Here is a 144,179-nt window from a genome sequence, read left to right on the forward strand (position 1 = left end):
CGTGGTCCGCCTCCCAAGACTCCATTATTTTCATACACTTTAACTAAAGCAATGCATGGAAACAAATGGCAAGCAGGAGAGGGGGGAATCTAGATGTCTTCCATGAAGCCATCCATATCTCCAAGAGGTGCTGTTATTTTAAATAAAGTAATAAATGCTTAATCTTAGTTTTTAATCTTGAGCATCTGCATATTGATAGATATTGTCTACTTCTTCTGCAATTCTTCAGGCTTCTGGATGCAAGGCTCCTCCGGAACTCTGGGCATAACTAATCTAGTCCAGTGACTCACAGGGCTTGGGGAAGCTCCCTTTGAAGTATAGAGAGAGGTCATGAATGTCAGTTACAGCTCATCTGAATTTTTAATGACTCTTCGCATACATTGACTTGAACCCAGTTTCTTTGTAGCATCCTTCAACTGCTTCTACTTCTAGTCTCCACAATCAGCAAAGTGATGTCTTTATTAATACAGTCACCTATTAGAACGCAGCTAGTTGGCCTCCCTTTTATTAGGGAAGGTTCGATAAACTTACTGTGAGTTCCAGGTCAGCCTGGAACTACAGAGGGGATTTGAGGCTAGTCTGAGCTACAAAGGAAGACCTTGTCTCAAAAAAACAAAACAGCAGCTGCTGCAGTAGCAGCACTCAAATCACAAGCTTAAAAATGTCAGTGTTCGAATCAGTAAACTTTGAGGAGAAGGGAAGCCAGAACATAACCTCTGCCATGAGTCTTGATGTTGAACAGACTCCTTCGGACAGACACTGGGAATGAGTTGTCCTATGGACGTAAGAGTGACTTAATGAGATACGTTATAAAAGGAGGGGGCAGGGAGAAATGCCATGGCTGAGGAACATACCCTGTCTGTTGAGAGCAAGACGGGTACAGTGGCAGACATTGGCAAAGGCCGCAGCCCATGTTCTCCACTGATGCGTGGTCCTGCCCGATTGCATTGTGTACATGACATGAATGAAACTGTCAAAGAACTAAATTAATTAAAAAATTTATACTTTGTCATTTTTGACTGTATTTACAATCTTCTAAAGACTTTATAAAAAGTGATAATAGCTTAAAATTTTAAGAGAATTTAATTAGCTCATCATGGAATTAATTCTGGGGGGATTTTAAAGTTTCAGTCTTTAAATTATTAGAGCGATTGGCTAAATAAATCTATTACTAACATTTAATGCCTAAGGAAGGGCCACATCTAACTCAAAGTTAAAAAATAGGTCAACATATTGCGAGTGGCTTTGCAGAGTATGGGCAATGTAAAGCACAGGTGTGAGCTCAGAGGACACCTGGGACAAATCATACTGTACCAAAGTCAGATGGAGCAGAAACGGGTGACAAAGGACAGGGACGGTGCTGCTGATCTGGGAAGCCAATGGAGAAGATTGTAACTGCACCAACGCTGCACTGTGAGGTCTCTTTTTTTTTCACCAGAGGACCTGGGGTTCCTATTCAGTTACTCTCTGCGATTTGGGCTCTTAATTTTCTCCAATTTCCCAGAACTTTTTGGTGAACTTCATACCCCTCAAGGTCAAATGAGTCTTCAAGAATAAATCGAGCTCCAGCCAGGGTGCTGCTCGAGCTTTTAGAGACATTTGAGACTGCTCCAGAGGTGTGCATCGGCTCCCCAGCCAGCTTGGTGTTGAGTGAGCTTGGCAAGAACGATGTGCTGCAGAGATAGAAGCAGCCTGACATTTTCCTCCTAGGAGAGCAATCTCGGCTTGACCTTTCCGAGGACCGCGGCTGCCTGAGGGCGGAGAACCTCCCAGGACTTTTCACAGAGATTGGAATGGAGTGACTCCTGCTTTGGATGGTGACACATGCCTGGTAGTAAATTATTAATCTCCCCATCTCCACTCTCATTTCCTGGCATAATGTCCTTTTTAGGCTTCAGGAAGGTGTCAAAAAGAGTTAGTGCAATTCAGACGAGGTTCAAAAGGAATTTAAAGTCCAGACTAAATTGTTTAAAAGCATGATTCTGAATGCCACAGTGGGGGAACAGGCTTGGAACAGAAGACCTGATTAATTTTATGCATCCTCCTACTGCGGGGCTCAGGGCCTCAGGTCCTTCCTTGGTGGACAGGCATGTCTAATTTCCATATTCGCCATAGAAAGTCAATTAGAGAATACGCTTTCTAGCGCCTTATACTGCGACAGGGCACACTGAAGATTCCTACGTCCTCTGCCCCCCCTTCTGCCTTTTTCCCTCCCTTGACTGTTTTTCTGTCTCCACCATAGTCACGTGAAACCTGCGTGTGAACTCAGATGACTTTTCGTTTAGCCAATCAGGTGGCTGGCATATCTGCTTGGCATGTGCCAGAGTAGCAATAACTAATATTTATATCATGCTGTCTGATCTAGCGTGGGTTTTCAGACTTATTACCTGTGTTTATTGTGTAAACCCAGTGTGTAACTCTCAGCATCACCTCTCGTCAAGTCCCCTCCTGAAAACCCTGCCCTGTGAATTGAAACCAGTCCCCTTCGTTATGGAAGGAGCCAGGGAGTGGAATGAGAACGGCCCCAATAGGCTCATATATTTGCGTGTTGAGTTACCAGAGAGTGGCAGTGGCACTATTTGAAAGGATTATAAAGTTAGGAGGTGTGGCCTCGTTGTAGAAAGTGTGTCACTGGGGGTGGGCTTTGAGGTCTCAAAAGCCCACACCAGATGCTCTCTCTCTCTCTCTCTCTCTCTCTCTCTCTCTCTCTCTCTCTCTTTGCTTTAGGGTCAACTCTCTGAAACAGTAGGCAATCCCCCAATTAAATGCTTTCTAGTGAGACTTAGAGTATGACTTATCAGCACCGAGCTTTACCAACATGTCTTCTTGGCACAGGATTAAGTGATCTGATCTCAGCAACTCCTGTGTGGTGAGATTTGTCTCAGTGCATGAGTCTCTACATTCTGTAACTAAACTTACAGATTTTCTTGTCCTGTGGGGAGAAGAAACAAGAGGTAGACACATTCATACTGGACTCAGCAGCTCAAGTGTTAGTCTTTGTAGAGTAATTGCCTATCTCTGCCTCCTGGCTTCCTGTCTGGGGAAATTCAGAGTATAACTGTGGGGCTGTCCTTCGTGCTTGCTTTCTACTTATTTTTTAACCTTTTATTACTATTTTGAGAATTCTATACAGTGTATTTTGGTAATACTCATCCCCTCTTCTGACTCCTTCATATTCTTCAGCTGCCCACCCAAATTCACATTCTGTTTTTCTTTCTCAACCTCCATTTGGCTCTCTCTATCCCTCTCTTTTAAACACATAGAGTCTTATCAGTTAACACGAGGCCTAGCCTCCAGTGTGGTCAATAAACCAGGAGTCACACCATTAGAGAAAACGAGCTTTCCGTTTTCTAGCAGCTATGAGACACCAGTATCTCTTCAGCTCCTAGTGGGCTTCATGCCCACCTCCCGTGGTTCATGCTGGGATTTTTGTCTGCCTCAAGCTCACGCTGGCCTCATGTGCACTGTCATAACTATTGTGAATTCATATGTGCTGTGTTCCATGTTGTGCGAAGAAAATGTTGTTCCCTTGAAGTCATCCACCACCTCTGGCTCTTGCAGTCTTTCCTTCTGTGGAAGGTCCCTGAGCCTTGAGAAGGATGTAATATAGACTTCGCATTTAGGGGAAGTCCTTCTGTGTATATGTTTGTCTTATTGGTTGATAAATAAAGCACTGTTGGCCAATAGGGAAGCATGATAGGTGGGACTAGGAGTCGAGGAGGATTCTGGGAAATGTAGTAAAGAGTAGAGAGTCACCATGTGATCCCAGGAAGAGAGGACGCATGAGGCTGCATCCTCTGTAAGATAAGACCTTATAGAAATATAAAATTAGTGTTTCGGGTTAATACTTAAGACAGAACCAGCCAATGAGAAGCCCTGGACATAGGCCGACAGCATTGTAACTAATAGAGTCTCTGTGTTATTTGGGGTTGACACGGCTCTGGAACCAGGTTGGTGGAAGAATGCTCAATACAGTTGAGCCCTGTGACGTTTCTTCTTCTCTGTGTGCTGACCAGTTGTGGGTCTACATGTTAATCACCATCACTGGCAAAGAGAAACTTCTCTGATGAGAACTGAGAGATGGACGCCCTGATCTGGAGTTCCGGTTTAGACTCAAGTTTGGACTTTACATGGTTCCAGACCTGCTTTCTACTTCTTCACCTCTTGAACAGCAATTTGAATTCCTCAGCTTACTCTCCTTTACAGAATTCCCTATTCTGTGGGGTTTTGTTTTTTTTCTAATATGGTGGATTAGTGCTTGCTTGAATCTCTATTTCCCTGAGGTTATAAACTTCATTTATCTGAATCACATCTCTGCTTATTATCTCAGCTGTTCTAGGTGAGCTTTCCTGTTAAGTCTGATATCTCTCCTGGTGACAATCCGTTCAAAGCTTTGATACTCCTTGATTGTAGAACAGATTTTGCCCCTGGGGATCCTTGCCAGATTGTTCCCTAGCAGTGAGAATGGGTAGAGAACATGAATTGTGTGCATTTAGTGAAAAGAGGAGGGGGAGGCAATGGCCCTGGGCTAGGTTGACCTGTCCTGGAAGGCTTCATCAGATATCAAGTGAGGTGTTTGCTTAGACCTGATCGGTGCATACAGGGTCAGGGTATTCTTTCAGCTGTTCCCAATGCCAGGATGTCATGTGACGTCACAGGGTGGGCCAGCTGACTGTTTTGGATGCAGATCCCTAGCACATCTTCCTGGGCCTCCGCTCTCTCTGCCCTCCAATCCACAGGTTCTTCACACCTGCCCTGCTTGCATTCTCTCCATGCCACGTCAATGCCTTTGCTCGGAGTCTTTCATCATCTTAAGTTTTCTGAACAATTGAGCTGTCTTAGTTTCATAGACTCCAATATGCCATCCACTTTTCCTTTGTGGCTAATGACTTTTGCCTGCTATCCAAGAAGTCTACCTTGTGTTCGAAAGTCCTGAGAAAATTTTCACACTTTATCTAATATTTTTAAAGATGTATTTTAATGTATGTGTCTCTCTCTGTGTGTAGCCATACACGTGTGTGTGTGCGTGTGTGTGTGTGCGCGCACGGGTTCCCACAGAGGTCAGAGGAGGGCATCGGATCCCTTGGAGCTGCAGTTACTTATACTTGTGGGTGGCTGGATGTCGATGTTGGGCACAAGAAAAATATGGGATGCCAACCACTGAACAGTCTTTCCAGCCCGCTAATGTTTTGATTGCTTTACTTATGACTATAATCTGCTTTAGGGTAACTGAAGAATCCACACACTCACACACACATATGCCCGCACATTCATGCACACACATACTACCAAGAATCAATTAATTGCTGTGGAATCATTTATTAAAGGAAAACAATGCCACTTCTCTCTCCCCTGTCCAATTGTCTCCACACCTCTGTTGCCTTATTCCAGATGCTGGTTTTGTCCCACTGATCTCGTGCCTATTCAGACATCAGCAACACAGCTTGCTTGCTACAGTGTTGAGATACATCCTAGACTCGGGTGGGGCACTTTATCCACCTTTCATCTTTTGCAGAATCGTGTTGGTCATCTGGAGTGCCCACAGTGCCTTATCACTTTAGAGTCAGCTTAGCAATATCTAGGAAGAAACCTCTGGGGTTTTTCTGGGTAGTGTTAACTCTAGAAATCAGAAAGAGTGCGAGAATCTTTCAGTGCTACAGTTTAACTCCCTCCCCACTGTATGGGCAGTTATAATTTTTTTTAACTTTAAAACTAAATTCATCAGTACTATTATTTCACGTCAAACTGAAAACTTTCTTTAGGGAAAACTTGTGAAAGACATAGCATATCTGCTTACATGTTCTTTCTGATGCCTTAATTTCTTTTTACTGGTCTGGAATTGCTTTTTGAAAATCTGAATGATTTCCCTCAACATTTCTCAACAAAGTATCTCAGCACTTGTCCATCTGTAGTGACGAGTGTCTGGATTTTATTATCTTCTTTTGTGCTCTATTTTGCCAAGCAGTGAAGTTAATTGCAAACCAATTGGACAGGAGAATCTTCAACAGAAAAGCATTCGTTGTTGTTTTAAGCATCACTAGTGCAGTCTAGGGTAGCCACTGTGCTGGAGGTCAGTTTAGTCTGGCACCTGACAGGACCACTCTGTGGTAACTCTGGTGAGTTTAGTCTTCTGCTTGGTGGGAATTCTCTGGGGCGACTCTTAGTGTCCCATGTTCAGTGATCTCTCCTCCTGCTCACCGGGCCTGTACTTCTCAGCCTGTCGGAGCTCAGTGTTCTCCAGCTTGCGTCTTGCTCCCTTTCCACGCACACTTCATATTCCGTGAGACTCGATAGGACCTGTCCCAGGTCAGAGTCATCTCAGCCTTTTCCCTGTGAAGCTCCCTCCTCTAAGTACTTATCCTCCTGTTAGTGGGGTGACCCATCCTCTGTAAGGATCTCCCCGCTCCACACCTCCACCCCAGAAAATGCCTCCAAAGAGACAATCAGAGTGACCACAGAGCACCCCTCTCTTAGCGTTTCTCATCTGCTGCTGGCCATTGTCCTGGGTCTGGAAACAACTGCTTGTCCTATGGTGTCCAGCTTTGCAGTTGTTTTTGGCCCCTGCTTCCGGTTGCATTTGAAAGGAAAGTGATCACGAAAAGGGGAGTTGCTAAGGGTTCTGAGGGAGGAGTAGCACCTCCTTTCTTTGGAGTGAGACATGCATGCAGCTGGCAGCAGATGGGAGCCCCGGTGGCTGAGTGCATTGTTAAGAAGGGATGTATGTGTAGCTCAGGCCAGACCCAGTCACAGACTGCTAAGTTTTCCTCGGGCGTGCCTGCCTCACCGCTATATTGATTTTTGTTTGGTGCGTGTGTGTGAAATGAAATTTCACTGTGTGCTGTAGTCTGCCTCTGTCCTCACCAAGCTCTGCCCAGTTTCAGTTCACATTGTCACTGAGAGTCCGGTGACATGCATCCAGTTATCTGATGATCACTTACTGATTCATAGGCTTTGTCCCACATTGTCCATCCCTTCAAGCTTCTGCTTTGGTCTTATGTTATTTTTCTTTACATATTTAATTTTCTTCACAATCATTTCTTTGGGGGGAAGGGTCGTCTTTTGCAACCCTGCCTGCTTTTGTCACTCTTCAGTTTAAGTCTCACTATGTTTGGGCGTGGCTGAAAATATTGATTCATCGTCTTCTCTGTGTATCCCCGGACTCCAGCTCCATGTCATCTGAGCTGGTCATGGAGAAAAGAGATAAGTCAGCTCATTTGCCATCCATATGCCACACTCTACTTCCCGAGACAGTTTTGCTTCTTGACTCCCTTGGGACCGACTTTGAGTTCTTTCTGTCCCAGAGAGTTCAAGCCTCTGACTGGGCCTAAACAATGTTCTTTTCATCGTCCCTTCTTCTCTCCTCTCCACCAAAGCTAAGTTCTATGTTCATAGAAAGAAAGCAAGACAGACTTCACAGGGTGGTGACAGTGGCTTCCTATGTACCTGCCTGTGGGTATGTGGTTGGCTGAAGAGGAAGGGTGGGTATAGAAGAGGACCAAGGAAGTGGATCCAGTTAGTGAGGACCTGGGAGTCACTGTGAGGGCTGTTATTTCTTGGAGCTCTTCTAGCCCCCCCCCTCTGTTTTGCTTCATCTAAACCCCTCCATCTTAGTGTTGAATTCAACAAGCAACCAAGCCCGGGTGAGCTCCTGGAATGAATACAAGGATCGTAACGTTATGCTTCAATGCTCAACATGGTTGTCCTAGAAGTGTGTTAATATTTTCATTGTTCTAAAGACTAAAGTCCTCTTATTGGACACGAGGCTGTTCACATCAGTGAACACTCTTCGGATGCACCATTTCCCCAGGCAGGGAGTTTCTCTGTCCATGCAGTCCGCAGAGCTTCCATAACTAAAGTTCAGTCTCCCAATTATTTGCATGCATCATGTCTTAGAGTAGGCAGGGAATCAGAAGGGTTTGCCTAGGTGGCCATAATAGTTGGACATGTAGTGACAAGGGATGGATGACTAATGCCTTCTATTGTGGGATTCTGGCATTTTTTTCCCTCATTGGGAATTTTGATGACAAAGCAGAAGTCTATACACAAAAGAAATATTTGCAACAAAGCTTTTGTTTGAATGGTTGGTCTCACTCAGATACATCAGTGCTATTTAGTCAGAGCCCTATTCATCAATCCATCTTGAGCCAGCTAAACACTTGGCCATATAAGTGGCATTCTTCTGTAGAACTAAAGTCAATTCTCTTAAATATAGCAAGTTGTAGCTGGTGTATTTTTCTATGAAATTACTCCAGAGGTTTTTATTTTAGCTCCCCTGCCCCTCTCTCTGTGCCCCCCCATACCAGAGGTAAGGGTGACCCAGGAAGCTGTTGGAGGACTTGAGAAAGCATTTATCGTCATCTGGAATTGTCTTTTATTCTCACCATCTGTGCACACTTACAGCCTTTTTTAATGTGATGTGCAAAATACAACTTGCTCCATATAACAGGCATCTAAGATGCTTAAGGCTATTGGCATGAGTTACTCAAATTTGAACCTCCAAGGAGACAGAACTGTGGATTATATTCACATCTGACCATGACATTGACCATACAGATCTGGGTGTTTGTGGGAGGCTGAGGACAATACAGGTCGCCTTGTTGGGTGCAGAGTGCATTAATGTTAAAACCTTGTTGCTCCTTATTAATGGAAATGGATACTTTGGTTTTTTTTTTTCCCAGCTGGATCCCAGCACTGCTGCCCGAACACTATTCAAAATATCTGAACCCTCCCAGATGCCAATCCCTGTGGGTGTGAGACAGGAAATGCAAAATGGTTTTGGCCCAAGCACAAAAATGTGGAGAACAGAGAGCCCTCTGTGGGATGACCTCCATTAACTTTTGTGTCATTTCAGCCTAGGTGTTGACCATGAGTGACCGGTTCCTGTGGAAGTTTTGGTAGGCCACTTTGGGAAAGTGACAAAGTCCTTTTGTGATAACTTAAGCAAGGACATGAATTAATTGGAAATATGGTTAGTCACAACAAACTCATCAGAACTCATCCAGACAGCTAACACCACAATCTTCATCTCCACCATGACATCATTCTTGTTACTCTGTAGATGCTTTTCCCATGTGGTGCTGAGAGAGGAACTTCCCCCTGCTCAACTTTGGTCACATTGAGTCAGGTCAGAAAATAAAACTAGTCACTGTGTGTGGAGCATAGGATTTGCCACCCCACTGTGCTAGTAATACAACTCAAGTAGGTCACAAGCTTTCTAGTCTCTCTGATCTATTACCATTCACATATGGCCATCAGTTAATGGTTACATTAATGGTTGGAGTCAGCCAACCATCTTTCTGTCAGTGTGACAAAACACCTGAAATAAAAAGCTTAGAGGAAAGAAAACTTTGTTGTCCTGGTTGTTTGACCTCAGATCCTTTATGTGTGAGACAAGGGGCAAAAACATGGGGGAACACATGACAGAGGACACTGTCCCCATAAAGATCAGGAATCAGAGTGAGAAAGAAGGGGTATGCTCCATTATCCCTTCCATGGGCACGTCTCTCATGACGTACCCTCCCCACAAAGCCCGATCTCCACCAGGTTCTGACTTATTCCAGTAGGACCATTGGTAGTGCCCAAGTCTTTAATATGGTGACTTGGTGTTGGGGGTGGTTAACACATCCAAATCATAGCAATTTTTAAAACATAGAAGGCAGCAGGCCATATCCTAGCCCACTGTAGTATTTCCTCTTCTCCATCACTATGACAGAAAATGTAAAGGAGGAAGGATTTGTTTGGGCTCATAATTTGGGGCCACATCAGCCCTCCCTGGCAGGGAAGGCATGGCTGGCAGCATGAGCTCAATTGTGGCATGACCTCTTACTTCGTACTTCTTGAAAAATCATGAGTCAAAGGGAAGGGACCAGAATCGAGGCTCAGCTATCATCTAAACACTTGACTCTTAGCCTGAATCCACCTGCTATGCCTGTTATCCCCAAAGCTCCACAGCATCCCAGATTTAAACCACTAGATAAGAACCAAGAGTTCACACACATGGGCCTGCAGAAGATGTTCAGATTCAACTATCACCCACCTATGCTTCTCCTACTCTGGAAAAAATAGAATTTTTATGGCTTTGTAGCATGTTTTTCCCATAGTCTCCCAAAGTAGAGACATGGTAAAATGTATCTAAAATCTAGAATGTACATTTGCTCGGGGCAGGACAGATGACTCATTCATCGTGGGCTCCCTAACAATGTCCTGAACATCTAGATACCTTACAAATTTTTATAGAATCAAGCAGAAAAAATGCTCTCAAGATATTGAGAGCATGAAAGCAGTGGTGACAACTGTAGATGCAGCACTAGGGGTAGAAATGGGAACAGATGGCTAAGTCCGAAGATAAGGGTGTATTGTCACAGAAGGATAATGGTCTGCAGTCACTGTGCAGAGAGACCACAGTGCTCGGCCAGGCCAAAGCTCTTATACTGGGCCATCAGTACAAGATTTTCCAAGCATATCTGGAGCTGTGAACATGGACCAAACATCAGCAGGAGTAGGGAATGTGTTTGTGATTTACGTGCCCTGTGGCTCTTGGAATTTTATTGGATTTCTTTGGTTTGAAGTTCTCACAACATTACATTAAATTCTCATTTTCACAAAAATAAAACCATACCAAGTTATCTATGAAGACCAGATGATAATTCTATGGAAGGCAAGCCTGACACCCAAGATCAGGCTCTAGCCTCCTCACTTGTGATTGTGCCCACAATCACACATATGAAGGTGCACACACAAACCCATACACACACACACACACACACACACACACACACACACACACACAGACACACACACCATATCCAGGAAGTTAGTGTCCATTATCATGAGTTGTGTAGTTTCACACAAGGAAACTACTGCTACCATAAGATTCAGAGGTAGACCAGTTGTGAAGAGTATTTGCCTAGCATGCATAAAACTCCCCATTCCCAGCCCCCCCCCCATGCACAGAGAATGGCAGTACAACCTATAATCTTGTAAATCAGAAGCTAGAGGCAGAAGGTTCAGAAGTTTAAGGACATCCTCAGGTACCTTGTGAGTTTGAAGCTAGAGTTACATGAAACTCTGTCTCAAAGGGTGCGGTAGGGTGGGGGTGGGGCAGAAGGAGGTTCCAGCAGTGTTCACTGGATAAAAGCATCTGCTGCCAAGCTGGACAATCCAAGGGAGATCTCCAGAATCCTATGGTGGAAGGAGAGAAACAATTCCTGCAAATTGTCCTCTGACCATTGCATGTATCACAGCATGCACCCTCCCTGCTCCCCCCCCCAAATACATGTGAAGAAAATTCTACCAACAATATCCATAGACTGCTTCATTATGTTACAAACTGCCATAGAGGTTTGCCTGGATGGACACTCCTGCTTGGTTCATTACCTCGGTACTAGTCAAGCAGGCTAAGCCCTTCATTCACTGAGCCTCCATATACTAATGCTGATAAGAGGTGGCATGGAGCCTTTAAGATGTAAGCCCTGGGTGTGGTCTTCAAGGTGACTGGAGTGCGCCCTTGGAAGGACTGCAGTACCTTGCTTCCTTGGCTTCCTGTTTGGCAATGTGACCACTCTCCCCTACATGTGCCCTCACCATTGCCGTCTGTCAGGTGGTGACAGCTAACCTCAGCATAGCCTGCACCTGTTTGGACTTTCAGATCCCAAAACTGTAAGCCAATAAATCTTTTATAACACTGATCATAAAAAACTCAGAGATAGACATTGGGGTTAAAGCTGAACACCAGAGAAGCAAAGTAGCCAGCCACTAGAGAGTTCTCACCTCTACCAATGTTCAGACCGAAGGGGCAATTGTGTCCTCTGACTGCATCTCCAGACTGCACTGCTCCTCAGACTGCCTGAGACTGCAATCAGCTCCTGTCTCCTCCCACCTTATATTCCTCTCTCCACCCAGCCATATCACTCTGGCCTCTGCCTCCCTAGTGCTGGGATTAAAGGTGTGAGCTCTGTTTCTCTTTTAGACTGATTCACTCTCATGTAGTCCAGGGTGACCTTGAACTCACAGAGATCCATCTGCCTCTGTCTCCTGAGTGAGTGCTGGGATTAAGGTGTGTACCACCACTGCCTGGCCTCTGTGGCTGTGGCTAGCTTTGTACTCCGATCTTCAGGCAAACTTTATTAGATCATAAACAAAATATCACCACGATACATTCTCTTTACAAAGTTAGCCAGCTTTGGATATTTTATTACAGTAATGAAAGCCAGACTGCTATAGTCCCCGTTGCTTTTTCTTCCTACTGTTTCATTACCTCTCCCCAGTCCCACTCATCCTGTGTGCCTCTGCCTCACAGATATTCCACAAGTGCCCTGAGCCTAGTGCACAACCTAGACGATGATGGCACTCAGACTGAGAAGCAGGCATGCAGTTCAGGCTACCTCTGGCTGCATGGCAAACCACCCTGAACAGGGACATAAATAATGACAACTCATCATTTCCCACAGCCTCCCTGCACTGGGCAGCTCTGCTGGAAGGTTTTCTTGCTGGACTCAGGCCAGTGGTATCCTTAGCTGAGGCTTTGCCGGGGCAGAAGCACCCATGAGGCCTCTTTTTTCTGTGCTGCTCCCTCTGGAAGGCCAGAGGGGCTTCTCACACAGTAGCTGCCCAAGAAGGGAGTGAGCAGCTTGTGCTCAGGGCCTAGGCTGGGAGGTCTCAGGCTGTCATTTCTGCTGCATCCTGTTCTCAGGAATGGCAGACCTTTTCTGTAATGACCAGGCAGTATTCTAGCCTTGAGAGTCACGTAGTCCCGCCTGATACTCATCTGAACCAGACGGAACTGAAAAAAGCCACAGGTGTACAGCTGGTAATAAGTAAATTCACGAGCCAGGACACTCCAATAAATCAACTTACAGAAATAGGCTGCAGGGCTGGGTTAGTGTGCTGTTCCTACTGCATGTCAACGTTGCCTGGGAGGCAGCCGGAGTTGAGAGGAGGAATGGTGCAAGTGTATTAAAGAATAGGACTTGCTTGGGACTAGTAAATGGCAGAGGTTCCACCACAATGCTGAGGGCTTGTAGTCTTGGAGACACACTGTATTTCCTGGACTGGGGGCTGGACATGAGGGAGAGCACACTTTTATGTATCTTTGGTGTCTTAGCTCCAATAAAGGTGAAGGACAGTCACCATGTCCCCAAAGAAGCCTTGCCTGCTTCTGAGGCAGCTGTGTCCCCAGCTGCAGATACCCCAGCAATCCTGAGAGCTTGTGCATGCTGTGGAGGGAGGGTGGGCCCTGAACCGAGGGGCTGCACAGATGTGGTTTACAGGAGCCTTTGCGCAGCCTCTTTCCTTTTATCTGTGGACGTTCTTGTTTGTGAAGTGTGAAGCCACCAGGCTGAGGAAGTCAGGGACTCATTGGTTTCCCTGTCCCCTGTGGCTCTTCTGGTAACTACCAATGCACATCTATGAATGGATAGATGCCTCCCACATCTTCATTGCCATTAAAGAGATTAAAATGCAGATAAACAAAAAACTACTATGCGGTTCTGTGAAACCCTCTAAGGGATTCACGGAAGAAATGCCTCCACACGAGGACTCAGATATACATATTCATAGCTGCATTATTCTTTGAAACAAAAATATATGTATTAACCGGTGACCAGATAGACAAATTGTGCTTGTCCACATGGTACTGTCACCCATAAAACTCATTTAAAAAAAAGATATGACTGACACAGCATGGAAAAATTTGAGAACGTTATATACAAAGATGTTAAATCTAAAAGAAGACACACTGTGGGGTTCTGTTTGACGGAGTTCCAGAAGACACAAGCTATCTTGGTAGGAAGCAGAAGTTGGGGGAACTGCAACGGGAGCTAGGAACCCTTTGGGGTGATGGAAGCATCTGTCTGCCACTGTATTGCCAGCATTCACTGAGTCATATAGCTTAAGAACACATGGTTGGTTACACTTCAGTTACACCTCAGTAATGCAATTGGAAAATACAGATGTGATTGGATAGGGTTTTCAAGCTTGGGATAGTGGGGAAAGCTGTATGGAACGATCTCTTGCGTGAGCAGAGGATTCTGTAGACCCCCTCCAAGGTCTTGGGTTTCCCTGACTAGGTTAGTGACTGGTGCTCAGGCTCCATCCTGCAAGAAGGAAGAGAGACAACTATGTGATTGTATGGGACCATCATGTGACTGCCCTAAAGCACCTGTCATTCTTGCCTTGTTATAGGGCTCCTCTGCTCCTTCAAATAGAGATAAGATGATACACAGAACCTCCATAGTCATCCCTGAGACACTCTTCAGCCACCAGAGTTGGAGCATCTCCAGCTTTCAAGGATACCCACCCCTTCCTTCATCACCAGGCAACTCTCTAAGGATGACAGGTAGTAAATAGTTGAAGGCAGGTGATAATGAATTCACTAGATCCAAGACAAATGATAAATAGGTGGGGGGGGACAACTTAAACAGATAATAATAAAGAACCCTCGAGGTGTTTCTTCTGCTCGATCAGAGACTGAGAGAGAGAGAGGGAGAGAGAGAGAAAGAGAGAGAACATTTTACATTTTCCTCTTTCTGCTTCTGCCTGCACCTGAAGCCATGCCCAAAGGGGTGTGGCCACTGTTACAGGACCACAGGCAAGATGCCACTACAAATAGTGACTCGGGTAATTCAGTGTGTGTATCCACAGCTGGCAACTCCCACAAATGTGACATGAAAAATGACTGCCTCCCTCAGTATACACAGGGTACATAAAGAGAACAAGGGCTAAATCTACTAAAGGCAGTGGCTGAGCCATTTAGAATGATTTAGAAGTCATCTGACATTCTGGACCAACAGGAAAGAGAATTCCTGTGTTGATCTCCTGGGTGAGATGCTTGGCAGTGTCTGAGATGAACAAACATGTTTCTGTCTCAGTCCAGAACCATGTCTGAAGTAATGAAGTCTCTCCAAGATACTTCATAAGCTATCTAGTGGCTTTATAAATCTTCACCACTTTTGTTTAAAACGATACTTAGCTTGCCTTTTGGAGTCCTTAGTATGCATATTCTTGGAAGGCTTTCAAACAGCTAGCAAAATGTAGTGGCATGCTTTGTTTATGTGCTGATTTCCAGTCAAAGGTCAGCCTCCAGGGAACAGAGCCCAACCAGATACTGGCTTCATTGAGTCAGGGTCTGCGGCTAACACAAAAGTACAGACTGGATTGATGAAGTTTTTCCTAAAAGGTGGAAACACTGGGTGAAAGTCAGAATCTTCAGATGTTGAGAAATCTGCTGAGTGACGGACAAGCCTGGACTCTGGGAGTCCCTGTCTGTAAACGGGGCTCTATCTTACCTGGGAGTTAAGCTAGAAACCACAAAGTGTTGGATAAATTATTAGCTCTAGATTTCAAAGGCAGTGGTGGCCTCTTGTCTGATCCTGGAGGATTATCAATACACTTGATGTAAAATGTTGCCATCCCCCACTCTCCATGAGTACAGGCGATTATACTAATGTGTTAGAAAATCCATGGAAGTATCCTCTTGTTTATTGCCTCCCTTCCTCATTTAAATGATGCATATTAATTGTACACCAATCTGATGAAATCTTGAGCCATCCTATCCCATTCAGACCAGGATCTGAGTGGTCTCTGTGTGGTGTATTCACATTGTATATGCTATCCACACTTGGATTATTTGGTAGCTGTGTGGGTGATACAGTGACTATTGTGACATCTCAGAGCTTATTTTTAAAAAACCCTTATTTTACTTAATAAAAGCCTTCAACGTACAAGAGTAGAAATGCTGGCAAATCAGAGAAGCTGAAGAAGCCCTAAAGTATGTCCTGTAAATTATGGAGTTAGCCGCAAATATGCACAGTATATGCAGAGTTCCATGCTCTCTGTCTGATTGGGAGAACAATGTGGGTTTCCCACTGTGGTCCTCCACTTCTTGGAGGGAGGCATTCAGGGAAAATGAGATGAAGCTTCCTGATGGGGAGAACTCTGCATCTCATCTGAAAACCATGTCGATCCATTTTCAGAACTCTGGTTCGGATGTTGAAAATTAAAGTGGAAGGGATTGGAAACTAACTCCAGCCAACCTTTCTTATTTCACCCAAGACCCTTGAACAGAAGAGCTCTATTTCTCTGGAACTTACAGACTGTCTCCAGGTCTCCTGGCTCTGGATTCTCACTCACACTCACAAGGAGCCTGGTCCACTAGTGAGCTCCTGTGTACGGACACTACCAAACGTGTCTGCTGGTAGATCCTGGGATCAAACACTAGGGGACCACATTGGTTGGTGAATTCTAGGTTTGGACACTAAGATCATATCTGCCCTTGGATCCCAGGTACAGACATTCATGGTGGACATCTGCTTGTGGGGTCCTGGACACAGACATTAAAAGAATAAGCCTGCTTGGGGGTTTCTGGGCATCTCTTCATGAGTGCCAGTCACACAACTCTTCTGTGAGCCTTCTACAATAAGGACTTTGTGTGCTTCGATATTTTTTTAGACTAAAGTGAACTCTCTCCTCCACCTTTGGCTTCAGTTAGTTATTTCAAATGGCAAAAGTTATTAAAAATTCCAGTGTGGAAACTGGCTTAACCAACAGGAAAGGGGTTTTGAGGTCGCATCACTAAGCATCAAGTTTAACACCAACATGCCTGGAGGATTGGCTTAGCCGGTTGCTAGGGCAGGCCTGTGGCAGGGTTCTTATCCCAGCTATTAACGCTCCCTTCCCACTCCTCCAAGTCCTGCAAGTCCTGGATACAGTGAAATGTAATTGCATATCCCATATCCTTTGCTAGTATCAAATGGATAAAACCCAAAATGGAGTCATACCAAATGATCTCATGTATACAATACCTGAATAGTCTTGAACTGATGCACTGTTAGATAGTATGCACTTACTCTTCAGCTATTCATAGTGTGCCTCTGCACAGTGATGGAAAAGAGGAGCACTGGGGGAGCTCGGTTTTCAAGGGACAAAGGAGAATAAGACACACAAAGAAATCCAAGGTAGAGCAGAGAAAGGATGGAGACACAGAAGGTTTGCAGGAACAGGAAGCGAAGGATGCTCCAGTCTGAGGGGGAGGGGAAAGAGAGCCTCTTGAGTAGCCAGCACCTGAACTTGGCCTGGAAGCTTGGTGGATAAGGCAGGATAAAGGAGGTGTGGCCTCTTTGGTATCCTCCCATTGATAAAGGAGCTCCCTGACCCTTCACTAGACCATCATCAGTCCTATGGTTCTTAGACCAATAGAACACAATGGAATTGATTTGTTCCACTTTCCAGGTTAAGACTTACAGTCAGGGAAGTTTGTTTTTCTTGCCCTCTGGAGTACCTGCCCTTGCAATGCTCCTTCTGGGAGCCTAAAGCCACCAGACTTGACATACCTCATGAGGGTACCTCAGTGGAGTCCAGCTCCATCATGCCTCTGAAGAGTTGAGTGGAGCTGTCCACCTCAGTCCCTCTGCCACACGAGCAATGTAAGAGACCTCCACCAGCACTTGACAGAACAGGAGAACCACCTGGTTGAGCCCAACTCAGACTCCTGACCCACAGGACCATGAAGCATGGGGAATAAAGAATCTGGTGGTTTGAAATCACCATGTCTGGGGCCATTGTTGAAGCAGTGATAGATGTCTGTGGAGTAGGATTCTGACTAGCAGAGATGAGGGAAGAATGTTACTAAAGACTGCATTGGTACAGGAAGACCTATGGAGATGTGAAAACACAGAGAGAAGATTCAGTAATTTAACTGGGGGTCACATGCAGTTGTATATTCTATAGCTATGGGGTAGAATTTAAGATCTTATAGTTTAATGCATATTTGTAAAGACATCCCAGAGAAGACTAGAACGAGGCACTGGTGTTTTGCTTTCTTAGGTCTGGTAATAACAGCATACTTTAAACTGGGTACCTTATGAACAACAGAAGTTAATAGCCCACAGGTCCCAACACCAACACATTCCAGGTCAAGGCCACTGGAGGGTGAATGTCTACTGAGAACCCAATTTCTGGTTTATAGGTGGTACCTCCTCAAGCTGTCTCATGGTGGTAGGGATCTCACTGGAAGCTCTTTATCAGGACATAACCACATAATCTCCTAAAGACCCACCTCTATTACCCTGGGGACTAGGATTTCAATGTGTGACTTTTAGAGGCATACATACATGCAGACCTAGGTTAATATACACACCACAGTTGGGGGGCTTGTGATGTACAGGGTTTTCCGACAAAAGAATTATCAATTGTCATTTTTATTAAGTATTTTTAAAGGTGTATTTTATGTGTATGCATATTTTATGTACCACATGCAAATATGGTACACAGAAAGCCAAAAGAGTGCATTGGATCCCTTGGAACTGAAGTTACAGGTGCTTATGAGCTGCTTTGGGGGTGCTAGAACTAAACTAGGGTTCCCTGCAAAAGAACAAGCACCCTTAACCTCAGAATCAACTCTTTAGCCTTTTAAGTATTTTAGGGCAAACCTCATATACTGTACCATTTTACCCACAAATCTCCCAGGCTGCTGTTGTAAGGGCTAAGGGATTTGAAAGGTCACCCCAATACCATTTCCTATAACCCACAAAACTGGAAATATCCTGGGATGGCGCCTACGCCACCATCACATCTCTCCTGTCATCTTTCGTGATGTGGTATTGGGTCGCAGCTGTGTCAGATTGCATCTCTGTCCCGTGTGATGTGTCCTGTAGAGGTTCCATGTGGAGTGCTGGGCTGATGGCACCCCGCAGGGTAAAGGCGCTTCCCCTGCTCCTCTGTCACCATGTCATCTGTGAACCAGAAGTGAAGGCAGAGGTCACTGCAGTGTGGTTCTGGAAGAAGTCTTGCTGGGTAGCATTTGAAAAGCCCTGACAGACAATGGCACTGGGGGTGGATTGGCATCATTCCTGAATGGCTCCCGGGAGTCTGGCCTGGGCTGGAAGGGGATGAAGGTCACAGGTGGCAAGGCACTGAGCACGGGACACAGAGGCCAGGGAGATTCTAGGTGATAACACGGTGACCAACATCTTTTGAGTGCTCACAGCGTGTGAAACTCTCCGCAATGACTGATTACCCTGACAGGGCCATGCTCTGCAGGTACACATCGAGAAAGGCAAGAATGCAGAAACCCACTGGAATCTAAACCCTGGTCTTCACCACTCTGCTCGGTCTACAGAGGGAGAACAGATTCTCTTCCCTGATGCTAAGGGAAGGCCAAAAAGACAGGTGAGCTTCAGCAGTAGAGTCTCTCCCCATTCCCTCTGAGGAACGCCCTCAGCATCCCTGAGAGCCTTAAAAACTCAGATTACTAGACCTCACCCAACACCCGCTCATCTGGGTGACCAGCAATACGCACTAGCAAACCCCTAATTCTCTTACACCTGTGCCATCCAAGTCAGCATTTACATAACTCCCGGGTTCGCTTTTCTCTTCTTTTCCTTTGCTGGCTAAACTTTGATTTTTTTTTCCTACCTGCTGGAGAAACCCTTCTGCATGACTAGGCGGCCCTTAAGTGCTCAGGGACTAAGTGCCTCTTCTTGATTTACAGCTGAGTCTCTGTGAAGAAACGGAGCAGTCTGCCAAGCTCAGGCCAGTCTTACTGGGGAACGTATCTAAAGTGTCCATTCGTTTGTCCCTGCTCCCTGAATCTGCTACTAGGGACGGAACCTAGGTCCCCTGCCTGATGGTCAGGGCTGTCCCGCTAAGCACACCTCCAGACAGTCTTCACTTTTGTTGGGCACACTGACTGTTTTGTGGCCTGTTTAGGTGATCAATCCTTCTACTGGGACAATAAGTGTCTCCTGGCTCCTTTTCCAAATGTTCAAATGTCCCAAGACCAGAGTGTGCACAGTGGACACAGGATCTTTGCTAACAGCTTTGCAAAAACACTGTCTCCCGAATGCTTCTGCAACTGGAGCTGTTTGATTTGAGATGTTTTCCTGGACTGCGATTCAGAACCCAGATTTTTTTCAAAATATCATAAAATGAGGCTCTGCGGAAGCCAACTTTAACTACAGCTCAGGAACTAAAGACATTCCAAAGACTACTTTGTGAGGCAAGGCTTGAGCCGGGAGCCAAGGGGCTGGGATGCTAAGGGGTGGTTAATGCTGCCTGAGAGGAATCGCTTGGCTGGGCTGGGCGGCCGGAGTGGGGGGGGGGCAGCATTCCTAGTCTGCAGCCTTGTTGGTCTGTGCGTGGCATCTGGCTTTCCCTTGCCCCTTTGGCCACGCGGCTCCCTGCTCCCAGCGTTTCACCACTGTTGGACATTGTGCCTCGGTGGTGTTGAACTGCACTTTGGCGGGCAGCCCTGCTGGCTTGTTGCCCACCCTGTGGGTCCCGCCCCTGGCAAGGACACCAAGAGCTCTCATCTCAGCGCCTGCTTCATTGAGCCCGAGCCCAGGTCTCCCGCTCCAGTCGTGTCCCAGCCACTCTGCAGAGAGTCCTGGCGCCATGGCCACCTCCTCTCCTCGGCCTTCAGTCCTGGCCCTGGCCGGGCTGGTGCTGCTCCTTTTGCTGTGCCTGGGTCCAGGTGAGTGGCTAATGCCTGGAGGAAAGTGCTGCGGGTGATGGGGGAAAGAGATCGGTGCTGCTTGCCTGCGATTTGATCCCTCTCTTAGGCTAATCTACCTATAAGACATAGAGGAAACAGGTCTAGGATTTTGCACTCTCATGAGCCCAAGTGGTGCACTTGGGCAAGCAGTGAGGGTATCAGATTGGAAGGGAGCCTTGTAGACTGAGGGGCCATCTTGGGCAAATGGAACAGAGATCCGAAAGACCTACAAGAAGCGCTAACTCACGGATGGTGGAGGCATAAAGGGGATCTTTCCCCAGTTCCCCTCCAGCAGCCTGGGGCAGCAGAGCTGATGGTATTTTCAGACTGCAAAACCGAGCTGGGACCTGGAGTTTTAGACAGGGCAGGCGCCAGCCTTTAAAGCCGAGCAGTGCCTAATCTCTTCTGCTACATTTAGCCGAATTACCTGGGCAGTCTGACACTCCCAGTTTTTGTTTTCCATCAAAAATGCATTCGCAGCGCACCCAAAAGGAATCCCTTTGATGGTTGTTCAAGCTTCTCTATCCAGGACTCCACAGACTGCCCTCTAAACTGGAAAGGTATCTTTTTGTAAGGGTCACAAGTGAGCCCTTCCCCCCACGCGGGCATAGGAGCGCCTTTGAGGGTTACAATTCTGGGAGGCAGCAATGTGACCCTAAATTTACTGCCATGAGAACAGCAGCCGTAAGACTGAATTCCTTGCCCAGCACCTTAGACTGGTGTTTGTCCCTGTACGAAGGGACATCATTGGGCATTGCCGAGTGTAAATGAAGACACACTGGATTTCTCTGCCTCTTTATTTTTTGCTTTCTCAGAGCAGGCGTGGTAATCCAAACTCCAGGGTGAGGGGAGGTAGGATGCGGCAGGAGGGACCACGAGAATAAAGGGGAGCTTGTTCTAGTTGAAGGACTGCTGTTGCAAATGTCAGCACTATGCTCATGTGAACACAGTCTATAGGCCATTCGTTTTCAGCACTCATATTTTACTGAGTTAATGCCAAGAAGTGAGTTGTGGAACCAGTTACAGTATCAGAATCCTTGAACTGAAATGTGAACTTTTTACAGTGCGAGCTGAAGATACATTGGATCTCAAAGATGACTCCCCTCCCTTTATTTTATGTGTATGGGTGTATGTCTGTGCACCTCATGCCTGCAGTGCCTGCAGAGGCCAGAAGGAGGTGTTGTAACCCCGGGTACTGTAGTGACAGAAGGTTTCAAGGTGCCATGTAGTTATGGAAATCAAGCCAGGGCCCTCTGGAAGAGCAGCCAGCGCTCTTAATGAAAGAGCCATCTCTCCGGTCCCCAGACAGGACTCTATGACATCCAAGCACATTTCGTAAAGAGGATGACCATGGACGACTCTTGATCTGCTCAGTAGGACTTTTCACTCTTGGACTCTGAATGTGCCTAGTCTCCTATGCCTTCTAATTCCGGTAGCCAGGTTTGACACACGCCTGGCTGGCTGCTTTCATCACAGTCTGGGAATGACAGCTGGGGATGCTGTCGCAAAGGAGCCGCAGCTCTTCTTTTGTTCCTTACGCCTTCCCTCAAGCTGAGTCAGTGTGGTGTCCAATTATATGTATTAATATATAACTGAGGGTACAGGGCTCGGTGTAACCACAGCATTCATAATTCATGGCACGGGACCTCTCCGAGCCTCTCCATTTGCACGGCTGAGATGTGCCGTGGTGGAGCTTTCGTTCCTGGAGCAATAATGACTCACCCTTGCAAGAAATTGCAGGCTTGCAGTGTCAGCCCACACCTCATGCCTCTTTCAGCATCAGACCACATTTCATTCATTAATCGGGAAGCACTTCTGCAGAAGGCAAACAGATGGAGGGTGGTGCTTAATTCTCCACGTGCTGCCCTGTGACTTGTTAGAGACTGATAAATGTTAAGATATTCATGAATGCTAACAGCAGAGCCAAGAACCTATCTGCCTTGGCAAATGATGTCATCATTTCTTCGTTGGCTTTTCAGGTTGAGAGGGAGGTATACGGCATTTAACACCGGTCCCACCTTATCTGTTTAGATCATCATCTCTCCAGTATCCTGGCCAGTTTTCAGCTGTGCCGTTGTATGTTCAGATGCCTCAAGTGATTCTAAATGGCGAATCTCATGGGGCCACTTGCTCCATCTTCACACAGTGGTCCAGGCATTGGAACTATTATTACACATGATCTTAGTTGCTTTTCTGTTGCTGTGATAAAACACAAGCAAGGCAACACATAAAATAAAACATCCAGAGCTTACAGTTCCAGGGGGTTAGAGGCCATTGTGGTACACTGAAGGCGTGGCTGAAGGAACAGCTGAGAATGATCATCCCCAACCACAAGCAGGAAGCAGAGGGTTTCCTTTCTCTGGGTTCCCAGTGACCTCCAACTTCAGAGAAGTGGCCTGATCAGAACAGTGAAAAGCAGAGACGGGACAGTTATTTCTTGGTAGATACTGCACTGGACACTCCTGTTGTTTTTAAATGGCCACATCACCCTAGACAACCTGCACACAGACCACAGAGGCAGCTCTCTCTGACGCCTGCTACACTAACGCCTTAGCTTCCCTGGCCGGTATATGCTGGCTCCGTTGAGCAATATGTTAGGACATGTTATCCTAAAATCTGTCTCTCATCCCTTAGTGTGGTCCCTACAGATTCTTCTCAAAGTGCTTCTATGCATCATTTTCTAAAATTAGGATGGCTATACATTGTCTTCGAAGCTGTTTTGTAAACCAAGACTGTCCTAGGAGAGTCCAGAAAGTGTTGACACTATACCCATAAGATTGCTGGCGAGGCACTTGAGTAAGTTCTAGATTTTTCCCTATTCCATCCAAGAACATACGCCAGGCTCTCTAGAACAGCGGTTCTCAACCTGTGACATGACCCCACTGGGGGTCCCACACCAGATATCCTGCAATTCATAACAGAAACAAAAATCACAGTTACAAAGTAGCAACAAAATACTTTTATGGTTGGGGTCACTACAACATGAAGAACTATGTTAAAGGGTTGCAGCATTAGGAAGGCTGAGAACCGCTGCTCTAGATGGTACCGCTATACTGGCAGGCAGCAGGCAGCACTCATATCCATGCTACAGCAGTCAGGGGGTGAGGCTTTCTATGGATTGTGCATTGTGTGAGTGGTGTGGACCAGACCCAGAAATGTGGCAAGCGTTAGGTGCACTATCACACACACACACACACACACGCACATACACACACACAACCACACTCACAATCACATGCACACCCCAGTAGAATGCCCTTTGAATACTGACTTTTTTCCCTCCTTGATAACATAGTAAATCATTTATGCAAGAGTTCTTACTAAAAAACCGTCTTTCTCCAGCCTTAGTAATGCATTATTGCCACAGTACAGAGTTTTAGTTGCTTGTAGTGCTGAGGAGTGGTCCCAGGCCTCATCATGCGAATGAGTGTTCACAGAGCTGCACTCAGAACCAAAATGGGCATTCTTTGTGTGCTTTTTCTCTTTTAGTATTAAAATTACGTGGGGTAACGGGTTTCGTCATGTCCATTTCTTACCTACTTTGATCCTCTTCCTCCGCTCTTTCCCCACCCCTACCCTTTCCTTCCTTTCTGAAGTCAACCCCTTCCCACTTCCATGTCACAGGATTCCTCTTCTACTGCTGTGGTGGTATGGATGAGAATGACCCCCATAGGCTCGTACATTTGAATGCCTGGTCCACAATGGTGGGACTGTTTGGGAAGGATCAGGGGGTGTGGCCTTTTTGGAGGAGATGTATCCTGAGGGTGGGCTTTGAGGTTTCAGTCCGTGTGATTCCCAGTTAGCTCTCTCCCTCTCCTCCTCTCTCCCTCCCTCTCCCCTCCCCTCCTCCCTCTCCCCTCTGCCTCTGGCTTGTGCATTAGATGTAAGCTCTCAACCACTGCTCCAGTGTCGCTCCTTCTTGCCTGTTGCTGCGCTCCCTGCCATGACGGGCACAGACTCACTCTCTGAAACTGTAAGCTCCACTAAGTGATTTCCTTTCTAAGTCGCCATGGTCATGGTATTTTGTCCCTCTCACGGTCCCCTTTCTGGTTTTAGGGCTTACACCCAATCTGTATATAGGCAGGTATAAACACACACATATAAGTTAGAATCCGGGATCTGCAGGAGAAAGAGTGTGGTGTTTGTCCTTTCGGTGTCTTGGTGAGCATTAGCTGTCAGTGTGGTACAGCCTAGAATCACTGAAAAAGGAAAAAAGAGTCTCAATTGTCGTTATCAGCTTGATTATTAATCAACATAGGGAGGGCCCAGCCCATCCTGAGCAGTGACTGTCCCTAGGCAGATGGTTCCAGGATGTATAGGAAAAACTAACTGGGCATAAGCCTGCGTGAGCAAGCCAGAGAGTGAGCCAGCAAACAGTGTTCCTCTGTGGTTCCTGCCTTCAGGTTCTTTCTCTGAGTGTCTGCACTGGTTTCCCTTAGTGATGAACTGTGACCCAGAAGTGTAAGTCAAGTAAACCCGTTCCTCCCTAAGTTTATGTTGAACATAGTGTTTTATCATTGCAAAAGGAATCAAACCAGAACACTGAGTCTGGCTTATCTCACTTAACATAATGACCCCCACTTTTATCCATTTTTCTGAAAATGACATGATTTCATTTTTCTTTATGCTTGTATACAATTCCATTGTGTCTCTGTACCAGTTTCTCTATCCATCTATTTGTGAATGGATATCTAGGGCTGGTTTCATTTCTTAGCTATTGTGAGCATGGAGCAATAAACTTGAGTGTGCAAGTATCTTGCTGCATTTAAAAAAATGTTCAACATCCTTATCCCCAAGGGAACTACCAATTAAAACTGAAGTAATTCTATCTCACCCCAGTGAGAATGGCTATCATCAAGAGAACCAATGACAACACATGCTGGACAGGATGTAAGAAAGCAGGAACCTTTATTCTCTGCTTGTGGGAGTGTGGACTGGTACAGAAGCTCTGGAAATCAGTGTGGAAGCTTCTCGGAAAAGTAGAAATAGAATCGTTATATGACCTAGTTATATCACTTGTGGGCGTATACTCAAAGCAAGTTCTTATTCTCATTTGGGCCACTTTTGCAGATGCAGGCACAAGTTCATCCTCTCCCAGAAACCCTAGACTGAGAGGCTAAGAACCCTGCTGGGAAGATAGCGCCACTAGCCTGATGTGCCCTTCTTCATTATGAGTCCCTGTGATAGTTCCAGATCCCCGTAGATGCTCTGTTTCCTACTTGTGATGCTGGGGGTGTTTCCCCCAGGGACTTTGGGTCCACCCTTCATGAGACCAAGCTTGTATGCAACTCTTAGGGACCAGCTCAGTAAATGGAGGATGTGTTCCTTCAGGCTAGGTATGCTTTTGCCTACCAACATATCAGGCCAACCAGTTTGTCTCTCTTAAAACTGAATATATTTGACAGTCAATGCCCCTACCCTGATAAAGCTTGAATGGAGGACAACCAGAGAAAGTTACAAAAATGTGCAGCTATGTTGAGACCCAAGAGTGGCATATTCCTAAGCTTGCCATATAAGCCTTATCTCTGCCTGGCTCTGTCTCATGGGGCTTCCCAGTCTGTATGTATCTGCATCATGGAATATATGCAGAACCCACCCTGAGTCTTATATGAAAGGATTTTAAGATCCTTAACAAATGGTACCTTCATGGATGGCTTTAATTAGGGTTTCTGTTGCTATGAAGAGACACCATGACCATAGCAACTCATATAAAGGGAAATATTTAATTGGGGCTGGCTTACAGCACAGAGGTTTAGTTCATTATCATCATGATGGAAAGCATGGCAGCGTGCAGGCAGACATGGTGCTAGAGAGGGAGCTGAGATTTTTACAAATGGATTAGCAGGCAGTGGGAAGAGAGTGTCACACTGGGCCCGGCTTAAACATCTGAGACCTTAAAGCCCATCCTCAGTGACACACTTCCTCCAACAAGACCACATCCACTCCAGCAAGGCCACACCTCCTAATAGTTCCACTCCCTATGGGTCTATGGGGGGCATTTTTATTCAAACCAACACAAAGAACCTGCATACAAATAAGCTTACCTCCAGGGGATTATGAATTCAGGGGCACTATACAACCTATTACACCGTGAAGATAATGTTTCCTGGGAGATGCATGTGATAAGTAGCTCCTCTCACAGTATGGTATCAGGACTAAAATTACAATGCTGTCTTGGAAAGTAGCTGCTCAAGCAGCATTGCTCTTCTCATCCACGGCCACTGTCATCAGTATTAGCCCCAGATACTACGCATTGTTTTTCTTGTGTGGCAAATGCCCAAAAACAAATTAGATACTTTACTCCAGATCTGTTAAATCAGCACGGGGATCCGCGGTTCTTATTTCCAACTCTGATTTTTGCACTCAACAAAGTACAATAATTCCAGGAATGAAGGGCTCTGAAACTGCTTTCTGTTTTGTTTGTGTAGGTGGCATAAGTGGAAACAAACTCAAACAGATGCTCCAGAAACGAGAAGGTAAGTCGGTCTCAGGCGGGTAAGGGGTGTGTGTGTTCACTACTAACCGCAAGGACTAGAAGAGCAACGACAAATGTGTCCATCGAGGCCTTGTGCTTGGAATATCAGAACGTGTTTGCTCTTTAAAAGGCTTGCAGATCTGAAGGATTTGTTCTGTAGGTATGTGGTGTGGCATTCTGCTAGATAAATATTATTGCCAGCAAATGTTTGAAGATTGCTTTTTTTTTTCTGAAAGCTGTCTGTGTGGACTCAGAAACAGTGGTACAGTGTGAATCAAATGTTGAAACACATCTGAGCTGAGGGCACTAAGCCTGCCTGGTGGGGTAGTTACAGAATGGTGCTGTTGATACTCTGCCTTATCCAGGCAGCAATTAGGAGAAGGCATTCCCACTGGGGAATCTTTTCTACTACTAACTTCTGCTGGAAAAAAAAAAGCTAGACAGCAGCAAGGGGAGAGAAGAAGAATGTTCTGAAAATCATAAAATGTGGGTCCTCAGTCCATTGTTCTCAGGTCAAATGGATCCATTGTGCTGTCTAGTGAACACCCTTCCTCCTCCCTTCATCGCCTATGAAACTGGATGTCACGGAGATCAGAAAATATGAGCCACGTTTCCCATGAGATCATTAATCACTTCTGCTTCTCTCTCATAGCGAACAGTGGGGCCTGAAGAGGTAGAGAAGTGGGGATGTTGGATAACAAGCGGGCACAGGGGAGCGAGTTCTATAATGTGCATCACGGCAGGGTGGCAGCAGCTCAGAGCCATCCACTGCACACTTTATGAACCAGAAAAGAGTTTAAAGCTTCCCAGCATGGAGAAATGATAAACATTTAAGACGAGGGAAAGGCCAATTAATCCTGTTTGATCTTTGCATATGTATAGCATAAATATAGGCAATTACTAGGTGTCAGTTCAAAACACAGAAGTAGTTAAACCACATTAAAATTCTAATAATAGCCTGGGGCTGGAGAAAGGCTCAGTAGTTAAGAGCTCTGGTTGCTCTTTTAGAGGGTCCGAGTTTGATTCCTGCCACCCACGAGGTGGTTCACAACTGTCTACAACTCTATTTCACAGGGTCTGACGCCCTCTTCTGGCTTTTGTTGGTACTGCATGCACAAGGTGCACATGTAGACAAAGCACAGGAGGGAAAAAAATCGGTTAGTAAAGAGAAAATTGTTTTCATAAAGAAACAATTCTTCATCTTTTGGGAACTTAACTTTTCAGAACCTGCACCAGCCAAGACTAATGTGGCTGTGGCTGAGCACACAGCTAAGGAATTCCTGGGTGGTCTGAAGCGTGCCAAGCGACAGCTGTGGGACCGCACGCGGCCCGATGTGCAGCAATGGTATCAGCAGTTCCTGTACATGGGCTTTGATGAGGCGGTAGGTGTGCTTTCCTGCTGGGGGGCCTTGGACACTACAGGGCAGGTTCCGCATATATCTGTCAGTCCCTAAGTGTCCCTATTATTGCTACTCAATTGCTACTTTTGCTGTGCAAGTAGTTTATCTACTTAAACCAAACTCGGAATGGGAGGGAAGGGATGATGCAGCCACACGCTTCACTCTATACTGCATCAGAAAGGAAACTTTTCTACCTAGCACAGGATGTCGAACACCCTCTGTGAGTCACGTGTCTGTTTAGGAAACCATGTTTACTCCGGGAGCATGACTCAAAGTACTTAAACAAATGACTTAACTAACCATTTCCCCAACTCAAGGGACATTGCTATGTGTCAATTGCTCCTTTCTTGGGCCCATGTTCTGCCTGGTGGAGTTACTGGGAAACAGGTAAACTCATAATGAAGGGTACTTATGGTAGCCAAATCACACAGCCTCCAAAGTCCTGAGGAGGAATACCCATGTTCTAGAGTCATCAGCAGCATCTTGTGCTTAGAATATTTAGTTGCATATATTTATTTAATTGTAGACGAAAATGCCACAGCATCTTTTAGTAGTTTTCTCTCTTTGATAGTTAAATAGTTAAAAAATTTTAATATGGGTAGATTACTAAAATGTAATGTTTGGTAACAAAACCAATACAAGATGAAGATTGAGGAAGGCTGTAACAATTAAGCTTGCATAAAAAGACCACAAAAAACTGTCTCATATCCAAACTTGAATATTCAAATCCGAACCTGTCTTATTTTTGTACTCATAGAAAATTCTTAAAGCAGATTTAAAATACATATTTGAAGCCAAAAATATCAAACCCTGTTACATGAGAAAACTCAGGAAGTAAAATTATTTTACTCTGACCCCGAAAAATGCAGCATTGTGAAAAAAGTCTAGGCTAAAGACACAGGGAGGCGAAAAAGCTTGCCTTCTCCTTGAGGCAGAGGTTTTGGGGTGGCTCTGATGATGAGGGTCTTGGGTAACAAACAGATGGGGAATCAGAATCAGTGGCTCAGGGTGAGGGGAACACAGGGACAACCTGCCGCTAACCCAAAGCGGGCCCCCGTGTGTGGCCCGACCTATGGTTTCCAGCCTCACAGGGTCCTCAGGACAGATGGCCCAAGGTCTATGGTAAGTTGGAATCACTACAAAGTAAAATGTCTCCGGCACACATACCTTACCACCCTCCTACGTCAGACACATTGTCAGGGACCAACTGGGAGCCCCACTCACTGCAGCATCCCTGGAGAGGCTCATCCTACACAGCACTGGCCTTGGAAAAGATCCAAATCCACAGTGGTTCCCACTGAGTGCACATTGCCTTCACATTTTCCCAGTACAGAGACAAAAAGGTGCCAGTCGGAATTGGTCCGTATTTAGTGTTGCCCAACCATCCCAGTAAAATGAAAACGGATTCCTGAGACCCAGCCACTAGAAAATTCAGTCCAGGAGGCTGGCGTGGTGCCAGTGAATCTGCATTTTTCCAGTCTCAGTGGTGTTCTGGTGCAGGGTCGCATACCCACAGTCTGTAGCTCAGACGGCTCAGCCTGCTCCCATTCCCAATCTGTCTTTGTTCTGTCCTCAGTGTCACATCCTCACACTAGATCAACACACGCAAGTTGTCGTCACAATTCATCTTTCCCTTCCAGCATCACTTCAGAGAATTCTTCTCCCCTGTGAAAAGGCAATTCACAGCAAAGAACAGTTGGCCCTTTTCGTTTCCTTTCTATTTTTATTAACAGTTGCTGTCTCCTTTCATAATTCTCTCCAGTAGGCTGCAGGTTTCCTGTAAGCCAGGATTCTTTATCTTGCTTTGGGCCTTCTACAGTGCCTGCACAAGGCCTGACACCCACAGCCCATTTCACAAGCCTGCACAGTGAACACTTGTGACTGTGCACACACAAACCAGGTGTGCACACCACCTGAGGTGTCCCAGATGCCTTGCCCCAGAGCTCTAAGACACCCACAGTTGATTTAATTCATGTGTTGGTCCAGGCACAGGAATAGACCAGGAGGACAGGAAGGCATCTGCCATTGCAATGTGGATGATGCCTCAGGGCCAGCCAAGCTGTTACTGTATTTAACAGACACACATTTTACTTACGTTATAAACAGAAAAATGTTCAGGTGTGGGGTGTATTAAGAATGGCTCAGTCGTTAAGCGCACTGATTGTTCTTCCAAAGGAGCTGGGTTCAATTCCCAGCACTCGCATAGCCACTAACAACTGTTTGTAATTCCAAGATCTGACACCCTCACACAGAAATACATGCAGGAAAAACACCAATGCACATAAAACAAAAGTAAATAAAACTAAAAACGAACTGGCATGGTGGAGATTATAGATTATAATAATATAAATTATTATATATTATGGATTAATATACAATCCATAATATAGATTATAGGCATATATTCCTTTGTGGGGGTAGCTCACTCTGGTATCCGAAGGCTGAACTGGCCCATGAACAAAATGTTATAACAAGCAGCTGTCATAACACTAGTTGTCAATCACTGAAAAGCCACTTAAAGAAAAGTCATGTTTCCCAAGTGTTTTTAGGGGAGTATGTGTGTTTAAATCCATTCTTCATCTTTCTCCTGCATTCCAGAAATTTGAAGATGATGTCAACTATTGGCTAAACAGAAATCGAAATGGACATGACTACTACGGTGACTACTATCATCGTCATTATGATGAAGATGCAGCCATCGGTCCCCTCAACCCAGAAAGCTACAGGCATGGAGCCAGTGTCAACTATGACGACTATTAACCTCCCTTGATGAGGTGCCCTAGAGTCTGTGCCATGCTTCAGTAGGCCTTCCCCACCCACACTGTGTGAGCATCAAGGGCTAAAGGAAGGAATATACTTGCCTTTTGCATTTTGTGCATGCGCTCAACAACACGTCTCATTTAAAAACAGAAATAAAAGCATTTTTTAAAAAAGAGGAGTATCAGAATTCACTTGGGAGAAAACTGAGCCATGACAATTGTAATCGCCTCTGTGTTTGAAGTTGGCACACCATCTGAGGGCTTCTATATTCCCTTCCAGGAACCCCGTCAGCATCCAGGCAGGGCAGTGGCTCTCTGTTTGTTAAAATGCAGTCTGTGCTAAATGCAAAATATTGATTCAACGGGAAAATCCAGTTGGCAATGACTTTTAGTTTTGGACACAATTTGGAGAACTCTAATCACTCTGTGTGTGTGTGTGTGTGTGTGTGTGTGTGTGTCAGGAGTGCTGGACTTTTTCTACTCCAGGCCACAGGCCAGAGCAGGGCCTTTTTAAACAACCATGCATGAAGGGAAGGGTCACAAACTGACCTGAAGTTTAACAGATCCCAGAATCACACTCACCTATTTATTTTTATTGTGCGTCAGTCGGCAAAGAAAGATTATTTTTTAAAAAATTACTTCCCACCGAATGTAAACCACCTGGGTGAAGGAAAGCTGTGGTGTTGGGATGGGGAGAGGAGAAGGCGGAAAGAAAGGGATGGAGATGGAGGCTGGTGATGAGAGCCAGGTGCAGCACCAAGGCCTGTAGGAGATGAGATGGACGGGCAAGGACAGCATGGAAGAGGCCTGTCAGTCATATTTTGTATCTCACAACACTCTCTGACATCCTAATGGAAATGGGCTACCCTTTTCCATAAAGGTACATGTCATTCTTGCATATCATCTCTGGAAGACTCTGACTCACAAGATCTAGGCGGCAAATTACCTCTACTTAGCAGAGTCTTGCCTCCAGGATGCAGTATGGCCTAGCAGTTATTGATGAAGGCTTTTCTTGGGAAACATGACTTCTACAAATCAAAAGTGTGATAAATATATACGGCATAAAATTCTCCATTCGAAGCTGAGGGTGGTGGCTCGTGTCTGTAATGCTAGCACTTGGGAAGCTGAGTAACAAAGACGGCTTGTGTCCAGGGTGAGAATCTGTCTCATGCAAACAAAAAAAATCACATTCAGCAGTTTCTAAGTGTCCATCTCTGTGGGATCAACGACATCTTTATTGTTACGTAGCCGCTGCCACCACCAACTCTAGGGCATTTGCATCCCCACAAACTCTGTCCCAATTAGACAGCAACTCCCCGTGCTACTTCACCAGGTCCAGACAAAACCCACCTTTTCTTGTTTTCATGGTTTTTAGTTACCATACACAACGGTGAGTTTCTCCATGACCTTTTCAAATGCAATCATTTACTTATGTTCACCCTCTCACCAGCTTCTCATCCCCATCATCCCCCAAATTGCCTCCCTCTTGTTTTCGTGTCTCATCTATTACATTGCTAAACTGAGATTCTGCAGGAAAGACAATCTGTGATGTTTGTTTTTCTTTTGCCCAATTTCTCTCCACACCCCTCACTCTCCAGTCTGCTACCTCCTCACAAACAGTCCCCCTCCACTTGCATGCCACATGCATTTCCTGTCACGTGTGTTTAAATCATGTCTGGATTCCACTATGAGAGAATACATCCAGTATTTGTCTTTCTGCGTTTGCTTTATTTGTTTTCCATAGCCATCACTCCAGTTCTTTACATTTCCTTGCAAAAGACATAATTCTGTTCTTTTACATACATGTATGCATGTGTGTATAGTATGTGTGTATGCATACACACATGTGGGTGTGGAGGCCAGTGATCAATGTTGGGTGTCTTATTTGGTTCATTTTCACCTTGTTTGTTTGTTTGACATAAAGTGTCTTAGTTACTTTTCTATTGCTGTGATAATATACTCCAATCAAGGCAACTTACAGAAGAGTTTATCTGGAGCTTACGGTTCCGAGGGTTAGAGGCCATGGCTATCATAGTGGGGAGCATGGTAACAGGGGGATACATGTAGCTGAAGCAGTGGCTGAGAGCTTACATCTTGAGACACAGATGAGAGCTAAGAGACAGAGAGAGCTAGAAGAGAAAGACATATGCTTTTGAAACTTCAAAGCCATTCCCTCCCCTCCCCCCCCCCGACACAAGGATTAGGTCACGTCCTAATCCTTCCCAAATAGTTCCACTATTTTTGGGCTAAGTTTTCAAGCATATGAGCCGGGGGGGGGGCAGGCATTATCATTAAAACTACCACACAGGGTCTCTTACTAATTCGGGAATTCACTAATTAGTTAGATTGAACTTTGAGCCCCAGAGATCTGCCTGTCCTTGCCTTTACCATTACCCATGTCCCTTCAGCACAAGAGTCACAGACGTACACCACCACACCAGGCTTTCACATAGGTACCAGGAAGTCAGGCCCTTACATTTGTGAAGCAGGCTCTTCACTCACTAAGCCATCTCCTCTCAGCCCTGTTCCCCATTACAACTCTGTGTTAGTACCAAACAAGAATAAAGAGAGTCTCCCGTTTGGAACAGCTTGACCAAGAGTGAACCCAAATTTGGATTCTTCACTGTTCTCTTGTGTCTTCTCTCTACCTGCAGCTTGTGATCTATGGCCAGCCTGTTGTCTATCAGGTGTGTCCGATATCTTTCCCCATCTCTCTCCCTAGCAAATGGCTCTGTTCTGCATTTATTGAACAGTATAGAAAATATAGTATAGGAAAGGGATGTGGCATTCTTTTCCACAGGAATCTTTAACAGAACTTTACCAAGGAAGAAGTTACTCGACTGACTCAGAACAGCACTGAAAAACCACACACAGATGCTATCAGCCTACATCCACATGTTGCTTTTAACGTGTATGGTGGATGCTTGCTTCACTTAAGGAGTCATTCAAACCCACTGGCTGTTTTCAGCAAATGATTACCACAACACACACATACATTGTTCTAGTCAGGGGTATGGAAGAGCACATGGTTTAAGATTAAAGCTGTGTATTTAGCTTAGGTCGTAAAAACCATGACACAGGAAATCCAGGCATGCAAGGCTGGTTACAGTGTTGATTGAGGATAGTTTTAAATGGTCTCAAGGCAGCAGGCAAGGTCTGCTCAAGTTAGTTTCTGAAGGCAAGGGGTATTTTCAGAAAAATACTTTATTGTGCATTTATATAACGTTTTCTTATCAAGTCACCCATTGATGAACATTCTAACTGGTTGTATACCTTGGTTAGTGCCACAGTCAACATTAATGTGCAAGGGTCTTTGTGATGTGTTGATGTAAACTCAGGAATGGTGCAACTGGATCACGTGAAAGGTTTTTGTTTTAATTTTTGTTTTTGACTCTCCACTGGCCGCACTAGCTTGTATATCCAAATGACCCTTATATAGAAGAGTTCAGTGTGCAAAGGGCCCCTCACTCCACCTCCTCTCCAGCATTTGCGCGTGTGCATATGTCTGCTTTCTGAGTGTATGAACATGACCCCTCTAGCTACTTCACCCACAAGAGTCTGACAGTGTTATGGTTTAAATATAAAATGTCTCCCACAGGCTCATGTGGTGAATACTTGGTTCTTAAGTAGTAGTGGTCACTTGGGAGTTCGTAGTAATTTTAGGAGGTGGGGTACACCTGGAGAAATAGGTCCTTAGTGGTGTATGTCTTTGCGTTTTTTTCTGGTTCTCAGTCCCTTCTCCTATGTTTCTGACTGCTATGATGAAACATTGCTATTCCACCATGACCAGCCTATCACAATGGACTGAACCCTCTGAAGCCATGAGTCCAAATAAACCCTTTCTCCTTTAAGTTACACTTGTCAGATATTTCATCACAACAACAACAAAATGGACTAACACACACACACACACACAGAGTATCTGTCTTTCTGCATCGGACTTTTATCACTTTGTAGCATATGTTAAGGCAGGATAGCACCCCACTGTAGCTGACACTGCACTGCCCATCCTTCATCTGCTAACAACACATAGATGAATCTTTGTGAGTTCAAGGCCACCCTGGGCTAAATAAGAGTGAATTAGTCTAAAAGAGAAACAGAGCTCACACTTTTAATCCCAGGACCAGGGAAGTGAAGACAGGCTGGGCAGAGAGGAATATCAGGTGAGAGGAGACAGGATTGCCGTCTGAGAATTTATGGAGGCAGGGCCTCTCCATTTCAGTCTGAGGTAGAGGTAAGAGCTAGTGGCTGGCTGCTTTGCTTCTCTGATCTTCTGCTTGAACCCCAGTATGTGTCTCTGGGTTTTTGTTATGCGTGCTACATCATTCTTTAAAATAGAGAGAATTTCATTAATAAGAATTATAGTACTAATCAACTAAATTAATTCAATCAGTTAAATTTCTGGGATAAGCTGAACTTGACCATGATGGAGTTTTTGCCCATTGGTGGAACTATTTTGTGATATCTGTTTGGAATTTCACATCCTCTGCTGAATTCAGTTCCAATGTCAAGGTTACGGGGAAAACGAATTGGGGTGTTTTTCCTGAGACTCTCTATGCATGAATACTATGAAAGAAGCTTCTCGCTACAGAAAATGGACACCATCACACAAAACCACAACTGGACACAATGCAGAGGTCACCGGTCTGTGGGAAGCCAAGCCCCAGTGGATTCATCTACATCATAGTTCCTGACCTGTGTCGCAGGGACATCACGGAAGAGCAACACCAAGACTGAAAGAGCCGGAATACCAGGAAGATTGCTGTGAAAAGGCTGTATAAACAAGGTCGGAATGATGACAGCATCAATAGACATGTTAACACAGAAGGGAGAGATTTCACACAAAGAACTACAAGCAACTATATTGACTGCCAGGAGAGGGAGAGTTAGCCTCTCCCAGGGTGAATCCCCCTCACTGGTTACCCAGTTCAGAGAAGTCAGCCTTGAAACTATGTACACACCATTTACATAAACGGTCTCAGTTGTTGTATTCACATAGATGTGTGTGTATCTGTGCATATATCTGTATGTAACAGACATAATCAAATACAATGAAGCTACCAACTTGGGAGTAGGGGGGATGGGAGGGTTTTGAAAGAGTAGCTCGGAAAGGCTGGAGAGAAGAAAGGGAGGGGAAGTGATTTTATTTCAGTTAAAAACATTTACAAAAAGAGATGGATATGACAAACTGAAATGGTACTCAGGTATAAAAATATCATAATGAAGCCCATTGTTTTGTTGTTTTGCAAGCTAATTAAAACCAAAGATTTTTATCAATTCAAAAGATAGCACAACAGCCTGTTTCCCCAGTGTTTGGTAGCATTCAGAACAAAGCTGTTTATGGGCCATGATTTCTTCACGGGAAAATCCTGGCTATTGTTTTTGACTACTGATTTGACTCTTACTTTACAGTTAAAAGGACTGTTCTCAGTTTGTGCTTTTTTTTTTTTTTGTACCTAACTCCTGTCTTTCCAGGAAGTCGTCTATGATCTCGGCACTCTGAAGTGTGTCACAACTTCTCAATATCCACGTACCGGTTTTTCTCTGACTCCATGGTTATGTTCTGGTCCATTGTATTTTATCTAGGCCTTTACAAATGAATCACACCCTTTGAGATATGAAGTCTTTTTTTTTTTTTTTTTTTTGGTTTTTACGAGACAGGGTTTCTCTGTATTGTTTTGGAGGCTATCCGTGAGATATGAAGTCTTACTGTGTCGCTCTCTTCTTGTGTGGCCTAGTTCATGACTATCTCCTCTTAATTTTTTTCTACAGTGTGAGCCTCTGGCTTAATGGGATGTCTGTTCCACTCTGAGTTTTGTTGTGGAAAGGCAAACACACAATGTTCCGGGCCTTGTTTCCTAACCATTTGAGTGAAAAAGTAGATGGTGAAATCTTCTCATTTCAATTATGATTTGTTTGGACCTAGGCTATGAGTACTGTTAAGTTTCCAAGTAAATAGATTTTTCTAATTGTCCTTGTGGCTTTGTGTTCAGGCCTCATTGCCCCCTGATAAGCAGTGCAGAGGGGTAGATCCTTTGACAGGCATTGCAACCAGCTGTGTTTGGGGGGTCCACACCCCCGCAATTCCTGTGTGCCAGGAAGGAAAGTTTCTGTCCCACATTTTAGACACAGGCACAGTCATAATTCAAACTCCATGGATTTACAGTTTATTTTCTTACTGAGGCTTTTGGCTTCTGTTGTTTTTGGTTTTTGTTCCTTCATTTATTTTTTTTTTCAATTTTTACCTAGCAATTACTAAGAATTGTGTTAAAATCTACTGTTATTATGGCTTGAGTAATGTATCCCTTTTACCTGTTGGCTTGGCTTTGTATATATTATGTGGTAAAACATATACTTGTATACTACATACATGTTTAAATGCATACATTTCCCAGTGATTGGAATGGCACTTTGGTTATTTTGAGTACTGTTTCTGTCTAATCGCCCCTTTGGGTGACTATTTTTATCCTTGCCTTTGGTTTGTTACTATTTTCCTGGCCTGTTGTTTCTATTAGCAGATTTCTACTCTTTCCATGTGCTTTGGGGATCCCTGTTGCAATAAATCCATGGCTGTATTTTGTTTCATTTCTAAATGACAACAAATCCTTAACTGGAGAAGTGAATCCATTTATCTTTGATGCCATTGTTGATTGTTTGTTCTGGGATGGAACCCAGGGTCTCCTGAAGGCTGTGAATGGATCCTACCCCTGATCTATAATTCCAGCCCTTATTCCCAACGCCACGCTTGGGACTTCGGTCCCGTTTTATTTTCTACTTTCTTCTTTCGTTTGGACAGCTTTGTTTTCTTTCCTGATTGATGTTTTAAAAAATTCCTTTGAAGGCCCACATTGGTCTAGTCTACTAGCATTTGCTCTGTCTAATACAGATCAGCAGTTACAGGTCGTGTATGGCAGTTGCCTTTTCCTGGACAATGATTGTGCTTGCGTCTTATCTGCCCTGTAGCTGCATGCTAGTGTGACTTGGTAGTTCAAGTGTAGCCTGCTTTGTCTTCCCCATGGATTGCTTTCCAGGTCATCTCCATTCTCTTTGAATCACATTCCTCAGAAACTGTCTAGTGAGGGTCCCTTATGATATCGTTTGACACTTTGCTGCATGTTTAGCATGAAATTCTTATAGAATTACTCAGTCATTTCTTTTTTATATTTTACTTATGTATGTATGTATGTATGTATGTATGTATGTATGTATGTATGTATGTAGTCTTCTAGGGCACCAGATCTCATTCAAGGTGGTTGTGAATCACCACATGGTTGCCGGGAATTGGACTCAGGACCTCGGGAAGAACAGTCAGTGCTCTGAACCACTGAGCCATCTCTCCAGCCCCTCAGTGGGTGCTTTTGAAATATTACTTTCCTGCTGAAGTTAATAGTCATTAGACATAGACTGCCCTTCCCAACAGACTTCTATTGGCTCTTCTTTCTCATACGCCAGTGGGTTTACCCATGTCTGGTAATAGTGCTTGGCTGAGCTTCCCATTCTGTAGATCTATGTCTTCAAAAGTTTAGAAAATTCTCACCCATTATTTCTGGAAATGTCATTTATTTCTGGAGTATCGTCTTCAAGTATGTACTTCAGCATTTTCTTTCTTTTCCAAATGTGCTTGGCCATGGTTCCTCTTCCCTCACTGAGTTTCCAAGCTTCTCTGTTATTTCTTTAAAAGCATATTATGCTTATATACTTTTGTCATTTCATATTTTGACATTTCTCTGCCTCATTCTGAGTTCACAGGTGTCCTGTCGCACCAACCCATTTTTAAAACTACGGAGATGAAAGTTTTTAGATTTATTTGTTATTTTACCCAAATGGTTGTTTTGTTTCAGTGTGCAAGTTTGCATAGGCCTGGTACCTGTGGAGCTCAGAAGTACTGGATCTGTGTGTGGTGGCACAAGCCTTTAATCCCAGCCCTGCAGAGGCAGGGGCAGAGACAGGAGAGCTCTGCGAGTTCCAGGTCAGGCTGGTCTGTATAGTGAGATCTAGGGCAGTCAAGAGGGCTTTGAATCCCATGGGAAATGAAGTTACAGATGGCTGTGAGCCTCCTTATGGGTGTTTGGAGTTGAACCCAAGCCCTGGGAAATCGTAGCTATTCTCTGAGCCCACTTTCCGGGCCAGATTTTACATGCTTTATAACCCCAATCCATTTATTTTCTTTGAAATTGGAGTTGGTTCTTCCTGGAGGTACCTGCATTTGCTTTCACTGGTGGCTCAGTTGCCGTAGGGTCCGCCACACTTCAGGTTCTGTACTTGCAAATGGGCAGGCAAGTCAGGCCCCTTGTGCTTCCTCTACAAGCACCCGTTGACAAGGCCCTCAATGACAAGTTTGAAAAGAAGCACACACACTGCCCTCTTCTGTGTGATGCAGTGATTTCCCATTGGCTGCTGCATCAAAACAGACTCAGCTTGGTGTTGATTTTCTCTGACTCTGCCCCAAGCCCCATGCAGCCTTCAAAGAGCTGCGGCTCTGTAGGATTTATTACAGTTCCGAAGGCAATGGTTGGTTGATTTTGGTTTTGCAGATTCCTTACTTTTCTTCATCATTGGAGGCATGAACCAAAAAGACCTTGCAACACCTAAAACTTGTTGCGTGTTGGAGGAAATGTGCTATGTAGCCAGGTTTACCTGAAACGGAAGACCCTCCGGCTTTGGTCCCTTGAGGGTTAGTGTAGCTTGTTGCCTATATTTATAATTGAAAGAACCATTGAGCTTTAGGAATTTGTAGAAATATGTGTGTTTGATTTCATCCCCATTAGTGAAATCCCTGATTTGAAATACCCAATGCTTTAATGTATCCTCGAAAGCTCCTGTGTTGCAAACTGTATGTAAGAGCATTTGGAGCTGATGGGTGACTCACACCTGTTCTTTTGAGTGTGTGGATGCCATCCTAGGAGTGAGTTTGTCGGAAGAGTGGCTTTGTCCCTTTCTTTGTTCTCATACTCTCCCACTCTTCTGTCTTCTACCACCACAGGATGCTGAAGCAAGAAGGCCCTCAGGAGAAGGCAGCTCCTTGTGCTTGGACCTCCCAATTCCCCAGAACTGGAGCAAATAAATCTGTGCTTTCTAAGTTACCCATCTCTGGGCTGAGACAAGGGACCCTGGTCTAACCCCTGTAATACGCTTAGGGTGAGTCCTTCTAATTATTCTCGGGATAAAGATGCTGTGTGCTCTTGCCTGTCTCTTCAGCGCCCTCATTTTCTCCATTCCTTACTTCACATTACAGCCATCTCAGCTGTTGAGTCTCTTGATGTGCCATGCTGTTAGCGTCTGGAAGGTTCCGATGTGCCTAGCCAGCTTCCAGACTTGTTTAGTGCTGACTGCTGTCAGCTTGTCTCCCTGGTTCATCTATGCCAGCTTTCTCTCCCCGCGTGAGAAAACCATGTGTCATCGATGTCACCAGTGTCTCTCACTTTGTTATGCGGAGACTCATCTGCTCACTGCTAAACCCTCAGAGTCCAGCCCTCTGTAGTATGCGCAGAATGACTTGTCACTACATATAGGGAAGAAGAATTGTTAGTCTCAATGTTACCCATGAAAATCTCGACCAGAGAGATCTAATGGCAGAAAGTGACGGGGCTATCAAGTGAGTTAGAAACAAAACAGCCTCTTTCCCATACGATCTCATTTCCTCCCCTCTCACTTGGCCACGTGGCCATGTCAGCCCGTCTATTCCTCTCGTCACTGAGCTCTGATCCTCCTCACATGTATTAATTACCTTTCTGTTGTGGTTCAAGATATGAGTCCTCGGCCCTCAGCTTCCAGCTCCAGTCCCCATTCCTATCTGAGGACACATTTCCCCACCATGATGGCAATAGACCCGTATCGCTCTGGAGCCATAAGCCCCAGGAAATCCCTTTCCTTGCCAGTGGCACGGGAAGAGAGCAGTGTACTGCTGCCCTCTTCTGAAGCTTCCAGCAGCTACTGCAAAGGAGCAGATGTGCCTGGAAACTCCACTGCCACAAATGACCATCCAGTGTGACTCGGAGCCCTGCTACTGCTGCTGCTGTTTCTGAATTGAACTTGCTGTCCTACTGTTGGGATTCTCAGCTCCTTTTTCTTGCTGAGAAACAAATTTTATAAAGTAGGAAAGAGGATATTGTAAATACAATTTGTGGAAGAGGCCCTACCGGGTACTCAAGAGGCTCATGCAGGAGAGTGACCCGAGCCCATGGGTTTGAAGCCAGTCTGAACAACCCATTAATAGTCATGTGAACAATGACAAAGAAAAAGAAAGATTGCAATGAGGAATGCCAGAATGCTGTGAGGAATACTGTTGAACGTGTCTGGACTACACTGGCAACAGATGAATTTTAGTTCAGGTCGTCCGATTGAGAAGCTGAAAAAGAAATGTGATGAACTGTCAACTTCTGGTGGACCAGTAGACTCAGGGAAGTAATGAAGAGACACTGTAGCCATCATTTCTCTCCACTGCCATTTTGTGAAGTGGGAAAGCTAGGTGCCAGTCATCTTTTGTCATTTTTAGTTAGCATCTTTGTGCTGGATAGTTTTAGCCAACTTGACACAAGCTAAAGAAACTGAGAGGAGGAAATGTTAGTTAACAAAATGTCTCTATAAGATCGTGCTGTACACCAGCCTATAGGGTATTTTTTAAATTAGTGATTGATGGGCAGGACCCAGGACATTATGGGTGGTACTATTCCTGGGCTAGTGATCCTCGGTTCTATAAGAAAACAGGCTGAGCAAGCCAATAAGCAGCACCCCTCCATGGCCTCTGCATCAGTTTCTGCCCTCACTGCTTTTGATGAACTCTTACATGGAACTGTGAACAAAATTAACCCTCTCCTCCCCAAGTTGCTTTTGGCCATGGTGTTTCATCACAGCAATAGTAACCCGAACTAAGGCGGTCTTCAATGTCTTACTTCATAACCTGGGGATGAGTTCTTATTCTAGTGAGCATTCTTATTCCTACACTCTGAATGCCTACTAAATTTCCCCCATTTGTTTAAAAACTTTCTTTCAAGTTTCATCAGGAGGATGGCACATGGCACACATCACAGGTAATGCAGCTGGAATATTCAACATGATTGATTTTTCAGCACTCAATAGGATCATGAGGCTTTTTTCTTTAGCCTATTAAGATTAGATATTGCACTGTTAAAGGCTTTCAATACTGAATCAGTCCTACATCCCTTGAACAGACCCCACTTGGTGATATCATACAGTTCTCTTTTATTTTGTGAGGGAGTGCATGTGTGTGTGTGTGTGTGTGTGTGTGCATTTGTGTCTCTGTGTGTGTCTCTTAAGATTTTTCCATATCAACGCACAAAACTAAGAAAATTTCTAAATGATATTCTCAGCAATTGACCCAGATCTAGAAAATCTCTCATAGAGGATGCAGAGACCTGTCTTCCAGGTGATTCCAGAGTTTTCAAGTTGGTAATTAACATTATTTATCACAGCAGTATTTCATTAAAACTTAGGCATCTAAATTATTGGCTTGCAGGGTTATTTTTGTTGTTGTTATTCCTTCATAGTCTTTGGTTTTAGGGTGATGCTGGTTTTACAAAATAAATCATATCTGCATCCTCCTTTTTCACTTACTGAAAGAATTGTATAGGATTGGTATAAATACTTTTCATGTTGTAGGGTACTTTGATTGCACTGACACTACAGACTGTCAGTAAAGGTTACCTTGAATCAGGGACATGGAGCCAGTGTCTAGCTGATCAGAATTAGCCATAGAGAAGTTAGAAATTTGGATACAGAAGATGCACAGGAAGGGAAGGGCAGGGGAATAGAGTTTGAACTTCCTTTTGGTTCTGGGACATCTCTTGCTGTGTCTCTGTCCAAAATGCAAGTTGTGTCTTGGCTTCTCTGGTCTAGCAGGTTTTCACTCCCACATCTGACTCCAGAGTCTTTGTTGGTAAATGGAATGATAGAGATTTAATTTAAGCCTACATACTGTGAGACCGGAAGCCCTGCCAGGTTGCAGCCTGAGTAGTGGCTGGTGGGGTGAGTGCTGACCGTGTTGCCACAGATGATAATTAAAATCTCACTAGGTTCATGTGAAGTTGCTAATTGGACAGAAAAACATCACATTTAGTAGAATTCTTCAGTGAATCTTTCCGGACCTGGAACTTTCTTTTCCATTGGGTTTTAAATCACAAACCCAGTTTCTAATGACTATTTAAATTAGTTCCATTTTGAGTGAATTGTATACTTTTCCAAAAATTAGTTCAACTTGTCTAAGTTTATGGAAAAAATATTAAGAGGATCATCATTTTTGTGTTGCAGAAGTGACAGTCTTTGTTTGCTTTCTGTTTTCTTGGTCAGCCTCAACAGAAGAATGTGAAACTAGCTAATGTTTGAGAAGAGCCTGCTGGTCCTCATGCTGAGTTTTCTGTGTTGAGAGTTGACTTCAGATTAGTTGCTTCCCTCCACTTCCTGTAGGGCTCACCAATTCGGACCAAGGAGAGCCAGCTCCTAGACAGTGCCAAGGGTATTGAAAGAAATCCAGGGAATTGGCGTAAGATAAGACTTTTCTATCTAAGAGGTATGGGGAAAGAAAAACAGACACACCTATTCTGATGTTTTTTTCTCTTTATTCGCTCATGTTGAATTCTCAAATTCTTTGTTCTTCTCAGCTTAAATACCAACAAAATCTTTCAAGTATTACATTTGAAGGTCACATTTCATTTCTAAGTAAATGATAAGGAACAGAGTCCTCTCCACAGCTCTCATGCAATAGATTTAGATGACTTGTTACAGAGCAAGGAAAGAGTACTTTCTATCAGTCAACTCCCCAACTGGTGGGTTATAACTTGCAGCTGTAAAGAAATGATTTTAAAGGAGTTAAAAAAACTACTAAAGAATCTAAGAAAAATAAGGAAATTGTGTGTTATATCCTCTAAACATTTTAAACTAACATTTTGTGATTAACAATTGTAGAAATATTGGGGAGAGAAATGCTTTATCAAGGAGAGTGCAGGAATGAATAGTGAGGTTAGTCACACCCCCCTCCCCCAAACATGAATTGTAGGGCAAAGGGCGGGGCACAAGTATCTTAAATTTTAGAATAAATTTTTCTGTTCTGCATGTAACCCTTGACCATAAAAAGGGAAACATGTAACTCTTTCACAGGGCCATGAAGGTAGTTTATTTTTTGTAGCCCTGACCAGTTAGAGAATCTTTCCTCGTGTTGCATCTGAAAAGCCATAAAACTGAGGTTAGGAATTTGTGCAGATAGTTAATCATTGTCCTAAGTTACCAGTTAGACCTAGGAGAGAGACTGGCATTGCAATTTGCCTCGGACATCTTACCTTGGCTCAATAAACCAGACAGCTGGCTATATGTCCTTATAAATAAGATTGTATTTTTCTGGGAATAGTTTATCTTAAAACCCACTAGCAAGGCACCTGGTCTAATCTAAAGCTACTTTGAGGTTTTAAATCAGCTATCTTGGCAGCCGGGGACATACAGCTGTTTTCTTAATGTCAGGCTAAACTATAACCCAAGACATAGCTCTTACTGGGAACTCGGCCCCTGACTTGGGTAGAATTTCTTTATATTCATATTTATTCATCAAAACTCTGTATAAGCTAATATTATTAGTATCAATTAGAAAATACAGCTTAAGTCACCTTCTTGATAACCCGCAGATTATTTTCCCAGTAGATCGGGATGTAACCACGAGATAAACACACTAGGATACATGTAGTGGGGAACTCCCCACATATAAATACATCATACCAGATACCAGAGAAACAATGTAGCAGCAAAAATATGAAGGTACAGCATAAGCAAAAGACATTCTAGAGTCTATATTATCATATACCTTGAATGAGATAATCCCATCAGAGAGTTGAACTTCTGGTGGGCTGACATATGAATATTAATTGCCATCTGCTGTATTAAATGATAATAGTCTCTGGCACCTCACACTTTTAGTTTCCGAGGACCTCATCATAACTTCACCAACTTTCTAGAACATATTTCTGAATTCTGAGGTCCTGGAATAGAAGGGAAAGTCTAAATCACAACATGAATTTGGGACAATGCAATACAGCCCCTAACACTCGTACTAGGTCCCTGGGAAGGCTACCGTTTCTACTCACATTCAGTCTGATGCATGTTTTATATTCAATGTCCAACATGTTTTACTGTGCTTAGTTGGAAGTAAGTATATGAAGAGTGTATCTAAGTTGATCTCTTAGAAATGTTTCTGACTTACATTTTAAACATTTTAAATGGCGTAGGGTCAGGTATTTGAATTTTCATCTTGGGTCTTTAATATGTCACATTAACTTAACTAACAAATGAACATAAATCAAACAATGCAGAATCCAGCAAGACTTTTAAAAAGACTGGTTTGTAAGCATTTTTACTATACCAAAACAACTGAAGCAGGTATAAATTTTTTTTATTGGTGTTTTATGCTGTTAAAATACTACAGACTTGGGTACCTTTTAGAGAAAAGAGGTTTATTTGGACCTCAATCCAGTAGTCATATGTGGTGACAGCTTCTCAATGTAATAGTTCATGGCTTCAAATAGAGACAGGACCATAGGCATCTTCTGTCTCCTCTTAGGTACGGGGCTGTTTTCTGATGACTGACCTAATCCTAATGAACCTTGGATGACAGACACCACCTTGGAGCACCATCTTCTTAGGCTTGATTTCCCACTCTCAGTATCTCATGAAAGGGAGCTAAACTTTATCACATGGGAACCACTGAGCTACATCCCAACCCCACCCATACCACAGCCCAAGTTTCCTGATAAAAATCTGTATTTTCCTTCTTGCAACACAGCTGTAGATGAAAATGCAAACAAGGACACAACCAAGAAAATGTGTGGGCTAACCTTGGTGATAAGAACAGAAAGCTTCACTGCCTCCGGATACTGTGGTATCAGATTCTCAGAAAGACAGAATTCTCTAACTCCCCATCAAAGGTACCAATTAACCACCAAGAGAGGGTAGGTCAACTAAACAAATGATTTTGATAGACACATGGAAAATTTAACTCAAGTTTTGTTTCAGAAGAACCTCCAAATCCCCCACAATTTTACTAGATAAAACTGACAGCAATTACAGGAGTTTATACTCCACTCACTCCAGCTTCTGTCAAGGTCACACGACTGCGGTCCACCATCTGGGACCAGGGTCATAATCAACGACAATGCCATGAAGTTCCACCCAGCTGGTGGGGTGGGCTCAGTATTCAATTCCACAGCTGCAATCCAGTTCACTCAGACTATGACTGTACCTTGTTCAAGCCCACATGTCTGTCACTAAGTTAACCGAGAACTGTAGCACTCTCCAACGTATAAGCAAGAACTGTAGCACTCTCCATCGGATAAGCCACAGTGATACCCCAACAGGGGACTGCTTCCAAAATGCAGGTTCATGCTGCTCTGACAAAATGCTATAAATCCAGTAGTTAATAAACAGTAAGAAATCATTGCTCATAGATCCGAGGGCTTCAAAGTCCAAGATCAAGGTGCTGACCAATTTTGGTGTCTGGCAAGGGCTACTTTCTAGTTCATAGATGGTGCCTTCTCAGAGTAACAGTAGAAAGGAAGCAAGAGCCACTGACAATCCTATAGGAAAAGTTCTTTCTGACCTCATCACTCTACAGACACCTCATCTCTTAACAGTACTGCACTGGAGAGTAGGTATCTACAGATCCAGATGGGCTGAACTTGGACCACAGCAATCACCTGTATATCCCTCAACTCATTTCCCTCTCTGCCCAAGATACTATCATGTTTAATTCAAAGCTCATGTTTTCCTTTATCCCCTTTCTTAGAGGAAATTATACACATCTCTGTTTCTCTTCTACTACTTGGAAAATATTTTATGGCTATCAGAAGGGTGAGTCTTACTAAAGAATTTCAGACATTAGTGAACAATAAGCTAAGAGAATTCAGGGTCCTGGATTATGAAAGAATTTCAGATACTAGTGAGTAGTAAGCTAAGAGAATTCGGGGTCCTGTATGCTCCTAGATTATACTGGCTAGCTTAACAACATGAAGCTCTGAGCTATTTCTGTCTACATTTGTCATTGGTCCAAATGCACCATTACGAATTTCCAAGCAAGCTTCCACTTGCTCATTCCCACCTCTGTAAATGATGCATCACTTAGTTCAGTCCAAAATAACAGGAACTAAACAGAGGAGGTTGGGGGTGTGGTCAGTGACCGAGTAACTGTGTGTGCGCGAGCGCGCGCGCGCAAGCGTGTGTGTGTGTGTGTGTGTGTGTGTGTGTGTGTGTGTGTGTGTGTGTGGTTATTCTTGATTCTTCTTTCTTATACTATGTTTACTCTTAAGCCCAGTTCCAGAATCTTCTGGTAAATTTAGCATGATAAAGTCACAGCATCTTTGGCTGCATTCCAGGGCCTTTTATTAAAAAACAACAACAAAAACATATCCTATTTTTAAAAAAGTCCCAACATGGTTTTGAAGGACAGACGAAGCTGAGATACCAGGTGTTCCTGTTTGCAGATACTTAAACCACCTGGTCCCCACCTTTACGTCTTGGGCATCTGTGCGGGTCTCTGCTGCTACCCTACAGGGCCAATCTGCCTGGAGACAGATAGGCTGCTTTTGTGCATTGGGTTGTTCTTCCATTTACTTTAAAGGGCAAAAATTAATCCTAGCACAAACATTGACGGAGTTCTTAATGAAAACGATAACTCCTGAAGTTTTCATTTCACTCATCAAATCTTGCTTGAATTCTACCCCAGAATGAAAGGTTTTGTTTCACCTGGTTTGTGCTGGCATAGGACACAAAACCTATCCTAGTGCAGGCTGAGTCCCGAGAACCTCACCATAGTTAACAGAGCCTGAGCGCTCCTGATTCCCAGTGCTGAAAGGGCACTCAGACTGCAGTGTCAGAACAATCCAGGTTTGGGATTTAGGATGCTCATACTAAATCATACTCTATGAAAATGTTCCCACGATAACCACAGTGAATTCTGAGATTTGAAACAATTCTTAAGCATTTTGGAAAAAGGCATGTGCAGTGTGTAGTATATGCACAGATTCAACCCAAGTAGCACACATATGATTCCAACAGCCACACATGAAGTTAAGTCTGGTGTAAACCGGATGGTCTTAGAATTTTCTCATCTAAGATCTCCAACATCTGATGCAAAGCAGAAAGCCAACCTTTGTAGCTCAAAGTCGGTGACCAGTGAGTTTCAATATTTTATTAAAATAGCATATTCAACCATGGTTAACCAAGAATACCTTAACATTGTTCCCCCACCCCCACCCCAATATGCAGCACAACACAGTAGTGATTTCAAATATCCTTGATCAAGAACCAACAGAGATGTTTCAAAGTCAAGTCTGAAACTAAAAACCAGACCTTCAGAAATGTCTAAATTAAAAAGGAAACAACTTTCCAACAGTTTTCATTTGTCCCCAAATAAACGCTGGTGCACCGCCCACCTGACAATAGTGCTAGGATTTGAATTCTTTATGCATAGTGTAACATCTCGTTTATAAGTACCCACGTTTATAAATAAAATTGGCGTTTTCCGCCCCATTTAATGTTTCTTTTCAGCTTCACAAAGAAACCAGTAACTAAAACTGTCAGCGACAGTTACAGCATACACTCTGACAGCAAGATAAAAAACCCGAAAATAGCAGAGATGCAGCTAGGCTGTTGTACATAAAAAGACAAATTTAAAAAGTGCAAGGCAAAGTCTGCAGGTTTCGAGGGAGCTTTCAGGCACATCCATGTCTTTAAAGCAAGCTTCAGAATGAAATTCCAGTTTGTTCTTCATGACACCTGTTTAAGTCTTTTAAAAAAAATCCCATAAAAGTTCATCTCATTAAGTGTAAAATGGAGTCTCATGTCCTAAGGCTAACTCAGTTGTGGCGCGTCCGGCCCTTCTTCACTCTGGCGGGCTTAGGTTTGGGGATGTACTGGTTATTGGCCTGGTACTCTAGTTCCTTCCGGAAGTAGTGGATGGCTTTATTCAACCCTTCCTCCAATGGGACCTGGTGGAGACAGTGAGAAAAGGAACAAGATTTGTCAACAGAAAGGCTTCTATGAAGCAAACAGCAGAGTGCCCTGGAGATATGACTTTGTAGTCAGCTGTCCACTTCATGAGGACACTCAAAGCCAGGAGTGCATCAAGGCCACTTTGGAGATGCCTGCGGTCCTTAGAGCTACTTTTCAGAACACATTCTGCAACTTAGCAAGTGATACTGGCTACCAATGCCCTCAAGTTCCCAAAGCCCCTGAGTCCCTGTTGCAGGCATGCCTACTACAGTCAGCTGCAGAGACTGTTTCTGAAATGGGTGTGGGCCCAAACTTATGAGGAAATCCTTCAAGGACTGGAAGGAAGATGCTCCGAGGTGGCTGTCTACACCTGCCTCCCCGGTCCCCCCGACAGCATAGGTAGGGAAGGACCCACAAAACATGACAACATTTAAGCAATCTTAACCTGGAGCAGGGAGACAGGAAACAGGAGTCAATTAGCTGCTAAAGAGAAAGCTGTGGAAGGAGGCATTCCCAAGAACTACAGAACATTTGCTGGTGTTTGTCTGTCTTGATTATGGCGACAGTTTTACAGGTGTCGAAATACAACAAAACACATCGTATTATATGTTTTAAATCTGGGCATTTCACTATATACACATTGCACAAGACCCTAAAAGCAGAGGAAGCATAATTAGACAAACTGATTAAACTAAAAAGCTTTTCTCAGTAAAAGAAAAAGCACGCAGAGATAGCCTACAGCATGGAAGGAAATGCTTGTCAACTATGTATTTGATAAGCAGTTAACAGTAAAAATGTATAAGGACCACAATTTAAAAAATAGATTTAAATAGGCATTTTTCTCAGGAGAAGACACAGAAATGGCCAATAGGTATATGAAAATCCTCAGGATCGCCAACTATCAGGGGAACACACATAAAAACACCCCTTCAAGTTAAGATGCTTTCTCTACCTCAGGAAGTGCACCCACTCACATGCATACACAGCAATTATGTTTGAGATGTCTAGGTGTCTTTGGATGAGACTCTCATATATTTCCTATCAGTTAAGCCTCCTATTACAAAGAATCCAATGGCAGTGTGTCTCATATTCTGTATCTCCATGTCTTTCAGATGATGTCTCATAAGATACAAGTTCTAGACACATATCCTGGCTTTGTGTATATTTAGTAAATATACACTGAATATTTTCCTAAAACATTCTGTTTAAAGCACATGCTTTGGTGACAAACGGACAAATGACAAATTCTTGCAAAAGACTGGAGAACCCGAGGAGCTACAGAGATGGCTCAGCTGTTGAGACCATTTGTTGCTCTTGCTGAGGACCTGAGTTCAGCTCCCAGCACCTACACAGTAGCTCAAGCCACCTGTAACCCCAGTTGCAAAGGCTCGGATGGCCTGTGTGGGCACTGCTTGCATATGGCACACGTGTGTGTACACAAGCAGGTGAAACACAAATATAAAATGAATGAATGAAAACAAAAACTCCAGGGGAGCTGGACCTCTGCTTCTGCAATTGCTCTGTTCGGATGGGACTACTAGGTTTTAAGTCTGAGCATACTCGTTTTTATTTCACTTATTAATTTTCTGTCCTTTAGCAGATCCCTCAGACTCAAGGTGTCGCACTGCAGCACCAGAGTTGGACTAAGATTCTAACATCCCTTCAGATCCCATCAGTTTAGACTCTACCTCCTGGGCATTTACCAGGCCACACCTTCTAGCAGGTAAGCTGAACTCTGAGCAGCACTCCGCCTCTAATGCTCGTAGAGTGAGGCAGCCTGACCTGCCCTGTGTTTATCTTCCGTGTGACACAGCATTGGATCTCCACCAGCTATTGGGATGTCTGCCATGATATGGGACCACATGCTCTTCACCCTCCAGAGGGGCATAGCAAAGAGCGAACAGCCAGACACAGTATATGGAAAGAGGCCTCTTGTTCCTGCAGCCTGGCTGGCCACGGAAATTTTCTATCAGTAGGTGGGCCTGTACAGGACAGACACTTGAGGGGCTACAGACAGGGGGAGCTCCCCACCAACAGAGGGGGTTCAGCCTAACAGTGAGAAGCAGCTGGACAGATTTTGGTGTCTAGTCCAGTGTTTCTCAATCTTTCTACTGCTGAGCTCCTTTAATACAGTTGCTCATGTTTTGATGATCCCCCCCACCATAAAAATTATTTCATTGCTACTTCATAACTGTAATCTTGCTACTATTTTGCACTGTACTGTCACTATCTGATATGCAACACCAAAGGGGGTGTGACCCACATGTTGAGAACCGCTGGTCTAGTAGGTCAGCCAGTGGAGAGCCTGACAGTCTAGGAGCCCCAGGGAGGTATGGGAGTCCACCTTCCTCCATGTCTTTCAGTCTTCATTCTTTCCGGCTGGAGTTCTATCGGCACCCAACTGATAGGACTAGAGCACTTCCGTCTACATGAAACCTCACCCAGTCCAGCCCTGGACACCAGGGCCCTGCAATGAAGCTGCTGTCATCCTCTGATGGTTTGCATCTGAAATGTCACCCAGCTCACAGCACTATTTCAAGGGTATGACCTTGCCAGCAGAAGTGTGTGCTATGGCGGGCCTTTGGAGGTGATACCTACCCTGGTTCTTTACTTCTTGTCCCTGCATTCCATGAAGCAACTGCCACAGACTGCAGCCCTGGCTGCCACACCTTCTCTGAAACCCTCTGACAATGTGAACCGAAATAAATCCTTCCTCCCTTTTAGTTGCTTTGGTGAGTATTTTGTTACAGCAATGAGAAAAACAACTAATATACCCTCCCTGACGCTGCCTTCTTCAGAGGTGGATGTATGTAGTAGCTAAAAGTAACTCTCAACCTGACAGACTAAACTACCTGGTAAAGAGCCTCAATGCAGCAACTGTCTTCATCAGGTTCATCTACAGATGTGTGTCTAGCAGTTACTGCCTTGGCTGTCTTAACTGACAGAGGTCAGTCCAGTCCACTGAGGGCGGTGCTGTTTCCTAGGCAGGTTATCACGGCATGCACAGGAAAGCTAGCTGACCATGAACCAGTGAGCAACACTCCTTCATGGTACCCGATTCCAGGACCCTACCCTGACTTCCCTTGGTGACAGACTATGACCTGGAAGTTAAGCCAAATAGCCCCCCTCCCTTTTCTCCTCAAGGTGCTTCTGGTCAGTGTTTTATCATAGCAACAGAATGAAATGAGGACATTTACAGACTCACCTGAAAACAGCTCACGGGAGGTCTAAGCCATTTTCACTAACAGAACATGAGATACCATTGAATAGAGAAAACCTCATACCTGCCTTGACACTCAACCCACCCTACTTCCCTGGAACCCTCCCCACAGGACCGCAGGAGGAAAAGGTGGATGTCTTTCCCTGAGGCAGGGGACCTCCTTCATACTCACCACAGGCTCCCAGCCCAGCATCAGCTTTGCTTTTTTGATGTCTGGTTTTCTTTTCTGAGGGTCATCCTGGGCTTCAGAGAGAAACTGAATTTCACTTCCACTACCTGAGTGTTTTTAAGAAGGAAAAAAAAGGTAAGGCCACGTGAATCCCTTATCACTAGGGGGCACTGTTTTCCCGTCTGTGGCAGGAGAAATATCATACCCACAATAGAACAAGAGCACGAACCCTACGCAAGAAGCTCTCACAAAGATTTGGTCTCAAAGGAAGCAGCACTCAGAATCATCAATGGTCACCTGCCCAGGATGTGCTAACCTAACCGTGTCACACCTGGAGGACAAATCTCTGCCCCACATTCCACCCAGACCGGCAACTAGACCTGGGATCCAAACTCATATCACTCCATCCTCTCTCTAATCTCAGAAGAGCTGGAAATGTTCCTCAAACAATACTTCTCTGATTCAGTCAGCTTGAACTGGTTCCCCACTGCCTAGGGAAGGTACTACTGACAGACAGGGTACGTGTGGATGAGTTCATTCAGAGTCACCTAGCATACTTACCAACAAGGTTTTTAATTAACTGAGCAAATTCCAGGATGGTATGTTCTTCTGGGTTCCCCTAAGGAAGAAATGGATTCACCTATAAGCATCATGACAATGGCTCTGTACCTGGGCCACATACTACTTCAGAGACATTCGCTGCATGAATCATCATCAGGCCCCAGACTTCACCCCAGCTTCTTGTGCCACTGGAGCATTCTGGGATAGATTTTATCCTGGTCAGGTGCAAACCTATACTACCTTAGACCTTTATCTGTTCCTAAGAATAGCCGTCAGGTAGGACAAAGTCACTTACTGTGGGTCACACACACTGGGCGAGCTTCCAGGACAAGTTACTTTTTAATTACTACTTTTCTGTCATCTTAGTGTTACTCTGTGTGTTTGGTTTCATGTTACTATCTTCTAGGATAATACTTCCTCTATGAGAACTGTGTCAATACCTTTCACAGTGCCGGCCCAAAGGTCCTAGAGAGAAAGCTGCTGCCACAATGGATGTCACAGACCAGTGTTCTGGGCAAGCCACAGGGACCGTCTCCACGGGCTTGATGAAGTGAGCTTACTGGGGTGGGGGAGAGGAGTTGCTAAGCAAACCCTTTCCTTCCATCACATTTTCTAATGGTTGCCACCTTCATTTTTGCAAAGCTGGAAATGGAACTCAGGGCTTTGCTCATGCTAGGAGGTAATTCACCACTGTTCTAACCTGCTACTCTTGGTCCTCAAGTGCTACACCAGCACAGGCCAGGGGCATGCCTGGCAGCTGTGAACTCCTCCAGCTCCCAATTTCTGAGGCTATCCTGGACCCAGAGATCAAAGTGTCAGGAAGGTCCAGGCTTAATTGTAGGCCCAAAGAAAGGCAGAGTGAAGGATGGAGCATGGGCGAAGGGGGCTGTGGAGGCTCCTGGCAGACACCTTTCTGATTTGAGGGAAGACACGTTTCCAAATAGATACAGTTCCTAAGTGCTCTTGTGCAAAGCCTCCTAAGGGGAGTAAAGGAATAAGATGTACAGAGAACATGCAGGCATAGACCACAGAGCAGGGCCTTCTATCACAAGCCTCTATCCACTGGAGCGTTCACCCACTCTCCAAGTGTGATCTTTACACGGAGCTCTTCAGGCAGAGGGAGTTCACCGTGCTGCTCATGCGGGCCTCGCGGGTGTTGTCTTTCGATCTCTTACTCTGCTTTGTCTCACTTGAGTACTTAGCAGATGCCCGACACAAGCTTGTTGAGAGCAAGCTGAGCCCTTCACCAAAGACTCTCTTGCTCCAGTGGCGAGGGGGAGGGGGAGAGGGAGAGGGAGAGGGAGAGGGAGGAGAGGGAGAGGGAGAGGGAGAGGAAGAACGATACTCACCAAGTTCACGGGGCTGCTGACATTGCTGTTCATGAGTGCGACCAGGCCATTCACCAGGTCACTGCAAGAGAAGGAGAGCCGGGTCAGGCAACGCCTGCCGTAGGGCAGGAGTGCTGAGGGCACACGCCAAACCTCCCCAGACGGAGACAAAAACCCGAATGGAAAACCGGATGGGGAAACAAAACCCTGTAAATTAAGATGATGTTTGTAATGCTAGCATGTTCATGGATGAAATGAGTCCTGTAACACTGGGATTTGCTTTTGGTGGGTGTGGTGGGGTGGCAAACAGGGTGGGGAGAAGGGGTTAAGCCTACCCTTTCTGTGCATTGCTGAAAACAACCAAGGACCAAAAGTTAAAGCAGGTATACAGCCCCCAGAGATGGCAACTGCAGGGCCTCGGATGAAACCGCAATGTTTCACTTGAGCCCACGTTAGTCGACCGACACAAAAATTACAATTGTTTTAAAACATAAGCTCCACGGAAATGAATGGACTTCAGTATGCAAACTCCATACTGGCAAATCACAGCGAAAGGCAAACAAACTGCACACGGAAATCGATGAAGGCTGCTGCCCCCTCCCTGAGCCTCTAGCCCACCCTTAGCACATCCTGTGGTGCTCGCTAGCTGTCGGGGGCAGCTGGATGTTTCGGATGGATTGTGATCGGCTGAGCCATGAAGGTGAAGAGAAGTAAGCAAACTTCCGCTTACCAAGGTTTGGTTCTTAGTTTCAGAAGCGTTAAAGTGTGGCTCTGTTAAAGAAAAGTTACTTCGTAAAAATGACACCGCATTGGGAATGTAAGCGCTTGTTCTACGCCCGTGTTCAGCATCTACGGTTCTGAATGAAGTCCACTTGCGAACCTCTCCCTCTTCCTCCAGCTTTCCCACAAGGTACAGGCCACTGTGGGCCATGATTGGCTTCCAAAAGAAAACCCAAGATAGTTTTGCTTTTCTTTTAATTGGAATAAAAAAAGATTTTTGGTGTGTCATTTAATAAGGGTATTTCTGCTTTTCCAGTTTCAACAATGGGAATTTTATATGAATATGCTTGATGTTCTGTTCTCCCAGATCAAGTGTAAATGCAAACCACCATTGACCTTGAATGATTTCTTTTCTAAGAGGATCTGGCAAAAAAGTCACTTCATCACCATGGCAGTAGTCACTACATCCACCACGCACTCCTACAGCATCCGTCTGTGTTTGAACGAGACATTAAAAGCTGCCATTCAGTAGCATCCGCAATGGTTCCTAACACTGCAATAAGGCCAGGGTCATGCGCAGTTGGAAGATGGCTGGTTCTTAAGCAGTCATCCTTTTTGGGAGAGGAGGGAGGGAGGGCTATGTACCTTGTACACAACAGGTTGGCAACTTTTAAAGTCAAAATTGTGTAAGTCATACTCATTCAGCCTGAAGCTTTTCAAAGTGTCATTTTGACAAAGTGACTTTTAAGAAATAGATAACATGCCTTTGTTATGTGAATGAGGACACAACCCAACCATGAAAGTATCAGACACGTCATGCTAGATGCCAATGCAGATGACCATGTAGGCCTTGGGTCCCTGTGGTGCTGAAGAGGCAACTGTGGCTCTGGGGACAGTTAGCCAAAGACTGTAACTACAGGTTTAAACACTGTACCGTTTTACAAAATAAGAGACTTTCAGCTTCTTAAAGAAATAGGGGGTGTGTTAAAAATAGCAAGCCTTTGGTCAGCTCTCTGTGGAGACTTGAATCACTAGATAGTGCATGTCCCCGAGTCCTGGTGATCTCAGATGCCACTATAATGGCAGCATTACAAAAAGGGGCATTGCTGAAAGGGTCCACTCCTATGTACAGGGAGACTACTTACATCCTCTTTCCAAGGTGTCAGATGGTCTGGGAGGTGACCCTGTGTAGGTCACAGCAACTAGGGGTGTGAGCTGTGGCCAGGACAGGCCTGGTGCCGTAACAGCATAGGCATTGCTGAATTCTTAAAGCACTTTAATTATCTACTCCTTTTCTCCCCACCAACTGTATGTGAAGCTACTCAACTTAATTTTGTATGAGATGTCACTGAGGCAATGTGACCAGAAAGAAGGCAGGCTTCTAACCAGAGCCCTTTGATGAAGAAGTCTGGGGCCCCAATGATGTAGTTCAAGGTTGAATCTGTGTACGTATAGACATCAAGGCCTCCTTAGAAGTGCATGGCTGGGGGTGGGGGGAGGCAGGGTGTGAAGGGGGATGGGATGAAAACGCACTGTTATTATTATTATTATGAAGAGATGGTGCAATACATGGAGGTCTGGCAAGTTCAGTCCAGCTACAGAAATTTGCCCCAAAACATTTCTCCAAGTCCACAATCTGAGCTCTATACTCAAAAACAGAAACTGTCCTAGAGGGAGGGACAGTCACTTGTCCTCTCTGAAACTGTCTCTTAGAATAAGCTAACCTATTTGGACAACACATGGCCAGCGAAATCTCATTTTCAGGCATTTGGCCCTGCTTGACAAGATATGCATGGGTAAGGAGAAACAAACACTGACTGTGATTCGCATTTATTTCCAGCTCCTTTTGGATCACACATGAGAATGTATATACTTTCAGGGGAAAACCTATACTGGTCGTTTTAACTTTTGGGAAAAAATTAAAGCAGCATTCCCATTTCCCTAAGTGACTTCTACTGAACCCCTCAGCTACTGAGACATGGTTGCTCAGGTCGAGGCTAGGGGCTACTGAAACCTGTACCCCACAGCTATCTTCTTACCCTACAGTATCCTTGGATGGCTCTAAGACACCTGGGACAGCATTTCCTGATCAAGAGGACTTCAAGATAATTGCATTTAAGAGCAAAAGTACATGGTGTCAAAATATAGACTTGGGTTTTACAATGATCAAGGATGTTGGAAACTTGCATTGAATTTGTAAACATTACACATAGGTAGAAGATACTTCAGTGTAGTAATTGCTTATTAATATCAACTGCATTAAGTAACAAAACTCTAGGTAAGCTTCCAAAGACAACAATACAAGTCACCAAGTGAAACTATTCTCAAGAACATGGGCCTGCCTCAGCTTCAACACGAGGTCACCATTAAGAAACACTTATCTCCTATTCCTAAAGACTGTCTCCATGTTAGAAAACCATGCTTTAAAAAATTGGTTGGACAACTGAATCTGCAGGTTTGATGGGTGATGAATTGGCCTGCAGCATTTAATACCCAAGTTACCCTCACAGTGCTACATAACTTCATCTAAGCAACACTAGGTGGCAGTGAAGGATTAGCCAGGAGTCACAGAAATGGAAGATGAAAACCAACTTTAACAGAGAAAAGCAAGAGGTTCCTAATCAAATATTAAAATTAACTTAATACACAGTTAATACAGAGCTGTGGAAATAACCAGCATATACAATATATACTGAGCTGTTACTGCATTCCTCCACTCAGAACCAAGGCTAAGGACCACAGCCTTACCTGACATACTGGAACGCCCTTGTCTGAGATCCGGATCCATATACCTAGAAGGAAATCAAGAGTTAGAGCTGAGAAAAACCACCCTGACACTATTAGTGGGACTCCTGACTTCAGAAACTGTAATGTGTAGTCTTCCGACCAGCCTGGTCCCAGAGCTGGGTCAGTCCCAAATGAACAGGCAAGACACTATATTAATTATGAAGCTGTTGGCCGTTTGCTATGGTTTCTAATCGGCTAGCTCTGACTTAATTGTTAACCCATAATTACTAATATATATTTTTATAAAGTCTTATCTTTCCAAGAACACCAGACTTGTGTTCTCTCCTCCCAGGATCACATGGCGACTTATTCTTGACTACATTTCCTAAAATCCTCTTCGACTCTTAGTCCCATCTATCTTGGCCTATTGGCCAACAGTGCTTTATTCATCAACATACACACAGAAGGACTTCCCCCATCAAGAACCTCGAAGAGGCACTGACATGGACTTACAACATCTAGAAGCTTTTGAACCCTCTTTGGCCGATACATGTAACTGTCCCCCGCCTCAAAGAAGTCTCTCTTGGCAGCAGAGAGACCATCCCTGAAAACCAAACTGGTCTAAACACAGAGAACTGATAATGGGGTGCTCAGTCTCAACAGACACATCAGTAACACAACTCCTGTACCTAGGCTCACAGAACACTACGGAAAGGAGGGTGGGAAGACTTTGAGAGCCAGGAAACAGGAAACCTGCTGTGAGCTCAGATGTCTCCTAGAAATGAACAGGAAGATACATGGACAATACTGCAACGACATGGCTTCTAAACAAGACCCAAACAATGACAACACTGATAAACACATTAAGGCCTCAAAACCCGGGGGGGACTACAGGCAACTGCCAACTACTGAGAGAAGGAAAATTAGTCTTCCCCAGGAATGGGCCCTTAACTGGTGATCCAATCCCACGTGGTCAGCTATGAAATCATATCCACATAGCCACAACGAATGGACTCAGCAGGTGCATTTATCTAATTTGTGTTTGTGTGTGTTACAATAGTAATTAAAGGAAAAGAGGCCATCAATTGTAAGGGAGTAAAGAGGAAAATGGGAAATGCTGGAGGAAAAGGACACAGGAGGGGTTGAGGAAGGGGGGAGAAAATGAAACAATTATATTTTAATTAAAGTAAATTATTAAGGAAAATGAAAACATCTCGAGCCACATCTCCACTGTGTGCCCAAGGTACTTTGGCTATGGCAGCCTCTGCTGAACAAGCTTTAGACAGTCTAGGCCCAGCCGGGTACTTCCCACAGAACTGTGTTAATGGAAGCCCTGCTTAGGGAACCCAGCCCTCATAGCTGCCTGGCCTCCTTCAGCAAGACTCTGTGAGGTCAGTTTGGTCAGGACCCCCCGTCCCCAGATGCTTCTTTCACTTCCTCTTTCTCTCCACAGACTCACTGCTCCTTGGCTGGGATTCCTCCTCCTGTCCACTAAAGCTGCGCTTGGCCTCCACTGAAGCTGTCACCCCACTCTACCCCACTGACATCTACAGAGAACCACCTGACAAGGGGAGGAAACACTATCTCAGCGCGACAGAAAAGCGTGGACAGTTAGTTCATCGGGTTCTTGATGGGCATAGAATTCTGTGGAACAAAAACAGCAACAAAACACCCCAAACACTGCAAATGTCTCCTCAGGCCTCCTGCCTGGGTGGCTAGCAAAGAAGACACCCTGGATTAATGGCACTCGGATGGCGCCAGTGATCTCCCCCTGCATCTCTGGCACAGTCATGCCGGGTCTGAAGACAACACGTGAGACATGACCTCCAACAATGTGTGCATTCTTGAAGCTGCTGGGGGACTTGCTTTCCTCATTAACACGGAGCCCTTGAAGCAGCCAAGGAGGCAATAAATGGAAAAGCTGTTTCTTCAAAGGCCGCTAACAGTGTTCTCTGTAAACAAGGCAGTTCCGACTGTGGGTAAGCCACTGTGCGTGATGGATGAAATGGCATCAGGATGTCTTCCTTCCTGATAGAGATCACTTGAACCCCAAATATAACTGCCCCCAGTTTCCATGGAGATTGGTTCCAAAACACTCCATACCAAAATCCAGGGTTAGATAAGTCCCTTTTGTGAAATAGTGTAGAATTTGCATATAAATTATGTCCACTCTGCATATAAGAAGACATGGCCACCCCACTCCAACCTACATTGGTAGCAGAGCTAACACATATGAAGGATAAACAACAGACAACAGGGAATCAGAGGAGAGCCCCAAGTCCAAATCATGTTGTCATGGGCTATAGAAGCTTAGGCACTTTAATCTCTGTACTCCAGTCTTTTCACCTGTAGCCCTGCTCTGAGCATGAAATGAGTCAGCTGAAATAGAGGCCATGCAACAGAGAACAGCACTCAAGCTCTGTTGATAACTCCACTGGTGGTGGACACAACACAGGCACACAATTACTGAAACATCAACTTTACAGTGGGGTCACCTGTTGGGACTGCATATGGAAATCCATTCCATCCTGCCATGAGTTCAGAGAGCACAACTCGCTCCTATTGTCTCTAAGACATTAGCTTAGTGCTACAGGATGCCCTGGATGGTGAATGGTTCCTATCTGAATAACAACAGCCCTGGGCCCAGGTGGGTTTACTCTCACTCTGAAGGCTAGGCGATACACACAGCTCATGAAGTGCCTGATGGCCAAGTAGTATGAGCAGCTTTAGGAGTGTCTTTAGGGTTAAGGGAAGTAATGACTCTTTGCCCCTTATACATGATAGTAGAAGTCGTCTGCCTTTTGTCCTCACTGTTTTGGTTGGTGTAAGGTGGTGTATGAATAAACTAGAGGCAATCAGTATGGACTGAAATTCCCCTCCTGACAGCTATTCTGTTTCTGACTCTTAACTCCTTTAGCTAGCCTTTCCCTCACCCACACTCCCCCACTCAGGAACAGACCCGGGGCGCTCGGCTGGTCCCGACTGCAACCCCACACACACCAGTCTGCGACAGTCACCTGTGTGAAACCCCTCACGAGTCAAGGCACAGGCAGACCCACAATGGTCTGACACGTAATTTTCTGACTTTTCAGTGTGTCTATCAGGAGGGAACCTGCGGAATGCGGATAAGAATGTGAATGCTTAAAACAGCTTTTCCTCTGAGAAGCAATCAGTAATTAAGGCTAGAGAGGTGGCTCACAGGGTAGAATGCTTGCCATACAAATAGAGCGACCTGAATTCAGGTCCCAGCACTCTCATGAAACCCAGGTGTGGCAGTGTGCACTTGTAATTCCAGCACTGGGAGAAGGGGATGAAGACTCCTACAGGGTTCTGGCCAGCCAGTCTGGCCAACTGATTAGTTCCGTGTTTAATGAGATGGAGTACAAAGGTCACCGTCTGGACTCCATATGCATGCATATGCACACGTGTGTGCAAGCACACACATACACACACACACTTAATAATTGTAAAAAGGAAAAACAATGAAATCAGTAAACTACTATGCGGAGCTTTGGAGACAAAGGATGTTTAACTCCTACAGAACAAAAGAGAAAAGATGCGGAGGCAGACCACGGAGAGACCGGGAAGGCCAGAAGACAGAGAAGAGCAGAGATAGGGAGAGCCAGGGGACTCATCAAGCAAGCCCAAGCCAAGTTATATGCAGGCCAGGGGTGCAGACACCAGGGCAGGTAAGGGTTGTGGAAAGGTGTGGGGTGCTTAGCCCTGCTGTCTAGATGATACCCTGGACTGATGGGTCGGGAGCAGCACAAACAGAGACCACTGAGCTTAGACCATGGGAGTTCCACTGGTTCCAAGAGCTTCTTAGAAATAACATGAGCAGTTCTGATCCTTGCTTGTTAAAGTGTGAAGATCTGACAAAGACACGACTCAACTTCCTTCCCACATGGACCTGAACCTTCCTAGGACCACATTCACCCCTGACCTTCAAGAAGAGGCTAAGACAACAGTGGGGGCAGTCTAAGCAGGCCAGGGGGCTCAGGTGGAGTCCAGGATGACTGCAATAGGCACCTGGGCTCACTGGAAGGCCATTCCTGGTCTGTGTTCCACCCGTGTACTTCTATTCCTTTCATGTAGGTAGCAGAGATACATGTGAACACGAAATATCAACTCCGGAAACCTAAGTCCCTGAATCAAGTCACCCTTCAATACACGCGGCCTCCGGGCGCAGAGGGCAGTACCCACCGTGAGCGGCTCCCCCTGTAGTGCTTGCAGGATGAAGTTGCTGACCACCCGTCCGTCATTCATGTGCATTCGTGGCCCAAAGGTGTTGAAGATCCTTGCCACCCGTACTTCAACACCTTCCTGGAACAGAGAGAAGGGATGTCAGGCATGCCTCTTCTGCATTTCTAGTGCCTTGCACGGATGGAGAACAGGCTGCTTTTCGCTTCCAAAGGACAAGAGTTCTTCTGTTCTGATTCTATAATGTGCTCACTATAAAGCACCTGGGCAATGATGCGGAGTCACATCAAAGGCAGAGCGGCCTCAGATTTCACTGGGGAAAGGCCAGTAGGATGTGCACTCTGGCAAGGAAGCTATGAGAGAGTTGTGTGAGGGTAAACTGTTCATATAAACTGCTCTCCAACAGGTGCCTTTTTTCCCATGGAGTGGGAGGGTCACGCCCTAAAATTTATTATGGAATCATCCGTCTGTAAAACCGATGACAGAAAACAGACATATGTTTGTTATGCATTTCAAGTTACAGCCATGGTGCATGCCAAATGTCTGGTTAAGATGAAATGGCATTAAATTACACAGCGCAGACTAGTCTGTGGTTTCAGGAATCCACCACAGATCACAGAGCCTATGCTCTGGGGATGGCAGGATAATGTATTAAAGAGGGAGGAGAGGGAAAGGCAGGGATGCTGCTCTCTCTCATCAGAGGATAACTCAAAGGTGTCCCCTTGCATCTGACTGATGAGATTAGGAAAGAATTGGAAGATGATGATCAGAATATGGTGCTATTCTCTGAAGAGACTGGGAAGCCTAGCGATATTATGTTAGTCAAACAGTGGAAGGAGCTCCAATAGGAGGCTCTTGTCCTTTTGTTCCCCCTTCTCAGGAACAAGCATGCAAAGCATTGCTTTATGTACTGACCTCTGCAAACGTGTACTGCCCAACACATAAAACAGGCAGGCTTGCTGATTTTTCCGTCTGGACCTGAAACCATTAGGGAAGCTAACTGGAATCAGCTACAGACTCTTAAGAGCTCACACTGAAGTAGCTGGAGTCGCTGTTGCTACCTCTGCCCACAGCAGCCTCCTGGCTTTCCAAATGGACACTCCTAAGTCCGGAGACCACACCAAGATTAGTTACACTGAAGGAGAGAAACCCAAAGCCCCTTTCAGTTGAGGCCCATTCTCGGACATTAGCATCTTCTGGAATTAGTATGCCCAGCTCCTTTTTCATAGTGTTAGCAACCTTTGCCTCGCCAGGAAGGCAACCCATGCACAGTTCATCTGACACTCATCCTCTACCCTCCCAGTGGGATACCAAAGGTATAGCCAGTAGGTGTCAGCAGGATGTTTAGGTAGCAGCTGGGCTGCTGCTCACAGAGCTTGGGGAGAGACAGGCTGAAAACTGGGAGGTGCCCACCAGGGCAGTGTGTCACTGAAGGCAGAGCCAGTCTCTGAAGGATCAATGGACAAGCATACCACTGTGTTCCAGATCACGTGACATCAGTCTGCATAGCTGAGCCCTGCCACCTACCACACTCGAGAGTTTCCATCATGCTGTGGTGCAGGGACTCAGCATGGACAAGGACAACATTCACAGACCTAACTTCTGATTCATTCTTAGCCATAACTTCATACCACTGTGTGCTCCGTCCTTTGAGGGGAGCCATGAGTCATGGGCCCAAGACTCTGAGCACTGTGGACAAGAGCATCCCAACAAGTATAAGCTAGGTCAGCACAAAACCAACTGGAAGTTAAGAGGAGACAGACTGTATAAAGCCCAATGCAGAGGGCACAAACCTAAACACATGGCCACTGAGCACAAGCTCATGGGCATAGCGGGAACACTCCAGATTTGTCCCGCCATTCTCCAGCTGTATTTAATTTTCCAATTATCATCCTGATGTTTGAAGAGGGACCAACAATAGCCATTCTGCTGTGTCACAAGGATTATAAAACAGTGATGCTGCTTTGAAAATGGACTGTGTCACAGTTTTAGCCCAAGACAGATGGATGATTTTGGGTACTCAGTATCCCTTGGACAGAAAAATCTGATGATGCTCAAGTCCCGAGCAGGCTTTGCACAAAACCATCACAAGCACACATGTCTCTCTGGATGACTTCAGTAGCTAGTACAATGCAAGTGCCCTGCATATCGCTCAAGGGAAGCGTGTGTACAAATTCAGCACATGCCCATTTTCCCATGCTTTCACTTCGTGACTGATACTAAATCCTCAGGGAAGGAGAAATGCATGTATTTGTACCTGACATTTGTCTCCTGTTCATGCTAACCTCCAACTGGTAAGCATCAACCCAGCTACAAACCCTGAGGTTTGCAATGGTGACCTGCCAGCATGACACGTTGTTATGATAGTGACACAAATGATAGGGGCACAACCAACATGAGATTTACAGCCCCACTTAGAGATGAAACCCAAGCCAGACAATGCTTAGGTGACCAAGATCCTGAGACTGGATAGGTTAGAGGTCTAGGGTCAAACCAAACACTGTTGTTCTACTAAGGGAATACGGAAATAAAATGACTCCTAATGAGACCAGGGCCTTGCTCAACCCTCACCAAGTGAAGCTGCTTGTTGCAGTAGATGGGAATTAACACAGAGACCCAAGAGTGTACAATGTGCAGATAGTGAGAGACCTTGGAACACTCAGTCCTAAATGGGATGTCTTCATCAAGCCCCTTCTCTCAGGGATCAGGGAGCTACATGGAAGAGGAGATGGGAAGACTGTAAGAACCAGAGGGGCTGGATGACACAAAGGACTCTGTCCTTCAGACACTACACAGCTGACATACACGTGAACTCTGACTGTGGCAGCATGCACGGAGTGCGCAGGTTCAAGCCAGATGGGGTTCTGGTGCTCAGAGAGCAAAGTGGACATGAGCTCCCACCCCTGCAAGCTGGCATCAGACATGGCATTTGTCCACTACAGTGGTTAAGTCCTGAGGTATGGAGTCATATGGCTTTGGTTGTCCCTCACGATTGCTTGTAAACATAAGCTATGTCTCTATCAAGGCATGGATGCTGAAGTATGATCACTGTTCAACGTTGGAAAGTCCTCAAAGGACAAAGGAGCACTGCACAGGTTGGGAATGGGTCTACCCAGAAGAGTGTCACCCTCTCTCACATTTGTACCTAAGGACAAGATCTTGGCCACTATGTCATGCAGCTCATAGGCTGGGTAACTCTCAAATTCACTGTGAAGGGTGGCAAAAGGTCCCATAGGCTGGGTGATGGCAGATGTGAGCCTGTAGTTGCCTGACAATCCTCTTCAAGGGATCTACTTTAGTGCAGTAGATCCACTATACACGGTTTCAGTCGCCCGTAGTCGGCAAGATTGGCCAGTGTAGTACAGGGAGATACTATGGGGGCAGCATGTCTATATGAGTTTTACCACAGCGTATTGCTACATTGTCATATTTTTGTTTTGCAAGTAATCTCTTACTATGCCTAACTCATATATTAAATTTTAGCATAGTTACATATGTCCAGAAAAAGCGTAGTAAGTATAGACTCCTGCACTTTCAGCTTCAGATACCTGCTGGGGTTTTGAAGTATGTCTTCTTCAAAAAATAACAGGGGACTACTACATTAACAAGTGGACCCTCTTATGGTTGCTATGCATCAGGTTATCTTACTGACACCACTGCAAAGCCAGGAAGGAGTGAATGCCACACTCAGATGCCTATGTGGGGTAGCAGGATGTGGGCAGTGGACACCCTGGGAACAAGGCCAGGGCCAGCAAATACAGCAAGCCCTCTAGAGCCAGTATTACCCATGGAACATTGGGCTTGTTTGGCTACTTATTTTCTTTCGATTTAAGTTTAATATACATGGCAACTAGTATGCTAATGCCAAAAAAATAAATGAAAACCATGCCCTCAAGGTTATTGCCCCAGATGACTTCTGACTTCTGGGTTCTCTTTCTGCTCTGTTGGCCTGTGGTTCTATGAATGGTGGCCTGTTATGCAGACTAAGCTCAGAGAGTGGGTGGGCCATGACTTCAGAGGCAGACTCACGGGGGCTAGGAGTGCAAATGTACTCTGAGCCCTGACCACAGCCCGAGGGAGAGCCCCCACATTATAAAATCTCCATCCCACAGGCACACAGAAGTAGCAAACTAGTTCCTCCCTGACAAGTTTAAACTATTCATGAAGGACGCTTTGCTCTTCCCTTTGATCTCCTAAAAGATGTGCAGCTAAATAAAACTAGAATGTATTAGGGGATTTCACTAATTATGAGAGTCTTGGAAGAAAAATCACTAAGAAAAGGCCAAGTTTTATTTAATAAAAAAGGCTGTTCAGACTTCTGTTTATCTTGTTTACATTTTCATTCCTTACATTGGATTTATTTACATACCATGTAGAGCCCTGATAAAAGACAATTATTAACAAGTAGACAGGGGCCAAGGACTCCCCTAGAGCCTGGTTGCTACATTCTGGTACCAGGTCCTCCTATGTTGCCTTCTGTTCTTGCCCACTGGCTATATGCAGACAGCACATCTATACACAACTGTCTGAAACTACATTCCATACCCATGGTTACTTCCCATCATGTCCTGCTTCAATAAAAAAACAAGTTCTCGAGGATCAGAGAGTGCTGGTTCAAACACAGAACAAATTCAGTGAGAAAATGCATGGCCCAGCACAGGCCGTCACCTGGCCATACAACATTCCTTCTGCTGCTCTGCCTAATGCTACAGGGCAAAGCCATAAGCCCACATCAGAGGTCAGAGGTTAAGAAGTTGAGTGCCCAGCCATCTCCAACTCATGCTACGGTAGAGCCAGCGAGGGAATCTTGGCCTCTTGCTCTGTGCGTGAGACGAAACAGCCATGAAGGAATCACCCAGTGTAACAATGAATACTAAGGTATGTAGGAGAGGAAGTGGGATACATGTGCCCCCCCCACAAGAACATAAACACATGTATGCAATAAATAAATATTAAAAATACACCACACCAACTTGAAGGCCTTTGAAAAAGAGGCAGATGCTAGATGCTGATGGGCAACATGACACTAGGGAAGTGTGCAGTTTCCAGCCCTCCCACAGTACTGGAAACGAGTGCATCTCATTTTGAAAACGAGGAGCTATGTAGAAACGGCTGGCAATGGCATTCGTCTGGAACAATGGACACCAAGCCTTCCCAACACCCACTGGCAGGCGTCACCGGCCCTGGGGTTTATCCTGTACAGAGAGTGCTTCCTATGACACGTCTAAAGCCCCAGCGTGAGTCTCCACCAATACCTGCTTCATGTAGGCATAGCACATGGTCTCTGCGACACGTTTGCCCTCGTCGTAGCAGGCCCGGGGTCCTATGGGATTCACGTGGCCCCAGTAGTCCTCACTTTGAGGGTGGACCTCAGGATCTATAAGTAAGCATGAGAAAATGAGACTTCATTTTTCCTTCCCTACCCAGCTCCCAGTTCACCACTAGAACAGTGCCTATTTACAGCAGGCCGAGGCAAACATTTAAAACGGAGACAAGTATGTGAGAGGAGCTCAGTGTTCTGCCCCTCTCTCCTTGGTTTCGAGCTTCCTGGTATTCTCTCTGACTCAGGAAGTCACAACAGCAGTTCACATGTTAAAAAGCAGATGGTCAAAGCCTCTTAACTTTGTCTTCCCTCCATTCCCGAAATTATGTTAATTCCCAAACTTACGCTTAACATTCAGATTGTGATACAAACTACGTGGAAGACACATGGCAGTTTCATAAAGCATGCAGTTAGAATAAAGCAGATACTCATAGAAGGGGTCTAAAACAGACTCTCTGTGGAGCACGATGGTTTCCACACAGGCCTTCTGTCCAACAACTCTGAGGCCCATGACTCAGACAATCCTGGGCCCTGTGCAGGGCAGGCACTGTGGCACAGCATCCACAGGCAGAGAAAATTCCCCATCTTTGCTTTTCTACTGCATAAATAAATCAATACTTTCAGGTAAATCCAAGGAATAAACTATTTAAAACAACCAAATAAACTATTTAGCTTGTGTATTTGAAGAATATGAATACCTATTTTATCTAGTGCACCAGGCCCTTCCTATATATATATATATATATATATATATATATATATATATATATATATATATATATGCATCCAACCACACTATAAAATGGATAACTCCCAAGAAATCTAGACAAAACCATAAACAACTGTGTTATAAATCCACAGCTGATTTATTTTGCACATGGCTTGATTCCAGACTTGCCAGGATAAGAAGGGAGAGGAGAATACAAGGGTGGACCCTTGGCACAAGAATTTGAGTGGTCAGACCTTCAGGAAGCGGCTATGAGTCTGCAGTCCTGTACAGTGTAGAGTGGAGGGGGGGGCTTGATTCTGTTAGTGACAATTCCCCCAGCAAGAGGCAAGTTACACACGAGAGAAGAGGTCTAAAGCAAGACCCCCTGAAAAGAAGACTAATAACTCACATTCATAAAGATATGACTAAGATCAGGCTTTTCCTAGCTTCTGACAAGCCAGATCCAGAGGCAGTGGTCATACATTTCTGGCACGAGAGTAAGCCGAGCAAAGCCATTCAGTCTTGGCACCATTCTGGGCTGGAATGCCCAGGACACCAAGCTTCTTAATAAGTTCCTTCACAAAAATCACTTCAGAAAACCACGTGGGCTGGAATGGGGTGGTGGGGGTAAAGGGCGGGGGCTGGGAAGGTGACTCAGTAAAATACTTGCTTTGCAAGCACAGGAACCTGGTTCTATCCCCAGCACCCACAAAAACAGAAAAAAGGCCGGGCGTAGTGGTACCCACTTTGTAATCTTGGCATTGAGGAGGCAGAGACAGGTAGATTTATGGGGTCTGCTGGCCAGGCACCCTACCCTACTTGGTGAACTCTAGAGTAGGTAAGCAACACTGAGGAACCAGACTACAAAGCATTCTCTGACCTTCATAAATGCACATGGAATACACATGTCCTCATGCGCCTATAAATGAGCATGTGTATGTGACCATGTACACAGAGGGTTAATAAAAACGACTCTTTGTCAGGTGTGGTGGTGAGCACCTATCATCTTGGTACAAGTGGAAGCCAGCCTGGGCTATATAGCAAACTGGAGCCCAGCCTGGGCTGCATTCTGTTTCAAAGGACAAAACAAGGGAAAACTTTCTGACCCTTGCCCTCCAGGGTAGGCAGATGTTCCACTAGCAGCCCCGAGGACAAAGTGCCAAACCTCTGGAATCACACCACCCTCATACTTAAGACTCCCAAAGACAAAGGCTCTTACCACATATGCAAATAAATGCTGATGGGGAAAGCAGGTGTCACTGTGCCTTTTAGACAGAGTGCAGGCTACAGCACCAACTTTGCCCTTTAATTGCCCCGGACCTCAGAGATGACGAGGATGTGTTACACTTTCATGGCAGTCACTACTTTCTGTAGAATTTTCCTATTGCTGTGTTGTTTCTTTCTCTACCTGGCAAACTTAATTCAGATTCTATACCTTAACACCCTCATTTCCCTTGTTCAGAACAATAATGTAAAAAGAGAAAAAGAAATGCTTCACATCAGGGTCTGGTGCCCACTGTACCAGGTGGGGGCTCTTCCACACCCTGCAGCCACCTGGTTTTCAACTGTGTAGGAGCCAACAGGGATTGAAAATCCAGCCCCTCCCCATCCCTGACCCATGTTCCCAGGTGCTGAACAGCTCAGGAGAGACCATGAATGCTGCCAGCCTGTGTCGTTGATTGCAGAAGCTGCAGTTAGTATTCTAGGTATCAACTCCAGAATATTTGTTACTATGAATTCTGTTGCATATAGAATATATACTGGGTGCTTTGTATTTTCAAATAGGCTCCAGAGAAAGGAATTGATTCTCACCAGGGCATCAGTAGGAGGAGCTGCAACCTCTGGGTCTCACACTATACAGCCTTAGTTACTTCCTTCGACACAGCACTGAGAAGTCCCCTTTAACAGTAGTAAGTCACATCCCCCCTGAGACTTACATCTGCCAGGATGTTTTGCAAGTAATGTCTAGAGGGAGATGTGAGGCACCTGCCTCTCTCAAGATCCTACCCGCCTTCCTGACACTGAGAGACACACAGGTCCTATTGCCAGGGAGTCGTTAAACGTGCTTCTGGATATAAGAACTAGAAGCCTTATGACACAGGAGGAACTTTTGAAGACTTTTTAGAAAGACCTTGAGAGAATTTTTAGAAAGAACTTTTAGAGAATTTTTAAGGAGACCTTCTTAGGAGAACTTTTAGAGAAAGAACTTTGGAGGACAGGGTTTTTAAGGAGAAATCTTATTTAGAGAGAACTTTTGGGTAGAATACTTTTTAAAGAATTAAGAGCCATGAGAGAAACGTGTGTGTGAGCTGGTTTACTCCCTTTTGACCCACAGATCAGAACTTTTTAGTAAGCTAACCAGCCTGCTGTAAGCCTCCTCTCTGAGCCTCTTACATGACGGTGGTGGGTAGATAAACGGGACCTGGTGTTTGCTGGCACTATCTACTAAAGGTTCTTTCAGCAATCTGTAACAGGTGAGGCAATGAGCATGTGTTTATCACCAACTAGCTCTCAGGTCACCCTGCAGGCTGTTGGTGGCCAGCCAGCCAGCATTCATTGCTCTCATTGGAGAATAATGTGCCAACAAAAGGTGAAAAGCGACTTCATTTGGATAATTTCTGAGATGTCTTCAGAGGACAATGGAAAAATTCTACCTCACTATTTTTGGACAGCTTACTTGACCCAGGCCTCAAAGAGTAGGCACCAAAAGAGGGGCTGTGTCAACAGGTTGAGCCTTCTAAATGGAATCCTGGACTCTGATTCCAGCTTACCTAGGACAGATGCAAACAGCCCTGTGTGTCAGTCAGTGGGCATCTTTCAGGGGTCCCACCACTCACCTCCATATACCTCGGATGTGGAGGCCAGGAGCAGACGGGCACCCACGCGCTTTGCCAGTCCTGCAGAAAGTACACGTCATCAGAAAAGCCATCAGCTTACACAGGCAGAGTGTGTGTGTGTGTGTGTGTGTGTGTGTGTGTGTGTGTGAAATTTAAGCAATGTTTTAGTATACAGATGCCTGAATGTCCACCAAATTATCTACTCCTAGTGCAAATGGCTCTTTAAAAGAAAAGTGGGAGCTCCAAGCAGGGCCAGATTCAGACCCTGCTGAGCACAGTGTGGCTCCAGGAGCTTTACACGGATGTCTAAGCTGCAAATATGCTACCTCACACTATTATTTTTTGTCTTTTTAATTGAAAGCTATTTTTATTCATGAAATACATTCTGACAGTAGTTTCCCCTCCCAACTCCCCCAGCTCCTCCTCCCACTTTCCATTCACCTAACTCTTTCTTTCTCCCTCTCTAGAAAACAAATAGGCAAATGAAAAGCAAACAAACCAGAATTTAAAAATTCTGAAAGAAAAAGCACAAGAAACATACACAGGTATCCATTCAAAAGCAAAACCCACGCAAACACAAAATTTTGGCAATCATAATGCACAAGCAAAAGATCTATAAGACATGAAATGCCCAAACAAAGCATTATGAAACTAACAAACAAACAAAAAAACCTACAAAAAGACCATTGTGTCCATTTTGTGTTGATCATCTCTGCTGGGCGTTGGGCCCACCTTGAGAATATGGCTAATATATTCAGTGATAATCCATTGGAGAGAAGTAATGTTTCCTTTGCAAGCATGCCAACTAGAGGCAGCCTCCTGGTTAGGAGTGGGAGCTCGTGTCGACTGTGCCCTCTCAGTCTGGTTTGAACCTGTGCAAGTCCTGTACCTGCTGTACAGTCTCTGTGAGTTCATATGTACACCAGTCCTATAGTGTCTGGAAGGCTGTTTCTTCTGAGTCATCTTTTGTGGCTACCCTACATTTTCCTGAGTAACAAACACCCTGGCAGGTTACATAGCAAGACAAGATGCTTCTCATTCTACCCTCCCAAATGGCACACCTGACACATCTTCTACAAACCTGACCTGGGCAACTACCTACATCGTTCTGCTGTCTTCCAGGCTCCACATACAGACACCTTCTAGAATGTAGCCATCATGATCCTCAGTCCTGCCCCAAACCACTTTCCTATGCTCAGTACCCACACAAGAACAACTAGACCATTACTAAATGTGAGGTCAAGCAAACATGGCAAGTCCTCCAAACTTACCCAGACTCCCAACAATATACAGTGGAAAAGTCCATCAACATCTCTTAACCCTGATGCTTCCGACTCTCATGCAGACGGTGAAAAGATCTATACTATGGATGAATCTTCCATTGGAGTAGTTGTGAAGAAAAATGAAGCATGTGCTAGCTTTGCTGGTATAAAGGTTAGCACACAGAGTTTGAGTGCTGACTCCAGATAGAGAAGACATTAAGTTACAAGATTTGGTATAATCTAAGTTTGAGCAATCACAGAGGTCTTGGAATATACATTATGGATGGAAGTCTCATTGCTGTGCATATTTGGAATTGCTTAAAATATTCCCAGAAAGGAAAAAAAAAAGACAACTTACTGACCCAACATGTTTAATGTTCCAATTGTATTAGTCTTCAGTGTCTTGATGGGGTTGTACATGTAGTTCGGGGGGGAGGCTGGAGATGCCAGATGGTAAATCTGGTCAACTAAAGGAGGCAAAAGAGAAGTGTGTTATTTCAAGAAAAAAAATGTTTTTGTTTCTAAATCATGAACTCTTGGGCACTATAGTGCAAAACAACAGTATGGTTTGTCTTATGCTGAAATTCTATTTGCTAATATATGGTTGCCTATAGACACCAACTACATCCTTAACAACTTCAAACAAAGCAAACACTAATAATAAATCACAAAGAAACTTATTTTAGGATAATTCTTTAGTATATATATAATTAATTGCAGCATTTATTGAAGATGAAAGCAAATCTACACTAAAGAGATGGATGTGTATTTTCCTTTTACATAGAGAAATCTTGGTTGACATTGCTACTGTGGTATATAAGCACCTTCAATGCTTTTCATAGTTGATGGTGATTCTGATTTCAGAATCATCCATGCTGAAAACACCACTTCCTGTAAGTGTGCTTAGGACAGCTCTGTAAAATTCAGAAATGCTGGCTATTTCCAAGTTAGCAATCCACATAACATTTTGTTTTTGTTTTTGTTTTTGGTTTTTGGTTTTTCGAGACAGGATTTCTCTGTATCATTTTGGAGGCTGTCCTAGAACTCGCTCCATAGACCAGGCTGACCTCGAACTCACAGAGCTCCTCCTGCCTCTGCCTCCCGAGTGCTGGGATTAAAGGCGTGCGCTGCCAACTCTCGGCCCCACATAACATTTTTAAAAAAATCAAACACCATACTATAACACAACCCACAGAATTTGATAATTTTGTGCTAGGGACAGAAAAATATTTCGTCTTTGGCAAAAGAAACACAGTTCATAACACACCAGTCTCAAATCTGAGCATTGGCTGGCATGGCATGGCACTGCATTGCAGGAAATGCATTGTACATGTGCAATGCGCATGCTGTGTGTTCAGTTCAAGGGTACAGTGAGGCTGCACCCTGTCCTAAGAGGGCGGAGCCAGGGAATTAAGAGCCCACTGCACTTCTCTGACATCAAACGGAAGCCATGAAGCTGTAAGCTGCCCTCCTTCCCATCACTCCGGTCTAGCTTTCTTCAAAGCTCACGCTGATGCCAGTTTGTATGGGAAACTTCCTGTTGCCCTAGTCAGAAATAATCTCTCTTGGGCAGGCCACTCATGCTGCCTTGACCAGTGGCTTCAACTGTCAGCTGATCTGTCCAGCAAGCAACAAGCTCCTTGGGCACTGTTTTCCCGCCTCCACTTAGCAGTGACCTCAGACCACAAGCGCAGAGTCCCAAGCCCACTGCAAGGACCAGCACAAACCCTTGGTGGGCCTGGCAACAGTCAATGGAAAACAAAGAGTCCTCCATAGTGCTTCAGCCAAGGCCCCTGGGAACAGTACAGAGTTAAGACAGCAGTGATATAAGACAGAAACTAGGTCTTTTCCACTCCCTCTCCCTCCAAAGCTACTCTCTCTGGTTCATTTTTCTGCCATCTGACAGGCTGAACCTCCTGATTTTTCCTGGAAAGATGAGGGGTGTCCTGCACAGTTACATCCAGACCTCTGCTTAAGTAGGACTTAGGTGCAGTGGCCCAGTCAAGGAGAACCTGAACACTGCATGAAAATCCAGGTACTACAGAGCCCGTTGCCCTGTGCACATGTGTTCTGCCTGTAAGGGTGCCTGCAATACCCCTGCTCCTGTCCTAAAAAGGACACTGCATGGACTGTTGACTTAATTAATCTGCTGAGGAATTATGAAGAGGAGGGGGAACCTTCAGAGTAGGGGCAAACAAGTACAAATTTGAGACGCCTCAAAGCACTATTAATAGCTGACTCTGGAATGTAAATAAAGCTACAAAGTTAATAACACACAGCATTCAGGGAAACAGCCCGAGAGTGTCAGCTGTGAGCTCAAAGCACAGTAAAAAACCAGCATAGCACTCGGGATGGAAGTGGGAGTGGCCTGCCACCTCACCCACTGCATCCACCGCTCTGTGGCGTCTCTGGATGCGGGCTGCCAGCGCTGCTGTCCCGGCCCTTTTGTATTACAAGGCTATGAGCTGTGGTCTTAGCTAGGATAAGGAACCTGGAGAAAAACCCTTGAGACCTCCAATCATCAGGCATGCCACCCAAAGGGCTGGGAAGAGTGGGGCAGGGGGACACTGAGGCTTGCCAGGGCAGAGGGAAACTGTGTGTCCTGTGGATGGAAGAACTCCCAAGAGAACCCATAGCCATTTTCAGAGGCCACCAGAGAAATCAAGAGTTGTCCTCCTCCTGACACAGATCCTTATGCAGTCAACTGCAGAATAACAGGCTCTCCTGCTGTCCCGGGGGCACCAAGGTTCCTGTGGGATGGTGCCCGTGCTATTAACAGCACTGGTCCACACCAGTTAAGGACTGCACCATGACACTGAGAACTGGCATTATTAGGAGTCTCTCTGTGGAAATGTGCATAGAGAAATCTTCCGTAGTATTCTCTTTTCTATACTCCAAGTCAGAGACCTGGCAGAAATGTGGTTAGCCCCGTTGCCATAGGATCTATATCCATAAATGAGACCAACCACAGAGCAAAACTATCCCCAGGACTGCGTCTGTGCTGAACACACACACATACCCTTCCCTGTCATGATTCCACTATAGGAACTGCTTCACAGCAACCATGGTGCATATGATACACTAAGTGCTAGGTAGGTGTGCATAGCTTCTGTGTGGAACCTGAGCATCAACCAATGTTGTATTCACGGGGATCTGGGACCATCCTCCAAGGGCACTGTCTTAACTAGGATTTGTATAGCTGTGATGACGTATAGATGTATAGCAACTTCGGGAGGGAAGGTTTATTTCATCTTACACTTCCACATCATAGTTCATCATTGAAGGAAGTCAGGGCAGGAATTCTAGATAGGAACCTGGAGAGAGGAACTGATACAGAGACCATGGAAAAATAAGCTTAGCTGGCTTGTTCTTCATGACTTACTCAGCTTGCTTTCTTATAGCACCTAGGCTCACCAGCCCGGGCGTGGTACTGTCCACAGGAAGTTGGGACCTCCAATATCAATCAAGAAAATGCCCCACAGGCTTGCCCAAAGGCCAACCTGGTGGGGCATTTTCTCAGACGAGGTTTCCTCTTCTCAAACCACTCTGGCTTGTGTCAAGCTGACAATGAACCAGCTAGCACAGGGAGGACTGTTTTGGATGCATTCCTGACATGGGGCTCCACAGAGCAGCCCCAGCCTCATCCCTGACAGCAGCATTTACAGTGAGAAGCAGGATTCCAGGACATGTACAACCCGTCACACTCCTCTCAGCTCAATGCAAGAGTGGCACTGGGCCTTGCTTCCTATCAAACTGAACTTCATACGAAGGCTGCACATGCCAGAGGCCTGGCTCAGTCTGGAGCTGGGGCATTTCAGGGCTCGCTCTGCATGAAGCTCTCTGCTGCAAATGAAGCAGATAGGACCTCCGAGATCTACCACCTCCTTCAGTCTGTATTTTCACTTGGGCGTAAAGTCAAAGTTGAGACATTAATTGGTCAATTACAGTTAACTAAAATATTCTCATGAGCACAACATACCCCTAATGCTTCCATCAACAAGGACCCAAGCCCTTCTGCAAGCAAACTTCTCTAAGCCTGCTTTACACCTGGGTGCCCATGAGATGTATCTCTTACTTCCCCTTCCCTGGTGTCCTCTCCTAGCACTCAAATGTTTGGTAAAGGGTTGCCATGGCTTCGTGTATATGAGGGTAACCACCATTGTCACATGAGACCAGGGAAAGATGAGCTCGCCAAGCAGGCAGTGTTGGTGTTTAGTACTGCCAATCACTCTTGCCTCTTCTCCCCTGGGCTCTCTCCCAGGTGCTGCTGCTGTCTGAGAGCTGCTCTCCATATCCGTGTTTACACACATACTAGAAAACCAAAATGGAAGAGCTCCCGGCAAGGCGCAGGCTCTTTGCCTCAGGAGTCTGAAGAAGAGTCCTAGGATGCAGTCCAGAGGCACATAGGATGGCTTTTGAAGCAGGTTTCTGACAGCTCCAATTACCAACAATCGAACACCCAACAAAGAGAATAAGACTGCACTATGTTCATACGATGAGGCTCTGTAGTATCATTGATGTGGGAAGTGTGTCTTTGGAGAGAGATCTAGGAAGGCCACACAACAGACCACCAAACACCTGCTTAAAACAATTAAGCAGCTTTCAATGGATGACACAGAACAGGGCTATGTCATAGGCTGCTTTCTGAAGAAAGGAGAGGTAAGAATATCCACTTATATCAGCTGGTCACTAGCAGACACTGCCAATGAAAAACATAGTCTGCAGCAGTTTTCAAGGCCCAGCTGGGACTGGAAATTTAAGACTGTTTACAGCTTGTATTTTTAATTTTGCATAAATGAGACCTATTTAACTTCACTACCCATTACACCTGCTTTTAGAAGAATGGCTGGATGATAAATTTAACAGATTCATTTCTGAAACGAGGATTCAGGATAATTTTCTTTCCAAATTTCCTTTAGCATGTGCTTTATTTTCATCACGAGGAAAGAATGAACAATCTTTTTTAAAGAGAAAAAACCATTTATCTTTCATTTATCAATTATACATCAGCAAGAAACTAAAATTTTGTTTAATCCAATAAACTTGTATGCTTGCTGCGTGTAGATACACAAACGTGAGTGCGCAGGTGTGCAAGTTGTGTGTGCACACATAGGCCAGGGTGGGCATGTCTTCCTACACCATGCTTCACGTTATTGCCTGAGTCAGGGTCTCTCATGCTGTCTGGGCTAAGATGCCTGGCCAGTGAGCTTGAGGGATTCACTCGTGTCCACTCCCAATGCTGGGGGCAGAAGCCTTGTGACTCAAGTTCGTAAAGCACTTTTACTCACTTAACCCAGCCCGAGTTAAATGGCACAAGTGTCATCTTTGAGAACCCGGGCTCCCAGGTTATCTTTCTGCCATGGACTCCGGGTTTACTGTCAGTGTAACCTCACAGCACACTTCATGTGTTTCCTGGGCTTGTTGCACGGTAGGTATGTCATGGAATGGGAAATGATAGATCTTCCTGAACGCTGCCAGTGAACTTGTGAAGAATGCGCTTCTGCTGCTAGATAGAGGGAGATGGAAACTGGAAGGGAACGAAATTACCAAATCCTGGAGGAGCCCTTGGGCTGGCACCCAGGCTTTATAATACAGAGTAGAGAAGCAGCTTCAATATTCATGACATCTCAGCAAAGGACTAAGGATGGAGCCCTGTCTGTGGCCCCTCAATATTCATGACGTCTCAGCAAAGGACTAAGGATGGAGCCCTGTCTGTGGCCCCTCAAGGCTGGCAGCACGAAGTTATCTCCCACTGGCTTCCACGGCTTCTGCAGGTCACCTCCTGGCAGTTCTCCCGGTCTCCCTGCGTGACTACCCCACTTTATCATGCTCCTTTCAAGTATGTGGATGGCTCGAGGGCACCTAGACTGTTCCACATGGGTCTGTATTTTGCAGACAGTTGGTTCACGGCCATCTAGCAGGCAACTTTAGAACCCCCTGCTGCTAGACCACAGCAAGCATTTCCTCAGCTGACCCACAGCCACCCACAAGGAAGCCCAGGGAGGGCAGGTCACCTGATCTACTCTGTAGCAACTACAGTTCAGTCCCAAGAAGAGCCACTTCAGGCCAGTTAAACAAGCTGAGTTTTAAAAGGACACTAGGGGCGGGGACCCAACACCATGGCCATGCTTTAAAACGCTACAGATCACACAAACTTGTGGTCTTCAGATGTCGCATGCTGGCCTCCATGCTCCCTCAGTATCACAAGTACCCACTGCACAATTCAAAGTCCACGCTAGCATCCTAGCTCTTCTCACTTCCTTCCCTACCCGAACTCCTCTAGTACACAGGCTACGTACCACCGCTCCCCCAACTATGAACTCTCCTTATAACCCTGCTATTTCAAGCTACGCCCTCTCCCTGTCTCCCTGCTCCCCTCCACTCTCTCCTCCTGTCACCTCCCCCTTCCCCTCCCCTGCTTCTTTGCCCCCATGTTCTTTGCTGCTGCTGCTTCTCTTGTGGCAGGTCCGGTCTGCTGGTCATGTTTAGCCTACTACTTTTTCTGTTCTGGACTCTTCCTAGGTGTCTCTGGCTATTCTTTCTCTCTCTCATATCTACAATAAAAACCTTCCCCTTAACCGCACCATAGAGCAGTCATATCAGTTTTTACATGAAGGATATGCAGTATCATTTGCATGACTCATATTTAGACTGTTGTACTGAGGAGATGAAATTCCAACAAAGGTATTTATGAAAAAACACAGAGAAGGACCTTACATAAGAGTGCATAACCATTGTACAGCCTCAACACACTTCTTCACAGGCAGCAATGTGAAGGCAGAAGCTTGCACGGTGCATTCAATGGTAGTGGTGGTGGGAGTAGGTGCCAGTGGCTACAGAAGCCCTGGACTCTATTGACTGTGGCAGGCTCCAGCTAGCCTGGGGTTTCTGCATCGTTAAGGAAGTGGAGTGTGACACCACTTAGCTCCTGTGCTACTGTTAGATTAACAAGAGCATGATGCTCGGTTACCAGATGGCAGTTCTCACCAGTACAACATGGAAGGCTTCAGAAGATGCTTTTAATGTTATCTAAGGGCCCTGGAATCATTTCCTTTGATAGATGTCACTGATATAACATAACTAAGGAGTAAAACACCAGGTGTTTACTTTCACACAGTTCCAGAAACCAGATGTCTGGCACAATGTTCTGGCTGTCCGTGCTCAAAGGCTCCAAGGGCAAATTTACATTTTAGGGCTGGGGCTGCACAATGGCACTCAGCCTGGACCTCCATAGGCCCTTCTCCCTGGGAGTCTGTGCCCTTCTTGATTTCTACTGTAAGGTCAGTCTCAGTGAAAATGAGAGCCAGATTGTGCCTCTCAATCACCTATGCAAAGACCCACTTTGTGCAGAAAGAAGAGCTCACTATAGCTTCTGCAGAGCCACGATCCACCCACTACTCCCCTAACCATAATCTTATAAAGTGGCCAGGGTCCTTGAAGGCTTTATACATTTAAAACTGAGATTTTATTCTTCAAAAGCTGTAATAATGGTGTTCTGGCTGGGCGATGGCAGTGTATGTCTTTAATCCAGGAGGCAGAGGAAGGTAAATCTCTGTGAGTTCTGAGTTTGAGGTCAGCCTGTTCTACAGAGTGAGTTCCAGGACAGCCAGGGCTATACAGAGAAACCCTGTCACAAATGAAGCAAAACAACAAACAAAAGCTCTAAAACAACAACAACAAAACCCCACAGCCTTTTATCACTGTATCAAAATATGAAAGATAATTAACTTATAAGAGAAAGGGGTTGTTTTGGCTGACAATTATAATCGAAAATCAGATGGCTTCATGATCTGAGGACCTTGGGAAGAAGTCACATCATGGCACAAGTGTGCAGTGGAAAAAAAAAACATTTTTATTGTAAACCCTGAGGCAGAGAAAGAGTCTGAGTTAGGTCTCACAGTTCTCTTTAAGAGTATACCCTTAACAATGGATGGGCTTCTACTTGCCACCAACCCCAACAGTACACAATGCTTGCCAATAAAACCACCTAATAAAAACCAGAGCTTTATAGACGATCTTTCATCCATTTTATAATAGTCAACTTCCTATAAAATACTAAAAGTATGACATGTAAGCATCAAGCATCAGCCTTATCAGACAGCAGGGATGTGGTCTTAGTTCACTCAGCCTACTATAATGAAATGCCATATGCTGCTTGCATATAAATGGGAGGAATCCATGTCTACTGGAGGCTGGGAAGTCAAAGACAGTGGTGCTTGAAGATAAGGGGTCTTAGGACTCATTCTTGGTTAATAAATGGTATCTTCTCACTGTCTCACTGTGTTCTAAGGGTGGGGGTGCTTTTAACAGTTTAAGGGCACTAATCCCTTTATGAAGGAACCTTCCCCATGAACTGACCAACCTCCAAAGGCCACCCTTCCTGGCACCATCACCCTAGGAATTAGAATGTCAACATGCAACATGTAGACCATAAATGTAATGCACCACACAGGCTACCCCCATACACCATTTTCAAGACTTGGAAAGCCACATGACAGTGAACAATAACCACCCTTCTTATGGAAGATAGGACTTTACATAGGACAAAACAGAAACAAATAAAATGTGGCAAGCAATCACCTTCAATGTAGAGGGGCTCCACCACGTCATGGTTAATAAGCTCGAAGTTCTCATGGCCAATCCAGTGTTCCACATTTCTCTTCCTGCCTGTGAAGAAGTTGTCCACCACGGTCACCTCATGGCCATCCATCATGAGTTTGTCAGTCAGATGGGACCCCACAAAGCCTGCACCTCCAGTGATCTGTATTGGGACACGCCCAGAAAAAAGTGATTACATGGAGACACAGCTTTGGCGTACAAATAAGAATCTGGCAGCAAATAAGGTGCAAACAGGAAGGGCTTTGTGGCAGCGTCTTGTCATACTCACTCCAGAGCAAAGAAGCCTTACTGCCTGAACACTGCCCAGCTGACCTCGAACTCAGAACTCACAGAGATTTACCTTCCTCTGCCTCCTGGATTAAAGACATACACTGCCACCGCCCAGCCAGAACACCGTTATTACAGCTTTTGAAGAATAAAATCTCAGTTTTAAATGTATAAAGCCTTCAAGGACCCTGGCCACTTTATAAGATTGTGGTTAGGGGAGCAGTGGGAGGTTTGTGGCTCTGCAGAAGCTATACTGAGCTCTTCTTTCTACACAAATGAAGACAACATTCAAGGAACAGCACAAAAAAACAGGTACTCGATTCAAACCATCTCCATCAGCAGAGTTGCACAATACAAAAACATGTTATACAACACATGAAATACTGACTACCCGCTGACAGCTGACCTTTCCATGTCTTCGGGGTCCACAGCCATTGATTCAATAGATCTGGACTGGAAATGGAGTGTGGTCTATGATGGCTGTATCTGAACCAAACACAGGTGATTTGCTTGGCACTGGTCCCTGAGTGATATGGTATCACAGAGAATTGAGTGTAATTTACACTGTGTTGAGTACAGCCATCTAAAGATAATTAAAAGTACAGAAGGGGGATGCAGGTTCTATGTAAATACCAACCCAGGACACATAAAGACACCCTCAGATTCTGTTGCCCATGGGGCCCTAGAAGCCATCCTTACGGGTACGGAGGGACAATGGTTCACGGCTATAAAACCACTACTGCTAATGTTGAGAATCAACTTTAGTAAAGGTCAGCAAAGTTCAGAGGACTTGGTTAACTACCAAAAAAGTGTGTATTTCAGTTATACTTTAAAAAGATGTCATGCTTGATAACTGTTCTGTTATATATAATTTGACTATGTTAAAGTTAAAACCTTTCTTTTTATTTAGACAGAAAAGAGGAGATGCTGGAAGTACTTCTGTGTATATGTTTGTCTTATTGGTTGATAAATAAAGCACTGTTGGCCAACACGGAAGCAATACAGGTGGGACTAGGAGTTGAGGAGGAGTCTGGGAAATGTAGTCAAGAGTAGGGAGTTGCCATGTAATCCGGGAAAGAGAGGACACATGAGGCTGGCATCCCTGGTAAGATAAGACCTTATAGAAATAATGTAGCTATGGGTTAATACTTAAGACAGAACTAGCCAATGGGAAGCCCTGCACAGCATTGTAACAACAACAACAACAACAAAAAGATGTCATGCAAAACTAGCATCCTCCCAATTAGTTCTAAGAACAAGAGAGAACTACAGATTTTCTAGAGGAAAGCCATAAGTAATGCTCCGCTGCCGCCTGGTGACATCTGAGTAGGAAGAGGAACATGAGTGATGGGGAAGTCTTTCTGTATATATGTTTCTCTTATTGGTTGATGAACAAAACACTGATTAGCCAATAGCCAGGCAGAAAACAGGCAGGACTACCAGACCAGGAGAAGGCTGGGGAGAGGAAGAGGGAGAGGGGCTGTGGAGAGACGCCAGGCTGCCGAGAGGGTAACATGCTGGGTTATGAGTAAGCCACAGCCTCATGACAATACACAGATTAATAGAAATGGGTTATTAAGACAGAGCTAGCTAGTAAGAAGCCCTAGCCACTGGACAACAGTTTATAAATTAATATAAATCTTTGTGTGTTTATTTGGGGCTAATCGGCTGAGGGACCAGGCTGAAAAGAAATTCCAGCAACACATTAGGGTTACAGCTCTCCTCTCCAGAGTCAATGAGGCACCAAAGGGGCCAGCATAGTAGGCCAGCAGCAACAAGCTTCCTAAATCCTAACTAATCACCACAGATGTGCCTTGCTGATTATGTCTGAAAATGAAAAGAAGAATTCACTCAAATTCAATGTTCCCATGGGGTGGAGGATGAACTTCTGGCTTTCTGGGTAGAGATGGGAATGCAAAGCACCAGCTCAGGAGGCAGACAGTGATGGCATCTACTATCCTGTCCTGTTCTTCTCCTTGGACTCCAGTTTACTAGTAGGTCCTTATTCCCTACTAGTACTGGGTAAGCTGAGGCAGGAGAATTACAAGTGCCCACCTTCAAGTATTTTGTTATAGCAATATACTTATATTCTACCTATATGAAGTAAAATTATCTATAATAAAATGATTTTCTGGGAAAATATCAAGTACTAGACACACTCTAGTACCTGACTCAGGGGGTGAGAGCTCATTTCATTTAATCTCTTCTTCCCAATGGTTCTGGGGGTTGAACCCAGGACCTCCCACATACAAAGCAAATGTTCTGCCCCAGAGCTGTGTACACCCAGCTCCATGGCCATCTTTTGTTTGCTGTTTTTCTTTTCACTTTTGAGACAGGGTCTTGTTAAGTTGCCTGAACTTACTTGTAGTGATTTTCCTGCCTCAGCCTTCTGAGTAGTTAGGACTGCCGGCCGGCTAGAAGTGCCATCAGCTCCAGCAAATTGTCAGCTGCTTCACCCTGTTCCGCTTCCCCAAGAGGTCCATAGTTGCAGACTTAAAAACTCACTGTTTTGACTGACACTCTATATATCACTGAGCAAATGCTTCTGGGGTAAGCTCTTCTGTGGGACTTTAGTGTCTTTGCAGCCACAAGACCTGCAAACCTATAAAGTTCCAATTGTAAATTTGACCCCGTCAAACAGTTTGACAACTGCTTCAAATGGAAACAACACCAGCAGAAGTTCGGCCTTTACTAAGCTTCTCCAGGAAGACCAGCATTGAACCTAAACATGGCACACAGCTCTGAACTCATCAATGCACCTAGACGTATGTGCACTTCCTGCTCTTTTGGGTACTAATGAGTAACTCAAATAGTCTTGTTCAAGGTGAGCATTTAACTTATGCTGCCCAGAAAAATCAACGAAAATAAATTTCTACACAAGCCTCCTCTGTGTCTAAGGCTTCAACCATTATGCAAAAGGCCTTAGTTTTTAGCAACAGTATGCCAGTCTCAGGCACCAAATGATGCTGAAAAGTCCTTACCCTATGCAGATGCACCAAACATTCTGAGTGCATTTGTGGCAGTAAGGTATAAGGAGAAAGAAAATCTGCAAGACCACGTGGTATTTACCTACCAATGTGCCTATGTCCATCAAAGTCCTCTTGTCAGAAATTCACTTCATGAGACAACACTGATGGGAGGCAGAGCCAAACGCCATTGGGGATCTGCTCTCCTGGGTGCATCAGTGCCAACGCTGTGGTAGTGGGGTCCTTATACAAGCAGAGGCTCAGCCTCTGTCTTCCCTTGCCCTCTGCTTCTGTCACTGGATGACACGGTGACTGAGTCAGATGTAGGACTCTAGTCTCCAGAATCAAGAGTCATGACATTTCTCATCATCAGAAACTATTTATTCTGTGCCATGTTAATCACACATGCAATGGAAATTACAGTAACACAAACACACAACTGCGACCTTCAGTCCTGTGGTCAGTTTGACACACGGCGACACACAAGACTAGATCAGACTTTGCTATTGGTACCCTGAAGAAGACCAGAACAACAGAAAGGCATTCACGATTCCATCAAGAGTAACACAGCCCAATGTTAAGACGGCAAGATGGTCCACAGTGACCTACAGATTTAATAGTCTCTACCAGAACCACAGATGGCTTCCTGGAAAAAGGTGACAACCTGATCCTAAAAGTTTTAAGGAATTGCAAAGGGATTCACGATAGTCAAACCATCTTGGAGAAGTGCGCACACACGGGGGGGGACGACACACGACACAAAGTGGTATGATGTGCCATTCCACACCTACTACAAAACCACAATGATCAATACTGACCTATAAGTCCGTGAACACAACAGTACAGATACAAATATTTATATTCAAATGATTTTCCACTTTCAGCACAGTTACCAGGACAGACTGTGAAAGGCAACTGAAGCGAAAGAATGAAGGTCCCTCACCTAACACTACATTCAGAAATTAAACAAAATGTAATTGTCAGGTCCAAAAGAAACTGTAGTTCCCAGCAGCATACCAAAGTGCTTACTGGACTCCAGGCTCACTCAGTACCTGTTCTTGTCCCACTCTTACCCTAAGCTTCTCCAGTTCATGGCTTCCCCTCCCTCAGCTTCTCCAGAACCCTGCCATTCTGGCCATGTGTCCTCCTGGTCTTTTTAGCCCCGCCCTCTTCTCTTTGCTCTTCCTCTCTTGCTCTCCCCCTCTATCTTTCCTCACAGGCCTGGTTCAGTCGACTAGCAGTGGTCAGCCTACTACTTCCTCTTCCTGATGTCTCTGGCTGTTCTCTCCCTCATGTGCAATACAAACCTTCCCCTCAACCATACCTTGAAGCAGTCATGTTCTCACTTTTTATAACACAGACCTAAATTTAAGTTCCAACCTACAAAATTCTTAGAAAAAGACATGACAAGTCTTTGTGCCTTTAGACTGTAAAATAACTTATGAACTATACCATTAAAAAGCAACAAAAACAAAAGGGTAAACAGAAATAGATCACCTGAAGTGGAGTTGATAGGAACACGAACACACACACACACACACACACACACACACACACACACACTTTTATGTACAGCTAACAGAATCAAATTATTCTTTACATTATGACAGTTTAGTAGGAATCCTACATAAAGTTTTATTGGTGTACTGAGTTCCACCTGCTAGCTAAAGTCCCTACTCCTTATCTGGGGAAGATAAATACTCGTCCAAAACTGCCTGGAGGAGAGATGCCTCTCTCTCCTCTGCTGTCCAGCTATCTGGACAAAAGTCATATTGTGGGCTAGAAAGGCACACTTTTTTTTTTGATTTTTTTTATTTTATTTTCCAGTTTAAATTTGGATAAGAAACAAGGTTGCTTCACAAGTCAGTTCCAGGTCCCTCTCCCATTCCCTCCCTTCCTCCCGAGCCCTACCCCCCCCCGTTATCCCCTCATTTCCCCAGGGAGGGTGAGGCCCTCCATGGGGGTGTGCATAGTCTGTCATTTCATATAGGGCAGGGCCTAGACCCTTCCCCAAGAGTTCGGGGTGAGAGTGCACCTCACATTGTTCTATGGGAGTCCAAAGTCCGTGTGTATACTTGGGATGGGTACTGATCTGCTGCCCAAGGCTCAATAGATTCCCTAGGCCTCCTCACTGACACACAGATTCAGGGGGTCTTGATCAGTCCCATACTGGCTTCCCAGGCGGATGCCTGGGATTCAAGAGTTAACCTTTGTCTGGTCAGCTGTTTCTGGGGGTTAAACCAGCCCAGTCTTAATCCCTTTGATCATCAGTCCTCCCTCTCTGTTACTGGCTTTCTTGAGTTCAGCTCAGTACTTAACCAAGGGAGTCTGCCTCTTCTTCGATCAGCCACTAAATAAAGTTTCTGTTTCCCAGACTCTCTGGCCATAGGATTGAAGGCTGGCACTCCCCAGATCTATGTCTAAAATCCATATATGAGAGAGTACATGCCATGTTTCTCTTTTTGTGACTGGGTTACCTCACTCAGGATGGTTTCTTCTAGTGTCATCCATTTGGAAAGGCACACTTTTATTGCTACCTGGGAAGTAAATCTGTGTGCCTTTATCTACTTCTTACAAATTTTTTGTATGTGCATTTATTGCTACCTTTAAACCAGCATGACATCTGTTCTTGCCATTTCTGCTCCTGCAAACATGGGTAACTGTGAGGAAAATTCCTTCTGGTAGACAGAGGACTCAGAGACCACCCCCAGGTGGCCATACAGTCATCTGACCTATTAAGGCGGTAAGAAGTTGTAGAGGGTGCTGGACTTCTCCAAAGCATTAGCTTGAGTCATAGCCCATGCAAAAAGAGGAGCTCTTCGTGTCTCCAAGTGCATGCTGATGCTTTGCTGCTTAGATTTTTTCACAAAGTAGGAAAACATGCAAAAAACAAACAAAAAACCCTGAAACTGTGGTAAAGAAGCTGCAAAAATATACATAAATCTCTATTATGATTGAATAATAAGAAGGAAAATAGTCACCTTAAAAAAGTATTCAAAGATACAAAGACATCCAATAGTCCCAATGCACCTTGAAAACGTGCTAAGTGAAAGGAGCTATCATAGCCGAACTAACGTGGCATCACCCTATCGGTATGATGAGGCCGATTGGTAGGCTTATGCAGAGGGAGAGGCAAGCAGTTGTCCAGGGATGCCATATGGTGACTCTCAGGAATCATGACTATGGTACACTGGATTTGGTAAGGGTTATGCTATTCTGGGATTACAAAAGAAACCCGCAAATTACACTTTAAACAGTGAATGCTACGGGTATGGTGCCCCAATAAAGATGTGACTTAAAAAATACAATAGTAAAATCTCTGTGCAGTGTTCCACAAAATGATAAGTTTTTCTCCTGAAGAACTCAAGTTAGTCAGGTAAGCCCCCAGGGTATTCACCACTGCGGTCCAAGAACCAGAAAAGGTTATAAGCTGCCACTTGAAGTTTCAAGGGTTTCCATATAGACTGTGTCCTTCAACTCTGAACTCTGGTTAATTCTAGCAATGCTGTCCCGGGGGAGTCTTTGGGCTTTATACATACAAACTCATGTCTTCTCTGACAACAGACAGTTTAATTTTGGCCTCTCTATTCCCAAGTACACAGGAAAGAAGCCGCATGCCTACACAACAACACATATATTCACAGCAACACCATCACAGCTTCAGAGTAGAAACCGCTCATGTCCATCAATGGAGAAGTGGACAAAAAGGTATGGCACATCAATAAAAGACAGCATTGTTCACCCAAGAAAGGCAGGCAGTGCAGCAGCACGGGAAACATCACACCAAGTCAAAGAAGCCAGACAACGACACAGTGCATCATTTCTTCACAGGAAACATTCGAACAGGGCCAAGCCCTAGAGACAGAAAGTAGCCTTAGTGGATCTCGGGAGCCAGGAGGAGGAAGGGAAAGTAGATGCTAATAGTACAAGGTTTCTTGTCAGTATGCGATGCCATTAAAATAACACAAACAAAATATAAAACACTGAACTGGATATAAATTATATACCCAATTATAAATAGTGTATATTATATATATGCATATTTATGCCCCACATTTATATTTCCTCAAGTGAGGAGGTAGAATTTGACAGCCTAGAAATCTGAACATAGAGCAAATTTCTTAGTAATATAAACATGGATCTGGTGTGCAAACTTACCAAAATCCTTTTCCGGTCCTTTTCTGATAAAAACTTTACTGGTGGGTATTTCTGGGTGAAACTATAATACAAAGAGATTAAAAAGGGAAAGTCAGTCCAATGTGGTTCCTGGGTCACTCCCCAGAACCCTGGAGACAAAGTCTGGCTTGACAATCCTTCCAGGAAACAGAAGTGAATGCCAGCCCTCCATCTTTTGGGACAAGCAGCTTTAATCCTTTTCTGTACTGACAGAGGAATGCCTTGTTTAAAAGTATATACACATGCATATCTTTTTGCAAAAGTAAACCATCTCAGGTGAGCATTTTCCATCTGCTCCTTTCTCCTCCAGAGAGTAATGGGGGGGGGGGCACTGGCTAGTTCCAGTTTGAGACATTCCTCACCTATTCCTGCTTGGATCTAACTGGAGACAAGATGAGGGGAGAGGAGGCTACTGGCTGGCAGCAGCAGAAGACGAGAAGCACTTCTGGGCTGAGTCAGGTAAGATCATGGAATGCGCTAGACACAGTAGTGCCACACATTAATCCTCAGCCTGGGGAGGCAGAGGCAGGAGGATCAACACGTCCAGGCCAGCCTGAGCAACGGTGAGACTCTGCCTTCCCCCACACAATCGTAAAAAGAGCTGAGAACCTAACAGTGATAAAACATGGAAAGACCTTGGGTTCAATCCTCAGTGTATACACACATACATACACACACACACACACACACACACACACACACACACACACACACACACACACAGTGGCAGTATTGTGAGTGTGCTGCTCAGATGAAGCTCTTTTCTAGCCAGAGTCCCCTGACAGCACTTTAAAGAATCTGTGTGCAGTTTCGTAGTTCATGTTGTAACAGGAGTGAGGCTGTCTGCAATCTCCCTGTCTCTAGCATGCACAGAGCTGGTACACAGAGCATATGTTAACAGTTCCTGAACTGAACAGAGCATTACACTCAATATATAGGGGGTTGTTCCCTGAGAACAGGCAGGCAGGCTGAAATGGAGCAGAGGCCTTACTTTCCAGTACAGAATTTCCCTAGAAAGAGCTTTCATGTTCTCAAAATGACAGGGTCCCCTGCATACTATAAACACAGGCAAACAGAAGGGTGGCTGAAGACAAGGGTGGCAATTCTCGACTCTCAGCTCTGTGGCCTCCAAGCAAGTTGTCAGGCTGTGCAGCTGAGCACTTCCTGTTTCACCCAGGGCCCACAGTGGCCATCCCAGTCACAGACTGTCTTTGCCACGTGCTGCTTAGAGCCAGCACACGTGGAATGTTCTCCTTGTTGTGGAGAACAGACAGAGGCCTATACCTTTACAGGGGAGGCTATGTAGGAAGACCCGGAAAAGCTGGACAGATGCCCTACCTGTCAAATGATTCTCTGCTATACCATCTCCTTCACTTAGACATGTGAGAGCTGGTCTATAAAAGTCACTTGGCCCAGAGACAACACATCCATCCCTCTTCAGCTTCTTAGTAGGGTCACAGGTCACTGTCTTTTCCCACACTACAGACTGCAAGAAGCCACCAGCTAGCAGCAACAGAGAACAGAGACATGACCTCTACTAGCCCAGGGAAACTATGCAGAGAACTGGACAGGACACTGATTCCTTCCCTCCCTGCCGCTTCCTCAAGAATCTCTACTTTGTTGCTGTTTTCAGTCACATCTTGGTATCAAACGGAGGGCTGCTAACTTCTAGTCCAGCTCTCTATACTGCTGAAACACAGGCCTGACCCAGGAGTTTACGCTGTCTTAGAGGAGTGAGTTGGCAGGTACACACTAGAAAAACAAAGGAGAAGGGGGGAGACATGGTTTAGAGAGGGCCAGAGGCCCAAGACTGCCAAGCAAATCCCAGGAGTGAGAGTCTCCATCAGCCACAGAACAAACTGAATCTAAGTTATTAGCTCTGGATGCAGGGTCATCCATCAACATTCTCGAGGCTTAGCTTTAAGACTCCAGAAGGTCCTAATAAGGGAGGATGCTCAAGTCCCTTCCACAAAGAAGCAGTGCATACACAGGGCCCTCACACGCCCCCAGTATGCTTGTGAGACTAGGAATTAGACCAATCCCAGATAGGCAGATATGTACGGGCTACAAACAGATAAAAAAGATGTCAAGCTTCTGGCTTCTTCCTCATACTCCTGACCAGAGACAAAGACCTGAAGACCTGGTGGGATCCCCTCTGCCATAGGGTCTTCCTGCAGTAGACTTGTCTGATAAGTTCAAGTTTAAGGTGGGGACCAGGTCATGTTACTGGGTCTGTCATTTTTCAAGCTGACCAATCCCAAATGAGGGAAGGAAGGCCCCTCAAAGATCCTTAAAACCCCCAACTGTGGAGGACAGGCTGGATTCCAGGTACGTGAACCCCCACCTGCACATGACCTGCTCTGGTCAAACATGGAGGAGGCTAGCAGTTCAAAGTCCTCCCTCAGAGGGTCTTCCTCACCTCTAATAAAAGCTGGCTGATCTGTCTGCAGTGTCTGCGGTTCCCCTGCTTCCGCTGTGTGTTACACTTAAGATTTTCCCTGCCTTTAAAGTCTTTCATCAGAAGATGAGCGAACCTGGTCCAGACCCCTAGACAGTAATGGCTGAATCTTCTCAATGGCTTCTGACAGCAACACAAGGTGTATGCTGTATCAACAGTCATGATGCCGTACTGTTTGGGGAGTAACAACCAAAGGCTCTGTTCATGCTCACTACAGAGGCAATTTCTCCCCAAATATTTTCAAACTGCAGTTGGCCGAAAGCCATGTGGAACCTGAGGATATGGAGGGCGGACTATAACCCCTTGTTATTTATTCCAGGAAGAAAATGACAAGTAGTATTCTCAGGGAGTACACGTTAGAACTAAAGCTGATGGTATGCCCTGCTATCCAAGTAGCATGCAACACCTCACCGGAAAGCAACTAGGACCCAATTATCACTTTACCAAGTATTTAGAATCGTTCTAGACTTCAGCCCTAGGCTTTTAGGACACTCAGAAGAGTAGGAAGCACCGTCATTAGGAATCTGAGTTGCCACTGGGGTAAGAAAGCAGCTTAGCAGCAGAGTAGTTGCAGTGCCTGCAGAAGGCCCTGGGTTCCAACCCCCACACCACAATCAAGGAAAATAAAACCATCACCGTTACTCAGTGTACTCAAAGAGCACTGAGAGGAACAGAGGTGGACTGAAGCAACAGCGTGCAGCAGGCTCTCCGAGTTCAACCGACTGGAGATCAGAATTGCTTTCAGTGTGTGGAGTGAGTGGATACCTTCCCCCTTGTCATTACTTCCTACTTGGGCAGCAGGACCCCAACCAAGGCAAATCATTAGACATGATTTAAGTGCTTAGGTATGCCACCTTATGTAAAGAAGATCTGAGCATTTATTTTTCCATGGCAGGTACTAGAACCACACCAAACACTAAGAATGACTGTAAAATCAGTATTGATAAAGGGGAACCAACGTGCAGGCTCAGGACAACACAGCGTGAGACTGTCTGCAGAGAGGAGGGGAGAGAAAGGGAGCTATGTGGGAAGGAACTGTGTGGGAGGGGAGGGGAGGGACAGACCGGTTATGCTAAGGCCACCTATAACCCCTCCTCAGGTTTGTGCAGAGCTACTGTCCTCATGTATTTCCGCATTTCCCTATACATAATTGTTAGCCACCTAGTTTCTTGTAGGCAGTTTGTACAAAGTAACAAACACATTTTTTTTAAAAAAGCACATTATTATTTCTAGAAACATTCTTATCTGGTCAACAGGACGGTTCAGTTGAAAAAGTGAAACCAGGGGTCCAGTGAATTCCAGCACAAACCCTCCTTAGTCACATCTGAGCTGTTCTCAGGAAAGGAAGCGCTCCAGCTCTTCCCACAGGCCTCACTCACCAAGGAGAGCCCAGCTGTTTTAGCAAGAAATCAATATGGAGACTGGGAGGGCAAACCCCTGCCTCTTTAAGGCAGCTCTGTCTCAGACTGATAGAACTGCTTTGGTGGAAATGCTCCCTTGTCTCTGCTAGTTTAAAAACACAAAGAACATCACAAAGATGTCAGCAGGAGCAACATCGCCTGACTTCTGAGGGATTCTGTTTGCAAACTGTTGCCTCTGGGAAGCTACCTAGCAGGGGTTTCTGTAAGTTAACCAGTGGGGCTATTTAAAGAAATGAAAACCTGTGATGGTTTATTTCTTCCCATGAACAATTTATTTGTTAAAAACCTTGATTAAAATATTCTAAATTATGTAGTCTTATTGAAAGCAGTTCTGGCTTCTAGTCAATGAGAATATACACAGTAATAGAACTTCTGTACGAAATCATGGTATAGCGATTATAAAGCCACAAATAATGCATTAATTGGCTGAGGGAAAGCCCTTACTCTGTACTTCCTTGTGTCTCTGCTTCATTCTGCTTTCTGTTCTTCAGGGAATTTGTTAGCAATGATTTCCCCCTCAATAAGAGCTGGAAGTAAGAGTTTGCCCAACTCTTACTTTGTTTTATGCCTTCCAGGACTCTTATTCTGAAACTTTTTTAAGCTAATCAATGTGTGCCACAACTCTCAGACCACCTTCCAGAAGTGCAAACAGGGAAGGATTAGTCTCAGTCTGTATGCACTGAGTATTCAGGAATTCACACAGTTTAGATAAGGAAAACTTTAACACACCTACATTCTTCTTCCAATGTTTTATGGAGATACTGTACTTAATTGGAGGAAAGAAACAAAAATGTTTATATGGAATTTATTTAGACTGCCATCGTTTATAGAAATCAAGGTGATTTTAGAAGGATTTTGTTTTGGGGTGTGTGTGTGTGTGTATGTGTATGTATGTGTGTGTGTGTTATGCATGCACATGTGTGAGTGGGTGTAGAGGCTCAGAGTTGATGCTGTGTCTCCAATGGTTTTCCACTTTGTTTACTGAGACAGGGTCTCTCACTGAACTCACAGGTCACTGATTCTTGGTATAGCTAGCTATCTTGTTGGAAGGCATTCCATTTCATCTCTCAAGTGCTGGTGATGGGGCTGGAGAGGGTCTGGCCACACAGGTTGAGAGTCAGGGCTCAAAGTACCCAGTGGCGATGCTCTTCCTTCCCCAATGGATGACCCAGATGGAAAACTCGTCTTGGTCTGCTTTGTTTTCCTTTCCCAGGCTGACAAGCTCTCTCCTCACTGGTGTTAGTACTTAGGCATCAGTACTGGCCTGCCTTTGGTGTTCTGACAAGATAATGCCCTCAGCTGCTGCCCCTTAGAGCACCACCTGTGCCTATTCACTATGTTCCCTTCTAAAAGGGCCCTGCCCACCTCCCATCCATCTGTCCGTCCGTCCGTCCGTCCCTCCCTCCTTCCCTGCCTCCCTCTCTGCCTCTCTTTCCTCTCTCAGCTGCTCCTGTCCCCAGAGGCTGGTCTTCCACCCTCCCCTTTCCCTTTTTTTACAATCCTTTTCCCTTAATTAAAAACCCCTCTGTTTGAACTCTGTTGCGTGGTGTCTTTCTCGAGCTGCTTTCATTAAATTACTACAATTGGTCCTTATTCTATACCTCATTTGCATACACACACTTGAACCTATATAAGCCTCTGGTCAGTATAGCCTTTTCCACAGAATGGCTTTTAGCCAGTTGCCCTGGGGTTTTGGAATACAATCGAAGACTTCAGTGTTAAAGACTGCCCATCTGAGAAGACTACTCCAGGTTTTGAGGGCCACCAGAGGCAGACCACTGCAAGACCTACCACTACTGCTGCAGGCAGGGGAACTGGTCGTGTCTCAGAGCAGACCTCCTGTTCCTATCCTCTGAGCTCCCTGCCCTGCCATTCTCACCCTCTGCAGACTAGTTTCTCAGTTCACTGTTCTCAGTGGCTGAGGCGCCTGCAAGGGCAGCGCTGCAACACTCTTCAGTAACTTCCTGGTTGGTGTCTCCAGACCCAGACCCACAGAGGGGTAATGGTTGCTGGGAGATCCTGCTACCATCCACAGCTCCAGTTTCTACTTTTCCTTTTAAATTGACACTCTCACCTACAAAATAAAATTCTCCTGTGTCTTGGCCCCTTACTGTCTGCCCACTCTATTCCTGGAAGGAAGGCAAGACAAAACTCCTTTATGATACAACATGAATTCAAGAACACATCAAAAAGATCTTTCACCATGGTCAAGTCAGACTTATTCCAGAAATGCAGGGATGGTTCAAAACACAAGTGTAAATGAAAGTGTAATATATGATGCAAATTGAATAAACGTTCTCAAGAACAGAGATCACATGGTCATAGATGGGGGAAAAAAGAACCTTTAGACAATAGCCAACATTCCTTCATATTAAAAGTTCTGAAGAAACTCAGAATAGAAGAAACACATCTCAACATAATAAACATTGAACATGTTAAAAACATACAAGCATACAGCTAGCTTAGTAAATGGGGAAACTCAAAGCATTCCACTCAATTCAGAACAGAGGCGCCCACTTTCTCCACTCTTATTCTTAGCTAGAGCAGTGAGACAAGAGAAACAGAAAACAAATAGGAAAGAAAGATGCCAAAATACCTATTGGCAGATAATATGACTGTGAGAAACCCTAAACACTCCACCAGAAAACACTCAGAACTGATAAACACTCTCAAGTAAAGGCAGGATACAAAAATCAACAATAAACAGCTCAGTAGCATTTCTACATATCATTGACAATTACACCAATAAAACCAGGGGAAAAAAAAACACTGTAGCTTAATAAACAGCCAAAAAAATCTTGGAATAAACCTAACCAGGGACACGGGCAAACCATGATGGAAAAAACTTTGAATACTGAAGAAATTTAAAAATTCAGCAGAAGACGGAAAGACCTCCCATGCATATGGCTTGTCAGGATTAATACTGTGAACATAGCTATCCTACCAAAAGCAATCTACAGATTCCACACAATATCAAAAGTCTAATGGTATTCTTCACAGAATTGGGGGAAGGGGTCCATATGGAAGTAAAGACCCAGGCAGCCAAAGAAATCCTGAACAAAAAGTACTACTGGGGTAATAACATACCTGATTTCTAGTTACATTACAGAACAAAGCCACAGTAATAAAAATAGCATGGTACTGGCATAAAACCAGACACATAAATGGAAAAGAACTGAGGATCGTGACACAAGGCCACAAAAGTACAGCCACCTGATTTTAACAAAGATGCAAAAAAAAAATGCACACTTAAAGAAAACAAAGCACTTTCAACAAACAGACCTAGGGAAGCTGGGTATCTACAAGCAAAAGAATGAAACTGGATCCTTAACTCACCCTACACAAAAATCAACCCAAAGCTAGTAAAGTAGGCGCTTGGAAGACAGCAGTGCCTAGAGCCATGCAGATTGTGGAGGCCTAGGTCAAGAGGCTTCAAAGACGGTCAATATTAGAAACTATTTTTCTGATAGTGTGGCAAAGAATGTGAGAGCTTTCTGTCCTTGTCCCAAGAACTAGCCCATGGTAAATTAAAAGGTGATGAATTTATTTCTTTGGCAAAGGAGATTTCAAGAGAGCCCTAAAAAGATCATTCTTATGTGGGTTGACAATTAAAAAAAGGAGCAGTCGGGGCAGAAAAGAATACAAACTATATAGTCTACAGAGAAAAGAGACACCGACAAGCTTAAAACACTACAGTCAAAGCTTGGTAGCGTAGAGGCTGCAACTGTTAAAGAGATGAACGCATTAAGGGAAGGGCTTGATCTGAACTGGACCAATGGAAAGGGTGAGATCCCGCCCAGCTAAGCTTCCAACTTCGAGTAAGGTATCTTCTGCTCCTGAAAGGTAACTGCCATCAAAAGTGCTGTGGCTCCAGGGAGTCAGGGCCCATCCCACGCTGGCAGCTGATCCTGACAGTGCTGTCTGTACGGCGCTATCTTTAGAGACACAAAGGATGTAAGAGTGAAGGGCTGTAGAATCACCTACTGCAGTCTCAGAGCGACTCCAAGGCCAGGCAACATGTGTTAGGGGAGTCCCTATGTAATGGCCTTGAGAAGTCACTGTGTGAAGCTGTAAAAGCACAATTCTGGGTTGTGTTGAAGATCACAAGATGTCAGAGATGCCAGAGCCATGAGACATCTGCCCAAGAGAGGTATCAAAGTTGGAGGGGGGGACCACCTAAGCCCTTTAAAATCAAAGTCCCAGATATCAGACATGGAGCTACAGGATCTGCAGTTTGCCCTGCTAGATTTCAGTTTTGCTTACTCCGCAGTTTCTTCACTATGCTCTCATTCCTTCATTTTAAAATGGTAATGTATCTTCTGTGCCATTGTATGCTAGGAGTATGTAAGTTACTTTCTGATCTTACATGACATTGCAATTAAGATACTACATGGAATCTCAGAGGAGACTTTGGCCTTCTATACGGTGTTGTGACTATAAAAGACTACAGGGACCTTTGAAGTTAGACAAAACACATTTTGCACTCCAGAGGCCAGGGGGCAGAATGTGATGGTTTGAATAAGAATTGTCCCACATGTTTCAGGCATTTGAATTCTTCTTTCCCTGTTGTTGGTGCTGTTTGTGGAGGCTTAGGAAGTATGGCCTTGCAGGAGGCGGCATGTCACTAGGGAAAACTTTGAAAATTAAGAGACTCGGGCAATTTCTAGTTCATTTCCTCTCTCTGCTTCCTGCTTAAGGTGTAAAGCTCTTGGCTTCAGTCCTTGCCACCATGCCTACCCCTTGTTGCCATCATGGACTCATCCCTCTGGAAGCATAAGCCCAAATACACCCCTCCTTTTCTAAGTTGCTGTGGTAATGGTGTTCCAGCACAGCAGCCTCTAACCAATGCAGGTGCCCTGCATGGGAGGTCAATGATGCTCCTAGAAGACACGGATTATTTAGTTAAAATCTCGGTGCCTATGTGTTATTGATATAGAAGACCCCATAACAGCCAAAATAATGCAAGCTGTCACCACTGCACCATAACCAGATGCCAAGATTGACACCGAAAATGTAAGACACTTGGGCTGCTGAACACTGAGAAAATCAGAGTACAGGTGATCTGGTAACTTCCCCTTGCTGGCTAGCCTTTACAGAGCCAAAAGGTACTGTGCCAGCCACTGCCACCAATGGCTTTCCCACTGGTACAGCCAAAAATGCTAAGGTACCAATCACCAGTAAGATGCACCCACTAGTGCAAAAGTGGTATAAACGTCACAGGATAGCCAACCGCTTTTGGATGGGATTGAAGCACACTCCACAGCAAGGAGTTCAAGCCTGGAATTGTAACCCTGGTCAACAGGCTGTCACTGGGGAGGTCCCAGGCCCCAGGGAGGAACACACAACTATTGTGTTACTACACAATGTCAAACTATTTTATGGACATATTGATATATATATATATATATATATATATATCCTTAGATTAGCCCTTACCTTAACCTTGGTCAGAGTCGTCTTTGTCAATAGTAGGCACAGACTCATAAGTTGTCAGAGTGCTGAGAACAAGTGACTATTTAGTGCTCAGCCTTAAGTGTTAACCCATGTCATACCCCAAGGCTCATCGGGACTGCAGAAGTGGTAGAAAGAATCAAAGAGCCAAAGGATGGGAAGTTATACTGTGAATATTGTTTGGGGGATGTGACATGCCACTGCACCCATGAACTCACAGCAGCTATGGATACCTGCACAAGATCAGTCAATATCCCAGCAGGCATCACTATCTGCACAAGATCAGACAACATCCCACCAGGCATCACTAGCTGCACAAGATCAGACAACATCCCAGCAGGCATCACTAGCTGCACAAAATCAGACAACATCCCAGCAGGCATCACTAGCTGCACAAAATCAGACAACATCCCAGCAGGCATCACTAGCTGCACAAAATCAGACAACATCCCAGCAGGCATCACTAGCTGCACAAAATCAGACAACATCCCAGCAGGCATCACTACTTGATTCAGTGCATTGCCAAAAAACAACAACAAGAAGTGAGAGAGGGTGGGGTAGAGACAAGAAGGTATGAATGTTGGGGTGAGGGGAATCATGGGGGAAAACAGCCTAAAAAATCCGAAACAACAACAAAAAACGGGGCAGGAGAACCAACTGTCCCACCAGCATTTCAGGAGGTACACATCTATGGGGCTTTCATGTGGGTTTTGGGGTCCCTAAGGGTAAGCACTTTATCCACTGAAGTATCACCCCAGCCCTGATTTTAGAAGGATTTTTTTTTAATTTAGACTCTCTTAAGACTTAGCAAAACCACAGTAAAAAAATCAACTTCAAACAAATCTCAAACAAACAAACAAAATTTCCCTTTTGTTTTCTTAGTGGAACTCTATTACTTTTATAGGATATAGTCCTTAACAACAAGGTATTTTTAAATGATTTAAAACACCACATCCAGGACTTGGTGTGGTAGTGTTTGTTTATAATTCCAGCATTGGAAGGACTAGGCAGGAGAACTGTGAGCTCGAGGCCAGTAAGGACAGAGTGAGCTCCAGACAGACGGTCTCTGAACAATCACAGCTACATTCCGACTTTAAACACTCAGCTTTGTAGGGAAAGGAAACATCTCTCTCTCGAATGCCTTAATTGTTCATATTCTCTAAGTTCCCACGTAACTTTCTTATATCATGAACTCAACTGAGATGAACATTCTAAACACTGATATTGCCTGTCACTCATCTAAGACATTTTCTTAAAGTCAAAATAAAAAAAAAAAGTGTGCATACCTTTTTTCCAAATCTCTGATTTTCTCTCTTAATGGTTCAACAATCTGGAACAAGAACACAAATCAGTTTTAAAGCAAGCAGGGCCTTCGGTTACTTTTGCCCTAGCTTAACACTAGCGGAAACAGATTTGAATAGGGCAAACGGTCTGCAGGCTGACAAGCAGAAAGCCCCATTACGGAACAGACTGTTTTAGTCGTATGAGAGCATCAGCTGCTATGAAACACCTGCCCCGCTCCCCCGCCCCCGCACCCCCCCCCCAGAGAGACTGACAGATACACGAATGGAACAGGAGCAAGGAGGAAGAGAGACTAACCTCTTCGATCTTGCTTTCGATCTTTAGTTCACCATTTTCCTGGATAGACCTGTTGAGCAGAAAGCTGCAGAACTGAGATCAGTTGAAAGACTTCCTGCCTTCAAGATTTGTTTCTGAACTAATTACCCCAGAGCAAATCCTACTTACAGACCCTCTGCCCATCTTGCTCAAGTACTGATCACCACTTCCAGATCTCCCCAGCAGGGGGCACAGAAGAGGAAAATAAGACAGTGTGAGGGAATCTCCTCAGGTCTATGAACAAATGGGCTGTGTCGTCCCATGTGTCCCCTGCCCTTCACAACCCCCCCCACCCCACCCCACAACAGACTGTTTCAATTAAGCTAAATACTCTTACTGCCATGTTACCCCCAACAAGAACTTTTAAGACACAGGGTGTAGCATGTCTATAGGAGTCTGTGTTTGTCTACTGGGCTTTCTCAGGGATTTAACACAAAATGGAGTTATTCCAAGGAAAAACAGAGTACCTTTAAGTGAGACCTGAGCACCCCACCTATCCACACACAGCCGCCTTTGTTAGGGGACACACACTGGCAGTGGGGATCAGATCAACACAGCCCCAGCAGCCTTGCAAGCAAAATCAATTCCACAAAAAGAGGTTGCTGGGGGTGGGGAAGCCAGCTTGTTTCTTGTGTGCAGCTTGAAGATCCCAATGCCAGCTTCCCCATCAGGAACAGCAGTGCTACTCTTCAGTGTCCCCATACCCGGAGATAGCAAAGTGGAGCAAAAGTCTCTTTAAGCAGACAACTGCACTATGGTAGTTATGCTTGTCAAATGAATGCCTACTACTCTTCAGCTGTGCTTTTTAAGTGTTGCTTTTTAACGTGGCACACAAGGATTCTTACTTGTACAAGTATCCCTACTGCCTATTAAGAAACAAAATTTAGAAAGGCAGCTTGGTAGTACACGGCTATAATCCTAGCACTCGGGAGGCTGAGGCAGGAAGATCATGTGCTTGAGGGAATCTAGGCTACACTATAAAGTCAAAGGTAGCCTGTCCTACACTGTAATATTCTGTCCTAAACAAAACAAAACAGGAATAACGACCAAACATGCACACTCAAACTAAAGGGTCCCACAAGCCTTAACATTACCCAGACAGGAAGGAGGTTTTGACAACCACATCTAGTGGAGACCAAGTATCTTTAACCTGAAAATCCAAACATCTAAAACCCAAAATACGCTGAAATCTGAAACAAGGTGAGCATCAATAAGAAACGACCACAGCCTGACCTCAAGTGCGAGGTCAGAGTCAAAACACAGGCTCACCAAAAGCATCTCTAAAGTCACTTTCAGGCTATGTATGTGGAAGAGACATGCATCCTATCCCACACAGTTTCATTATACATGCATACATATACCAAAACACGAAAAAGAAAATCAACCCCTCTAAGATCTGAATACTTCTGGTCCAAGCAGTTTGGACCGAGGGAAGGCTCAAGTTGTAGCTGGCTCCCAGGGGCAAAAAGTCAACTATGATTTCTAAGACATCACCCTTCTGGAAGAGCTGTGCAAAAGGTCCTATGCTCTCACTCAAGCCCCCCACAATGCACTTCCCATGTGAGAAGTAAAGGGGAGTGTACACTGTGTGCATCTACGGAGGAGAGGGATGGGGGCAGACAGCACAGTGGTCATCATTGCCATCTGAACTTCACTGGGATAACATCTAAAACAAGTTGCATCCCTTGAAAATACCACATAAGAAATGAAACACCCAGATGTGTGAACAGCATAGCAGCTTCATCAAAAATATTCAGTTAACTCATGATCCAACTGAGTTACAAACTGACCCTGTAAAACCCAACCATAATGCCCAAGCAATTAAAAAGAATTACCTCATGTTAACAAAGTTGCCCCAAACAGCTGTAAGAGAAAGGAGAAGAAAAGAAAAATCAGTATTTAAATCGATAATATTCAGGGATTCCAACTGACTAAACTTTAATTTTTATATGCTTTATAAAGTTCACTAAAAAAGAATTCACAAGGACAATAAAACATATACCATTTTCAGGAAAATCAAGACTATAAAAAGTGGAAAATAAGATTCCTATGTAGTTTTGCAGCTCTGGCATTTGGAACTCAGTGATATGTTTTGAAAAATATTTTGTCCCCAACACTTTACTTAAGAAAGACCCATTCGTAAAAATAAAAGTCAAAGAACTGCACACCTTAAAGAACCCGGGTTTGATCCAAGCTCTCCCTGTGCTTGTAGCTATGGCTGGAGCCCAGAGAAGCTCTCTGGAGCCTGAAGTGGAGGCCTGGTGGTGGGAGTCCATCCCTTCAGCACTTACAACCTCTTCCTCCAACAGCTCTTCCCTCTCTAGCGGGTATCTACCAGGTGACTGAGCACAGATGCCTCTAGTAACTGCATGGAATTAGTCCCAACCCAACAGTGACATCTTACCACAAGACAACTAAACACATCAAAATGTTGAGAATCCCTAATTCAAGGTCCGGAATCTGAAATGTGCCCAAATCTGAAACTCTGAGCCTTACCATGGTGCTACTACAATCAGGAAATTTCATGCCCTGAAATTCAGTTTCATGCTCAAAACCATTAAAAATAGTATATAAAATTATCTTTAGGCTGCAAGTATAAGAAACAAGTGAACTGTGTGTTTAGAGTCAGTTCCCTTCTGAAGACGGTTCAAAGACATACAAATACTCTTTTAAGAAACAAAACAAAACAAAACAAAACAAAACCTCTGGAGGGGCTGGAAAGGAACTGGCTGCTCTTTCAGAGGACCCAGACCCAGGTTCAATTCTCAGCACATACACAGCAACTCACAACTGTCTGCAATTCCAGTTCCAAGGGATCTGACACCCCCACACCAAAGCACATTAAATTAAATTTAATTAATTATTTAAAAAAGAAATTTAAAAAAACCTGGAAATCAGAAACCTGTCTGGCCCCAGTTACTTTGGCTAAGGGATACAGAGCCTCCTAGACTATGCAACATCACTTTACCGAGCAGAGGACAGTTTCATGGACCCCTTTGCTGTGAGTGCTCAGTGCTAATGGTCTGACCACAGTCCTCTGTCTTCTCTCCTTCCGGGTAAGAGGAATTCACACACAATGGTTACAAATGTCCTTGCTGACAGGGCTGGGCTCAGTGTGGACTGGGGGAGACCTGAGGTTAGTATCCAGTGGGTCCAGGCATCTTCTTGTTGTCATTAGATACTGACTTAGGATCGTTATCCAGAGCATCCCTCACAAGAAGTCTCACTGTCGAGAGGGGGAATACGGCTGACGAAAGAAGAAAAAGCAGCTCTCTCCAAGGAGATGAGGAAAGTACTAGGGGGTGAGATGGGACCTCAACAAGCTCACTAGTGGGAAACAAGAAATGGGAGATATTAGAGACAAACTAGGTAGAGTAGTTCTAAAATGTCTGCTATTGCCTGTTTTTTCATTCAGCCTCATTATGTAGACCTGACTGGCCTTACTAAGTAGCCCAGGCTGGCCCCAGACTCACAGATCTGCCTGCCTCTGCCTCTCAAGTACTGGGACTAAAGATGTGCATCACCACACTCTGCTTGGTCTTATTCTGTAGCCTAGGCTGATAAGAACCTGTGGCAATCCTCCTAGCTCAAACTTTTCTGAGTGCTGAGATCATTAGTACAAGCTACCAACACCCAGACTGTTTTTGCTTAAAAACTTTCTTCAGAGAATAATGGCACTGTGCTCATTTCCACAACTGTCCCCTAAACTAGTCCCCCAAAACTCTGATGCCATGTGGCAAATGTTCCAGAGTGATATTAACTTCAAGGAAGTCCTTGGTAGACAGTAAGCCTACTTCCCTATGAAGGACACTCAGCAGTTCAGGAAAATGAGGAGCTATTGTCACCATTCATTGCTTTGGCCCAGAATGCTTTAATTTAGAAAATATTCAAACTAGAAATTATACAAACAGAAGGCACCCTGAGCACATTTTCAAGTATAACTGGCAAAGAAAGTTCCAGGATGATGTTGCTGCACCCATTCTGCTACTGGACAGGCAAGTGCTTGCCTCTAGCTCTTCTGAGTGTGTGTAGTGAACTGAAATGCTTATCTGACGTATAGCTCTATCAGCTAAGTGCTCCTGGCAAAGCTCTACGGTGTTGTCATGAAGGGACTGTCTTAGTCACTGTGACAAAGCACCAAGAACAAGGCAACTGTCTGAGTCACCGCTCTATTGCTGTGAATGGACATCATGACCAAGACAACTCTTATCAAAGAAACCATTTAACTGGGGGTTAGTCTCAGCAGTTTAGTCCATTATCATCATGGTGGGGAACATGGCACCAAGCATGGCACTGGAGCAGTAGATGAGTTACATCCTGACCCACAAGCAGAGAGAGTGAGCAAGATGGCCTGGCATGGGCTTTTGAAACCTCAGGGACAATTCTGTTCCAATAAGGCCACATCTCCTCATCCTCCCCAAACAGTTCCACCAACAGGCGACCAAGCGTTCAAACATATGAGCCTATGGTGGCCATTCTCATTCACACCACCACAGGAGCTCCAAGACTGCATTTGTAATACTTGTTCCAAGGGAGGGTGGCTCTGTGTCCCTCTCTGAACTCCATGGGCTTTGTGCTGCTTTGACCACAAGGAAATCAGAAGTGACTGCTGGGACAGTCAGCCTGGTGGCCCTTAGTCACCGTGGAAGAAGGCTGGATGGGGACTATTGTAGACACACTGACAGCCAGTGCTGAGGATGTTGCTCCTGAGCTAGCCAAGAAGCCACACGCTGGTGAGTCTTCCCAGTGGCTGTCCAATTTAAATCTAACCAAAGTACCAGGCATTAGAAAACATCAAAGACTCGCCCCCCCCCCCTTGTGAATTTCCAACCCACAAAGGCCATGATACACTGTAATGGTAGTTAAGTGGTAAAGCAGCCTGAATTGGAACAGGGCTGGGTTCGTCACCTCCTTTACCTCCCAGATGTCCAGGCAACAGTCTCAGTCCTCAAACAGAAGCAGCCCCTGCTGGTAGATCCTGAACACCAGTTACAAAACCCTTAGGCTTACATCATAAAGTCCTACTACTCTACAGCTATGGTTTGAATGTCCCTCCAAAATTTGTGCTGTAATTTAACTACCACTGTAGCAAGCAGCCTCTCTAACCCAGAGTACCTTCTGTGTCTCAACACAAATGGGTCTCTCTGATGGAAAGCAGGAAGATGCTGAGGCAAATCGCTCTGCGCCATCCCCAAGTGCTACTGTGCAGGATTCTAGGGCAGTTGGTTGGTAAAAGCCTACCTCCACACTCAGCCCAGCAAAGTCATGCATGATCACTGCAGTCCAGCATCATGACCGAGGCAACTTGCAGAACAAGGGTCTATTTGGGATTACAGTTCCAGAAGGGTAAGAGTTCCATCATGATAGGGAAGAGGTAAGCCTGTTTTCATGTTATGCTGAGAGCATACCCACATCCTTTACTATATGACCGAGTAGAGAAAGCAACTCCAGTGACACAAGACTTTCCAGTGACACACTTCTTCTAACAAGGTTACACCACCTAAATTCCCCAAACAGAATTTCCAACTGGAGATCAAATATTCAAATGTCCCAGGCTATGGGGGACATCTTACCACACTGGTGAAAACCAGATTGTCCCTGCCCCATATTCCTGAGCAGGCTGCTGGAAGAACTCTCTGTAATAAGGCTCTGCCACCACTTCCCTGGACTTATCTCCAGGGCATCACACAACCGCGAATACTCTCTTCACAAAGTGCCATCAATCCCCTGCCTCTAGCTTCTCAGATCCTAACTGTCCCCTCTGATGCTCCTTTTGGGTCCTTCCTCTGTTCCACTGCAGAGCCCTCACCTGCACAGGAAGGACAGGTCCCTGTCCTAACTACCTGCACGTACACCATGTAGATTACATTAGCCAGGAATGACTCGAACTTGGTGTGGTGACTGCTTTTAAATGTCAACTTCTCACAAGTTTGAATCACCTGAGCAGTGTCAATTGAGGAACTGTCTTGACTGCCCTTGACTGATGTGGGGAAGGCTCACCCCAAACGCAGACAGCACCTTCAGGTAGCAGCCTAGGTAAAGAAGCCATGGAAAAAAGAAAATCACTTGTCTACTGATCAGTTGGCCTTGCCTCTTGCTACCAAATTAATTTACTTTGTTGCTGCTATTGATTCTTTCTCAGATAATAGAACCAACACTTCCTGTCTTCCAATGTGGGCTGAGGACCAGTGGTTCTCCAGGAATCCTCCAGGTCTTTGGCATCAAGACAGGTACTGCTGAGGCACCAGCCTTGCAAACTAAGCAAACACCAGATTCTTGGTCTTCTCTGGTATAATGCAACAGTTGTTACTATTTCTAGAGTATTGTTTAAACTAATATATTCTAATAAATGTGTGTGTGTGTGTGTATTCTATAGGATGTTCATGTACGTATCTGTGTGTGTGTATATTCTATGGTGTGTGTGTGTGTGTGTGTGTGTGTGTGTGTGTGTGTGTGTGTGTGTGTGTGTGTATTCTACAGGCTGTTCCTCTAGGGAACACTAACTAGTACAGATGGCAAGGAGAACTTTACAGCTGACCTTAAAACCCTGAGACAGTCTTTAAGCTATGGTTCTATCACTAGTCCTGGACCCTGTAAGAACCAGTTTGCAGGAGCAGAACTCTCATGCTGAAGCTCCTCATGCAAATGAGGACACAGTTTTTAGTGTTCAGGCATCTGTACTGGCCTGTCCTTGGGGTTCTCACAGGGTACGCCCTCAGTTGCAGCCACTAAGAGCACCACCTGTGCATATTCAAGATATTCCCCTTTAAAAGGGCCCTGCCCACCTCCCATCCTCCTCTTTCTTTCTCTCCCTCTTCCTGTCTTTCTTCTTTCCTGCTGTTCCTGCCCTGGAGGCCGGTCTTCCCCTTTTTTATGATTCCTTTCCCTAATTAAAAAAAAACAAAACAAAACACTTGAACTCTGTCCCATGGCATCCTTCTCTCTCGCACAACTTTTTAAAAAATTACAACAACAGTAGGATGTATATGTACCTGAGTTCTGGGCAACCACCAGATGAATGGGATGCTCTGCAGAGACAGCTTTCCTCCGTATATAAAAAGGGCAAATCAGAGAAAAACTGATGGTCTAAAGCCACCAGCACTGAAAAGGGTCTAAGTGTTGTTTAGAGACACAGGATGTAAAGAAAGCTATTCGGATGGCACAGACAGACACCTGTGGGGAGGGCACCTGGGTTAGCTAGAAGGGAAGAGCCTCTCCAAGTTTCCTGGGTTATTTGAACATTATCGTTGTGAACTAAAACTAAATCTCAGAAGGCCATGTAGAAGTTCCACAAGCCCAGAACCTTTCTATCCAGCTGCAAATTGCCCTTAACCCTAGGAGCCTGGCACGCGGCAGTAAGAGGTGACAGAGAAAAGCTTGCTGGAAATAGGCATTCATAACAGTGATGTGACTAATTCCTAGAGCCGACACTGAGCTTCATTCTGTCTGCAGGTCTCTGCCACAGAGCCACACCGTTCCTGCCATCTGCAGCAGAACATGCATGGGTCCTGTGTCACACTCAAAGTTCTGGTCTTTGGAATCTACTCTTAACACATGCATATCCCAGGCTTTACAAGTTTGGAAAACAACATGGAATTTGGTGAAGACAGTAGGAAGAAACAGAAAGAAATACACCAAACAACTTTTCATCTCCAAACAGCGAAACTTCTTTGACGAGTCAGTCATGGTAGACCTTACATAAAATCACAGCACTTAGGAGGCTGAGGCAAGGGGACCATGAGTTTGTGGCCAGCCAGGCTGTACAGCAAGTATCTGGGCTACAGGGTAAGACTCATTCTAAAACAAACAAGGAACAGTTGACTTTGCAACTATCAAGAGACAAACATTTAAGGAGCATAAACTCTCCTTTATATTCACCAAGGCACCTCAGATACCAACAGAGACCTGGATGGTTTTTCAGGAAATACAACCATACGGTTTCTCTGGCTTTTGCTTGTTAAACAGATGTAGAATGACCCTAAGAACATGAGGCAATATCTCCTCTCAAAGAATGAAATATACCTCCCCTGATGCTACTAAAGGAGTATTGCCTCTTTAGATTTTCTTATGAAAATGGAACTGTTAAGAAGAGAGCAAGAAAGGAAGAAAATTATCCCCAGCACCCTAGCATCAGACAAGGCCTGTGGGAAAAGCTGTTAAAGCATCTGGTACCCACAAACTCAAGTGCCATCAGGCCTCATCATTCAAGAGTGCAGACTGAAGAGGCAGAAGAGGAAGGCAGTACTTGAGGGCCCAGCACAGAGCAAGCCACGCCAGCCTGGCTGTCAGGTTGCTGATGTAGAAAACAGACAGACACCAGTGTGCTGCTGCAAACACTGTTTTCCACCTGCATCTACATCTCACCACCGACAGGGCTTGAGCACAACCTCAAAGATTCATGCTTAGATCCATAAATCAGCGTCCCCATCTATAAAACAGAGCACAGTTCAACTCCCCACTGTAGGACAGCCAGGTGACCGAGCGGGCCACCACTCCTGCTCCAGTACCCACTGTTACAGTTGTACTAGTGGGTGGGGATAGAGGCAGACAACACAAGCCAGTGGGGGCCTGAAGAGGGCATGGGATGCCTGTGCGTGCGTGCGTGCGTGCGTGCGTGCATGTGTGTGTGTGTGTGTGTGTGTGTGTGTGTGTAGTGGGGGTGGGATTTCCTGCACCACATTTAGAACCCAGGAGAGTCCTTTTAAGTAATTAAGGAGCACTGGAGTGAAGGGAGCGGGTACATAACTACACAATCACAAAGGAAACTAAAAGGAAACAGATCCTAATGTGGCAGAGTCCCCTTTAGAGGACCCCTCAGAGTTCATGGCCAGGCCTACCACTAATTCCCACGGGCATCCCAGGTATGTGTCCTTTCTCCTGGCTAGAGCTGAGTCGCCCACCCCCTCCCCACATCTCTGATCTGCTGCTGCTGCTGATGTAACCCAGCTGCCTGCTAGATTGTTTAAAACAAAAACATAAGTGAAACCCAGGCACCTACAGTATTTATGTCAACGAGAGTTGGCGTGTTCTGTTTGCAGCTTCTGAAATGCTATAAAAATGCCCAGAGATGCTAAGAATAGCACCGTAAGATCTCAGCACCCTGACAACACAGTTTTTCTTCACTGGCAAGCCAGACTCCCTCTGAGAAGAAGGCTGTTTGGAGAAGGCCAAATGCTTTCTGTTGTTGCTCTACTTTACTTATTTATTTTGGTTAAAGAAACTCAAAATAGCTAAACCAGGAAGGAAGAAGAAAAAAAAAAGCAACAACAACTGATCAATAAATCTGAAAGCCACTCTGAGTAGAGCCTCCACTGCCCTTCTGACCTTAGAGTCCCTTCATGTCAAACACCCACCCCGGCAGTTTGTTCCATGTTCTTTACACACACTGGCCTTTCTGCACAGTAAGTTTTGAGTGTATATATCCCTGAAAAACATAGAGCATAGATGCTTCATTTTCTAGGGGAAATAGCAAGGCTTGTCCCAAGTTATACTTTCCTGAAGAAGGACAGATGAAACCACTCTTTGTAAAAAGAGAGACAGCCCTAAGTGACTGCTCCTTTCCTGACGCTCCTCTGTTCTCTCCAGTGTTCTTAAAACTGTCGCATTTGCAGAATGTAAAGGACATTTTTAAAAGGCAAAGGTGGCACGAATGTGGGTCCGGTGCACACACCTGGTGACGAGTCTCGGCAACTAGACACTTATCCGCGGGAGCCATGCGACTTCGCAGCAAACATTCCTGGATTTGTGTGAGTCAGCTCAGGCAGCTGTGACCAAGTTCCCAACTCCACGACTAACAAAAACCTAACTGTGCTTCACCCAGTCCCGAGACTAACAACTGTGAGAACAAACAGGCGTTTGTCTTATGAGAGCTCACTGGTTTGTGGATGACACGTTCTTAACAAGTGGTTACATGGAGGACTTACAAACCAGCCCTCTGGGCCATTAATATTCATGAGACCTCCAACACCAAGGCCCAATCACTTTCCAGGGCTCCACTTTCTCAACATTTGAATTCCAGGCTTCTGCCAGGTCTACCACCAACATGCAGCATCTATGAGAGGCACAGAGGCAACTATCAGGGCAGAGAGGCCAATGTGAGCTTCTGCTCCAAACCCACTGACCTTCCATGTTCTGCCTCTGCTGGCTTCAGACCTCAGACCTGTGCCCTGCCTCCTGCTGCTCTGGCTCATAATTCCCCTTCACCTGCAACTCCAATACCCAAATACTTTCTACCAGCTGAAAGCTGACCTTGCACTGACAATGCCCTGTTCCTTCAGGTTCTAATGGCCTGTTTCTCAAGGCACTCTATCTTGACCAAGTTCTAAAGAATGACACGAGAAACAGGAAACTGTTAACAATGGAGATACTCAGATCCACACCAGCAACCCACTCACCAATTTTCTAAATGCCAATCTGAGTTTCCAACAAATGCATTCACTCTGCCACCAAGACCTCTGAGGAAAAGGGCTTTCTGCCATGGAGCTGTTCCCACCTGACACACCATCTGTCACCTGACCAACTGCATGGCAGGAGTTCCTGAGACCCTCTCTCGCAGTGCTATAGGAGCGACAGAACTCGAGGACACTCTGCTTATAATTACTAATGCATCATCTGTCTTATAACTTGCCTGTTTGTTTAGAAAGGACAGAACCGGAAACAGTCAAATGAAGCAGCAGTACACGCCAAGGTGGATTTGGGGTAGCAGCCATGCCCTCTTCAATTCCCTTCCAAAGCCATTCCAGCAGCATCACCAACCCAAGGAAGAAACTCAAATCTCACTGTACCAAGGTCTGTGGCCAGCAATCTCCAGGTCCAGTGAGTGGGGTTGACACTTCCAGTTCAATGGCAGTCTTCCTTGTGACCAGCCTGCTTTGGGGTACTTGTAACACAGGCTAAGCCAACTCACTGGCATAAGCTTGAGTAATTTAGGAAGGGGCAGAAGACATCCCCATCACTTTGTAAATTCCAAGGGTTTAGGACAACTGTGCCAAGAACCCAGAGCAAAAAACAAATGTATCCTTGTATTGTGTGACACTGTCATTTCCAATGTAAAGGGCAGCTAACACCCCAATACAGACTCAACAAATGAGAGGAAAGTATACTAAAACCTCAGTAGTAAAAGGCATAGCAACAGCTTTCAAACATCTGAAAGATGCTAAGCCACTCAAAAAGAGAAGTAGAGAAGGACAGATTAAAACTGTAGGGACAGCGTTAGGTGGTGACTTAGCTACGGATCTACTGCTATGAAGAGATACTGTGACCAGGGCAACTTACTAAAGCAATAATTTAGTTGGAAGCTTACAGTTTCAAATGGTGAATCCATGATCATCACAGCTCGGAACACGGCAGTGGACAGGCAGACATTGTGATGAGCAGTAGCTGCTAAGAGCTTACACCTGATCCCCAAGTTGGAAGCAGAGAGAGGAAGAGACTGGGAATGGCTTGGGCTTGGGCCTCAAAGTCCACCCTCAGTGAAACACCTCCTCTAACAGGGCCACATAACTCCTAATCCGTTCTCAAACAGTTCCGCCATCTAGAGATCAAACACTCAAATATACGAACCTATGGGAGCCACTCTCATTCAAACCGCCATAGGTGGCTAGACCAGCCTTGGCAGAGCATCCTGGAGGCCAACAGTAGGGCAAAAGGAGAAGGCCTGAGCCCCATCTCTGGGTCTAGGTAGAGACAGGCCTTCCAAACTGCCCCCCAAATTATACATTACAAAGACACCATTGCTTGCCTTCTCAAATTAATTTAAAGTGGCCTGTCAATTACCTGGCCAGAGGACCACCCTTCTTTCATGCAAGTTGACAACAATAATTAACCCTTTAGTGACATATATGTACACATACGTCCCGGAGCGCTTCCCTCCATGGAGGTGCTCACCTCAGCCTTAATGCTAGCCCTCTAAGCTTAGCCAGCTTGTTGGAGTTCTACCTCAAGGGTAACTTGTTTTTCCCCTCTCTGCTTTTTTGGATAATGTCCAAAACCCTAAGCTTGCCAACCCGGACGCTCTGGGCAGTCTCTAGAAGCCTGGCCCTGCCCCCACACTCTCTAGGCTGCTTCCCTGCTTTCTGTAGTCTAACTCCTAAACTGTAACTCTCCTCCTCTCCGGAGCTCTCTGCTGCTGAGCCTGCCTGCCCTCCCGACTTCCTCCTCTCTAGTCCTTCTTCTAGCAGCCACGGGGATTGACAGCTCGCCCACCCTCTTGGTTTCCTCTCTCCAGATTACTTGCCAGTCTGCTTGTAAGTACTTCTGTGGATGAATCTAAAAACCAACAAAAGGGAACCCCTACTTCCCTTTTCACACGTGTGTAAAAAAATAAATATTTGCAAATACATTCTTTGGGGGGGCACTTCTCTTGAAACTGGGGGAAGCTTGCACAGAAGTGTGTCCGCTGCAGGAGTATTTGAAAACCACACCCCTTCCCTATAGTATACTGGTCCTGAAAAATAAAGCACTGTTCAGAGGCTATACACATCAATAAAAAGGGGTGGCCTCCACAAATTCTCACGCATCTCAACCAGGTGATACGTATGCATACACAGAAGTATGCCTACATTTGCAGAACCCAACAGAAGATGGATAACCAGGCTAATGAAGGGAACCACATAGTGAAGCAACAGAAAGAGACAATTTGGAGAGTCTTGCTCTGTGCCATGTACACGGCTTACACATTGTAAATACCCGTCACAAACTGAAAAACGCCTGCGCAGGCTGGCCGAGCAGCCCAGCACCTTATCTGCCGTGAGCAACTTCCCCTCGGGATCCAGATTGTGGGTGCTACAGGACTCTGCGTTTCTTTGCTACTGCCCAAGGACACTCAAGGATTGTAGTGCATACTATTAGCCTGGAAAAAAGACCCAAATTCAAAAATCTGAGGTCTGGTTTCTACTGAATTTAAACGACTTTTAGCAACACTATAAAACTGAAAATTTATCATCTGAAACAGTATTAGTATTTCACCTGCAGACAGAACAAATGAGTAAACACATTGATGCTGGCAACAAGATTTTCACTGTGGGCAAAAGGAAATGGGGGAGGGGAGAAAGGGAGGGAAGAGGCCAGCCACCCTGAAATTTATATTGGAAGTATCAGCAAAAACAAGAGCTGCATTTCCGGGCTATGCACAGTGACAGACTGAAGGACATGCACTGGTAAGTGAAACAACACGACAGCCCTTCCAGTCCATCAGGTTTGACATCACCAACAGAAGAAGCAACTCAACATTACTTGTCTTGTGGTGTGATGATATCAGTTAGCAAGCATTAATTATGAAAACTGGTTTTGGTGCTAGACTGTACTATATCCCAAGTCTGTAATAGAATGTACACCCAAGTTTAATAACAATGAAGCTATCAGATAAACCCAAAATAGGAGTGTTCTGTAAGGTGACTGACATGCGCTTTAAATGTCTAAAAAGGTAAGTATCATGAGAAACCTGTGTGTGTACACACAAGGGTGTGAATAAGGCTATTCATTCAAGAAGTTTATGAGACATGGCAACCAAATGACATGCAGCACATCCACCTTTACTGAGTTCTACATTTAAAAAGCAAAAACAGACCGAGGAGACGGCTCAAAGGGTCAAGTGCGTGTCACACAGGCACGAGGACCTGAGTCTGAATCCCCAGCAGCAATGTACAAGAGCTTATGCAGACAGCAGTGCAGGTCTATAGAATCCCAACACTAGGGAGGCAGAGACAGGAGGATCTGACCGAGGGCTTGCTGACCAGTCAGTCTAGCCATATCAGTGAACTCCAGGTTCAGTGAGAGCTCAAAATCAAGATGGAGAGGAACTGAATTGCTCCATCGTTTAAGCCACAGCTAATTGCCATGACAGAGGAAGAGAAAACCACAGCAACAACTTAGCTTGCTTTCACACCAGAACACAAGCCCAAAGGTGAGGGTCAGCATTCTTGTTCTGTCCTGGGCAGGCCGTGAACGTGACCATTGTTCAAGGCCACCAAGAAGAGAGAAAGTGCTACCAGAGAAGAGACAGTAGACTAGAAACAGTGACTACCAGGGTACAGGGCAAAGCCTGACATCTTCCGGGAACATCAAAACTGGCTCCACGCTTCTCAAACAATACTAAAAGTTGGGAAGGAACAGACAATGCTTCCAAACTCTGAAAAGATGCTTTTCTGGAATTCCACCTTCATTTAGCCCCTAAATACGAACACAGAAAAGTCCCTGTGGATAAAGTGTCAAAGTTCCCAAGTGTAGGCAGAGCCAGGCAGACGGGACCATTGAGGCTGGCAGCCTATCCCCAGCCACATCTCTGGAAGGTACCAACACGAGAATGCCCTAATACTTACAAGCAGCCTGGACAAAGACAACTGGCAAAAAAAGAAATAAAAAAAAAATCACATTGGATCAGTCACAATACAGAGAGAGAAAACACATTTAAAAGGGGAGAGGGGAGACAGCCAACAACAAAAACACAGGGCATGCATTTAGTCATGCATGTAAACAACAAATGATCTCAAATATACTGTGTGGGCATGGGGGTGGGCTCAGCAACAGCACGGTGGAGGGGGAAGACAGCCAACGCCAGACCACTTTCTAAAGAATGAAGGCACGAGTTACAGTTCCATCTGGAAAAATGAAGACGCACAGGATTCAGAAGTCCAGGAAGACCCAAACCACCAAAATCAGGAGCCCAAAGCGGGGAGCCTGGTGATGAGTGCTGGGGGAATGGTGACAGAGGAGGCTGCTGGAGCCCAAAGCAGGGTGCCTGGTGATAAGTGCTGGGGGAATGGTGACAGAGGAGGCTGCTGGGTCACACCTTGCAGAGGTTGTCTGACCTGAGACCTTGTAGAGACTCATCAGATCTTCTCCGCTTCTATCCAGGGTGAACACCGAAGGCACCACTGGCAAGCATTCTGAACCTCTGCCAGGTACATGGAAGGTTGTAGTGAATTTCAGCTCGTTCCCTTGGGCTCTCTCAATGCGCACTGCCTGAAGTACCGCCTGGGCTAGGGAACGCTGTGCAGATAAAAAACATCTATCTGCATGCATGAAGAAGAACTCAAGTGCAACACTGACTCAGTCTAGGGTGACACATACTCACTGCCCTGGTACGGAAGGTACATGAGGGCGAGGACAGCAGGTTGGCCACAGCAGGCGCAAAGGCTAGGAGAAAGACCAGGGCTCAGAGAACTTGAGCTCTGCTGGCAGAACACAAAGAACATCTCTAGAAAGCAGACTGAAGGTGATAGTGCTGTAATTGTGTGTGTTTGTGTACTGTCACACAGAGGTAACAGGGGTGTTCTATTGTAATGGGGGGCAGGGTTATTAAAAAGGAGAAACAGAGATTAGGAACCAAAGGCATACCAGGACTAGTCAATAAATCTTCCCTGCTGAGGACAACACACTTGGCTGCGGGACACAGAGAAATCAAGTTGGAATCAATATGAAAAAGTCCCCTCTGCGGGCCAGCTTTCATTGTGGCAAAAGGTGTTACACAGGCCACTGGGGGGGTGAAAAGTCATTGATGTGTTCTCACAGGTAACCCTCATGCTATATATGTAATACCCACCTTCCAGGCAAGATGCGCCCAGAGTTGCAATGATGTCACAAAAGTTATAGAGGGCAACTGACTGCTTTGGATTGGTCTGAAACCTGACCCACAAGAATGAATCCAGGCCTACTGCTATAAAGCTGGCTAAAAGACCACAGCTCAGAAGGTTGCAGGCTCCAGGGCTGAACCCAATGCTGCAATGTGTTCTGCTAAAAGGACATGTTGTCAAACTGCTTGTAAGTACTTATGTTCAGACCCACAGGTCAGGGTTGCCCTTAACCTTGGCCAGAGAAGCTTCTCTCGGTGTTAATGAAGAGATCTGGCCAACCTGCTGACATGAGTGTCTGTCGAGTGCTCAGTTCTAAATATCTACATCACTCCTCCCCAACACTCAGGGAGCACCTTAGAAAACAGGAGGAAGAACAAACCAAAGGGCTGATGGATAGGAAGGAGTGCTGTCTTTCGGATACGACATAACCACTATACCCATGAGCTCATTCAGCTATGGTTACCTATGCAAGACCAAGTCAACAGGATGGGTCAACATTCCAACCAGTCAGCACTACCTTGACTTAGAGCATTACTAAAGACAACAACAAAATGTAACAGGGTTGGGGATATCTAGGAGAGAGGGGGGTGTACAGGATCAGGATACATTGTTTACATGTGTGAAATTGCCACAGAACAAATAAAAGATATTCTATTCGAAAAGAAATCACAGGTGCTGCCACAGACTATGTTTTCAGCATCCTCTGATGGAACCCATAGGAAGCCCTGTAACATCTTCCTGGTAAAGCAACTCAGACTTATCATTACTACTCATCATTAATACGGTCTCCAACCTAGTCTTTAAATCCTCAGAGCTACACTCAGCACCCACTTGCTGAGCTGGACCAAGACTTCGATGGCGAGCTAGCTAGAGCTTGCAGGTCTAGGTAGCTTTTGTTGTGCTGGGATTCCACATTCCCAGAACACTACTCTTCCTTGAGTTACTAGACTTACTGTTCGCTCCTCATCGCCCCAGCACCTCTGCAAGCACTGCTTTCTCTGGGAAGCATTTCCTCCTGCTAGCTCCTACATATCCTTCATTCTGAGCTCACCCCCTGGTTTGTCAGGGAAACCAGTATCCGTGAGGGCTCTCACTTGGGAGTCCCTGCCCTACACTTTGAGCATTCCCTCCTGTCACGTCAGTTTGCGGACTTAACCTTATTTGCAGGAGTACTGGATCCATGCCCTTCTCTTCCTGGCAAATGGCTTTCAAAGCAGGATCTCCCTCAGAAGGACATCTGGGTTACCAAGAATCTGAGGCTACCCTGGACCATGGGGTGAAACTAAACCAAACCAAAACAAAACAAAAATTCTCTACACCACAACAACAGCATCTTAGGAGAAGCTATTAGAAGTGGAAAACCTTCAGGCCACATCCCAGAGCTGCCGAATGAATATAAAACAGTTTTTAAAAACCGCACCGGGTGACTCTGATGCACTAAAGCGTGGGAAGCCTGTGCTGAATGACTGGGTCCAGGTTGGGTAGCACCAAAGCAAAAGCCTGCACTCACGCTGTGCCTTTGCTGCCGCCACGTTCAACAACTGACAACGTTCAAGACCGAGCGAAACGTGCTGGCGGGGCTGAACGGCTGGCAAAAACTCATGCTCCAGAAATCCCCTACTTAATTCTAAACGCCAACGCCTCACCATAGAAGCCCTCCGTAAGTAAATCAACACTGAAATTGTGTCCAAGGACCTGAGTTCTAAGCTCCAGATCTAAGCCTTTGGGGGGCTGGAATGAACATTAACTCAGGCTGATTTCTCCTGCTCTAAACTTTCTCCCCCATAAATTAGTAGTAATCATCATATTACCCACATCTTAAGGTATGTGAAATAATCAACTGTGGCGGCGGTGGCAGGATAAGAATCACACCTGCACATACAGTTAAGCACTCAGCTAACGTAGGCATTACTATTACCATAATAATAATTAATCAGCAGGAAGGGATCTTTTTCTTGGATGTGAGTTCTTTTCAATACAGATCACACTTGAGGCTAGTTCTCCCTTCCCTCCAGAAACCAATCAGGTCTACCAAGCAATCCAGACTTAAAACTTCTCCTAGCAACCAGAAGCCTTTCCAGAGCGTCCTGGCTCCTCCTCCTGGATCAGCTGAGCAGGCAGACTGCATCCAACTAGCACCTTCAACCCATCACTTTCTTAAGTACCTACTCACCTGGGAATCAGAGCCTGGAAACTCCATCACTTACCAGGTTTCATTTGAGTATGTCTGCCAAGGTGGCCAGGGTTTAGAAGCAGCTCACACTGAGAGCTAGTCTTAGCCCAATTTTAGTACTTGGTAAAGTATTAATAGCAGCTATTATATCCCCCACTGTATAGCTCAAAAACAACAAAATAAAATAAAATAGGACTTTGCCTCCTCTGATAAGCCGAGGGTCCCTCACCTGCCTTCACAGGCTGTGAGGACCCAAATGACACCCGCCCTGCCCAGTCCTCTATGCTGTGCCTCCTTCCCGGGCTTGCTTGGCCCTAGTCCCACCAGGAGTACCTGGCACGGAATGAGGGGCGGGGGGAGGGAGGAGGGGGCGGAGGGCCTGAACACCGGAGCATGGCAACACCGCATCCTCCTCGGGGTATGGCAACACTCGGCTCCCCCCCCCTAGAGTTAAATGCTGAGTAATTTTCCTGCACAGCAAACAGTCAGAGCGGGGACCCTGCCAATGGTAACAGTATTTTTATCCTACTTAGCCAGCACCGTCTCCCAGGGTGTTCCCGAGCGGCACTTTCCAGAATCGCTAGCCGGGACCGAGCGGGCTCCCCGGACGCCTTGAACACCGTGGCCAGTATGAGCTGCCGGGGGCAACGAGGTCGGTCGAGTCCGCAGTGTCTACGGCTCACGGAGCGTGACCACCGCGTCCGGGGCAAAGGCCCCACCACCGGCCACCAGGTCGGACGGCGGGCCTACGCGGAGATGCGCTGCAAGCAAAGCAACAGCGGCTCCACGGCACAAGTGCAGCCTCGTGGAAGCCGGGACCCGGCTCCCGGCCCTGCATAGTCCGCCGCTCGGCCGCAGCACCCGTCCCCCGCCGCCGCGCGGGAATGAATGGGCTTCCGCCCACCGCGCGCGCACTCACAGGCGGCGTAGGCGAGCAGCGCGATGCCCAGCAGCAGCTTCATCCTCCTGCGGTTGACTGAAGAGACCAGGCGCAGCAGCCCCTTGCTCACCATGCCCGGGAACCACACGGGTCCAGGGCCTGCCGCGCCGGCCAGCCGCTGCACAATGCGCGGCGGCCCGAGCCCCGCCCCCGCGCGCCCGCCCCGCCCCCGCGCGCTCCGCTTCCTGCCCGCTGAGCCACTGCGCTCGCGCGGCTCCGTCCTGGCCTCCGGCTCCGCCCACAACCAGACCCCGCCCTCCTCCTCCTCCTCCTCCTTTCCCGCAGGCGCAGTGCGGTGCCTGAGTTTTCTAAGACAGTGTCAACCAAGAAGGGAAGGGCGGGCGCCGCGGATAGCGCGGAGCGCGCACGCGCAGACCGATGTGTTTGCCAGCTCTGATCTGCGGTTGGGGCTCGCAGGTCGCGGAGGTGCGACAGTAGCCCTCGGGCGCTGGCGCCCTCCTATTACAGCGGAGGGCGATGCTGTGGACCCGCGCTGTCCGATCTGAAGAACTGGCTAGTTGTAGTTGATGGATCTGTCAATGAGCAGTTGCCCGGACTTCCGAGGTGTTCTTTTTGCTTAAGTTGCAACAGGACAGGAAAGTGATCCCAAGCACTGCCAGTGAATCGGCAACACTTTTCTTAGCATCGACAGCAGTTTCTTTTTTCTTTTTTAAAGATAAAGCGCATATTATCATAAAGGTGTTGCTAATCATAGAGATGTAGGACAAATCATGGTTAAAGGTGCCATGGAGGCAAAAGAGGAACCATTTGTTTGCAGGGAGTAGATAGCGGTTGACTATGATCCAAGTATACTGTATGCATGTATGAATGTATGCCACAATGAAGGTCATTGCAATTATCTTGTGTCAATAAAATTTCCAGGATAAAGAAAGATAAAACTGAGCGGTTTGCCAGAGGAAAAAAACACACGACCTTTGTTGTGTAGATTGTGATGCTGTGCAGTCTGCCTGTGAATCTTGATGTGAGGTGGTCCAGAATTCAGAATCCTCCTGCTTCGGACTCCCAAGTGCTGCGATTATAGGTGTGCGTCTCAGCCCTCTAGCCTGAATTAATTTCTTAGATAAAATTTATTGAATGCGTATCACAAACACATGGGTCATGGGGTCCATAAATATCAAGCTCACCATCGGATCCAAAAAGAAGTTTGTGTTATGCCCACCTGCCTTCCAAAGGCACTGGGAGCTGCTGATCTTCAGCCACCCCTGAGTCTCTTCCAACTCAATTGCTAAACTCAGTCATTGAACACTCTGCTTTGGCTTTATTAAAATCCCCCAAGACGAAAAAGCTGGGTGTCCTAGAGCACGCTTTTAATTCCATTACTCGGAAGCAGAGACAGAGGCAGGTGGATCTCTGTGACTTCAAGGCCAGCCTGGTCTACAAAGTGAGTTCTAGTGAGAAGCCCAGTCTCAAAAATAAATAGATAGATAGATAAAATCCCCAAGACAAAGAAATGGCTCAACAGGCAATAAATCAAATCATTTAAACAAGTCAATTCAAATATCTTCCCCTATTGGTCCCTCCCAGTAACTCATTCACAATCCGAGACCCATGGATCAGTGCCCATAAGGACAGTCATCCCGAGTTATCCTTACTTGCTTCTTGCAAGCCTAGCAACCTGCCTTTGAGGTAATTAAGGATTGTACTCTATGACAAAATGCCTGATATGCCTACTCCTGGGTTCCTAAAGAGTCCATTCCCTAAAGCAGACATGTTTGCAGCAACCATTTTCGGCATAGAGTTTGTGTTAAATCTATGGATTAAATATACATACATATAGGGGTGTGTGTGTGTGTGTGTGTGTGTGTGTGTGTGTGTGTGTGCGTTAGCACCATTGTATGCATGTACCAGTAGTAGATAGAAGAGTACATCAGGTATGGAAACGAAACTCCAGTCCTCTGCAAGAACAACAATCTCATTTAATAACCACTACGCCCCAAATCCATAGGGTTTTTTTTCCAGAAGGCAGTGGGGGGTCAGAGATCCCCCCACTCTATTAGGGTCCTGTGGTTATAGATTAAAGGTGAGCAGAGAGAGGAGAGAAGAGTTTGTTGGTATGTGCACTAGGCAGATTTCAAATTGATTCGACTGTCAGTAGGGTTTACTTGATTACTATATATCAATGTAAATAGACCAGAAGCTTTTATACAGACCTCCTTAAGCCTAGTCCTTCTCCTTGATATTTTTTCTTATTATGAGGCACTATCTCCAACTTCTAGATGCTTGGAGGAAATGTATGGAAATACTGCTACCTTCACCATCACTAAAGTTGATACTGTCGTCCTTATTACCAAACAGAAAATGTTGGTGTCCCAAAACCTTGGCAACAGGCAATGTATGCCCAGTGGAGGCAAGAAGGCCGGGGGAAAGGAAGATGCAAAGAGGTCCTGGAGTTTTTCTGCAAAGCCTTGACCCTGGCATCTCTTTCTACACCCCTGCCTCCCTTTCTCACCCACCCCATCCCACTTCCCCAACAGGTCCAGGGCTCCTGTCCAGGCCCCGCCTTGCCCTTGCTATCCACCCCTTCACTTCTCCAATGGTGTGTCCACAATATTTCTAAGCAATAAGACAGTGTTCTTGGCACATAGGCTAATTTTTAAAAAGTTATTCATTATATGTCTCCTTTTCCAAGGGGGAAAAATCCTGGGGGCTTTTAAAAGCTTTTATTAAACTTTAACAGCATCCTAAGGACACTAAGACTTCACCTCTTACCACATTTCATTTTGTAGTAGTAACACTGTGGGATTGGGTACAGTTTTGCTATCTTTTAAAAAACACCCTTTTTTTTTACTACCTTTTTTAAGGTAGTAAAATTGTATACAAGATGGTGTTCTAGCATGTGTATTACTTTAATATATATTGTATGACATGTAATATACATATAATAGAACAGCTAAGATAAGCTAGCATCTGTTACCTTAGGCAAAGGCCCAAAGAGTCTTCTGCTCCTAGAAAGCAACTGCAAACAAAAACTGCTACTAATGAGGTTCAAAGGGGCCAGAGTCCATCCCAAGCTGACAGCCAAACTTGGCAGTATTATCCACAAATTTGGCAGGTCATCCATGTAGTACTGGTTTCAGAAGCATGAGTGATGCAGCTATAAAGAGGCTGAGGATTCTTTGCCCACGGTTTGAGAGCTGCTAAGGTCAAGCAGTGTGTGTCAGGGTAGTTGCTGCGTGAAGGCTCTGAGAGGTTACTACATCAAGCTGTGGAAATGAAGCCTAGGTTGCAGTGGAGACCCAAGGTGCTAGAGATGCCAGAGCTGGGGGATATTTGCCAAGGAGAGTTACATACAGGAAATAAAACTAGGCCAAGAGAGAGAAAGGTGTACAGGAAGCAATGCCGGAGGGGTGAAGCCAATAAGCCCCTTGACATTCGACATTGAGCTACAGGATTGGGACCCTACCCTGCTGGGTTTCCATCTACTTTGGTCTGTGGTCCCTTCATTATGCCCTTTGGGAATGGTAATGTTTATTCTATGCTTTTATATGTTAGAAGTAAATGTCATTTAGTTTTTTGATTTTATGGGAGGTTTCAATTAAGTTATTACCTCGAGTCTCAGAAGAGACCATTTCCAAGAGTGTATTAGTTACTATTGCATCACTCTGAGCACTGTACCCAACAGAAACAACTAAGGATCTAAAGGACTCATTTTGACTTCTTCATGGTTTTAGTTCATCATGGCAGGAAAGGCATGGCATGATGAATCGTCCCATTGCCTGTTGACGGGAATGTGTGGCAGAGGCTGTCCCCATTACAGTAGAATAAGAAGGAAGTGAGGAACCAGGAGCTGGACACAATACTCAAAGGTCTACCCTTGTTCTGGACTTCTTCCACATAGACCCCAAGACCGCAGGTTCCACAGACCTCCGAAACAGCACAGCTATAGGAAGAACAAGCCTTCAAAACATGAGCACATAGAAGAGATTTCAGGATCAAACCTTAATAAAGACCCTTTGAAAATTAGATTGTGTATGCTACATGTGTGCTCATGCTTGTGTTTCAGCATGTTCACTTGTATGTATATGAAGGTGGGAGGTCAGTGTCAGTTCAACAATCCTTGCTGGCATGATTTTCCTGCCATGATGAACCAAACCCTGGAACTGTAAACCAAACCAGCCTTTCCTTCCTTAAGCTGTTTTTGTCACAGCAACATGTAAAGGGAGACTTGTACAAGGCACAATACTGACTGGGCCATCTTCCTAGCCCAAGAATAGTTTTTACAGGATACATTAGAAGATTTCTTTATACCATGCATTAGAATTTTTCTGTCATTGTGATAAAGCACCATGACCAAGGCATCTTTTGAAAGAAATAGACCATGATGGCAGAGCAGAGCAGGAAGCAGTGGACGCTGGAGCAGCTGCTGAGAGCTCACATTTCCACCCACATGCAGGAGGCAGAGAGCACAGCAGGGATGGAAGGAGGCTCTGGCAGCCTCAAAGCCCGCCCCCAGTGAAACACCTCCTCCAACAAGGCCACACCCCCTAATCCTTCCCAAACTGTTCCACCACCTGGAGCCAAGTATTCAAACATATGACCTATGTGGGCCATATTCATTCAAACCACCATATAACCCATGCCCATTCCCCTATAATAACATCTTGCATTCATTCAAAGAGATTTCATTAGTTCACACCAAGGCTTCAGGCCATCACCATACTGTACAAGGTTAAGTGTTTATCAGATTTCTCCACTGTGAAGACACTCTGCCTGTGGGCTCTACTTTTTGAAAGAAACCACTTGTACATCCAGTATGGGAAGAGATGATTTCCCCCTTGAGGCCAGGGAATCTACATAAATCTTGGGAAGTCACAGAAATTAACTCTTTTCTCCCTTTCTTAATTTATTCCATCATTCATTTATGCTAGTATTGACTCAGGTGTTTATTTAATACTCTGTCTAAAAGTATACTGCTTTGTTTATTGTATTGCTCAGATCACTCTAGATTATGTTACAGGGAACACCTTCAGTTGTCTCCTGTTCCCTTTTAATTACCTCCTATGATTATGGATCCCCCCACCCCACCCCAGAAGCCTTTCTTTTAATTCTCTGCCCTAGTCATAGCCATGTTTGGAGAATATGGAAATAATTTCAGAAATGGTACAGTAGAAGCTCGGCTGACTGTAGAGATCAAAGGGAGGTCAGGTTGATCAGTAACTTCTCCGAGAGTGTTTCATTCCTTTTACTGAGAAATAGTACTAGAAACCATGATCTGCAGCAGTGTGTGCTGGTAAGGCTGGAGTGATTGCTCGTAGGCTCCTCTTAGTTAACTGTGCAAAGACATGTGTATGTGTGTATGCACGTGCACATGCATGTGTGTATACATATATGTCTGTTCTGTCCTGCACTGATACATACATCACTAAATATTTCTGCAGATAACCTATGGTCATATAAATGAGATTTTAAACAGACAGTGTTGAATGGTGATCTCTTGATCATTATGCCCCATTCTTGCTTGTCTGTAGTTTCTCATTCCAAAGGTAAAAGGAACCCACTCCTGCCTTCTGTCTTCCATGTGTCCAGTTTTTCAGTTTCAATGCACATGCATAGCCATGTCACTTGAGTTGCTTTGGCTTGCTCACTATGGTTTCATCACTCCTCCTGTCTCTTCTCCATTGTAGATCCCCCTACCCCACTTAGGTTTCATCACTCCTACTGCGTCCTGCATTTCTCCAACCCCCCTCTCTTTCTTCCTCTCTGTCTCTCTGTTTCTCTCTCTCTGTCTCTCTCTCTCTGTCTCTCTCTCTCTCTGTGTATGTGTGTGTGTGTGTCTGTCTGTCTCTCCATGTCTCTCTCTCTCTCCCCACCATAGACCCCTCACTCCAGTGCTGGAATTCTTGTTAACCCCTTGTTTGCTACAGTCCCAGTGGCAGTTCTTTTTACTATACTTATTACTAAAATCATCTTTCTACGTAAATTTTGTTCCTTCGTTTGCTTTTCATCCTTAAAACTCAAATCATATGTTTAATTGGTATAGAAGTCTGGTCTTTCTTCTGGAATGTGGCTGTCAGTCACTTATTTGCTCCCCCTAGGAAGACTGTCTGGCAGAGTTGCTGCCAGATGTAGGAGGCAGGCAGCTGCCACACTGCAGAGGGGATGGCAGGGATGAGCAGGAGTCACAGTACAAAGAGTGCTGTGCGGGAATAATTTTAGAACAATAGACATTTTGCTGGATCATGGTTATCAAAAGGGAGAGAGATTGCTCAAATGGGACTCTTGTGTCACAGTCTGGGGTTGGATTTTTCTGGGGCAGAGTTCAATGAGACCAAATGTACTTTTCCTCTCTGGTGTTTGGATGTTAATGAGGCTTTGTGATGGCAGAGAGATTCACAAGATAATAACTCTGGTGGAAGATAGAAACATGAGGACCTTTGGGGATCATGGGAAGTGTTGTCATTGTCCAGATGATCTGAGTGTACTGTGATGTTGGTTGTCTGCATGTTTGAGGAATGTGGTGGTTTGAAAGAAAATGGCCCCCAAAGGGTGTGGCACTCTTAGGAGGTGTGGCCTTGTTGAAGTAGGTATGGCATTGTTGGAGGAATGTGTCACTGAGGGGGTGAGCTTTGAGGTCCCTTTTGCTCAAGCTTCACTCAGTGTGACCTTCAGTCTACTTCCTGTTGCCTGCATATCAACATGTAGCAGCTCTCTCTCCAGAACCACGTCTGCCTGTGTAATGCCATGCTCCCCTTCCATAACAATGGACTAAACCACCGCCTCAATTAAATGTTTTCCAAGAGTTTCTGTGTGATGTCGCACCTGCTGTGCGGCCTGCATCCGAGAATGTAGCGAGGTGGTCGGGATAGATGACACAGAGACCGGTCAGTTGCTTTAAGAAAACTTTATGCTTCCCCAGTCAGCTTAGGAGGAGAACTCAAGTCCACTTAGGAGAGAGAGAGCTCCCCAAGAAAAAAGAGCTTCCCTTTTTAAGGACTTCTGCCATCCATCTACATACAATTCTTTCCAGACTTCTCACCCTCCTGGCTGGTGGTTTAATCTCTGGCCCCAGAATCGGGGAGACACCGCAGAGGGGACAGGAAGAAGCATCTAGCCGTAGGGGGTGTCAAAGTCATGGTGTTTCAGTGAGCGAGCCCTTATCTGAGCCCTATCAAGAGCTTTATAGCACTGAATTGTTTTCAGTAAACATCTCACAGCTGCCTGCTCCCAGGCCGAAGGGGAAGTGGGTTTCTGCTCAAGGTCTGGTGTCCCCACAGTGTGACAGTGTCTTGTCATAGCAATAGAAACCCTAAGATCAGGCAGGAGGGACATGGGCAGGAGACTATGACTCTTTCTGGGTTTTCATGTCTCCATCTACAAATGCTCTCCAGGCGAGGAATTTCCTGGTGATCTTTAAGAACTAAAAACTATCATTGTCAAAAGGATAATTCTGAGCAAAAGTTCCACATCCTACCACATAGGAAATCTTTTCTTGTCTGGTCTATAGCCAGCCAAAAGTAATTATAGGAATGGTGTAGATCCCGAAGATCCCTAAAATGACCCATGGTTTTGCTCTGAACAACAGTGATAGGAAATGGGGAACTGATGATTGATTTTGGACTGCGTTGGCCAGTACTGCATTGTACCTGTCAGACTGTCTATCTAAAGGGAACACGTATAAAGGATCTTCAGAAGCACAGGTCCTGCTAGGCCTTGGGGTCTTAGATAAGGATCAGAAAAGTTCCCATTCCTTCAGACATGTTACACCCATCTGCCAGGAAATTGTAATAATACCTACTCTATTGTCTGTGGCGCTGTGCAGATAGACAAGTGTACATCTTAAGTGCATCCAGGAAAGGAAATGGAGTTAAGTGATGCGATGTAAAGGTAAAGGAGAAAAAAGGAACCAACTGCCTTCCCTGTTCACTGGGGGCTGTGGAGCTGGACAGCTGGATCTGCTCTAATGGGGTTTCCTGGAGCGCAGCCAGGTAATGGTTATTAATGCAACTCCCAGGAAGCAAGCTGCTGCTACACGAGAAGCATTCATAAAATCGTCTGTCTCCTCATGCCCTCCAGCTCCACTGCATTGACAAAGATACACAGTCAAGGACAGAGACAGAGATAGGGGACGGGACTGAACTAAATCAAAGGAATGGGGGGAGATGGGGGAGGGGAGGTCATCATGAAACTATACAGCTCATAACACAAGACAGGAAGACAGTCACTTTATGAAGGTAATCATTTTGAAGGACAGCATTCATGGAGACACATGAAAAATCAAGCATTTCACTATCATACTTCCTCTGCTTGTATGTGATCAGCATAAGGCAAAAACAAAGATCATGGTTTTGTGGCAAGGTTTCCATCAGAAGGTAGTGTGCAGATCTCAGCTGGGATGGGAGGGGGAGCTTTTAATGTCACTGGGACAAACCTAAAACATCTTAGCAGAATGAAATTGAGTTGGGAGGGTGGAGCAGAAGGCTCCATGCAAGGATACCCATTTGCTCATGTTAAAGCACAGTGGTCCCAGGTTAACATGCAGGATTCAGAGGAAGCAGAGTGAACAGGTGGCAGGGGGTGGGGGGAGCAGCTCCAGAAAGCACAGGTTCCTGCTCCCTTTGCATGCTAAAATAAGCTATTCCTGAATCAAAGTTGGCTCGAGAGAAATTTGCAGCAATAGTGGGGAACTTCGAATGACATATCCTCAGTAGAATTTATAAATAATACTAAGATAAAACAGCATCACCCACATGATCCTCAAGCATGGAAAAGAAGAATAATGTAAGTACATAATGGAGGACTTGGAGAGATAGCTCCCTCAGTAAAAGTAGCTGCTGTACAAGCCTGAGGACCTGAGTTCAATCCCAGACCTCATAGTAGGGAGAAAAAAGCTAGGCATTGTGGCCATGGAGTAGTCACTACAGAGACTTCCAAATGGTCCAAGTCCAGAGAATAGGTGACCGCTGAATAGTCGGCTAAAAGTGAGGCATCTGCGTCACCCCCTGCAAAGCTGGAGGATGTCTGGTGGAATGGGGGCAGAAAGAGGACACCACCTTCTAACTCACGACAGGAACTATGCCAGCATTTTATGCCAAAGTCTATGTGTTACAGACATAGAAGAAGTAGAAGAATCTCATTCAAAGTGCATAGAAACCAGTTTCAAAAAAAAACATAACAGAAAATTTTCTCTCGGAGTTAGTAAAAGGCATGCCAATCCAGACACAGGGCACCAAACAGAGAAGACCAGAGGAGAAGCCCTTCATCCTATTGTAAGGGGAACCCTAAATATGCAGAGTAGAATACTGTATTTAGAACAGCAGAAGGAAACATCAAGTCACCTGTAAAGGAGAGCCTATGGGAAGAATAGCACGTATTCAACCAAACTTTAAAAGCCAGAAGGGCCTGAAACAATGTTTTTCAAGTTCTGAAAGATAACAAGTGCCAAACAAGCATACTGTATCCAGGAAAGCTGTCACAATTGAAGGAAAAATAGAAGCTTTCCATGATAAAAACAGACTAAAGGAATTTATGACCATGCTAAAGAAGATACTTGAAGGAATCTTCCAGACTGAAGAAGAAAAAAATCCAACCAAACAACAACAACAAACCAAAACACGAGGCCACGTAAAGAAGGTGGTGGTCACTCTTCAGAGCTGTTTTTAGAAACACACACACACACACACACACACACACACACACACACACACACACCACAACTCAAAACAAAGAAACAATAAACACAAAAGTCAGCCAAGTATATGATGTTTTGCCTGTAATCCCAGCTCTGGAGAGGTGGAGACAGGTTTATCTCTAGGGTTCACTGGCAAGACAGTACAGCCTAAGTTTTTATCTTCAAGGCCAGTGAAGATCCGGCTTCATCAACAAGGTGGATAGTACCAGAGGAACAATACCCAAGGTCAACATTTGGTCAAGAGATGTGCACAAACATACAGGAATGCACACCATATACAAAGGGAACACAATTCACATTAAAAAGCTACGGTACATGTTGGGGCATGAACGCTTCAATGATACTACACACAAAGAAATAACTTGCCTAGAGACAAATAGTTTGTAACTGTATTTGTACAAGGAGCCTGGAGATAACGAATCAGTAACAGTGAAAAGAAGCATGGTGGTTGCCAAACCTAGGAGAGGGAGAAGGGGGAAGCTAGTGTTTACTGGGTGTAGAATTTCAGTCTGAAATGATGAAAGAATTCTGGTGACGGATGGGAATTAGTTGCACAATACTGTGGATGTATTTAATGCCACTCAGCTGTCAACTTAGATACATAAACATGATAGCTTTCATGTTATCTGTATTTTAAAATAGTAGTAAATGAAACGCCCTCCCTCACCGTAAAGTGATAGGGATCTTGGCCCTGTACAGTTGGAACTCAGTAACAACAACTTTAATCTATTTTGATCAGTTCCTTAACTATTTCACTGTATTTTGATGCATATATATTAAAAACAAAGGAACCTTAAATTTCTATCAAGGCCTTTTCTAAGGTGTCTGTTGAAATCTGGAAGGAAACGCCTCTGGGTGGCTTCGTTAATGGCAGTCATTGGCTTTGCTTTGCTGGGCAGAGGGCAGAATCACAGGGAAGCCTGGAGGCTCTACGCAGCACGAACTCCCAGGCGATGAGAGCTATAACTTCATTCCCTTTATGGAGCTTTACAGAATGAAGATTCATGATGATCTGATTGAGCTGACTAACTACACTCATGCTCACAAGAAGTCCAGCATCAGAAGCTTTCTATGTCCTCAAATGTCTTTCTGCTAAGGACAAATTACTGAGACTGGGCTGTGAAGCCCCCAACTGCACAGATGGTAGCCTGGATTTTTCTCTCCACCAAATAAATACTTGTGTCATCTTTGGCTGTGGTGAGATGATTAAATTCAAGCTGGCATAAGAAAATGTGCTCAGTGCTGATTTTGATATTTAGACTAAAGTTTCATATAGCAAACACCAATGAATTACCCAGAGAATAGCAAGCCACCTCGGGGCAGAATAAGCAGTAAACAGCACAATACTTAGCATTCAACATTGAATGACTCAGATTCCAGCTCTGAGTCCCAGACCAATGGAGCGTTAGACATATGACAGCCTCCTGGAACCTTCATCTGGAAGTTGGCTAAACAGCACATACCTTTCAGTATAACTAAAATATCTAAAACTGTTCAGGCCCTCTCACCTAATGAACATAAAATAAACACTAGTTACTGTTTCTGTCCTTAGTGTTAATGTTATTAGTCTATGCAGAACAGCTGGCAACAGTAAGTGTACACTGGTAAACAGTTTTTTTCACAGCATTGCGCCTTCTAAGAGATCGGGAATAAGACAACTCTAACAATTAGCGTTTTGGTTGATTTCAATGGTATCCTTCCCACATGGTCTTGTTAATAATATTGAACTTTGCTAATATTCTATCCCCCTGAACCTTTTTTAAATCTGTTTTCAGAAACAAAAATATCATACAAAATGCAATATTAAGGCAAGCTGTCAACTGCTTTTCTTTTTATAAATTATTTATTTATTTGCAGTGTGTGGGTGGGTGGGGGGCGGTGCCCTCAGAGCCTAGAGATGTCTGGTCCCCTGGAGCTGCAGTTACAGGCCCTTGTGAGCTTCCCAATGTGGGTGCCAGCACCCAGGTTCTGATCCTCTGCAACCACAGTGTGTGCTCTTAACCATCTCTCCAGCCCCACAGCTGCCTTTCTCAGTACAGAAAGGAATACCTGTTTCAAAATTGTGTCACATTACCTGGTAAGGACTGTCACAAACAACAAACTGCTGTTAAAAAAATACAGGTTATGATTTAGCAATTAAGTGCCAGAAGACATTCACAGTACAAGAGGTGTTTCCCTAACTCTCCTTGTTTTTTGGGCAGATTTTTATCAAATGTACTAACAGAACCCTCAGGTGTGATATTCTCAAAGACTTGATACAAACATTGCCCCCCCCCCGTTGCCCTCAGGTTTAGTTGTAGAGAGAATTGTTTACAAACTTTCTGCAACAAACACAGGTTGTCCCAAGCTACTGTCTATTCTTCAAGCCCCATGACTAAAGGTTTTTCTGCTGTTCGTTCTAGTTTGCTTTCTATTGCTGTGATCAACATCACAATCAAAACTAACTTGGGGGTTTTATTTATTTCCTCTCACAGCTTACAATCTACCATGAGGGGTGTCAGGGCAGGGACCCTGGCAAACAGGAACCTGGAAGCAGGAACTGAAGCAGAGGCTATGGAGGAGAGCTGTTTAATGCCTTACTCGCCCCCCCACCCCCACTCCATGGTTGTTTCCATACAACCAAGGGTTACCTGCCCAGAGATGGCATTGCTCATAATTCGATGAACTTACCCACATCAATGATCCATCAAGAAAATGCCCTATAGATCTGTTCACAGACCAGTCTGATGTAGGCCTTTCCTCAGCTGAGGGTTCCTCTTCAAAGACGAACCTAGCTTGTGTCGAGTTGAAAAACAAAGCATAACAACAACAAAATGCAAATAGCACATTGCTTTCCTGACATTTTTCGTGTATTTCACCTCCCCTGGAGAGAATGGAGCGCCAAAGCTTCTGAATTGTATTAGGCTATTCACACTGATACATTTATATGCCTTTCTCCCATTTAATTTCTCTTAGTCATTTTATTCCAGCAAACCTTCAGGGGACAGAGGGGAAACTCCATTCACCCCTATCATATTCTCCCCGGCTCTGCTGCACATCAACTTGGTGGCTTACCAGTGGCAGAGTTTTATTGCAGGTTTTTTGTTTTGTTTTGTGTTGTTTTAGCTTAGAAAAGAACTGCACTAAGTCCATTATTAAGCACTGAATAGCTCTGGGAATTACCTTTCACAACACCAGCTTGATAATGTTTCTTAATGAATCCATCCTAAAATTACAGGCTAAAAAAACACTTGCATTCAAAACTCAAAAAGTTGTGGAGTCATTCAATAACCACTAACGTTTCACATTCACTGTTTACCAAGCTCCTTATCCACAGCTCATACGGCTATGTTGAAAAGAAGAAACAATGTCTCTGCTTCCACAAAAGTCACAGAGGAAATGTTTTTCACAAACTGAAGTTCTTGTATTGTCTTTACTCATGAGACCTCAAGGCAAGGGAAAGGAGGCACACGTGTTTCAAACTCTTTAATAATGCAGCCAGGGAGCTTAAGTTTAGAAATGGCTGAGCTGAAATTTGATATGCAAAGTAGCATATTCCAAGAAAAGAATCTGATAGGCTTTGGTGAGTGGCTCCTGAGCAACAGGCGATCCGCTGAAATCAAGGGCTCATGGGTTTATGCCAGCATTTTGCAGTAGCTTTCTGCATAAGAATATGTTTTAGTGATAAAGTGTGCCTCGTTATCAGATAAGCATTTGCAGCTGAGTCTATGTTTGGCTGTAAAATAAACCAAGAAATCTATTATTCTCCTTAAGAAGCCTGTTGTTTATAAGGAGTGTTTAGCCAGGAACAGCAAGATAGCTCAGCAGGTAAAGCCATTTGCCACCAAATCGGATGACCTGAGTTCAACTCCTGGGACACATGGACTGAAGAGAGAACCAACTTGCTCAAGTTGTCTTCTGGTCTCTGCATGCACATCTGAGGCTTGCACACACACACACAGACACACACACACACACACGTATGCACACACAAATAAATGTAATTAAAGTGGAGCTTAGAGCTACAGAAATATGAAATGGACAAAAAACACATAAAAGAGGAGACCCAACATATGAAAAAAGAGTTGCAGAAGAAGATAATAGCAAGAAGTGAGTAGAAGCAGTGTTTGAAGAAGCCAAGTCTTAATATTTCAGAGTGAAAACAGCATCACGAGTCATATATAAACAAAACTAAAATTTTAAAGTCAGTAGGGTGATGGTGGTGCATGCCTTTAATTCCAGCACTTGGGAGGCAGAGGCAGACAGATCTCTGTGAGTTTGAGGCCAGCCTGGTCTACAAAGTGAGTTCCAGGACAGTCAGAGCTGTTACACAGAGAAACCCTGTCTCAAATAAACAAACAAAATAAATAAATAAAGTCTAGAATGAGCTGCGTTTATCAGAAAAATTGCAAAACATCAAATTCAAAGAGAAACTTCCAGAAGCTTCAAATTCGGGATGGGGAGATAAAAATTAGTCTCCAAGTAAGTATATCCATTACAAAATATGGAGAGCAGAAGCTTACGGGACACCTAAGGGAAAAATAACAACTAACCTAAATTCATTCATCTTTCTTTCTTTCCTTCCTTCCCCTTTTTACCCTCTGTATCCCTATTCTTTCTCCTTTTTTTTTCTGTCCACTTCATTTTTAGTAGTATTTTCATTTTACTTTGCTCTGCCAGGCTTTGTTCAGTTTTATTATTACTATTTTTAAGAACACACCCACATTTTGGGGCTGGACAAAAGGCTGAGAAGCTAAGAGCAGTTCCTTGACTTTCAGGGTACCCGCACTCCATTCTCAGCACCCAAGTTGGGAGGCTCAATAGTTTGTGATGATCAACAATGGCTTCATCCTGTGTCCCTACCAAAAGGCAATTTCTTTTCCCTCTTCTGACATTTACTTATTGGGGAGAATCATCTCATGTCAAGTCACTACAAAGATTCGTAACATAGACTGCTACCCCAATTAAATTAATTTAGCCAACAGTTAACTCTGGAAAGGCCTTCAATAATGTCAGTTTAGGGTGTTTATAAAGCTCCCCCCCAAAAAAGGTTAAAAAAAAACAAAGAAAAGGAAAGGAAAGAAAGGAAATCCCCTTGAGAAAGACTAATGATCAGTAGGAAGGTATCTCATTGGAAAGGTTGAAAGTCCCTGTACACAGACTTTAAGTGTCAATTAAGAAAGGGATAATTATTCAAATTTTGAAGATTATGACAGGATGAAAGAAAAAAATCATCTTTTTTGTCAACCATAAGGTGGAAGAATGTGATTTGAGCTCATTTTGCTGGTTAATGGAAGCTTGTGGTTTGACCCTCTTTCCCAGTTGGCATATCACATGGAGGCAGAGTGCCACACACCCTGTAGGCCAGACCCAAAAGCCATACACCTTAGAATGCTCATTGGAGCCTCAACATCGACTGTAGGTATGATAAAAATAAATACCCATAGCCAATAGTCCATGAAGAGTTATATAAAACTGTAAACAAAAGCAGAAAATTAATATGATTGAATGAATACAACATCACATGCATTTTATGATGCAATGTAGCTAAATCAATAAATATGCTTATTAATATTATCAAGTTAAGCATTACAGAATCAAATCACCTTAAGATATTCATTTGCTCATGTGGGTAGATAAGTCTACTTGCACACACATGTGTGTGGATCAGAGTGCCCACAAAGAGGTAAGAGGACAACACGTGAAGTTAGTTCTCTCCTTTCACGGTATGTATTCCGGGGCTAGACTCAGCTCATCAACCCAGCGAGCCATCTCACTGGCCCCAAATAAATTCTCTAAATCTGTATTTGTATCTCTCAAAGTTTCTATAGTCAAGTTCCCTAGAAAACAAAACAAAGATATTGAATATTTTAGGGTTTTTTTGCAATTATAACAACATACCAGAGACTGGGTACATTTTAAAGAAAATAGGCTTGTCTGGCTCATGGCTGTGGAGGCTGGAAAGTTCAAGAACACAGCAACAATATCTTAAGAGGGCCCTCTTGCTACATAGTGACATGATGAGGGCATCATACTGTGAGACAGAGCAAATGTGCTAGCTAAGGTTTCTCTACTAGTCCTTGAAAAGTCACTGGTGCCATTAAATGGATTCTACTCATGACCACATCTAAACTCAGTTTCTTGTCAGGTATTGGATACCCTGAGCAAAACTCTGGCTCTTAGCATGCAGCAATAGATATTTTCTTGCTTTGACTGGAAGAAATCTTGGGGCATCACACCACACACAATCTGGCTTCTGTCCTGTGTCCTCCCCTGAGAAGGACTATTGTGCCTGTGGCAATGCTTACTTACTGTGCACAGAAGGAGAGGGAGTGGTAAGTTTTCTAGTCACTTTAGATGCTGTTTAATGTACCTCCTGCAGGTGGCCCTCCCAGTAAAAACAGAGGACAAAAGCCTGGCAGTGGTGGAACAGGCCTTTAATCCCAGCACTGGGGAGGCAGAGGCAGGAGGATCTCTGTCAGTTTGAGGTCAGTCCACTCTACAAAGCTACACAGAGAACCCCTGTCTGGAAAACAAACCAACAAACAAAAAAAGAGGGCAATGAAAGTCATTATCTCTAGGTTTTGTCTTCTTTTTTTTCTATGGGCAGTTTTTGTCAGAGGGAAGGCCAGATCAAAGACAATACGGGACGGCTCCTGGTGGTTTGACTCTGTGCCTCCTCCCCCGACACTGACCCTGTCTAACCATACGTGGGGCAGACTAATAGATTTTGATCATAACCTTGACAGCTTCCATAAGGAGCAGTTAACAGTCAGCATACAGTCAGTCCTCTGTATCCATGGGACTTGGGCTCACTATCACATCTAGGGATGTCCAGGTCTCCTATATAAAACTGTGTAGCATTAGCATAGAAGCCAGCCACATCCTCCTTATACCATAAATCAATTTAGATGTCTTACAGCGTGCAGCACAGTGTTGATTCTATGCAAATACATTGGGTTATCAGGAAATCGTGACAGGAAAACAGATCTCTGCGTGTTCAGTACAGAAATAACATCTTCTTAAAAGATCTCTTCTTTCTTCTCCTCCTCTCTCCTATTTTCCTTCATCTCACCCCCTCCACATCCTCTTTCCCTTTTCTTTCTTTTTATCACGAGGATGTGCATGTTAAGATAGGACTCTCACATGTATCCCAGGATAGTCTTGAGATGAAGATACTCCTGCCTCTCCCTCCTGAGGGCTGAGATGATGTGTGAACACGATGCCCAGGATTCCAAGCTGAATCCACAGATATGGAACCTTGAGTTATAGGCTGACTGTTTAAACTTTGGGAAATTGCTAAAACAGTGACAATATTGAGGGATAGACTCAGAGAGTATAGCCGTGACTTGACTCCCATTGGCTCCTGGAAGTCCACTAGTGTGGGGAGATGGAGGATGCCTAGGTACTGGTTTTAAAGCAGACTGTGTCACTTGAGACAATAAGAGGCACCAAATGATGAAAGGACTGAGTGGGACTGGAGCTTAAAGCTTAGCGGAGACCTTTTCAAGCCAGGCAAGGACTCCAAGGGCTGATCTGACAGAGTCAATGATCCTTGGCCAGAGAGAATGAACCCGTTATGTTGGGAGGTATAAGAAGGGGTTCCAGAGTGCTTACTTCTAGCTTCTGATGGTGCTTATTTTATGTGAAAACATAGGCCCATATTGGATAGGGTGGAGACAAGGATCTTCAATACTAACATGCAGTCTTTCTAGACCATCATCCCTGTCCACCTCCCTACAATCCAACAGAGCATCAGAACACAGGATTTGTGGTTGAGACATTGAATCACTGTTGTGTGACTAGTGGGTATCTGAAATGTTTAATTCCAAGCTTCTTCATTTGGAAGGTTTGCAGGAGGAACACACAGTGACCTGGGTACCTTTGGCTGTGTTAGTGATGGACAGGGAAAGAAAAGTCTTTTGGATTTTCCTGAAAACGTTCCCTCCTGTGGTCTACATCATGCAAAGCATGAACTGTGATCTGTCTCTGAGGTCTTGCACTCTCTCTCATGGGTAGGATGCTGTCTGGTGATTAGGTAATAAATTCTGATCTCTAATGAGTGTACCCACAGTTGTTGTGGCTGCTTGGAATTACTTATTGGTGACTGACTCCCAGAAAGTACATTATACACGGAAAACAACTTTTCAATTTGTTATTTCATGAAGTTTGCACTAGAAAACATTACATTAAAGAGAGTGATTTCTCTGGAGTATGCTCAGCAATTAATTTTGCATCAGCAAATTAGGAGAGCAGCCTTCAGATACACATGTTCACTTTTCACAGTCTGTTTTTGAAAACCGTTGTCAAGTGCAATGCATGTTCCTCCCTTCTAGTCATCTTGATCCACTATAAATCTGGTCATTACCAGAACCCAATTCATTTTAAGCACATTAAACTAAATCATGGACACAGTGGTACTGGGCAATTGTATTAAGAGGGAAAACTCAATCCCACCCCCCTCAAAAGAGGTAATAGCCCATCTTAGGAGCTCTCATCACCTCCCCTAAGAAGGAAAGTGGAACTTATTTGAGCTGGCAATGGCTCTACTGCTGTTTGGAGAAGACAGTGTGTTACCCATAGGCTTTAATTAGCCACCAAACTGTTGATCAAAATATTCTCCTTCATGTGGGAGGAAAGTCATGTATAAGCCATGTGGTCCAGCAAGTTCACACAGTGAAAACTCTTTTAAGTTTAATTCTAACTTTAAAGTATTTTATTTGTGTTATATATATGTATCCATATTTTAAAACTTCATTATAAAATTTTTCTAATAAAATAAACGTCACAGATGAACATTTGTTTAAAGGAAATTTGTTGTACACAGCATAACACCTTTCTCAGGATTAGTGTTTCATTGTTATCTTACAACATTAAATAACTTCAATGGCAGACACCAGGGGTTGACCTCAGCACTGTCTTCTATTTTTGTCCTACTTAAAGTGTCCTGGGCACAAGGTGACCCAAGAGAGGAGACTTCTCCAGGAATGCTGCACCTTCTTAGACAAGTTCATCAGGAAAAAGTACAAACTATAACAAGGAGGAAATGAAACAGTGATGATGGGCATTCGTCAACCTGAGAGTGTTCAACTGGAGCCATCTTGGATAAGGAGTACTGTAGAAGTAAAATAGAAATTGGGATCCTGATGGAAACATGAGGCAGTGGATTCTCACACGTTACCCACCAACAGTCTCTTCCAACATATCCACAGTCTGTAAATGCCACTGTACCTATGTGTACAGTGACGTCATGACATCTCACTGGCACACTGGCTGCTGGTCTATGTCTTACATGTGAAAATCTCTTACAGTCATGAGGAAGAAATTTATTTAAAATAACATCCTCATGAGGAACAAAAATGACTGGGCACCATACCAATCCAGCAGCCAGCAATAGGTCTGTTGTCCACTGGCAGACACCGTGGTCTCTTCCTCCTTCCAAGCAAACCACTGCCAAACACTTTATACTCTGCACCTCAGAATTTAGTTCTGCAGTATCTGGGGTGGATGTCCACATGTGTGTGGCATCAAAATCACCAAATGTGTTAGTTTTATCTTCGGAGATGCTATGTAAAGGATGTGGCTGAAAGAATAAGGAAGAGGACAGGGCTATGTAAGCATACACCACAAGTCCAGAAGAGTGGTGTGTATGTGTGCGCGCACGCATGCGTGTTAATTTCTCTAGAATCCTGATTAAAACATCAACTGCGCATTCGAGAGGATAAGGACAAAGAAAGAGATGTGTGGATAGTTGCTCAAACTATTTACTTAAGAAAGTATTTCTGTCTGCAAGTCATCCCTGCCCAGAAACATTCATTGTGCTCACTCTCCTCTCAATGGCTAACAACCACTCACATGTTTATTAAAGCTATTGTAGTTTCTTCCTACCCATTTGCTTTTGGGAAGCTTAGAAGGGAACTTTATCCCTACTTCTCTTGCAAATGTTTTCTATGAGTTCATTTTGAGAATGGATTCATTTACTAGTTGGTTTGTGTGAATGTTAGGGTTTGAATATTTTTTTTCTTTTGGGAACACAAAGCAGTAGCATTAGGAGTTGGGGCTTAGTCAAAAGGATTTTGTCAAAGGGGTGAGAGTTCTCAGTTCTGAGGACTTCTTTGAATTAACCAAACAACTAACTAATCACCTACCTACCTACCTACCTCTGTATATCTGTATACCAATCACAGGAGTTAGGGTTCAGTCTGTGGTGGGGATGCTAAGGATAGGGTGAGGGTATTCAGTGTGTGGTAGAGGTGTTTAGTCTTGAGTGAGGGTTTCAACCTTGTTGTGAGGGTAAGACACTTCAGGGTGAGGGTATATTCTGAGGGGAGACTGTTTAACCTGGGGTTGGAGTTTTTGGTCCAGAATATGGATGTTAAGGAGATGGGGGTGCTCAGTGTGTGGTAAATGTTTTTAGTCTTGGGTGAGGGTGTTCAATCTAGTATGGTGTTATACAGTTTGGTATTAGGGTGTTCATCTGAGGTGAGGGTCTTTGCCCTGGGCTAAGAGTTTTCAATCTGTACTAGGGGAATTTGGTATGTGGTAAGATATTCATTTGAGGATATGAGTGTTCAGTCTGGTGTGAGGGTGTCACTCCATGGTGAGGGTGTTCATTCTGGAGTGAAGGTGTTAAGTCCAAGGCTAGGATATTCATTCTGAGATGAAGGTATTTTTCAGTGGTATTGATGTTCACTTGGAGGTGAGAGAGCTGAGTTTAGGATTGGAGTCATGCTGATGAGAAAGTAATCAGTCCCACAAGGAGGTGATTAGTCTGGGGTGTTCAGTCCAAGGATACGGTATTCAGTCTGGGGTAAAGTTGTTTTTAATGAGTGTGTCCCCATAGGCTTATATATTTGCATACCTGGTTTCCAGTTGGTGGAACTGTTAGGGAAGGGTTAGAGGTGTGGCCTTGTTGGAGGGGTGTGTCAGTGGGGATTTCAAAAAGTTGAGGTTTCAAAAAGTTCACATCATTCCCAGTTTGTGCTCCCCGCCCCCCCTGCATTTGTAAGCTCTCAGCTACTGCTGCTGGGCCAATGCCTGCATGCTTGCTGCCATGCTCTCTGACATGATGGCCATGGACTCTAACCCTCTGGAAATGTGAGCCCCAAATATTTTCTTTTATTGGAACCAAAGAATGGAGTATTTCTGTGATGGGCTTGACCATGTTTTGTTTGTTCATTTGTTTGTTTTTGTTTTTAGGGAATGTGGAAGACTAACCTTTTAGACTATGAAAGTGGTGGGACAATATTTAAGTGGGACCTTAGTGGACTGTTCTGGAAGGAGCTTGGGAGATAGTGCTGAGAGCTATACAGACTATGAAGGACCAGCACAAGGCCCAGCCCAGCTTTGCCAAAGGCTAAGTTGAAAAGCAATGGACTAATTTCATTGGCAGAAGACAGGCAGTGGAACCAGCTCCAAAGAGAGAAGTGTGTTGCAAGTCAGCAAAGACGCAAGGGTGGAGCCATCTAAGCCCTTGACATTGAGCTACAGGATTTGAGTTTGTCTCGCTGGATTTTGGTCTTGCTTTGGTTCCGTATTTCTTTACCGTGCTCCCATTCCTCCATTGTGAGTGACAATACATATTCTGTGACATATTATGCTGTAGCCATATTGGAATTAGCTTTTTTATTTTATAGGGATCATGATTAAGAGATTGCTGTAGGTCTCAGAAGATACTTTGGGTTTTTAAACAGTCTTGAGGCTGAAAAACTATATGGATTTTTGAAGTTACATTGAATGCAATTTGCATTATGGCATGGCTATGAGCCTCTGGGTGCCAGGAAGTGGAATATGGTGGTATGAATGAGAATGGCCCCCACAGGTTCATTTATGCTTGGTCCCCAGTTGGTGGAACTGTTGAAAAGGATTAGGAGATGTGGCCTTTTGGGAAGAGATGTTTCACTGGGGATGGTCATTCGCAGTTAGGTCTCTGTCTCATGCTTGTGGATCAAATTGTGGGTTCTTAGCTACCATTCCAGTGCTATGCCTACTCTATCTGGTGCTATGCTTCCACCATGGTGGTCATGGACTGAAGTCCTCTGGAACCCTGAACCTCAAATTAAATCCTGTCTTTTATAAAGTTGTCTGGATCAAAATGCTTTGTCACAGCCACTGAAAAGTAACTAAGATATCAGGCGAGTTCGAAGGGGTTTACGTGTGTTCATTGTCAGGTGAGTGTGCTCGGTGCAAGATGAGGGTGTTCATTGCCAGGTGAGGGTGTTTTTCTGTGGGGTAAAGACATTCAGTACAACGAGAGGTCATTCAATCTTGTAAGAAGAGTTCAGTGCCTAGTGAATGTATCCATTAAAAGGTGAGTGTGATCAGTGTGGTATGAATGTGCTTGCCCCATTGCTGTGCCCTTGCTCTGTCTCAGATGAGTGAAGGTGGCGATTCTGGGGTGAAGGTACTCATTGCACAATGAAGGTTTTCAGTGTAGGAGACGGTGGCCAGCCAATTGTGAATTGCCTCAGTCTTTAGATAAGGCTGTTGACTGCCAGGTGAGTTTTCATTGCCAGATAGAGGTAATTTTGTAGAGTAAAAGTTATGAGGTTGATATCTGTGGTGTTTAGTTTCTTTGTCAACTTGTTGCAAAATAGGGTCATCTTGGAAGAGGGAACCTTAATGAGAAAATGCCTACATCATATTCTCCTGAACTCAAGTCTATAGGGATTTTGTTCTCTAATGATTGATGTGGGAGGGCCCATCCCACTGTATGTAATGGCGCCTCTGGGAAGAGAGGAATGTGAACCTGAAGACCATGCTGGAACATTCCTTCATGTTCTCTGCGTTAGTTCCTGCCTTCAGGTTCCTGCCCCGACTTTTCTTCATGGTAGGCTCTAAGCAGCTGTAAGGTGAAAGAAATTCTTTCTCAAGTTTCTTTTGGTTGTGATATTTATCACAGCCAATGAGCAAAGCTAGGACATTCTGTTTTAGGTGAGAGAGCTTTTCATTGTGGAATATGGGTGTTCATTGCCAGCTAAGGGTTTTCAGTCCTTTGTGAAGTTTCTCAATCTTGGATGATGGTGTTTGGTGCCAAGTGAGGAAGGTCTTTGTTAGTTGAGGTTTTCATTGCAGAGTAAATGTGTTTAGTGCACTACGAGTTTTCTCAGTCTTGGCTGTGCGTGTTTGTGATGGTGTGACGGCATCTAGTTTTGAGTTATGGGCAGTTTATTCTGTGTTGTCAGTGTTTATTTCTGGATGAGACTATTCAGTATCTGGTGAGGGTGTGTATTGTGAAGGTGCTCAGTCTTGGTTATACATGCTTTCTATGGAATGAGGGTGTTCTCAGAGGGATCAATGTGCACGGTACATCGTGGCATTGTTCTGTATTATTTGTGGGTGTTCAGTAAGGGTGACAGTGTTCAGTGCCATGTGAGGGTGTGCAGTGATGGTGAGATTTGTCAGACTCAGTTGACCATGTTCACTGTAATGTAAGTGACATGAGCATTTAGTCTTGGATGCAGTGTTCCGTGCTGGATGAGGAGAAAGTATATAGTCCATTGGGAGACTGTTCAATCTCAGGTGAGAGTACTCACTGTTGGGTGAGTGTGTGTGTTCACTGTCAGATTAGGGTGTGTTCAGTCAGTTGCATATTGCTCAGTCTTCAGTAAGGTTAATGAGTTCTGTGTGAGGGTATTCAGTACTGCTACAGGGTTTTCACTGCCAAGTGATAGTTTTCAGTGTGGAGTGAGGGTATTCATTGTTGAATATGGGTATTTTATGTCTGATGAATGTGTTCAGTCCACAGTGAGGTTGCTCAAAGTTTGTCAGTGTGAGGTAAGGCTGTTCATTGAGGAGTGTGTATGTGTCTCTGCACATGCATGAATGCATGTGTGTGTGTGTGTGTGTGTGTGTGTGTGTGTGTGTGTGTGTGTGTGTTCAGAGTGGGATGAAGGCATTCAGTTCATTATGAGGTTACATATTGTCAGGTACCTTAGCTACTTTTATACTGCTGTGAAGAGACACCATGATCAAGACAACTTATAAAATTTAGTTGGGGGCTTGTCTACAGATTCAGAGGGAGAGTCCATGAGTATCAAGGCAGGGAGCGTGGCAGCAGGCAGGCAGGAATGGCACTGAGCGCTTGCATCCTATCTATATGCAGCAGGCGGGAGGGGCTAGAGTTTACTGGCTTCTGAAACTTCAAAGCCCGTTCTCAGTGACAGATCCCTCCTCCAAAATAATTCTTTCCAAAATAATTCCACTCACTAGGGACCAAGCATCTGATGTATTAGACTATGTGAGTCATGCTCATTCCAACCACCACTTTTCACTCTCTGGGCCCCATAAAGGCTTGTAGTCACATCATTGTGCAAAAGTCCCCATAGTCTCTACACTGTTTCAAAGCCTGGAGTCCCTTCTGAGATACAAGGCCATCTATTAATTCTAAACCCCTGTAAAATAAACGAGCAAATTCTAACATAAAACGGCATAGGATATATATTACCATTCCCAATAGATCAGGGGCAGGGTAAGAAGAGCTGTAAGGAGCCACGGGTACTGAGTGAGGCTTGCGATCTAACATTCCAGCCTTTTGTTGACGATAAGGTGTCAAGTCATCTCTTCTATAACTACTTCCTGCTGAAATGGGGCATTATCATCGGGGCCCAGGAAGGCTGAAATTATGGTCAAAAGATGGGAAGGGAGAGAGGAGGGCACGTTTGTTGATTTCTGTTTCACTGGCTGCCCAGGTTCTGTGGGACCACCTGGGGCTAGGGATAGTTCTACTGAGTTCTTTTTGACTGTTCTGCTCTGAACCCCTTGAACTCTCAGAATAAAATGGAATGTAGCAGGACTGTGTTCTTCTCTTACGTCTCATTTTACTTATTCATTTCTTTAGGTATCTCCCCAGTCTGCAGGGATTGCCTTTATATTGTATTACCTGTAACATTCTATATAGCAAAACCCAGCTTGCTTCCTCTTCCAACCTTGAAGAGTTTTTTCAGGAAAAAGCCTCCAGTAGATGTACTTGTACACAAACTTCTGTTCAGTAATTTTGTGTCTTTCTATAGCCCAGAGTCCTTCCCTCTCTTTATACTATGCTTCGAAGGAGAAAAGTGGTGAACTCCACCCCAGAAGACTTGGGTTCGAACCCTAATGTTGGAGTGTGAGTGGATCTGAGAAGGGTAAGAGCATGTTTCTGAGCTTTACTGTCAGGTTGTTGGCAATACTAAGGGGCACATGTTTGTGAGATGCCAAGTGTCTGGGCATATACAGGGTATGCTTAGGACATAGAAAGGTAGTGGAAAGTCTCTACCCCATGTACTCAGGCAGTATTAGTATAACTGACATGTGAAGTGGCAAACGTGTAGCCTTTAGGCCCCCAGCCCAGTGCCTGGCATTCAAAGAAGAGGCTCAAGAGTTAATTGCTGAAGGAGTGTAGCTGTAAGGTCAACTGTAGGAGCAAATGATCATCTCATGATGCTGCCAGTTTTGGAGAACAGACCACCATGACTTGTTCTCTGGGTGTCACAGTCCATCACTTATGGTCTCATTTGTCAGTGTCTTCCTGAACCCCAGGTCTCCAACAGCTATAACTGAAGATCCTGAAATGTTTTTGCTTGCCTTCTTTTATGGTCTGGGCTGTGTTCTCTTTAAATTGACGTGTTGGAGCCCTAGTCTCCAATGCCTTGGAGGGTGACAGTATTTTAGGATAGGGCCTTTGGTTAAGCTAAAAGGAGGCCATTAGGGTAGGAATGCAATCCAATCTGTGTCCTTGTAAAAAAGAGGAAATTTGAACACACAAGGAGATGCTCACACAGAAAAAGGCTAAACAAGGACACAGTGAGAAGATTATCATCTGTAAGTCAAATAGAGGTCACAGGAATGACCGTATTTGCCCGTATCTTCACCATGGACCACCTCCTCTGTAGCTGTGAGGCAGAAGGAGATGTCACTTATTTAACATACACCCCACCCCACCCCCAGTCTGCAGAACTTTTTTTATGACAGCCCCAGCAGACTACTATAAATACCCTTTCACTTAGTTAGCCCTTAGCATGATCATTCATGGCAAGTATTTCAATCTCAGATGTACAAATAGAGGCATTTGCATGTAGAGTGGTCATGTGACCAGCTTCAACTTACACAGCTGACACCTTAGACCCCATGGCTCCAAATCCTCCTCACTTGAGCATGTTTTCCAGTAGGTGCTTGGTCTTTCTCTGCTGTTGCAGCGCCAGGTGGGTTGTAAACCAGTTCTTACTACCATGGCATGTCACCTCCCATTTCTGCTTCCACTTTTCTTTGAAAACCTGGTCAAATAGGGACCCCCCATGTGTGTGTGTTGGGGTGGCTGGTGGGTGGGTATGGGCATTCATGTTTGTTTGCCTGTACTTGTACACATGGAGGCTAGGTCAACACTGAATGTCTTTCTTGTTCACTCTCAACTTTATTTTATTCATTGAACTCGCCAGTGAGCCAATGAGACCCCCAAGATATGTCTGTCACCACCCCAGGGCTCTAGGGTTACAGAGGTATACAGTTATACCCAATTGTGGTGCTGGAGATGTGAACTCAGGTTGTCATGCTTATGAAGCCAGAACTTTACCTACTCTGAGCTATCTCTCCAGCCCAAATCAAGTTTTTGACAATCAAAATGTTGGACCAGTTTCCAGTCTCCTAGTATAGTAAGACAAATCCACAAAGCAAAATGCCACAAGTCACATTTTCAGTGCTAATGAATCATTTAATAATTTTAGTTTTTTGAGATAGGATATCACTATGTAG

General features: G+C 44.9%; 2 protein-coding genes across 6 annotated transcripts; one reads left to right on the forward strand and one right to left on the reverse strand.

Moving 5' to 3' along the window:
- Nucleotides 1-20,146: 20,146 nt before the first annotated feature.
- On the forward strand, nt 20,147-31,237 carry Ecrg4 (ECRG4 augurin precursor). Its single transcript, XM_005075355.4, has 4 exons — nt 20,147-20,467; nt 26,917-26,964; nt 28,188-28,345; nt 30,962-31,237. Exons 1-4 carry the CDS (start codon nt 20,389-20,391, stop codon nt 31,121-31,123), a joined length of 447 nt encoding a protein of 148 aa, XP_005075412.1. The 5' UTR covers nt 20,147-20,388; the 3' UTR covers nt 31,124-31,237.
- A 12,443-nt stretch (nt 31,238-43,680) lies between these two features.
- On the reverse strand, nt 43,681-117,966 carry Uxs1 (UDP-glucuronate decarboxylase 1). Of its 5 annotated transcripts, none has more exons than XM_040729242.1 (15): nt 117,803-117,966; nt 100,974-101,001; nt 99,121-99,169; nt 98,808-98,851; nt 88,174-88,234; nt 80,744-80,924; nt 72,526-72,630; nt 70,902-70,961; nt 67,288-67,409; nt 62,036-62,155; nt 57,854-57,897; nt 54,407-54,467; nt 53,058-53,115; nt 52,500-52,603; nt 43,681-49,103 (listed from the first exon to the last, which is right to left on the reverse strand). In XM_040729242.1, the coding sequence occupies exons 1-15, from the start codon at nt 117,894-117,896 to the stop codon at nt 48,972-48,974; spliced, it is 1,263 nt and encodes a 420-aa protein (XP_040585176.1). In that variant the 5' UTR covers nt 117,897-117,966; the 3' UTR covers nt 43,681-48,971. The 5 variants fall into 5 exon arrangements, with proteins under 5 accessions (XP_040585176.1, XP_040585175.1, XP_040585177.1 ...); XM_040729241.1 differs by having other exon boundaries at nt 99,121-99,184; XM_040729243.1 differs by lacking the exon at nt 117,803-117,966 and adding an exon at nt 117,413-117,431.
- Between the last annotated feature and the right edge of the window lie 26,213 nt (nt 117,967-144,179).

This window comes from Mesocricetus auratus, unplaced genomic scaffold, assembly GCF_017639785.1.
Source record: "Mesocricetus auratus isolate SY011 unplaced genomic scaffold, BCM_Maur_2.0 Super-Scaffold_100021, whole genome shotgun sequence".
Lineage (NCBI taxonomy): Eukaryota > Metazoa > Chordata > Mammalia > Rodentia > Cricetidae > Mesocricetus > Mesocricetus auratus.

What these genes read in the sequence shown, in the direction of transcription:
- Ecrg4 (XM_005075355.4), top strand. Translation starts at nt 20,389, where the DNA reads ATGGCCACCTCCTCTCCTCGGCCTTCAGTCCTGGCCCTGGCCGGGCTG. An exon ending in GATGCTCCAGAAACGAGAAG is followed by an intron (nt 26,965 to 28,187) that starts GTAAGTCGGTCT and finishes TTAACTTTTCAG; the next exon opens with AACCTGCACCAGCCAAGACT. An exon ending in ACATGGGCTTTGATGAGGCG is followed by an intron (nt 28,346 to 30,961) that starts GTAGGTGTGCTT and finishes CCTGCATTCCAG; the next exon opens with AAATTTGAAGATGATGTCAA.
- Uxs1 (XM_040729241.1), bottom strand. Translation starts at nt 117,896, where the DNA reads ATGGTGAGCAAGGGGCTGCTGCGCCTGGTCTCTTCAGTCAACCGCAGG. An exon ending in GGCAACTTTGTTAACATGAG is followed by an intron (nt 99,185 to 100,973) that starts GTAATTCTTTTT and finishes TCAGTTCTGCAG; the next exon opens with CTTTCTGCTCAACAGGTCTA. An exon ending in TGGAACATTAAACATGTTGG is followed by an intron (nt 70,962 to 72,525) that starts GTCAGTAAGTTG and finishes TACTTTCTGCAG; the next exon opens with GACTGGCAAAGCGCGTGGGT.